This window comes from Ammospiza nelsoni, chromosome 3 (assembly GCF_027579445.1).
Source record: "Ammospiza nelsoni isolate bAmmNel1 chromosome 3, bAmmNel1.pri, whole genome shotgun sequence".
In the NCBI taxonomy this organism is placed as follows: domain Eukaryota; kingdom Metazoa; phylum Chordata; class Aves; order Passeriformes; family Passerellidae; genus Ammospiza; species Ammospiza nelsoni.
In genome coordinates, this window is record NC_080635.1 from 62028914 (window position 1) to 62173092 (window position 144179).

The window sequence follows — 144179 nt, forward strand, 5'->3', positions numbered from 1 at the left end:
TATTTACTTATATTCTATTCCCCTACACAGGCTCCACCAGTCCTTCTGTCCCTGACTCCAGTCACACACAGACAGGCACATGAGATATCCAAACCATTCAGTCTTGTTTTCAGCAGAACTGGGTTAGTTATCCTACATGATACACATCTACAGAACAGAAAGCAGGGGCTGGTGGGTATGTTTTAGAAAGAAGTGGAAAAAATAGAAGCTCCTCACACTCTGTGAATGGTCAAAGTCACTCTTTAATGGAAGTAACGCACTAGGAGAGAGTAATATCTCAGGTATTATTACTGAGCAGAGTGACAGCAGGACATAAACCTCTGACATGGGAGACATTATCACCAAACATGACAGAACTGTGCTCTTCAAACACTGTTCAAAGAATCTCCTAGTTTAAAAACAGGCTGGCACCTCCTTGTTCATTATTTGGTCTCTGGCTTGCAAAACCAGATTTCTTTTTATCAGCTAGTTTAGGAGTAATGGTAGGGGGGCTATGGGGGGCGAAATGGCTGATAAAAGGATGACCGTGAGTTTATTATTTTGGATATTACTTTTCCAGTAACTAGCAGGAATACATAGTTATCCATCAGAGTCTTGTGGACATAGTTTACTCATTTTACTTCCCTCCTGCTGTGTGAAACTGTCAGAGAACAAAATTATTAGAATAGCTATAGGACAAGATTCTGTTGTAATTTACTCACTGGAGGTTTACTTTATGAAGAAAGCAACACTGTGAAAAATAACCTCCTTTACCATTTGAAATTGTGCTTTTGCTCTGAGATGTTTTTCAGTTTCTACCATTGTTCAACTTTGACAGCAGACTAAACCAATACATCATTTCTTATGAAAAAGGAACACAGCCCTAAGCAGATTATACTGATTTCCATAAGAAATATTACCCACATTTTCCTTTCTCATGGCAGCTTCCTTTATGAACTGCTAGATATTTAAACAGTACATGGATGATATAGTAAGGATTGAATCATTTGTAAAACCAGCTATTTGATGCTATAGCCTAAAGTAGGAATGGAACTACCCTCCTGTTTTTCAGTCACAAAAATTACCTCAAAATCACAAAAGCAGTTCCTTAATATTATGTTCTGGGAAAACACAGATTTTTACTAGAGCAAGGTATTAGTTCCTGTACTGCTTCCCCCTGGACAATGTCTGTATGAACATCTGTAGAACTTTAAGAACCTGTTTTGACACAGGAGTACTGGAGTAGACTGTAAATGAGTAGAGATTACATAATGCATAGATTAAATAATAGTGACAATATGTTTTTCAGCTTCCTGCTTATCTGCAGCCGGCCAGCACTCTGTTCCCTTCTCTACATTAATTTGTCGCATATCTGGTTTCCTTCTATATGCACATTGAGAACTAAATTAATTTAATCCCATTGGTTTCATTCTGAGATCATTTATCCTAGTGCTTTATTCCCTTTATACAAGAAAATGTGGTTGCTGTTACTAGATTAATTTTGTTCACATCATCCTTTTAAAGGTGGCAGACCAACTTTTTTCTCTCCTGTCCTTGCTATATGGCCTCATATTTTGGTGGCACCTGCAGGATTTGTTCTGCTTCCACAGTAGTGACTACAGAAGAAGTTGTGCTGCCAATTTTATCCAAGAGAGCCTGCCTACCCTACCCTTCTTTTCCCTGGCTGAGATTCCATGATTACAGGTGAGTCTGCTAGTAAGACTGTTTGGTTTCACTTTACTTTATATGGACACTGTTAGCACTCTGAAACACTGAGTGTTAGTGTCAATATCACTGAAGATATAATATCAACAAGAATTTGCACATGAAAACACAGAAATCTGTGTCAAACCAATCAGTGGGTACTCCTACTTTTTAAATGCAATTAGCATTCCAGATCTGAAAGGGCAGGCCTAACCCACCAGGAGTATCACAGTGAAGTTAGAGGAGAGGAAGATGTAATGGGCAGATGCATTATTAAAATGGTGAACAAACATGCTGACTTCACTTCTCTTTAAATTATGCCAAATTATTGCAAAACACTAGGAAAAATCCAAACCCCTATTAAGAAGAGGCCGCATGAGAAAATTATTTGTGGATGTGTAACAACAGAGTGTGCTTGCTTGTAAGAGTGCAAGGTCTTTAATGAGTAAGTTTTGTACTAAATAACAGCAGTGGAGTAGCAGATCTGAGCCTGCAAATGTGACCAAGCCCTTGCTGATGGACTCAGGAAAGACTCAAGCTGCAGCTGATGCTTGCAGAATGTCACTTTGAAGAGCAGCTCCCATGATCAGCTGTTATGTCATCCTGTGCAGAGGTTTTTGTTTGAATTTGTGCAACTTCATGCGAACCATGTAAACTAAACCCAGTCCTGTCTCTGCAAATAACAATGCATAGCAAGTAAGTACAAGTGTCATGGTAAATTCGTGCTGCATCAGAAAGCTCAGCCTTCAATAAGTTGCAGAGCCTAAAACCACAGAAACAAAAAAATAATTATAGTGACTCATGAGGGCTGTAGAGGAATTCTTCTGAATGAATAACAATATTCATGTGCTGCTTTCCCATCAGCACATCAACCACAAGCACACAGAGGCTGTTAGTAGCGACGCAAGACCTTCATCGTGGGCGATGATGGTGGTGATGATGGTCCCATTCTGCTGATGGGTTCTTCTGCTGCCACTTTGCTACAGGGTACAGCAAAACCTCTCATTTATTTAGTGCATTGGTCAGCCTGACAACTCTGCTGTGGTGGCTCAGAATAAAGCTGCTGGGACAAATGCAGTGAAGGGTTCAGGAGTTCAGCACTTAAACTCTTTAACATTGGATTCCTTTATTTGGATCTTCAGGTGAGAGAACAAGATACAGCTTGGTCAGACAGGTCTGAAGCCTGGGACATAACAGTTGTTTGGTTTTCTGTCTCTTTGTTACTGATGACAATTCTTTGAGCAGCTTAACTGTCAGAAATAGCACTCAATGTGTGTTTATCTACTGGCCTTAACTGATATTTAGTATTTTATTTGAGATATATTCTTTATTAATTAGCACACTATGAATTTGGCTTCTAATTAATGTCCATTCAATTTAGGTTCCATTTTAAGAAAAGCTGTTCATAATTCTCTGGGATTAATTTCAAATCGACTCTGAAGATTTTGAGGTAATTTTTAACTGGAAAGCAATTGTCAGGGAAGAAGTTTTGCACCGATTGAGTCACAGCTACTCCTATAACCTAATCAAATCTTCTCCAGTAAGGTCCTAGGGGTTCTCACTAGCTCTTCCTAGCATGTAAGATCATTGACTCCTGATTTTACACATTTATTACTGGATGGGCAAAAGGTGTTATTGCAATACATTTGGCCTACAAAGATCCATATTCTCCTTCAGTTTCTTGGGAGTCACAATTGAGTAGTTCACCTACCAGCAGGGTGGTCTACATTCTGTGCAAGGGCTTGAGAAAATTTTAGTTGCCCAAGTGACTTGGATATACTTCTTAGTGCTTCACCATGGCTATAGGCAATATTATCAAACATTTTTCTGTGTGGCAGGAAGCAACATGAGAGCAACTTCCTTGTTCATTTCCAGGAAAGAGGTAGCATGTTTTTTCAGGTACTAATGCTATAAATTATTACTGGCAGGTGCCAAATTCTGTTTACATTTTTATTTCTTGCTGAAAGGTAACAGCATTCCAAGTTCTGCTTTTGGTAAAACAGACTTGTCACTGCCTCTTGTGTAAGCAGAGGATTTATAATAAAGGTTTTTGTGACAGTGTATAACAGAGCTCACATTTGTATCCTAAATTACTTTCTTTTCCTTTCTCCCTCTTTCTTTTCCCTCAGTCTGTAATTCTTGAACTACTTGATACTGCTTTTCCAGTCTTCTGTTTATCTTTGCCAGATAAATGGCATTCCTTTGACTCCTCCAAGTGTTGTAGTAGAGAATAACTGAGATCAGGGACATCTAGTTTCTAGTTTTGCTTTTTCCTTTTTTTTCTTAATTGCTCTCTGAACACTCTTGTTCATTTTTATAGATTTTGTTTGTGCTTCTATCAAAAGCAATTCTTCCATACCAAACACCCTTGCCATTTAGCTCCTATATTTAATCAAGGCAGGGAAAAAACAATCCTACTCGTAAGTTTTAAGAGTTGCAGACAAATCTTCCCTGAGTGCAACTATTCATGTGGTCCAGCTGCTGACCTAGTTTGCTGAATCCAAGTAGGGATGCTTCATCTGGCCAAAAACCTGTCTTTGGAGGAAGTAAATTGAACAGTAAATTCTTTCCGAGCAGCTGAATATCCCTGTTTGCCCACCAGCACTGCAGACAGATGAATGACTGCAGCTGTAGGAGAGAGTCTGAAGCACTGGGTTCCCCTTTCTGTTGTGATACCAATACCTCTCAGCCCAGAACTGCTACTTGCACCTCCTCTGGTGCCAGCTTCTGAGTCTGGCAGCATGAGGATTTCTCCTTTCCTCTCTCTCCTTCAGCATCACCCCGAGCCTCAGTGGTGCACACAGGTTCTGCACCTTCCACTACTCTAAAACCAGCTCCTCCTCAGCTGCTGCTGCCAACAAGGTGGGAAGATGTTGGTGGAGGGATTTGACTGCTGCTGCTTAGGTCAGTAGTGGGAGACTGAGACCAGACCACTCTGGAGGAGGATATAAACAAGTTATGCAATGGAGCTGGGAGCTCACAAATAGTCACCCCTGCTCCAGCCTCCCTCTGCTAGGTGCCCCTCACAGGCATTCAGCACACCCTGCTTTGCTCTCTTACCCATTCAGACTCCATTGTGTGTGAGGAGTGTTATATGATACTCTTCTCTGTAATATTCAGCCCTTCAGTCTTCTGAAAGACTGAAAAAATACAATAAATGCATAAAATCAGGGACTAGTTACAGAAAGTTTTAATGAATTTTCATTATTGTAGGAGGCAAACTGTGGAAGCCTTAAACACCATGTGGTTAGACTACTGCATCTACATGTATCGTTAGAGACAAAGCTCTTACAAAGCAAACTGTAGGAGACCATCCCACATTGCTGTCTGGATGATTAGGATATTACTTGGAAAGTCACTGGCACCTGTCACTCAGGTGTCCTCAGCCTGAGAGACAGGCTTCAGTGTTGGACAGAGTATTTTTTAAAGTCAAACTCACTGTGAGAAACAGAAATAGTGAACAGGGAGGGGAACTGACTCCTGCCACCTGTTCTAGTCCACGCTCCACAGTGGGTGGGCTGCTACCCCCGTGACAGCTGTCATTGGGCAAAACATGGCAACAGAACACAAATTGTGAGGTATGTTGATTCCTCAACATGTTTCTGGAAAGGGTAAATCCATTTCTGGGCAGCAATCAGTGTGTAGCATAACCTGTGTTTCACTGATGGGCTGCTCTAGCCTCTAACAAACCTGAATGGTACCACAGGATTTGGTTTGTCCACTGAGCAATGGAGACTTTCACTTCTGCTGTGTCAGAGAGAAGAACTAGAATAGGAATTTAAGTAAAATTGGACAGAAGTTTGTAATTTGTATACGTTGGTAAATTTATTTTCATGGATACTCTTTTGCTAGATGCACAGTGTGGGTGTAAGTTGTGTCCTCTTCAGCCTGTGAAGCTATGAAATTATTCCCTTCCCCAGTAGAAAAAGACACCATCACTGTGAAAAACACATACTTACATGATCTACTTTTCTGGTTTTTATTAACTCAACGTTGTCTCCTACAAATACGATTTGTCATTCACCAGAAGATTTGAAATGTAGACTTAAGTTACACATAGGTATAAAAAGCATAAAACAGCACACGGTACCACTGTTTAGACCAGAAAACATTGTGTTGTCCACAGATAAGAGCGTTATTCGAGCTCAGCTCAGTTTCCTTCTGCCTCAGGGATTCAGTCTTCAAAGCTGCAGATGCTTCTGCTTCTTATCCCTCAGCAGCTGAAGCCCTGCTGGCTTTCTCCTGATGTTTCTCACCCATGTCTGGAGCATGGACCGGGAATACACAGGGCAATCCCATCCTGCTCCACCAGAGGTTGTAAAACCTTGGGCTCCTACTGGCTCTTCAGAAATGTTTTCCTCCTTCTCTTAATTATGTACAATATATGAAGGGATACGATTTTCATCTTTGATTTAGACATATCTCTTGCCTCATACTTAAACAATAACTTGAAAAATATTTTACAAAGAAAAAGAACATTGTTCATCTGAAAGTCATTCATTATTATATTGCTATATTTTATACCCTATTATTATTATATACAAAATTTCTTAATTGCCTTTTACAGATGCATGGAAGCATATAATATAACAGTTTTAAAGGATCCCATCTTTAGATTTTTTTTCCCTTGGCTCATGTCAATCTCTTTAATAAACTATGGTTGCTTGGAGAATATAGGAAGTATTTGGAATGTTGTTTAAAGTTTAATAATAACTGGTAGCATTGTCCATTTGCGGCCTGAATGGTTGGAACACATGTCAGGGCGATCTGGAAGAGATAGCAGCATCATAAGACTTAAACAATCATGGAGGGCCATTATTGTGCAGTGTCAGCTGGTGCCAGGTCCTGTTCTTTGTTTGGGGCTTTCCTTTTCTTCGGCTGCGTTTTGTTGTTGCTTTCCCTCTGTTCTCGGTTTTGTCTTCGGGCTGCTCGCCCTTTGCCTTCCTGTCTTGTCTCCTTACTTTCATCTTTGTTGGATTTTTTCCTTTTTTCTTCCTTATTTTTTTTCCCTGAAAAGAAAATATGGCCCATTAGAAGATTTGCTCAGACTATTGAAATTTCTGAGTCCCTCACTTTGCCATGACCCATGAAACCAGCCCTGGTTTAGCAGCTCCCATTAGGAGCTGGACACTAGTATTTGGAAATGTCTGACCACCACACCCACATCCCAAGGGATTCTTGGTATTGCAACATGAATCCCATTGCAGAGTGTCTGCTCCAGCACAGGTGTGTGATGGTCTTCAGGCTGAAATGTGTCTCAATTCAAACTCTAGACCATTGTCACATAATTAGGTATTCAAATACTTTATTGCTTTAAATCAGGTTGGGATGTTGAGGAATTTGTTGCTGCTACAGACCTCTCCCATAAAGGATCCCGTCCCCTTAGGAACATTAAAACTTTGTATATTGGCTGTGGAGATGATATAATAGAGTACATTTGTGCTTGCACGTGAGGAAGAAATTTTTTATGCTGAGTGTGGTGCAGCACTGGAACAAGGCTGCCCACAGAAGCTGTGGATGCCTCATCACTGGATCTGTTCAAGGTCAGGCTGGATTGGGCTCTGAGCAACCTGATCTAGTGAAAGATGCCAATACCCATGGCAGAGGTGATCTTCAAAGATCCCTTCCAACAAAAACATTTCTGTGATTCTATGATTCTTTACAAACCAGTGCAGGAATCACATTGGCTTGAACTTGTAAGTCCACACGAGCCTAAAGCAGATTAGATTTTTGTCTGTGTGGAACTACTGAGCTATGCAGGTGAAATTCACCTGCAGTTAGATGGATCTCAATGATATCTTCAAAGGCAACTTCTCTGGAGACTTTCCTGATAAAATGTCATGCTGACCCCTATGCCTTCTTACATGGAGAAATTTCTGGACAAGTATTGAAAAACATCTGGCTAAACTCTCATTTATGGTATCTCAATAATGATACTAGTAATCTGGCCTTCTTTGTTACAGAGAGAATATTTTTTGTTTTTAAACTTTAGCAGAGATAATCCAGGCTTTCCTACACCAGTGTGGGGGGAGTTCCACAAACCTGGCAGTAGCTCTTGCTGTTGAGGGTGCTAAATTTTTATCAATTTTGCCCATTCCTGCCTCAAAACCAAAGTCAGCGGTTTTTGATGCCTCACTGAGTTCTGTGGGAGTATGTCACAATAAGGGAGTAGCTGCAGGGGAAGTGGCTTTGTTCTGAGAACAGATAACCATCCAAGGAGGTTCAGGGTGCAGGTCAGATGAAGGAATAGAGATTCAGAGGTGAAGAGAATGCAGAAAGACAGGAGCAAGATCAAGATGTGAAAATATGCTCTTCTTGTTGTGTAGCTCTATGGGAATATTTTACACCTTCTCCATTCTTTACCACCACTGCCTAGGACTGGAGAGCAGGGGAAAGTTTGGATACACACATTAAGTAGTGACCAATATCTGCCTTTATCATTTGTTGTTACTGGAACAGTAAAACTTTAAATGTAAAAGGACACCTTAAACTTCAGGGAACCAGTTACAGATTACCTGAATATACACCCACATACCTGCTGAATCCCTCTCTGAATTTGTAAATGTCCTCTAAGAAGCCCAGAGGTGAGCAGGGGAGACCTGCAGACCTGGTGTGGGAGGCTCAGAAAGAGCTACCACCACTGGGAGAACTGGGAGACTTCCATGCAGAGGTAAGTCTGCATCTTACCCAGCTGTAATGCTGTCTCTTACTAATGGATAAATGACAGTATGGGATTTCATTCCAGTGGTTTGTAAATACTGTTGGCCCAAGATGAAATGTTATTTGAATGGAAACTGTCCAGACATTCAGTGTTTGACATTACTCACTTGGTGATTAGCCAAAATCATTCAGCTGTGACTTCCCAGCCACAGTTCTTTAAGTGTGTTGGAATGACATATAATGGTTTCCCATTCAGTCATGGACCAGGATATATGTATTTACATGTGTGTGGATATACTAAGAATAAGATATCTTTATCTAACTGGAGACTTATCTAGGCACAGTTTTACTGTTTCTGTTTTAATCAAGCTGGTATCTTAACAAATGACAAGGAAAACTGATCTCTGGAAAATACGTAAAACCGAGTCGTAATTCTCCTCTACTCTGAGGATAGCTAGTTTGGAGTCCTCTGTGCAGTTTGTACATGGTTTAATGTTACCACCTCCATTCTGCTGCCATTTGTGAAAAGATCTGCCCTCTAGACCTATACTGTTATGGTAAAGCAATATAGCATAGAAGGGTCATCTTTGCTCGTCCTTTTGCTCCTTTCACTACTATTTTTAAAAATGAAAATTTTTGTGTGACAATGTAATGTTACTCCTAGTCAGTTTGTGTTTCAGTTTAGACCCAAGAGAAGATTCTACCAGCAGTTCTTTGCGAGCATTGGGATATATTTTTGCGTACATCACCCTCCCTGCTCATATCCCTTCTCTCTTCTTCCCAGAGATTTGTTCCTGAATATTTTTTCTTCTTTCTTCTACTTGCTGAAACTCTCTTCATAGCAGCACATTGAACTGGGTACCAGATATCATGAAAATTCATTGAAAATTTGGGCATTTGGCTATCTGTGAAATGAAAAGTGCAAAAATTACATGGGCCATTATGTTTACAAGTTCATCTCTGAATACGAGTTGGCCTTTCAGTACTTAAAGAGAGTGTATAAAAAAAAGATGGAGAATGATTCTTTATATGGACAGATAGTGATAGGACAAGGGGGAGAGGTTTTAAACTAAAAGAGAAGATTTTTAGATTAGATGTTAGGAGAAAATTCTTTATTGTGGGGGTGGTGAAACAAGTTGTCCAGATAAGCTGTGGCTGCCCCATCCCTGGAAGTGTTCGTGGCCAGTTTGGATGGGGCTTGGAGCAAACTGGTCTTGTGGAAGGTGTTCCTGCCCAGGGCAGGGGTGCTGGAACTAATGACGTTTAAGGCCCCTTCCAACCCAAACCATTCTATATTTCCATGACCTACTTCTCCTTTGAAGAAGAAGGCAAGGCCATTATTAAAACTATGTTGGAACTCAGTGAAGAAGTAAACGATGCAACAACACGACCTGGAGGAATAGATTCTCCTGGAATTTCAATTCCATTTACGAAGAATGTTCTTGTTAGAACGTTCTCCCGGGCTGCAGCCTGTAACACTTTACGCACACGAGTTTCCCTCTCTCGCTCTCTCGCTCTCTCTCTCGGTGCGGTCGCTGCCGGTTCCCCGGGCAGTGCTGCAGTGCCCGTGCCGCCCGCGCGGGGGCGCCGCGGCTCCGCGCCAGGCGGGGCGGGGGCGGCTCCCGCAGGTTCCCTTCCCTGTTCCCTCCTTCCCTGTTCCCTCCTTCCCTGTTCCCTCCGGTCGTGTCCCAAAGCTCCCGCCCGTGCCCTTCCTGCCGCTCTACCGCCTGTCTTGGCTTTATCTTGCCTGCGGGTGAACTTTCCCGATGAGTCACGGAATTCATGCTATGATGCACTAACGTTACTAACGTTTATTTCTTCTTATAGATTCAACACAACCCTTCAAAATGAAAAATAAAATAACAAAATAGGCGAAGTATTTTTAGACAGGAGATGAAATATTTTCCAATAGAGTGTTTTGCTTATGAAGAGAATATATATATCAGTGAAGTATTCGTGAGAATCTAATCTCTGATATTATTGCACTATCATATTACGAATGTAATACATTAATAACTATTGTGTTACGAATGTATAATACTTGCAATATATATTACAATATAGTAATTGATTGGTGTTAAAGTAGCTTTTATGTTGGAACTAAAGCTTTGTACAGACAACTGTACTGGAAGAATTGATCTGCAGGCACTGTGAGTTTTCTGGTACACAGGAGATACCTTGCTGCTTCTAATAATAGCAAATTCATATATTGATGAAAATCTAGTGACTTGCTATAATTTTGAGAAGTGCAGTAGTTTAAATTAAATGCAGACATGAAATTAGTTTGGATAACAATATAATTACATGTCTAATCGGATTCAAGGTACTGAGTTCTTGGTAATATATTTTATAGCCTCGGGTCAAAGAAATTCCTAAGTCTGTATTTACGCAATCCATGTCTGAATACATCTATTTAAACAAGCCAGGGTATTTCAGAGAAGCCTGTGCATTATCTCCTCAGATGTAGTATTTCCACTAGATCTGTAGCAGTATTTTATGGATTAGTGGGAGGATGCGTTGGCCCTGACTTGGGAGGCCTTGGTGCTCAAAAGCACAGTATGACAGACAGTTACTTAGAAAACCATGGCTGACAGGGATTAACTACCACAGGTGACAGATTTCTTACATTTTAAGCATTGTTACTTAGTTCCACCGATTATATTCAACTGAAATTATTACAGGGGACTTGGGTGCTGAAATCCCAAACCACCATAGGAAGACACAAAATGTGATTGTGCAAACCGCTTCGCTTTGATGGGGGGGGAGTATTACAGGGTAGGCTTCATGTAAATCCCAGAGGGATGAGAATCTGGCCTCAGATATTTGTGATGATTGTATTTCTTTCATCACTCCCATGAAGACATTTACTATGGGAGAGCAAAAGGAGCAAGAGGGTCATGGCACTGCTCCTGTTGGGATTACAGGCACTGATGTAACAGGCCCCTCTTTGGAAGGGTCCCACTGCTTCTACTGTGACTGTCACCACGGACCACAAATCCTCCCCACTACACTGTAATAAGCTGAAAAGCTGCAATTAAAGACCACAAGCCACTGCTGTAATTTCCCACAGTGTTCTTTCACACCCCTCACAGCCTTGTCTGACCTCTTGGTGCTTCTTGGCTGCTGGAACACTGTCAGCACCGGTGCTGCAGTACCAGTGCCCCAATCCCTCTGTACCCCATGAGGCACAGGGACAGAACCTAAAGGTTAAGTGTCACTACACTGTATTGTTCTCCTTCCTACCTGTCCACACCCTTCTCAGGGGCATTTTTAGTCCTCTTAGACTCAAAGTCTGTCATGCTTTCCTCATCATGTGGCCTGGACAACAACAGCATGACGCAAAGAAACCATGCTGAGCAAAGAAGCCAGGAAGAGAAGCAAGCCCCAGGCTCTGAACTCCCTTACTCTAGCTCTGTCAACAATACAGTCATGCCATATTATGCAAATGAGCACATTATTCTCATTTTCAAGAAAAGTGACACATTTTTTTTCTGGAACATAGCCTGTAGCATGTACTCACACTGCTTGCCAAGACAACATCCCTCCAAACCCCCGGCTGCCCAGTGATGCAATGGACTTTCTCCTTTCATTCCCAAGCCACAAGTGGCTGATTCATCTGGTATGTCTTTTTGAAGTTTAAACAGCATAACTGCATAACTTTTTTCACAGCAGTCTTTTTTTTTCTTTTCTTTTTTTCCTTACCTATTGTGGCCCTATTTTATAATCACTAGATTTCCGAGTAACCAGAGTGTGAGGGTCAACAACTTCAGAACAATCTAGATGCTACATGACTTAGTGCATTGCCTGGCCTGCTTTACTGCTGCAGTTGTTCCAAAATGCTGAAGAGAATATAGGTAAAAAAATTAACAGAGCTAAGGTCTACAAAGACATTCAAGGAGCAAGTAACTTGGCCAAACCTTGGTTCTCCTGCTGTTGAGATGCATGATGGTAGCCTACCTGGTTTCCATACCAGTCTAGATGGATACAGAGCTTAAGGCATGTGTAACATCCATAGTTCTATGTAGTGATCTTTGATAATCCAAGATGCCTGGACAAGCACAAAAGCCCTGGGGAATCTCATGAGGTTTAGCAAGACCAAGTTCAAGGTGCTGCACCTGTGTTGGCACAACTCGCAGTGCCAGTACAAGCTGGGCAGTGAATAGATGGAGAGCAGCCCTGCTGAGAAGGACTTGGGAATGCTGATGGATGAGGCTGGGCATAACCCAGCAATATGCTCCTGCAGCTCAGAAAGCCAATGGTATGCTGGATTCCAAAGCAACGTGGCCAGCAGGGTGAGGGAGGGGATTCTGCCCTTCCTTTCTTGTAAGACCCTGCCTGGAACACTGCATCCAGCCCTGGGGTCCCAGGCACAGGAAGGACACTGACTTTTTAGAGCAAGTCCAGGGGAGGGACACCAGGATGATTAGAGGGATGAAGCCCCTCTCCTATGAGAAAAGACTGAGAAAATTGGGATTCTTCAGCCTGGAAAAGAGATGGCTTTGGTGTGACCTAATTGTGGCCTTCTAGTACCTAAAGGGAGCCTAGAAGAAAAATGGAAAGGGGCTTTTGACAAAGGCAGGTAGTGACAGGAGAAGGAAGAATGTCTTTAAAATTAAAAACAATAGGTTTTCATTAAATCTGAGGAAGATATTCTAGAACTGGGTGCCCAGAGAAGCTGTAGCTGCCCCATTCCTGGAAATGTTCAAGACCAGGTTGGATAGAGATTGGTCTAGTGGAAAATGTCCCTGCCTATGGCAGGGGATTGGAATTAGATTATCTTTAAGGCCCATTCTAGTCCAAACCATCCTGTGATTCTATGATGATGCTATAACTCAAAAGCTATTGATACTTATGGTTGAGCAATTGTATTATGGGACTTGGTGACTAACTTGTTCTTACGTGTCCTATCTCCTCTGAAGAGTGGAAATACTTCTCTAGATGTAGACTTTAGATGTCTTTGTATGAGGATCCTTAAGGTTTGTTTGCCTCTGAAAATAGGATCTGGGCTACTAGATTGCATTCACTTGAAAAATGTTCTTATTTACATTGTGCGTGCTAGCTTGTCCTTGCAAGAGCAGTGCTGAAGGAGGCACATTAGCAGGAATGAGAATGTTGTTTCCAAATACAGAAATAGCTGGGGCCTGCACCACAGCCATTGGCATGAAGCAGGCAGAGAGGAATGGGACGAGACTGACCCAGTTATTTACACCAAGACAGGAGATGTCGGGTTTTTCACTGCTCTATGAGATAAGGAGAAGGTTGTTTCCTGTTAGGTATATGGGAAGTCAGGAGATATAATTTCTTCCGTGGATGGTGAGAAATGACACTTCCACACTCATGAGCTCATAAGCAAGGTTTATGAAAAGTCCCTGGCTTGTGATGACCTCTTGCAATAGAAACTGGTTGGATGTGCCCTTCCAGTACCATAGAAAAGATATTGCCAGTGCCTGAAAATAGAATATCCTCCAGTCAAAGAAGCAGCCAGAGAAGGAGGATTCCTATAATGAGTTCTGTTTGCTGTTTGTGGAGACATTTACTGCCACCTTTTCAAACAAATGCTTGTGGGGATTTATTCCCTTCATGCTTGTCTGTTGGGACTAAGGGAATTTGCTAGCAGCCTTGTTTTAATCGGGATTAACGTGCTAACAACACCAATTTTGTAATTACATTACAGTTTTCATCTTATAAGAACCCACAGCTTATAAAGTCTGAACACACCTTCCAAAGACAGGGAAGTAATGGCAGTTTAGCAGAGCAGAAAATCACTCTCCATTCCTTAGGACAGGAAATTACCTAGACCATGCTGGTATTAAGGAAACTGGCATTTTCTTCTTTTGAGACTTCTAATAGTGACTTCTGAATGGGATTGGGTTTTTACAATTCTCCTAAAAGAGGGGGAAAGGTCCATGAGTGTCCAAATCCACTTGATGGGCCTCTTTGAAGACTTGGAGAATCAGGAACTAGAACAAATATTGGGAATAATAGTGATTAGTAGTAAAAGCCCTTACCCTGTTGTTAGAGCATCAGGATATGAGAAAAATCTCTAATAGCCTGTTTTCCTTTTAGTCACCAATAATCCAAGCCCTCCCATTAGCTTGGATTGAGGTCATAAATATGGTCTTTTTTAGAGACTTATTTCAGCTGGTGCAGTCTTTTGAACAAACCAGAAATAAAAATGTGATGCTGCATTATGTCAGAGTTGCATGTTTAGTCTGCTGCTCTAGAAATAATCAAGAAAAGTTATACATGATAAGAGACAGATGCTAGTGCCTCAGCAGGCATTTAAACTCTTTCTAGTACAATAGCAAAATGGAGAAAACCCCCAAAGAAACTTATTTCTTTACTTCTCAAATTTGTGCTCAGTGTGCTCTGAAGGGAGGGATGAGTGAGAAAAGATGTTTTCCTTGGCTTTACTTAAACTGATTGCCTCAATGGAACCCAATAATTTAGATGATACTTATATGACTCCAATATCTGGGTGCATCCCAATGAATGCCTTTTTCCATTATCAGCCTTGGCTCAGAGTTGGGCTATACTGGTGATTGTGTACAGATCCTGGAGGCATTTCGCAAGTGCTGACTCCAACACTTGAATCAAGCCAGCAGTTCCTGCGCTGGTACTATACACCAGAACCAGGGAGCCTGGGCATCTTCCACCATTTCATTTGCTGTATAGGTGCACCTATACCCTCCTCCTGGAGTCCCCTCCTTACATTTTCTTAAGTTTTCTGATGTGCCAGGAAGGTAAAGGAAGATGAGGAGTCAACAGGATGCCCTCTGGCCTCTCTTGGAATGGTTCACTTGTCCCCTCCACTCTGAGCATTATTTGTTTGCATTTCTACCTGGGGTGACACCTGTGCTGACAGGTAGACAGGAGTCCCTGTGCACTCCAGTCCAGCTGAACAGCTGGATCAGCCTGTCAGCAGCAGGTAACATAACATACAGGGGGACAGCAGCTCCTGATGGATCCTCTCAGCAAATCCATCAGCACAGAAGCAGGCTGTTTTTACCAAAATTCACCAGAGGCCCAATTCTGACCTCTGTGTTGTACTTGCTCAAACACACAGAGGTCACCAAGGTTGGTGTTTGGTGTAACTGAAGGGAGAATTTGTTTTCAAGGATACTTTTCAAGTCAAGGTGTTGAAAATTGACTGTCTCTTTCTGTTTTGTGTCTCCAGTGTGTGTGTACTGTTTCAGCTGGCCAAAGCATTGATCCTCCCCTCTCTAAGTAGTGCCAATATTTCCAAATACATTTTCACATTGATTAAAGTGACAGGTCAGTCACTAAATTTCATGTGGATCTGAGACTCCAAAAGTTCCCTGTCTAAAAGGGTGATATGAGATTTGACTTTGGCCATCTCCATGTGTTTCTGAAGGATTTTTCTTACCTATTGAGAGAACACCTGGCAGTTTACCAGGTGGAGAGAAGCTTATGGAAAAGGACATTGGGATCACCAGGACTCCTGGGCTGCCTCTGAAAAAGGCTCAGGGAATTTATATGCCAGAAAGATTCAGAGTTTAGCCCAATGAAGCCTAGGAATCTTGGACTAAGTTGCCAAAGGGATCTCAGGTTTTCAGGCTGCTGAGCCTTTGTCAGCGTGCCAGGTGGGCTGCCAGAGGCCAACCCAATGGACAAGCTGAAAGGATACTAGGCAGAAACCTAACACAAAGGCAACGTTGTTTCAAAAAACTGCCTACTTTCAACTGGAACTTCATTGAAATCAGCAAGTTTCTGGGAAATGTGATGACTCTGGTAATCTGGTATTTTCCATTTCTTTGGAAAATCAACACCTATAAAGTATTAAAAAAGTATTTCTAAGTGGGGTTTGTGGTGGATATGCACAAAAGAAACTTGAATGCAAATATTTTAACGTTGCTCGTAATTCTTCAATTTAACATGAATCACAGATAGGAGTTGTCCATGTGAATTTTATCCAAGCTGTCTTACCTTCTTTTATTTTTTTTCCTTCCCCAAGGATGTGATAAGTTTATTCTTTTTAAATTCCTCTGAGGATGAACTTTGCATTTAGGGCTTTTTGTAGTAACACAGCTTTGCACACTGAAGTGAGCAGCCAGCTTTATGAGTAGCTGGAAGTGCAATGTGAAGAATGATTTTGCCATGTGACAGTGCATCACTGGAGCCCACTTCACTTAGGATACTTCACAAACTGACTGCCATGCTCTTGAGATCGATGCAGGCAAGTCCCTGTGGCCCAAAGGCTGGAGGAGATGCAGCCTCTCATGACAGAGGACCCCAAGGTGCTAAGGAAGGTCTGGAACCCCTGATCCAGCTCCCCAAGGAGATATGCCCCGTGTCCTGTCTCACACAGATCCTGCCAGCAGTGCACAATGGCCATTCAGCACAACTTGCATGTTTTATTTTTCAGCTTGGCAGGTGCCTTGGGAGTGTTACAGCAGTGCTGGTAAAATGGTAACACCCCTCGGTGTTGCTGTGGTGTGTGTGCAGCCGGTACAGCAGGGCTGGCTACGGGAGCTGAACTGCTGGAATGCAAGAAAGGTTCTAAGGAGCCTGATGCAAAAGTTCAGCAAATGATATTTTCGGTACAACGATGTATTGCACAAAGTCAGGATCCTCTCTAGCCTCTCTGGAGAAAATTGGGACTGTGGGGGTCAGCAGCCTCTCTCTCCAGTGGCTTCCTGCCTCCAGGTGAGGAAGCCCACTGTACAGTAGTCACCAAATATGTTCACGATTCTCTTTCAAACTGAGTAACTAATCATTTTCTTGCCTACTCCAAGAAATTCTGCTTCAGCCAAAAGCAGAAATTGCTCACTATTTCTACAGATTTAAGCACTACCTGCTTTTGTTAGCAACTCATTTGGCACTCTTTTATAAGACCTGAGACCAACCTGCAGCCACCAAACCAAATAATAGTTTGCAAGGGTCTGGAATGGCATACTCAGAAACAGCTTACAGATAGTGTAAAAATCCCAGGATCAAGAAAACAGCAAATATTGGTGCACACATACTGTAGCAAGATACTATAAGGAGCAGGATGCTTTGTCCAAGGGATTCAGAACAAATAGACTCTTACTCCAACCTCAACCAGAAATTTTAAGAAGTTACTTGAAATTGTTGTTTTACTTTTGAAAATGTTACCCAAGATGTCCCTATGTCCAGGAAGTTAATTTATGTGCTGTAAGAGTTTCTTTCAGATCAAAACCAGAGATTCCATCAGCCTTAAGTATTCACAGAGACAAGACTCTTCCATCTCCATGTTACATCTTCCATTGTGTCACATTTAAACTTGAAAGATTTATGCATCATAGCTTTAGTTTAATTTAAGACCACTATGGAAAAAAAAATCCAGCAACAAAAAATATACTGTGTCTGGGAATGCAATCCTTTTTCTCAGTGACAAAGACTTTTTTTTTCTTTATAATACTATATTTAAATTACTTTCTCAGGTTCCACAAGTGTAAAGCAGAGGTAAGAGTTCCTTAATTTTGGTGCTTTAGACTCTATGGATAAAAGCCACTACTGCTGCAAATCAGAGCTGCTAAAGTGCACAGAGAGTTCTCCTTACTGAAGGACCAAATGTCGTACTTCAAATAGAGGGCTCAGGATTCTTTTCTAAAGAATTATTTTTTCCATGCTCATGCTTAAAGGTAGCAAGGGCTGGATCACCCACTGGAATTCCCCACCACCAGCCCACATCCATACAAGAAATAAAGTCAGTTCCTCTGGATTTAAACTAAATACTTCTGGTTTAGCAATGCACGTTTCTGCTTAGGCAATAAACATCTGTCATCTGCCATTCATTAATATTAATTATAAATGGTCACTAGCTCATGGGATCCAAGTCCACCAGCTGAGATTTTTCCAACTCTGACCTTGTGAGGGTTTGTATAAAAAGTGCTCAGAAGGGTTCTTCGATGCTCGAAGCCAGCAAGAAGTGCAATTTGCAGAGTGTAGCATTTAGATTGTGCACTTAGAAAAAGGGCAGTCACAAGGGGTGATGGGGAGTGGGGGAGGGAGGGGAGGAGGGAATACAGAGCCTGAAATGGAGCTACTTTAAATGCTTAAGAGTTTTAGCCCTTTCTGCAGGCTAATGACAGGGAGAGGCATTGTCCATAATGAAACCAGCCCATCCATTAAACATTACTGTAAATGAAAGGTTGCATGAATTAAAGGTTGTTCATCTCATGTTTCAGGAATGTAGCTGTGTTTCATGTCTGAAGCCTGTTTTCCTTTTAAATGGAGTTCTTCACATGACAAATGAGAGAGAAATTCAGAAAGCAAATGGGCAGAAGTAAATACATGCTCAAGAACAAAGCAGAGACATAACTGTAGCTGTAAATCTTTACACTGGGGCTACTGTTTGCTGTAGATATTGGGGAGGATTAGATTAGAATTGAGAAATTTCATTACTGGGTCATTTTGCTTGTAAAACAAAAGAACAATAGAAAATCCCCACAGTTAATTGTCAAATTCTGACCTTAATGTTAGCTGTATATGTTTCTGTCATGGAACACCAGTTAATTTTTTTGCTACCATTTTGAATTTCAAGAAACTAAGAACAGAAGATTTAGAAAATGCTTTTTCTGAATCTTGCACGGCCACCACATTTTTAAATGAAGAATGTTGGTTTTTTTCTTCCAATAATTTGTCACTGCAGAATTGCTTCAACAAAAATTACTGGAAAAGAATTTTTGTTTGCATCTGTCATTTTTTTTCAGGCCTAATCATACAGCAATATGCCCCTCATGGACCATATCTTCATCTGCTCTTAAAAATGACACATTTTCATTGGCAGAGAGTTGCTACCTTATATCTCTCGTAAATTAGCAAGAAAATCCAGCCCTCTACTCTTCCTGTAACAATTATTCTAAGCTGGTGAATGCAAAGAGAAACATGAACAGATATCTCGGCAATGCAAGTGACTAAACTGGACAAAAATGATGAAAAGTTGATTTCAGTTCTTTGATTCAGGCCCAAATAAAAGTCTGAGCTTGGTAAATGACAGCAGGAGGCCTCATACTGATGTCAGTGGACAGGGATACTTGGATTTGTGCTCTGTAAATAGGCAGTGTGCTGTCTTTTTGTGGGAATTTTGCAGAAAGCAACAGGCAAGAAAATTTTGTGGAGATTTTGTCACCATTTTATAAATGCTTATCAAAAAATTATCTAGTCTCTTATAAATCTATTTATCTGAGCTGCTATACTTAGGCTGGCTCTGATGATTATTTGTCTAACCTCCTTAAAAATCTTCCATAGAGATTCCCACAACCTCTCTCCCAATCTTTAGGATCTCTGAGAATAACACTGGCTGTTACCATGTAATTGGGGATGTTCTGAGCTTCCTTGGACCTTTATAACACAAGGTAATGGCAGCAAGTGTTTAACTTCATACCCTTTTCAAAGTTATGAAGGTGAAAGAGAGCTGGGAGGTGGCAGCCTAAGCAGACCAAAGGCTACATCAGGTGCCAGAGCTGGCTGGGAGAGGGAGCTGAGAAGAGACAATGAGGCTGGAGATGCAGAGATCTGGGTGGGGAAAAACAAACAGAGCTGCCTGGGTGGGGAAGAAAAGGCAAATATCCAGAGAGATGAAGAGAAGCAGCGGCCAAAAAAGTGCTCCTTTGTTTTCACTTTGTTACAGAGGAATGCTGAAAATCCCTGCTTTATGGTTAGATCCACAGTACTCTGAAGTCAATGGGATTTCAGTGGGTCTTGGATCAGGCCCTTTAAAATGAGGGCAGCTGTAACACAATAATGAATGAGTGCCATGCTGCCCATGACTGCAGTGTTATAACAGCATTGCTATACATGGAAGTGTTCCATAGCCCAGGATTTAGCTGATTAAACAGTGCTGGATGTGTCACCATTAGACTTGAAACATCCACAGCCTGATTTACTCTGTAGCTCACATATCCCAAATGTTTTGCATTCTTGGACTAAATTTGATAGATGCCCTATCAAACTTCTCTCTTGCATTTGTTCCTCTTTCCAGGACACTCAGGTCAAAACAGTGAAAGGTTTAGGTCTCCAGGCGGTGACAGCCTGCTCCCAGCAGCCACGTCCCTTCACATTTACTTTGTAGCAAGATTGTCCAAAAGTGAGAAAACAGCTTGATGTGGGCTCTGCATCAACAGAAAGAAGTTGTGATGGTGTCCCACTGTGGCACACATCCTAGAAGAGCCTCATTTCCTTTTCCAGCAGTGACAAACGTGTCCCTTCCTCAGAAAGTGCTCCTTGCATCACCAGGAGTTAGGGGAAGGACTTCAGCAGCACTAACTGTGAGCTGTGATAGAAGGCCAGCATGGTATGCGAGGATGCTCTGGCAGAGGAAGGAAGGGATGAGGCGTAGGAGAGAATGGCATGCTGCTCTTTTGCACATTGCCTCTGCCCTGCAGCCCTGCAGAGAGGGGAGAGTGCTCCCAGTTTCCTGTGTGCCTCTCCCTGAAACGATGGGAAGCCACTGAAGGTGAAGGTGCCATGAATAAGTTGTCCCACATTTGCTCCCAGCTGTGCCAGGGAGGAAGATCAGAGACTAGGCAGACTCCTGCCTGTCTGCAAAACATAACTGGGAGTTTGTTTAAGGACTCTGTTTGACCTGCCCTCTTCCCCAGTCATATCTGCTGTGGAGGGAATAGCCCCAGCTGGTCTGGTGGCAAGCCAGAAGGTGGACCTGGACTTTGTGGGCACGGAGCAGACCTCTGCCTTCTTTTCTTTCATGGAATAGACACAGTTGTGGGTTTCCCTTTCTGAAGCTGGAGCTTTCAATCCCAAACATTTTTATTCAAGAGGGAAGAGTTTAGGTAGGTGCTAGAAATTTAGTGCTGAATGAATACCTGATGGATACTTTGCAAAGGAGAGTAGGATGGGTTCTTAAGGGGCTTGTATACTCTTCAGATTTTCCTACAAAGCTCAGGCATCTAAAATATAGTTAGCTAGCCAATTCTGGAGCACAAGGAGGCACCAAAAGGGAAGATTAGAAGAGAAAAAGAGCTGATTTCTATCCCTTATTTGGTTTAGTGATCTGAGGAGGACAGCTCTCACATTGTTCACATTTTAATAAAAGAATGCAATCAACTTTTTTCTGATTCAGTTCCCTTACAAGAACAATTGACCACATAGTTCTGTCTCAGCTTTGACACTATTCCTTTTAATATGAGGTTGATGCTTTTTATCAACAGCATGTCCAGCGCATTTTTTATAGCATGCTGCAGAGGACCTCAGGGCATCTGAGTCACCTCCCCAGTGCTCCCAGGGTCCCCAGGACAGGGAGGAAGCAGAGGGTAGCAAGAGAGGAGCTAGTAGCAGGAAAGAAGAACATCTTCCAAGGAGCACAGAGACAGTGTCAGCCCAGCACCCTGCGGGGCTTAAACTAATTTTGATATCTGAGGGCACAGCCATGTTCACCTGACTGTACATCAGGATGCAAATTATTCAGAGATCACAACCTTGGCATGGTGCACGTGCACAGAGGGTGTGCATTCATGTGTAGTACCATTAATACAGGGGCACACAGCATGGGTGTACTACCTGCTTGTGTGGTTCATGTGTGTCTGTCAGAACTGGGAGGTTTGATGAGAATCTAATGTTCACAGTAGCACAAACAAAATAACTTGTCATGAAATTAAACATTACTACTAATTAGTTCAGATTTCAATGTCTCTGTTTGCAGGTAGTAACTTGGCAAAACTTTCAAAACAGCTTATGATCAAATCTTGAAAATGCTACAGCGTTACAAATAGTTTTTTCCAGCCTTTTCAGCCCTTGATTTCTAGTCAGTATATCCTCTGCTATTCTATTAGCTATTTTGGATTCACAAATCATTTTGACTCATTTTGGCCTTATTTTTGCCTCTGAAGCCTGCTCCCCAGATCTCTTTTCCAGGTTGTGTCCATGTTTTCTGGCCAGTGGCAGTGGCAGCTGGGTGCTGACTGTGCTCTGCCTCACTTGGGGTATCCCCAGGATGCCATTTCCCTTCGTGCTGCAGCTAGTGGATTCCCGGTCTCAGCAGCCCTACTATTGGAGGCTGGAAATGTGTTAAAGTTAAAGAGTCAAAACCCTTGCAAGGAAAGGAAATGAGAAGCCCTCTTGGCAGCAACAAATGGAAAATAAACAACCAAACTCTTCACAAGACAGATTCCTCAATTATAGTAACTCAGGCTCGCAAAGGCCAGAGCTAGGGCCCATTGGCATATGCAGTATGTAAACACAGGGATGCAGTAATTAGCTTCGTGCTCATTTTGAGGTTTCAGAAGTCCTGTGACCTGCCATGGAGTAAGGTCATTAACCATAACCACACTAGTGACCTTCACACAGGACACCCCATCCCTCACAGTTACATGAGTGAACTGTGTACTGTGTACTGGGACGTCTCCCGGGCTCACATGCTCCAGCCGTCTTGTTTTAAATGCCACTGAGCTTTATATGAGTGAGAGGATGTGACTTGTGGAATGGACTGTGATAGGAATATCTTACTTTCCCACATAGCCATGCTTAGGACTTAAATTTGATTAAGTAAAAGTAGTCAATACCAGAAATATTTAAAATTCTAGGGTTTTTTTTTTTTTAATCAGAAAAATATTTGCTTAAAAATAGTACTCTGAGGAATTACTGAAGTGGTGTGTACCTCCATTGCCTTGGGAAGAGAATTTATCTTTGGAGTTTGGAGTGTATAGGGATATCCTATTCATTTGAATAAGTAGATGTACAGCCATTACTACACATTTATCAACACAACAAATTATTAGTAAAATTAGTGTTGAACATGAGTATTTTTGTTTTATTGTGGCTCCCCTGAAATGCACTCATCCTGCTTGGAGTCCCTCCTCACACCACAGCCAATTGAAGGCCTCTTCAGACATTATCTGATTATTGTGTTTGGAAGCATTATGTGGACATATAAGAGGTGGAAGAACTAGTACAAACAACAGAAATGAGCTGAGTCTCAGTTCTTTAGGCTATTTAATGGAACCTGCAGTTTTATACTCACATGCATGTCACACAGTATAGAAGTTATTATTTTATGTACCCAAAACTTATGCACTTCCTCATTAAAATTCCTTAGCAACAAATCTTGTTCCCTTAGTTCCCTTCTGTTCACCAGTCTCTGTCTAGAATTCAGCTCCTTACCTCAAAGGCATTTCTCTCTCTCTTATTTCTGCTGTAAACTTAAAAAGAATCATAGCATAGTGTCTCTATTCTCCTTAGAGCTTAAACCATTAGCTGACAAGCTACCTTACCTCCAGGGGGCTGTAGTCTTTTAAATTTTGACTAAAGTTATCCCTCTTCCTCTCATAACTATATCCTGCTTTCAGACTGTGCAAGGTGACAACTGCTACGTTCCACAGTGAAAAAGAAACATGCTATTCTACATTCACCCTCCCATGTCTTCATGTCTAATGCTTGAAATTTTGCCTGTCAGGAATAGGAACTTTGTTTGGTTTGTATTGGCACAGAATGGGAAACAGTTAAGTTAATACTGCTTCTGTCTTCTGAACATCGAAACACCACCAGCGTGCAAAATTTCAATATAAGAACGAGAAACAATTGAAATGTATTTATTTGCTTACAATAATGCAGCTGTGTAACCAATGTAATCTATCTATTAGCTTGCATAATACCCAGATTTCTAAGGTGTCTTTCTTGTTCATAATTTTGATGAGTTCTTTTATTATCTTCAAACTGATCAAAACATATTCTCTGAAAGTGCTTGAAATTCTCTGATCGATGGGAAAGTTTAGTTGGGACTCAACAGAAAGTCATATGGTGAATATTCTCTTCTTGGCAGAATTAGTCATGAAAACATACAATTCTTTCCCTACAAATACTTTTGTATGCAGAATATAGGAATTTCAGAATATTTGTCTTTCATCCAATAAAGTCAATCTCATTTGCAGACAGTACTCCAGAGGGACTTGTGTTAGGCCAGAGCACATTTATTAAGGCAAAGAAATAATATTGATGGATAATTTGCAGTGTTTGCGGAGCTCTGAAAGCTCTTTTGCTTTTCCAGGACATCTATTTGCCATTAACAGACATGGATACGGGAAACACGTGTCTCAATTTTTATTTGTCAATGGAGGGTAGGAGCCAAGAACATGTTACGTGTGGGATGGTAAAACTTACAGTACACTGCACTGGGTGAACAAAAGAAAAAGTGTGAGGAAAAGAAAGGAAGAAGAAAAAACTGGAACTTAATATTATATAGTCATGCAGACTAAAAAGAACACAACATCATAGGATTAAAAGAGGAGAATGATGAAATAAATTACTGTGAGGTTTGGATGAGATTGAACTATAAAAGGAGCCTGTATGCAAAACAAATGGAAATTACCATGTCAGATCACACTGGGATCAACTATTTTAGTTGTAAAATAAGTTTAAAAATCTTTTAGGTTAATTGAGCTACTTGTATCCTCATTATTCCCATTTGTTTGCATCCATCCTGAAAATATTATCATCTTCTCACAGTAAAACATCATTGCATAGCCAGTGAAGGGGAAGTGAAGGGTTGCAAGACATCTGATCAGCTCCAGTGACACACCAGCAGATGGAAACAAAGAAAAAAAGCTCCCTTTATCTGCTTTATCTCGTTTTGCGTGGTTGTTCCAGAGACGTGTCCTTGCTGCTGTGCGATAGCAGCGCCTTCCCTGAGTAACATCCTGTCGCTGACCTCAACGTCTCCAGCAAAGTCACTGAGGCCTCTGTGACGAGCACACCCCGTCATCATGTGGTCTTTGACCTAAATCCCTCAGCCATAGACATCCATCCAACATGGAAACAGCCAAGAGTGACCGAGCTGACCCTCTCTCCATGGTCATGGAGAAAAGATTAGCAGCACTGCTGGTCACTGCCGGCTCTGCTACGCTTCAAACGCCAATGCCATGGAAGTTCAACTCTGAAGCAATGCCGAGTGGCCACGGGGAGTTGTACAATACAAAACAGCCTTTTCAATATTTCTCAACAGTAAATACAAACTTATTGACTTTCTCTTTCCTTTCAAGTGTTTCTGTTGTCACCTCCTTCTGCACTCACTGACAGGGCACAGCTAGCCTTAAGAACAGAGCCTGGCTTGCTTTCTTGGGCAATTATTCTATTGTTCAAAGGGGAATAGAAATTTCTTTTTGTGTAATAAGGGACAGTAGCAGTAGGGAAGATATGTTGCCTGGAGATTAAGTTGGAAAGCTTTGTTTCCCCATTTCAGCAGGAATAGAAGGACAACTTATAGCTTAATTCTTACCTTCCTGGCCTATCACCATAATTCATCTCTGAATTATGCTCTTTTAACCTAATGTTTCATGTGTGATATTCCTCAGTTTGTTAAGAATTATCTTTCTTAAAAAAAAAGTTGTCTCCCTGAAGCAATGAATGTGAAGGGGAAAGACTTCTGTGAATACTGAGAATGTAAATGTCAGAAAAAAAAAAAAAAAGGGGGGGGGTGGTCTCAGACACAGGCATACAAATCCCAAAGGCAGAGAGAGTGGGAACACAGGTTCCTCATTTGAAGGAATTATCTACTGAGCACAAGACAGGCTAGAATGTAGACTGTGACTTGCTCAAAAGAAGGAAAAAAGCCTACCTTTATGCCTATTGCAGAAGAGAAGGGAAGAAAAAGATTCATGATTGTGAACAAATTCTTGTGGTGCACAGTATTTTTCAAGTATGGTTTGGCTCAAATCCCATAAAATAAGAATGGATAGCAAAATACGTGAATAGTTTCTTCTAAAGTTCTTATTACACAGGAACAGCAGGCATTTCTCAAAGAGAAATGTCTTGTCCAATCTGAAGTGTTTGCCAAATTGCTATAAGCAAACACATAATATCATCGCCTCAAAAAAACCCATTTCATAGTCCAAAATTACAGTTCAGTCCTATATTTTCATCTCTGTCAAGATTAGGCTTTGGTAGGGGAAAAAAAAATGGATTATTTCCCCCGTTACAGTGGGCTAATGAGAGGCTGTTTCAAGTTGTGCCACTGTGTAGAAACAGAACCAAGCATGGACATTTTGAACATAGAAATCCATAGGATTTCTAAAGGGAATCAGTAAATAGATTGTCTTGACTGTGACCTTGACACAGGTACATTTCTCTACCTCTTCAGGACACTGCCTGACCCAAGGAGCAGGAGGTGACATCTATGCCCTATAGATCAGTAGATCTACCCAGTTCTTGAGTGTAGCTATCTGGTCCATAAGATCCTCCCTCTAAACATAGAATCACAGAATCAGAGAATATGCTGAGTTGGAAGGGATCCTCAGGGATCATCAAGTCCAACTCCTGGCCTTGAGCAGGATGCCACAACAGCCACACCATGTGCTTGAGAGCATTGTCCAAATGCTTCTTGAACTCTGTCAGGCTTGGTGCTGTGACCACTTCTCTGGGGAGCCTGTTCCAGTGTCCAGTCACCCTCTGGCTGAAGATTCTTTTCCTGATAGCTGACCTGAACCTCTCCTGACACAACTTCAGGTCATTCCCTTTGGTCCTGTCACTGGTCAGCACAGAGAAGAGATCAGTGTCTGCATCTTCTCTTCCCTTCACAAGGAAGCTGTAGACAGCAAGGGGATCTCCCCTCAATCTCCTCCTCTCCAGGCTGAACAGACCAAGTGACCTCAGCTGCTCCCCATATGGCTTTCCCTCAAGGCCCTTCAACATCTTTGTGGCCCTTATTTGGACTCTCTCTAATAACATTATTGCCCCTCTCATGAGGTGCATCCCATCCCCAAGGAATGAGCTAACCTTCAAAAGGGTTAGAAGATCCAAGCCCCTTGAGCGTTTCCCTAAGTCATCTGCAGCAAGCCTGGCCATCATTGACAGTGGAACAGGGGGTTGTTACTTGGTACCAGCAGCTACTGCTGCCTCACAGATGTTCACATGGAGGGCCAGCTGCTCCACCTCTTCCACTCACCCTCAGAAGGGGTGGGAGGAAAGAGAGAAATAGATGAGATGGGGGAATGGGAGGAATGGAGGAAAGGAAATAGTCTACAGTTCCTCCTGTGTCAACCAGAGTAACTTCACTGAGGACAGATAAGTAACTTCCCCTCTGCAAGAAGGAGAGAATAATCAAACAACAGTATCTACTGAGTGGAATTTATGTAAATTAATATTTCATAAACTTTTTAAGCATCTTCCAGTCTTAACACATGTGATGCCATTCTCTCACTGCCATGCTGGGGAGTAAGTCCCACAAGCCTTGCATGGAGGGACAGTTCTGCTGGCAGCCTTGCTTCTTGGATGAAACCAAGTGGAGTTTCCCTTGTCTGCCATGCAATGCTGTGATCTTTCTCCCATGCTGGGACTCGATGACCCAGATGCAGATGTGAGGGTCAGATTATGTTGTTCAGCCAGAGCTAGTAAAAAGAGATCAGGCTGGGAGAGAGGCCACAGCACTGCATTTACAAGAGTTAAAATCTTGTAGAGAAGCATGAAATAGGAATTGGTTTGGAGGAATCCCTCTGTTGAAGCATGAAACTTGGCTGCCTGATACCCAACAGACAACACCCACCCTGACATGTTTTATGATTGATCTGTTTGTTCTGAGTGCTACAATGCAACTTTTCATCTTGGCAACTCTTTCAGCAGACAGAATTGGGAGACAAAGTGCCTTCCCTTGCGGCCCACCCTGTCCTCTCTAGATCACACAAAGCACATTTTTGGAGCAGTGTTAGGATTTTATTTACTGCAGGCAAAGGCACAATTCTCTCCACCCCAAAAACCACCACATCAACGGCAGCTTTGATAAAGCCTGAAATTGAGGCCTAAGAATTCCGGTGTGAATTATTAAAACAACACAATATCAATCTCATATTATGATGATGATAACTTGGTACCTTTTCCTTCCTTCTGACATCTTTTTCTTTGTACAATACATTTTCTGCTCTCGGCTGTAGCTGGGCAAGGATTTCCCCTTGCTGATGGATGCTGTATGATCTCTTTGACCCTCACTTCATTTCCTCTTTTGAAACCACAAGTTTTTCCTTTCTTCATGCAAGGGCTCCATGGACTCCACTCACTGGTTTCACAGTGCACTGCAATAAACATAAAATAAACTTAGACTGACCAATATGTTTTTGTATACAGAATACATATGGTACATTATTTTCATTCTGCATCAGCCAAAAGGTGGCAAAAACTAATGGAACTAATCAGTTGTGAGTTGCAGCAATGAATTGACAGAAATTGGATTGTTAAGGATATGCAGCACAAAATAATGTGAAATAATTATAACAGTTACTATTTTCTACTCACTGTTTTGTAATTACATTCCTGAAGCATGGCAATAACAGCACTACTGGTCTCAGTGGAATCAATTACTGGGGTTTGTTCTGACTTTTCTTTGGTTTGATGAGGTGTAAACCCTTTTAGCTTTGGTGGAATAAACTTTGGTCATGCCTGTGTGAAAGGTGAGTGAAGCCATTGAGTCAAGCTGCTGCAGCTCGTCTCAAAGGTGGAAATTGGGAAATTGATAGTTATAAAGGACCAAGTGATATCAGAAGATGTTACACTGGAAGTCAAGTGTCTTTGGCCACCTAAAGACCCATCATCTGTAGCATACAGAAGTTAGAAACAGGCAAAGCAGAGGAGAATTTGGGTCAGTGTGAGGCTTCAAGCTTTTCAGAATGGTGCAGATTACCCTTTCTAAACCAGTGATGTGAATGTGCATCCTGTGCTGTTTGGAGGTCAGAAGGTGTGACATTTCACGCTTATCCAAAGAATGTAAACAAAACATGGGAATAAACGTGGAAAGCTAACAATCTAATAGCAATCCTTCTCTTATGCCATCTTGCTGTCTTTCTCTTGAGAAAAGATAGTAAATGTATGTATTTACTTTAAGTCCAACTGCATGCTTAAGATTGTAAGTCACCACTGAAGAAGGAAAGACTTCCTGCTCCTCTATAAAGACAAATTGGTAAGTCAACTTTTTTCCAGATCCAGAATTTACGTCTAAATTTTCTGAAACTAGAAATATAACAGACTTCAGGCAATCTCTGAACCTTCCTCCAGTGGGTTGTCATATGGGTCACTTTTTTCATGTTACACTGGGGCTCTTCTGCTAAAATAATTGGCTTTCACATGCACAAAAAGTTCTGGTTTTATTCCATAGCTTTAAATGGCTTTTCCTCTTTGAGACTGACTCATTGTTAAAGCAGCTGAGTCTACAGCAGTTGGAAACAGCCATCAAGAAACAAAAATGATCCCTTGAATTTCTTTCAAAGATGAAAGTCTTGAAAATAAAACCATAAAAGCCTACACTACCACCTGAACTAATATGTATTTGAGAAGGAAAATGCCAAACTACTGCACATTATTTTTAATCCTGCATTACTTCCCCTCCAAAACACTTGATGCCAGAGAGAGCTATGTGCATGACACTGTGGAGAAGATTTCCATCACGCCCAGACTGTGCCTAAGTGCTCTCTCTCTGATTGCTGGTGGCTGAAGAGGTTACGGTTTGCACTGCAGCTCACAGCCCTCAGCCATCACAATTCACAGCCAATATACTAAAATAAGCTGAGCCCTGCCACAGCTTCAGTGTGCCCATGGTGGGGGATGCTAACTGCAGCTGTTCACAGGCAAATATATCTCTTCTTCTTCTCTCATTTGGAGGGATGGCTGAGGGATGGAGCAGTTAGGTGTGGTGACCTCTGAAATTGCCCTTGTGTGAATAATTGGAGCTTTTGAGTCAGAGGCTCAAGATACAAAAGCAAGTCTCTTCTCCACAGCCAGTGAGTCACAATGACATCAATCTCACTCCTTCAGTGTCAGTGACACCCTATTTGTAATCCTCATTTTCTGAAGTCTGGTGATTATTGAACCATTTTGGAGATTGGAGGTTTTTTGGGGGGATGTTTCCTTAATATATTAGTTTTTAGCCTTCACCTTTGAAAAGGTAAGCTTCAAAATGTTGTTGCATACATGCTTTGAAGGCTCAGGTTGTACAAGGGAGCTAAAGTAAAGCCATTAGTATTTTAATCTTTTTTAAACTACCTGTGGGATCTGACTCAGGGTTTTTGAAACTCTGCTGTTAGTGCTGCTGCATAGCAAAGGAACCAAGCAAGAGATGGATGTCTTGCTACCTCAGGGCAGACCAAACAGGCTGTCCTTCCTCTGGCAGAATTGCCCTTAGTGTCAAGGCTGTTTTTGCAGGACACAACCAGGTTTGTGCCTCTTGTGAAGTGGCAGACTTAGGAAATACCTTGAGTGTTTTGTGCTGGGGAATATATCTTGTTATGAAGAACGTTTTCATTTCCCTGGTGTTGTAACTGATCATGCCTTCCTTAGGTCCCACAGCCCCTCTGAGAAAACAAGGCAGGACATGGGGAGCAGACTCACCGATGCTGGTGCACTCCATCGTGTGGTTGTTGGCTTCCAGCCCATCAGGGCACTTTTCAAGGCACTTTCCACTGTATAAGTAAAACCCACTTTTACACTTTGTGCAGAAGTTTCTGGTGAAGCAGGTATCACAGTCAGCTTTACATTCTGAAATGCAAACAGTAAACAACAGCGTTGTTGCTCTGTGCCCTGAACTGCCATGGGCTCTCTCACATACACCAGAATCACACAATTCTAGCAATGTCAGACAATCCTCAAAGGAAACAAATTATGTTAGGTCTTCTTCCTGGCCAGTACACATGGTGAAGCTAGCCTCAGGTGACCCTGGCATGGGTGAGAACTTAGAAAGGATGGCCTGATGCTGAAGAGCCCCACACTGCTAATCTTCTTGGAGACCTGTGCAAATGGCAGGCAGAGCAGGGCACATGAGAATAGCACTGTGCTGCTTCTGCCCTGCCCTGGCACCACATAGGTACTAATTAACCCCATGGGACACGAGGGCTCGGTCAGCTCCACACTCCTATCTCCTGTCTCCAGGAGATAAAAATATTCATGCAGGAGAAAAAAAATATGCCAGAATTTAGAATCTGCTTAGGAGTGGTTTTGATCAACATATCTTTCTTTTTTTTTAAATAGTTCCCTAAAGTTCAAGCAGATGTTCTGTAGTATTTAATGTATTCTCTATATGACTACCCAAATTGACATTGCTGATACATTTCCCAGTTCTCAGAAATTTTTAAGAGAAATGCATAAAACCTTATGCATGGCATGGCTCATGTTTGATATGCAAGGCCACACACTGCTAAAAAGTGAGCAAATACTTTGCAGTGTCAAGTTACTCTGTAAGAGTTTACTCTGGGGTCCATTCATTAAATAACTTTTATTACCAGGTAAAAACTGGGAGAGTTTCTTGGCCATCACTCTTATGTTTTTATATCACCTGTGGGATTAAAAACAGTGAATTCAACAACAGAAAGAGGAGTGGGGAGGACATTGTGATCCTTTCCAGTTCATTTATGGTTCAAAACTCCATAGTGGGGTCAAAATATTGCCTGAGCAGTAGAGAATAGAGTTGGCTTCTCTGTCCCCCAGCCTGGAAACAACACAAACCAGTAAATTCCCCCAAATCAGGCTGAAACCTGGCCAGCTGAAACCTGGCCAGCTTCTACAGGCATTTAGAGGACTACAGTGAGCTTGAGACAAGCTATAAAGAGACCAGGGCAAACCACATCTCCAAAGCATGCCACCTGCCGCCTTATTTCCTTGCTGCAGGGCTCAGGCGAGTGAGGGCAGTGGGTTAGACAGCTCCAGTACCAAGATTCAGCATTCCACAGTCCCCTCTCTCTCTTCAGAGCTGCTGGCATTCTCTTGCTTCTGGAGGGCACTGGTGCCCACCAGTGCTTCCCCTTCACATGAGGATGTAGAGGAGGAGGAGGAGGAGGCCGTCACCTGGGTTCTAGGCAGGTCATTCATGCAAAGCCAGGATCCCTGAGCTTTAGGCCATTTTTGTGGTCTTTAACTTCTTGCTTGGGTTAATATTTACTGCACTACTACAAAGAACTGAGCAAATAAGGACAGAGCCTGTCCATCCCCTTCTCTGTTGACTTGACTCCTAAGGAGACACAGAATTCAAGAGAGAACAAACAAATCCATGTGCTTCCCCTTTCCCCAGCACTTACTTGCACACTTATTAATGTCGGGATACCGTGTCCCATAGTATCCGCTTGGACACGAGGAAAGACACACTCCGATCTGTTTCATGCCAATCCTCTCCAGCACGAAGAAGAGCCTGGGCTTACATGACAGGCATCCATTGTAGTCAGAGCATGTAGCACACCCTCCTTGGCAACCCTGGCTCACATTAGGATGCACTGAGAAGAAAAGAATTAAAAAAAAAAACAAACTGTGAGAAAACAATACATTAAACAAGACCATGACATAATGGTTCCTCTGCACTTGGAAGGGTGGACCATCCATCTCTCTGACAGCTCTTAAAGATTGCTTCATTTTTTCTTGTGTCTCTTATGACCTGACTTGTCATTTTAGAAATTATTTCATCTACATAAAAATGAGAAGCTCAGCTGACATCTTTGCATCTTGCAGATATAACCAACAGTAAATGATCTTTGAAATAGATGATATGGAACAGCAGCATTCTAGAGAACATTCATTTTTCTCTTCCTTATTTTCAGGGGCTTTTCTGCCTTGTGTGCACTTGGCTCAGCAGATAAATTCATGTTCACTTATTCTTTCTTTTCCTAGTTGCATGATAAAAAATCAATCTAGTGTATAGTTTCCTTTGTTGACTAAATGCCATTTTATTTGAGTTCTGCTGTGCAGGAGTATGCCCTTGTATCTGATGATACTTTGCCTTAAAAAAAAGACACAGGAGAGCCATCCTTCTCACCCTCCTTCTTTCCCTGGAATGTTCTCGCTGGCATGTTTTTAATCTCTAACAATTACAACCTGATGTTTAGACTTAACTGTGGCATTTACCCTGCTACAGTCTCAGCATGTAGCATAGGTAGGATTATATTTGCCTTTCAATTGAATTGTTCTAATTCTTCAGACAAGGAAAGCGAAATTTATTACACACACTGCCTAACTTCTTTAGGGGCTTGGGGATAGCAGGAAAGAGGATGCTGTTGCAGACTATCTTTTCAGTAGCAGACATTAATCTGCTGTGTGATACAATGAAATGTATTACTTCTCAGTGGTAGAGAATAAAGTTTTGCATCCTCCTGTACTTGAGAAGTTTTTACCTTACCTATTTTTAATTCCTTTGTGCTTGCTTTCTTAAATAAACTGAAACTAAAAAAATAATGGAGCATCAACTAATGCCAGACCCTGTGTGCCCTCTTGTTTTGGCCTTGCCTTGCATGAAAAATGGTAATTTTTTAAAGTGCAAGCTTTCATCTCTCAGCCTAACACACCTGGTTATATTTCATATATAGAAAAAATATAGTCCTCATTTACATTTGTAACTAATTTGTATTTCTAAATACTATTGGCTTCCTGTTCTGCCTTCTCCTCAGGCCGGTGGTAATTTTATAAAAGTGCACATGCATGGTGTGACTGCCTATTTTAGTGCTTTGATTTTATTTTGATCTGCAGATACTGCTAACTAGTTTGCACACACAATTAACTTGTTTTTTTCAACTCCTTTCTGTGGAGCCCTTGGAGGCAGAACCAGGACTCCATATGAATCCATGGCTGGGGTGTTGAGAGGCAGCACTGCCTGCTGCTCAGGGCAGGCTTGCCTGGCAGGGAAGTTCAGCAGCACCTCTGTGCTTTGCTCACTTACACTCTCAGCAGAAAAGACATGTCCCATGAATGGGAAAAGCACTTTGCTGGGCTCTGAGGCTTCAATGACAAGTCCTGCGACCTGAAGAACCTCAAAGGGAATTCAAGTTCATTCTTCCTCTTTCATTAATAAAATGAGGAATGAGGGTTATTTCTCTCAGTAGGGCTGGGCACACATGAAATGTACAAACTTTGGCCTTGCTGTGCACAAGAATACAAGAACTCAATTCTCTGTGTATACTGAGACATTAATTTTGTAGCATAACCTAGAGGAAAGTGTGTTTACAATGAGTACATGACACCACTCTGAGAATAAATGACATTCAGCAGCGAGAAGTTGCAACCCCAATTCAGTTATCATACTTGCTTTCACTAGACTCTCAAAATACTGAATACTTAATAAATAGAACACTTTTTTTTTCTGAAAATATTCCAAAGGCACATAGCTTATTGATTTTGAAATTAAGAGCCTGGAAAATTTTTTCTTTCTAAAGTTAAGTAAATGAAAACATCCTTATCTCTCTCTCCTCTGTCTTGTGGCCCTTGTATGAAACAGCTTTAAAAGGCAGACAGAGTAATGTGATCTAAGAAGCTGACATTAAAAACTATCTGTGACTTTCCTTCATTAAGTCTGACAGTTGGATGAAAAAGCAGCTGAAGTACAAAATATTTGTCATCAAAGCTGCTGTATAAAATATGGACGGGAAACATATTATGTGTGAGCACCTATGACACCATTATGAATAGATTCTCTTGACAGAGAAAACATTATGTGCAACTGCTCTGAGGTCAAGATGTGTGTGTGAGCCAAGACAGGCAATCCTTTACTATTGAAATATGATAATTCTCTATAGCTAAGATCCATAACATGGCCAATTTCCATCTCCCCTTTAACTCCAGAAGTACTAAGTATAAAATAAAATGTACTCCTAGCCATTTTCACAATTTTTGCCTCTTCTCCTGGATTCCAGATACATCTCATACAAATAACACAGCAAAAAAGGAAAGCATAGTTCCAAATGGAGAATGTTATTGCTAGTGTTATGGAGCAAGGAATAGGATAAAATATGCAAGTCAAGCCCCACTGATTTCATGTCATGTTATAACTAAATGTATGAAGCACAATAAGTTACAGTTCTTGGAAATTCTTAAAGAAAAATATCACTGAAAATTCAAAATCAACATTTTACATAAAACATGGGTTTTTCCTCTAAAAAACTATTAAAGAGATGCACTTTTTTCATTGCTTCTTACTGCATCTGGCATTTCTTTGAGTCTTGTACCTGTGTGATAAAATAATTTCTCATTTGTCTTGCAATAAGGGTAGAACCTTATTCTGGTCTAGGCAAGAATCAAAACAGGGAGGGACAAGCCACATGCTCCAGAAACTGGCATTCTTTGAAAGCACTGGGCTTTGTCATTGAACCTGGAAGAAAAAAAAATGTGGAGCCAAAATATTTGTGCCTAGAGGATGAGATAACGTGTTTGAAATTGGGCATCTCCAAGCTCCAGATGAAAATCTCACTCTTGTTACCTCTCAGCCTCCTCCCTCTCTGGTTCAGATCCAGATGCTTGCCATATCCATGCAATGTCTGGGCCAGTCCTTCCCCTACTGCAAAAGCGGGGTGGGATTGAGGGGATTCCAGAATCCATTCAATCTTCTGGGTAAAGAGCTGGCCCTTACCCTTCCTCTCTCATTGCAGCAAATTGTTAGTACCTGCCGATCTCAAGTGCTTCACCAGCTCCAACCATAACCCCAAAGAAGCAACCAGTAGTTTTACCTCTTTTTTAACCAGTATCACACAGAGCTCAGAGTTTAAGTGGTGTACCACAGGAAGCTGTAAACATAAACCCCACCTAGTGAAATCCAGTCACAGTACACCAAGTGTAAGCGTTGCTTCAAATTTCTATACTAAGGTAAACAGTAGAAATGGGTAAGTAATGTATATCCACATTGAGAAACACTTTGAAGTGAAAAAGCAGGTGATAAAGCACTAGGAGAGCACAGACCACTCCTGTTAGCCACAAATTATAGATGTGGTAAGAGGAATGAAGAGAGATTCAGTGCCTTGGCAGAGGGTTGGGCACTGTGGCCCCACTGGCTGCAGAACCAGGAGGTATGGAGTTGCATAGCTACTGTCTTGGACAGTAGCAAATATGTTCAAACACACTCTTGATAAGTACACTTTCTTGAAACCACTTGGTCTTTGGTGCAGCCCGCTCCATTACAAAGACAAAAAAAATCAAACGTAAAAAATTCTCACCAACTTTCAGAACTGACTCAATGGGGAAGAAATATTCTATGCATGACCCTGCTAACCATTGAGTGCTCCACCCTTTTGTATCCAAACACTTTTTGAGCACAGTGAAATCATAGACTCTCAGGGATGGAAAATGCAGCATAGCAGTGGGCAAAGCAAATGGTAGGAGCACAGAGACCCACAGACAAATTCTTTCTCAGCTCTTGCACAAACATCAGCCAGAAGTGATACAAACTACTCATTTGCAGACTCATGGCTGGCTATAGGTCCAAAATCTAGATCTATCTCTTTTTTTTTTTTTTTTTTTTTTTCTTTTTTTGTAAAACCTAAATACTGGAGATTAGAGAAGACCCTAAATGGATGTTGAACTATTCCCTTCCCCTGTCTGACTTTAAGCTCTTTTTTTCCCAGAGGCCTCTTTTTCTGCAAGCCATTTGACCAGATATTTGTTAAGTCGCATTAGCAAATGAAATCTCAGAATAGTTTCCAAAGCCCTACTCTGGAAACAATGAGTTATAGTCTCTATTAAAAGTAGAAAGTTAAGGATAAGGAGCTGAGTTTGAATCTGAACTTTTGTGGACAAGAAGCTAGATTTTGACCGAGTGCAGCAAATGAATTCTAAACCTTTGAGATGGTATTTTTCAATCAATTTTACTCCATGTATAGATTAGAATTTAGGGGATCAAAAAAACATGGAAATAAGAAAATGCAGGAGAAATACAGCTGGGCATACCTTCTGACACCTGGGGAAAAGCACGGGGTACTGCCTGTTTACTGCAGCTGAGGTGCACTGTCTCATCACCACTCCAACAACAAGATATCCCTTCAGAGGTTTGCTCTTGAAATGGATGTGCTAGGCAAATGGAATCCATCCCTGCTGCTGCTCCTGGTTTCTCAGGCTTGCGTGTTCTCACAGGAAATATTTTCACAGCAGAGCTGCTCTGGAATTTGGCCTTCCCAGCTGGGCTGCCCCTTGCCAGGAGAGCCAGACCCCACCTCAGCTTTTACCACCACACAGCGCCCACATGGACATGAGCCCTTGTGGCGGTGCGGATTTGGGATGGGAAATCCCATGGGTTCTGGTGTCATTCACTTGCTCTGTGTGCTCACTCACATTCCTTGCTCTTTCCCTTGCCTGGTGAGAAGCAGCTGCCTGTGGTGGTGGCCTGAAAACAATACTTCATGTAAAGCAGAGCTACTCTCAGTCGTGCAAACCGTCCTTTAGGCAAGCGCAAACAGCATTTGGCAGTCAGCTCTTCTAATGAAAAAGTCATTAAGGAATTCAGTTTGCAAACCACAGCGTATTTCCTCAGACTCTTTCTTGGACAGTGTTTCTTTGTGTGGAAAAGCACTAGAGGTGGGACGCACAATGGTGGGGGAAAAAGCTGAACTGTCCTGCAGGCAACAGGATCACTAGGCCTTAAATCACCTGCAGGGAGCAAGGGACTGGATGTGCTGCCATGGGGGAGCAGCTGGGGAAGATAAACCTGTACATGACAATTCCTACGCTGGATTGGTAATAAGTTTTCTGGGATGCAACTGAATTAGTGGTGATAGCTGAGGAATGTGGACTCTCTGTTCAATCTCCTCTGGGTCTGCAGGAATCTGAGGCACCCACAAAAGAGGCAAAGAGGGAAAATCAGTCTAAAAGTCAACTGTTGAAGGCTTAATGTCTTCTGCTTCTCTTTGTGATTTGATCTTCACAAATATTTTAGGATTTTTTTCTGAGGAGGTGGTAACTCCTCTAGAGATTTGTCTGACTTCTATTTTATTTCAGACTATCACTGCCATCTGATATAAAACATGTAGCAAAGAGGATTCTTGAGTATCTTCCTATGTTTTCAAGGTAAAAGATCTTATACAAAACAAAAAAAAATTCCCCAAACATCTGCCTGGCTTGACAATATTTTTCTCTTCAAGAGGCACTTCATGTCTGAGGGAAAAGAAACCAACTTATTTTACTCACCAAATGTCAAGAGTTCTAAAAAGCAACAGAAATGTGAGTACAGGACTGTTCCACAGTCTCAGGGAGTATCCATAACTGTTTTGTAGTGGCGTCTATGAGCAAGGAGGCCCTTGGCCCAAATGGCCAAGACCTCACTGGGGATTGCCTCATCATTATTAAACACATGTCTGGCAGAGTGATCCTGAAAATTAAGTATACTGGCAGCCAGAATGCATATCCCCTGAATTCGGTTAGAAAGAGCATCAACAGGCTGAAAAATCTCACCAGGGGTGCAGAATTTTATGCAGTCTCCTAGCATCTTCAGCACAACAGAAATCAGCCACAACAACCACAAATGGCTCCTTGTCATTCCAGAGAGTTTTGTAAATAAACTGAAAAATTCTTTTCATGGAGAGAGAAGGGAAATTGACTTCTTTTTTTTTCTACATACTATGGAGCACCAACAACGTTCAGGCATCCAGGAAGTTTAACCAGTATAGGAACCAAAGAGGATCACTGAGAAAATTGCCTTAAACAACCTGATAGTGATGGTGAAGGCAATACTTTTCACATCAAGTTCTAAATCCTGTAAGGAACTACAGATATTACTTTTAGAGTTAGCTGTAGTTGCTTCCAAATACCCAGCCTTCAAGACTATTGTCTAGATTTAAAAAAGCTGTTATAGAAGGGTAACTTTGTGATCTATTAAAAGTAGTAACTCAGTAATTGTAGTGACCTAATAATTCTATAACCAGCTGTGTTATGACAGTTGTCAGATTCAGCTACTTGTAAATAAAGCATCTGTGCTCAGATAAAAAAGGAGGTGTGACTTTTGGAAAGAGATTATATTTGATGCACATATAGACAGTATTTTAATAATCTCGTCCTGCAAGTTGCTGTCATGAAGATCCCCAGCTGATTTTATAGGGTTCATGTGGACACAGAGCTCTAAAAACAAAGTTGTCAACATCACTGTGACTCCCTTGATTCTCCAGTCTCTCCCCTACAAGTGATGCATGCTTCTACTGAGTAAAGAAGCAAAAATGTATAGTGTAGAGGCTCATTCTTTGAAATGTGTGGTCTTTCTGTTAGCTGGTAACTTTCCATCTCCCATTTTTGTGTTTCTAACAAAGGTTGTGAATGCTCAGGCTATCCTGGTGGCAGCAGAGCCTGTACCCTCCACACCCCATTTGCTTCTCCTGTTTTGTTCTCTTAACATTCTGGAGACTTTGGTTGTTGCGTATTACGCAGATGCTCGTGTACTTCCAATCTGCATAAGGATCACTCAGCTCATACTGTCAACATTACACAACTACAGTAGCATTTGCAAGTTTCTCATTTCCCGCAGGGTCTTTTGAGACCAGAGTTTTTCTCTCAAAGTTTTGTTTCAGAAACCACAGAAAGAACAGCAGGATGTAACAGATTTTACTTTCCATGCCAGGGACTAGGGAGAAGGGTTTAGACAGCAAAAGCCTGTAATCCCATGTCGAAACTATGATTTTCTACTACCATGTTTACAGCATTAAAAAATTAATAAGCCAGACAGCAAGCAAGCCCGCTGCCTTGGCAGTGCTCAGATGTGCCTTTGGTCAATTACTTAATATCCTCTCGATTTAATATACTTTCCTAAGTGGAACTGATCAAAAGTTTGTACTGAATGAAATTATTTCTTTCTGTGTAATGATTAAATTCATATCATACTGAAGCTAACTGGAAGCTCCAAATGTGTTGCTTGCAGTGGAACTGTTCTGGACTGATGCCTGCAAACATTGAAATGGAACATGTTCTCTTTAAATTCAAGACTCACATCAAGATTTCAAATCATAGTATAGGTATTAAGGAGTATCACAGTGCTAGAAAATCTCTAAAAATTGTGATCTTCAACTTGTAACAAGGAAAAGCTCTGATCTCACATTTTCATGAAGGAAAAAGGCTAGCTTCTCCAGGCTGACTGGACCATCCATCTGCTAGTGACACAAAATACTGTCCAGAATTCCAAGTTGAAATTAATTATTAAAATAGTGCTTGTAGTGACACTCAACAAATGATATTCCAACTGTTTTCACCTTTCCCTCATGCCACTGGGACTCATGCTAGTTTAAAAGAGAAAGAAGTCAAAGGTTTCTGACTGCAAAACATGAACAGTATGATGTGAAATCAGATTAAACTCTGGTGGAAAATAGACAAGAGTCATCATCACCAGTCAGCTTGGACTGATTGACATATGTCCTGGGCCCCTAAAGTCAATGGTAAAACTCCTGTGAAAAAAACGGGGTGAGCATAATTTGTAAATCAGCATTAGCATAGTCCATGGTTTGGAGCGTAGCTATCTGATTTTTAGAGGGCAGTGTGATCGGATGGCCTGTTTAAATTGGGATTAAGTAATAGGATGGGTGAGATTTAAGTAGGCATTCAAATCCTGAGAAACTGACTCAGTTCAACAGCTCTGTGTGCCTGGATTTCCTAGTGAAGTAACTATGAATGGCACGTAGTTAGGGCTTGCTTTATCACCCCTTCTGCGTGCTGCCCTCCCTTTGAAGTCTGAGCCTTTCCCTCCCGAGCAGGCACACACTGACCCACATGAAAGCAAGTCAGCGCTCTCACCGAGCATCGCTCACCTCCCCAAACCGTGATGCATCTGACATCACTGCAGTGACACACAGCAGGCAGGTCACTGTGGAGCTGCAGCTGTGCTACAAAGTGTTTGGGCTGAGTTTTTGGGGTGCTGGCGACGAAATCAAAGCTATGGTCCATTTTGTGCTAGAGCAGAAAAACAGTTCATTTTCTTTGTGGTGGTATGCCACCAATTCTCTGAGGACCTGCACACCAATCAGGTCAGTTGATTGGAAAAAAAAAAAATGAATTAAAATTAATTAAAACTTCTGTTTGGTTTTTGGTTTTGGTGGTTGTTTTTTTTTTAATTGATGTAACATCTGTAATAGCATGTTTGTTATCCCAAATCTAATTAACATTATAACGCCAGCACATCAAACTTTGTCAAAATATTTGACGAAATATTTCTATTTTTGAAGAGTGTCATGTTCTAATGGAATTTTATTCCATTAATAATTGTCTGAGCGGCTTTAATTTAAAATAGCAACAGCAACATTTTAAAGGTGATAAAGAATTATAAGATACAGAATTTCAATTTAAAAGCAAAAAGAAATTCTACAGTAAAAAAAAATAAACTGAGGCCACCTATTGACAATATTAGGTAAAGAAAAACAAAACTTCATAGACCAATAATTATATATAAAATCAAGAATTAAATATCTAGGAAACTTTGGGTTAGTGTTATGAGTCTTATTAAACATTTTATAGTAAGACCTGAAAAGTCAATAGTTTTGAAGCCATTTTAATGTTTCTGTACAATAGCAAAAAATATGAAAAAAGTCTAATTTGTATTTAAAATTTGTCTGTAGCCTAAACAGAAAAAAACCCCTCATATTTGGAAAGATTAATGGGCAAACTATGAACTATAAATTTTAATGATGACTTTTTTATTTGTCTAATATATTGTGTAATATCACTGATGCACATCAAAAGTGACATCTGACATTTTCTATGCACAATTAAAGAAGTGGTCGTAAAAGCATACTTTTGTTGAAGTATTTAATTGGTAACAATGGTAGGACTCACATCATTTAGGCTGGCTCAGGGCAGAATCCTGGGGGAGGCATGTTTAACCTTGCTCTGCACATTCAAGTACAAATTTCTAAGACACATCTTCCTAACCAATCTCCTTACACCAGAAAATGAACCCTTTACTATTTCATGGTCTGCTTTTTCAGGTGCCAGATGCCTTAACCAGCTTATAAAATATCCTTAGTACTTTGCAACATGCTCTGTTGAAGAACACTTTTCTAATAACTCCAGTAATGAGGAAGAAAGGACTGTTCTGTTCCGTTCTGTTCTGTTCTGTCATGCTGTAACTTAATTAAGCTGATGCAGAATGATAGAAATAGAACCCATTATTGCAAATAGAACTGCCTAATATAGGTTACACCAACAATTAATTAGGCTTCAGTGAAAACACAACATCCCCTAGATATTAGAAAAACATGAAATCACAGCAGTTATTTTTAAAGTATCCAACATGATGAATATTTGGCAGCTCAGCTGGTGGCTAGTGGCTTGCCACCACGTTGGGCTGCCATGAGACAGGGCTCGGATGTGAGATGACCGCAACAACACCACTCAAAATGCTGGGCTGCTGCAGAAAAATTGTGCTAAAAAATGTCACAAGCAGATGCTAAAGTGGAATAAGTGAAAGGAAAGACTGAACTGTGCCGTAGAATGAAAATATCCTCCTTAACTGGCTTCTTGACCTCCTGAACTTGCATGAAGAAAGTCAAGCTGTTTGTCTCACAGAGGTAGTAAAACTGCTACCCCAAGTACCCAAAAAGCATATAGCTCCTGGTGACTGCAATCAAAATCATCCATGGAGGGATCCAGGCCTGAGGTAGAATGATGGACCCAGTTATCAGCTTGTAATCAGTACACCACCAGAGCTCCGCATGATGTTTAAAATCAGCAAAAAATATTATGATGGTGTCAGTTCCACATCTCCAAAGCAAAAATATACACAGCCCAGCACACATGAAAAAGACCCCATGTAGGAAAAGGTAAAAGGTACAGGTTAACTTTCAGCATCTAGTTACTTTGTCTTTCACTAACAATACCACTTACGTGCCTTTGAAGAAAGTTAGGGGTTCTTGGGTTTGAAGGTTGATAAAGTTGGCTGGTTAAAGTCCCTTTCTACCATTGTAAAGTACTAGAATCTGTATTTTCAAATCTAGGGCCTCCAGGGAGACAACTAATCTCCTTCTTCATTCCTGTGTATAAACCCTCATTTTCAGAAGATGCAGGTGGTCAGAGGTCTGAAATTAAAGCTATTTATTCAGGAGTCCAATCAAAGAATTGCTATTTCACTTCTAGAGCCAAACTTAAAAATTTTGGCTTTATCATCTTTGGGCTTCAATTTTCTTCATCTGCCAAGGAGAAACGATATTTATCTCTTAGAATTGTGAGGTGTTTAATTCATGGATATTTACAATATGTCCTCAGCTTTGGCTGAAATTTCTGGCTTCTTTGCACAAGAAAGCCTTCATGAGAGAGTCTGTTTCTGGCACCACATTAAACCTTGCTTTGTAGAGGGTTCTCTCATATACATCAGATTCTTATGGGCACTACTATGGAGTCATGGGTGCAAGTGTGGTAACAATTTATTGTAGTTATTCACACAACATTTCCATGCACAGATTTCAAAGCCGGAATGAGACAAGTTGAGAAGCCAGTTCTTTTAACTTTCTGATTTCTGCTCTGTGACTGAAGAGATTAGATTATTGGAAAACATGCTATTAGCACTGGCTTGCAGCCAAAGGGCCTGCTATGGATTCTGCAAGGGGTGCTGTGCTCACTGTAAATTAAGGAAAAGAGCTGGGTAAGTTACTCCAGCGAGGAATGTTCCCTTTGGGAATTGTCCACAGCAAATGAGAGCTGTGGTTGGTGAGCAAAGAGCAACAGGGAGAAGAAAAATAACAAAAAAGGTCATAAATTTCAGGGAAATAAAAGGCTCTTTTTCTCCTCTACACTGAGCACTAAGTTAACAAGCCTTAATGTTTCTTGATCCCTTTTATGCCACTTTCTGCCTACCCAGACCAAACTGGGAAAAAACCCCATTCAATTGCCATGTAAGACCATGATTAAATTCCTCTCCATTCCAAAAAACACATCAGCATATGGTTACCTGCACGCATATGTTACAGACCCCTTGACTTCAATTAGACTTGAATACCTGATTAAAATTAAGGACTCATTCTTGAATGGAAACTCTTGTGCTTTGAGCAGACACTTATCTTCCTGAAGTAGGCAAAAGCCTAACTCCTAACATACTAACTTTGAAAATAACACCTTGAACTTCTCAGTCATTAACTAATTCAAAGTTAAACATTTCTATTTTTTAGTTCCTTACCCAACAGTTTTGGGGAATTTTGTATTGGCAAAAAAAAAATCAAATCTTTTCAACATAATAACCATGTTTTCATGGTGTCTCAGAGAGTAAAACCATTATTCTTTTCTCCTTATTTTTAGAAAATTGGGGAAAAAAATCTCTTCCCTAATACTACAGAGAAAAGCATAGCTGTGTGAATTCAAAAGACTTATGTAAGGCTTCTAGCACTACTTTATTAACTTTTTAAAATTAATGTTCATGCATTTTAAATCCCTGGCATTATACTTGGGAGTAAGATTCCTACAGTGCTTGGAGTCAGCAGCCCTGTTCCTTTGTGTGTCAGCAAGGGACTCAACAAAGATAATAATTTCAGTGCTTTTTTAATATAAAAGTGTTTGACTTTTAGATTATTAAGTAGTTTTATAAGGGACTACTAAGCTATATCCTCACAGGAAAGCAAACAGATTGCTTTGATTTCAGTAAGACTCAAACCAGTGTCCTATAAAAGGAGTGACTCAAAGCCTGTTCATTAATCTCTAAAGTATCTTTTTTCAGCTTAAATCTCCTGTTTGCCTTATAATACTTTCCATACCAACATCATATGTAACACTCCATATGGAAAAAAGCCAGTACCACAAAGGTGTTCTCATAGAAAATTAGAAAGATGTGTTCAAAGGCAAGCTAAATAAAAAGGAGGCCAAATGACCGGGGAAAACATTTACAAAGTTTATCACATACATGGGAAAAAGAGAATAAGTATAATTAATGCAAACTATCTTGATTTCAACCATCCTTAAAACCCCTGAGAAAATTATATAATCACATAGCAACAGCATCAGCAGCATCAGTAACATCCAAATATATGTGCAGTTCTGTAGGACTTTTCACCCTGTGGTTCTCAAAGCACTTTACAGCAATCAAATGAGATGCAGCTCCACGATGTAAGTAAATGCTTTAGGGGCCGTGTCACCTTTACCAACACATTTTTGGAGAAGAATGGGAAATGCAGTGCCTGTCTGTTGGCTGCTATAACCACTCTGAGCTGAGACATTTGGGGAACCCCTCGGGTTGAAGCTGTGACTCTTGCCAGCAAATCCAGATGGGTTGCTATTGGTTTTACTCAGCTTTGTATTGCAAGGAGGAGGCACAGCCCTCCCAAAGCCCGTGCCAAAGCGATAGCTCTGTACCAAGGATTCAGAAGGGACAGTGCATCCCCTCACTGCTACTTTTCCACCTGTGAAGATCTCTAAGCTTTGAAGGGTCTTGTTGATTCATAACCCTTGAGAGCTGCTGGTGGCAGGCAGGGCATGGCAATGAGGGAAATTGTGATGTCCTCATGCCTTCACTTCCATCAGGAACACAGTTTCTTGGTCACAACATAGGGACAGCTCTCTATTAGACCCTGCCTCAATTCTCCCATAACAATTTCGTAAGCAAAGAACAAGTACATGAATATTTATCACCAAAAGGGTTTCACTGGCATAGAACAGGGCTGAGCTCATGCTGAGACCTCAGACAAGCCTGCTCTTAGAGACAAAAAAGCATAGTAAAACCTGCAACTAGCTTAGGAGACAGTTTTCTCAAAAACAAGCCTTGTCAGAGCACACTTCACAACAGCAGTTCTTTGTCTAGGCAGTTAAAAAATAAAGGCAGTCTGTAACAAAGCATTGCCCCTAAAATATCTATGCTATAATGATACTGGAAGTAAGGATATGGTTGGAAATAGGCATCAGTGAGACTGCATTCATTAAGATAAAATTCAGAAAGCCTTGGTAGTAGATAAAATCATTGCAGCAGTCTCAGGGAGGCAGTATAATCACAGTCACAGGTATGTTTCAAATCAGAGGTGACATATCTTTTAAAAAGCATTCTGTAGCTTAGCCATAAATTATTGTGCCTGGGAAAGGAATCGAGTGGATCCAAGAGTTTATGCTGAGCACCTTCTGACATCCCTTGCTGCTGTGCCCCTCTCTAGGGGAATGTGCTGGCAAGATAGCCTTTTTTTAGCATTTTGCATTTTGATGGTATCATCTATGTCACAGTTTTCTTACTCACAGTGGGTTTTGTTATGCTTATCAATCTAATTCTATTTTCTTTTTAAGGAGAATGAATAACAGTAGATAAAATCAAATAAAAGTGCCATATTTCTAATATTTTCTTTGTGATTTGAGCACTAGTTGTTTCACAGGAGATTTCAGAAATTAAATAAACTTCAATTTCATTATAACAAACTTCACATTGTTGCCTTATTACGAAAACTGGAATTTTATGTCTAGTAAGGTTTCTATGTAGCATATCTGCTGAATGAAGCATCAGTGCAAGCAGACAGATGGTAGGAGACTTGTTGGTGTTACCATTATATATTTGTGCAGGATGGAGAATGGGAGAATATCAAGAAAGTATCCTTTTGTTTTCACATATTTTTTTTTGTTGTGTCTTAGCCACTTGTCTAATCCACTAGCTTTCTAATGTTCCTGTTTCTTGAAGAGACCACTACAGCTTTTCTAGAGCATGATTACCTCTTCTGCTTGGCCTTCTGAAACTCCTATAATATGCACACACAGAGGTACAGAAGAAGATAAATTGCCTTACATGCTACCTTCGTCCCTGCTGTGACACAGAAGCCACCAACTCTGTAAGTCACCATGATCAGAGATGGGAGTACCCACCAAGTCAGCCCATTCCTGCTCAGTAGCTCATGCCCAACCCTCCCAGTTGTCCAGGTTGCTTTTATTGATTCCTCCCTAGGAGCTAAAGTCACTTATAGAAAACGTTGACAAATTCTGAAAGGTTGGATATGACTATGAAACTGAGTTGAAAGAATGAGCACAGATTGATGTATAGAATAATCCATCAGCATTTTATTTAAGGTAAGGGGATAAGGAATGGGAAGGAGACTGGTAGCTTCAAAAACTAGACATGATGCTAAGAGGTCTGCCTTGCATGCATTATTTGTGAGTACCAGACATTTCCACCCTGGGAAAGCATCATAAGCAGTCTGGATAAGCTCCAGGCCTTTGTCTTGCAGGACTTAACTAGTTCAAGGTGGACACTGGAGTCAAATTTTGTATCCAATTTTTACCCCTTCTCTATTGGAACTAGCACATTCTACTCAGTGATCACTGAAAATAAATAGAGTAATTAAAATTTTAAAAATCTGTATCACCGATCTGTTACGATAGAAAACTCTGCTATGGTGTGCCCATGTATAGACATATACCTGGTGTTGACTGCGTTCCTAGAGCACCATTTATTTTTCAAGCAAACAAATTGGCTAACATGTAGGTGTGTTTATGCATCTTCATTGATCTCAGTTGGTTGCAAAAGCAACATTTTTTATTCTCAAAATTATGTCCATGGGAAAGAGACTTCTGCTAGAATAATTTCTTAAGTATTTCATAATAAGCTCCAGAACAGTGTTAGTGTTCAGTCCTTCTCTGCCACAAATATCCTACTGCACAAGGAACATCTAAAATACTGTATAAACAGGATAATTTTGGAATACAGTAGGGGTTAAAAAAAAATCCACCACACCAGTGCTTGTCTTTTCCCCTGTAACACATGACAATTCTTGATACACTTTGAGGTGGAAGGGGACTTGGTGGTTTGGGTTTTTTTTAGATTTTGGTTTTGATTTTTTATTTTTGGTGGGGTTTTTTGGGGGGGTGGTTTTTTGTTTCTTTTGGCAGGGCAGGGGCAGGGGGGAGGTTATGTTTTTGGGGCAGACCAAAGAATTGCAAAGATGTCTTAACAGAGACTCTGAGTGCTCTTGTGGCTTTATATGGATCATTTAAAATGCATTGGTCAGGGTAACACACTCTGCCCGTTGCTGTCTGGAAGATTTGCAAGCATGGTACACACTCTACAGAATGCTGTCTCTGTGCTGATATTTGTAATGATAACACACTGACACTCAAATTACACTGTGCTCTGGTTGCTGCCTTCTGTCTTGCCCTTTCTTACAAGCAGCCTAGAGGTAGGACTTTGATATGCATTTGTAAGGAGTCTGTAGCTGCAAACATTAATAAGAGCTATCACTTAGGAGCAGTTACTTACACTTTGTTTAATCTCTAATGGATTCTTCTAAATATTTACAGTAGAACAGTTGTCAGGACCAAATGCTGGACATTACTGGCAAACTCCCAGCAGTCAAAAAGGAAAGAGAAGAGGGAGAGGAGAGGAGAGGAGAGGAGAGGAGAGGAGAGGAGAGGAGGAGAGGAGAGGAGAGGAGAGGAGAGGAGAGGAGAGGAGAGGAGAGGAGAGGAGAGGAGAGGAGAGGAGAGGAGAGGAGAGGAGAGGAGAGGAGAGGAGAGGAGAGGAGAGAGAGGAGAGGAGAGGAGAGGAGAGGAGAGGAGAGGAGAGGAGAGGAGAGGAGAGGAGAGGAGAGGAGAGGAGAGGAGAGGAGAGGAGAGGAGAGGAGAGGAGAGGAGAGGAGAGGAGAGAGAGAGGAGAGGAGAGGAGAGGAGAGGAGAGGAGAGGAGAGGAGAGGAGAGGAGAGGAGAGGAGGGAGGGGAGGGGAGGGGAGGGGGGGAGGGGAGGGGAGGGGGGGGAGGGGAGGGGAGGGAGGGGAGGGGAGGGAGAGGGAGGGGAGGGGAGGGGAGGGGAGGGGAGGGAGGGGAGGGGAGGGGAGGGGAGGGGAGGGGAGGGGAGGGGAGGGGAGGGGAGGGGAGGGGAGGGGAGGGGAGGGGAGGGGAGGGGAGGGGAGGGGAGGGGAGGGAGGGGAGGGGAGGGGAGGGGAGGGGAGGGGAGGGGGGAGGGGAGGGGAGGGGAGGGGAGGGGAGGGGAGGGGAGGGGAGGGGGAGGGGAGGGGAGGAGAGGAGAGAGGAGGAGAGGAGAGGAGAGGAGAGGAGAGGAGAGGAGAGGAGAGGAGAGGAGAGGAGAGGAGAGGAGAGGAGAGGAGAGGAGAGGAGAGGAGAGGAGAGGAGAGGAGAGGAGAGGAGAGAGAGAAGAGAAGAGAGAGAGAAGAGAAGAGAAGAGAAGAGAAGAGAAGAGAGAGAAGAGAAGAGAAGAGAAGAGAAGAGAAGAGAAGAGAAGAGAAGAGAAGAGAAGAGAAGAGAAGAGAAGAGAAGAGAAGAGAAGAGAAGAGAAGAGAAGAGAAGAGAAGAGAAGAGAAGAGAAGAGAGAGAAGAGAAGAGAAGAGAAGAGAAGAGAAGAGAAGAGAAGAGAAGAGAAGAGAAGAGAAGAGAAGAGAAGAGAAGAGAAGAGAAGAGAAGAGAAGAGAGAAGAGAAGAGAAGAGAAGAGAGAAGAGAAGAGAAGAGAAGAGAAGAGAAGAGAAGAGAAGAGAAGAGAAGAGAAGAGAGAAGAGAAGAGATGAGAAGAGAAGAGAAGAGAAGAGAAGAGGAGAGAACCTACTTATTGCATTCTTCTGAGGGGCTTTAGTGAGACAGGTTCTGCATTGAGTAGCTTCGTGGCACTGAGCAAAATGGTCAGAGGATTGTGCAAACCCCAGCATCAAGTTGTGATTCAGTCATGTAAAACTGCCTGTATTCTTGTTTATCTTGGGGAAAATTACTGTTTGACTGTTTGCTTTGCAGACACTGAAGTAAATAAACTGTGTGAAAGGCCAGTGGCTGCTACAAGAGGTGGAGGAGCTCCAAATTGTTTGAGGTTGTCAGCATAGCACCATAGCACCTGCTGTTCTCTTGGACGATCTCTTGGCTGGTAGATCTTGAACCTGCAATATTTCCCTGTTGTTGTGTCTCCCTGACACAGGTTGATATGGACTTTAAAATAAATAAAGTTAATACTCTGAGGCTGAAAGAAAGCCCTTGGTGGGCCTCATCTCCTCAGGCTCTGAAGTTACCTTGGCTCTGGTGAGACCGGGGGTGGGTGGTGTGAAGCAGGTGTGGAGGAGTAACAAGAGGATGGGCAGCAGTAGGAGCCTGTGGCTACTGGGAAGGACCCTCTGTGCCAGCAGATCACTCACCAGGCTGTCCAGCTGTGTCTAACAAGTGGGGTCTTGGGCAGGCAGGAGGAGGGGACGGTGGCTGCATGACTGCTTTACAGCTGGCAGAAGTGCTGGTACATGGGAGGGGGGCCTGAGACACGAGGTACTTGTGTGTCTTGCTCTCCCCCACTGTGACCCAGCAGGTCTGTACTTACACAAAAAGGCATCAAGGATTGTTATCTTTCTTTGGAAAAATTTCCATTGACTTGAAAATGAGAGCCTTGCATGAATAAGAATCTATGGATTTGTCCAGATATATGTTTTATGTAGCATTTGCTATTGTAAAGACCTGTCCTAATTTTGAGATGTGTGTGTGTCTCTGTGTGTGTGTGTGTGTATGAATGCATGTATGAGAGGGAGAGAACTCTCACTGCCTACAACTGTTCTGCCAAGATAAACTTTGGAGCATTTTATAAATTAACTCTGCTCTGTGTGTTTATTTTTCTTTTGGAGATTCTAAAAAGAGACTGTTCAACCCATCTTATTAGGGGCAGCACATTTTTTTAAAGAGAAAAATAAGTTCCGACTCTGCACTGGAAAGTATTTGCTATTTTCAGCAAAAAGTATTCTTTCCTTCTGACCTGGCATATTAGATAAGATTTATATTTCTGACCTGACATTAGGTAGTTAAGATTTATTCTTCTATATTAACTTTACTGAGCTTGCAAGCTATTCATTTACAGCATAGGGAATATATTTATGGCAGAAGCAAAGAAAGTTCACTACAAAGTAGTAAAATATGTTATTAGGAGTGTCCTGTAGACTGATGAAAATTGTGAGTACCCTTGCAGCTGGCTCCCTTCTGACTCTTTTTTCCTTTGTTAGTTCAACTTTAAAACTTGAATTTGAAGTCAGTTTCAATGGCAAATAACTTAAAAGAGTCCAGATGATTCCAATATATCCACATATATGTACATACATTTATGTGTGATTGAGAGGTGTGGGGAAGGGGATAACAAGTGACTTGAATTCTCTCCGCGTTCTGCTGGCAATGACCCAGGCATAAGTAACATTGGACCTCACTCTCCTGCCAATATAAATCAGGAGGAACTCCACTGGGGTATGAAGCTGGTGTGTGAATGAGCGCTGAATCAGACCTGGAGCTTTTCTCTATCCAAAGGTGTGGACCCAGGCAATCTGTTAATGTCCAATTGACTTAAAGAGGGGAACCGCAGACTATGATGGAAACCTGGAAGTACTTCAAGACTCTATAGGCAGGTTGGAAAGGTTGGAAAGTTAGAGGCCTCCTATTGAAATCAATGGCAAAACCTCCCATTAACTTCAATAGGAAAAGAATCAGGCTCTAGAAATGTCTGGAAGCCAGAGAATTGCATGGCTCAAGAAAAAGGTAATAGGAGCTGATGACTTGCACCAATAAATCACCAATGCAAACCTGGCCATGCTTGGTTTAGGCTCAAAATTGCTTTCATCTGATGTTTGTTTGAAACTTGTTCATTGTAAAGCCTTAAAGAAGAACTGGCAGCTGAGAGAGCTGTCTGAGCACGAGGCCGCCGGCTGGACAGGGTGTGGTACCTCCTCTGCCCGGTGTCACCGGGGAGAGCCCATCTTAAAGAGAAGCAAGGAGCACTGGCCTGCCTTTGGAGACAGCAGTGCTCACACTGTCCTCTGAACCAGAGGGTTTCTAATTCAGAAACTTTCAGACTAACTCTGTAAATCCACTTAGACTGAATATTTTGGGGGAGGAGGACTATGGCTCCACAGCAAGCCAAGAGGAGGAGTAGATATTTCCATTTGTGGACTTTAACTCCTGTCACAAGTGAAAACAGAGATATACAGAGCTTTGAGGAATTAAATGTGTTGGAGAAAGGGCTTGGCATAGGGAAAGTTGGGACCATCAGGCGTTACAAGAGCTGGGAATTGCTTACAGAGTGCAGTGAGCAGAGCTGCACATTGCAGTTCAGCTGAGGAACTCTGCTGCCCATCCTGTCTGCATCAATGCAGCTGAGGAGGAGGATTCTACTTCTGAACAAACTCCTATTTGTAAGTTGTACTGAGTCGAGGCCAACTGCGCTGCCACACATCTTGACCATCCCTGACAGAGTGGTGGGGAAAAGCAGGACATTATGGAGGGGGCTTTCCTCCTTCCTCAGTATTTTTGCAAACAAGGCATTTTTTCTGCTGGTCCCTGAAGGGGAGAGCAGTAGAAAAACTGGATGAATAGTTTGTTATCTGTGCTTGGTCAAACAGCCATGGACATGTTTGATGTCAGCTGACACATTCAGAATAGTTCTGAATTTTACAAACTTCACACTTCCTATTCTTGCATTTGATAGACCTCAGGACTAAATTCTCTGTTACTCTATGCAAACCTTCCCATCCTTCCTTATATCTGACACAGGCTCCAAGGATTCACATCTTTCTGTATATGCAGAGATTCATGGCTTGTTTTTACAATCTGTCTCTGTAAATCAAAGTTTTTCACTGCTTCTTGTCTCTTACCAAGAAACCCACTCCTATCATCAAGTCATTACACCACAGCTCAAGGGCATCCTTTCTCTTTCCACCATTACTCCCCAAAACCCTGGTTACAGCAATGCAAGTTTCAATAATTTGTAATTGAAAGGGAAAACTACGTCGAGGAAGAAACTTGCTTGCAGAGACAAACAGGGGGGTGAGGATGAGAGAGCACTAAAAACATGTTTCTTTGGGATGACACTCAGGAAAAATAGAAGTTTCTAAGACCATGAGAAAATAAATATTTTAAAAATTGATTTGACAAAAGACAACATTATTGTACATCCTGTATGTTGTATGTATGATTGCATGTGAATTCTGGTGTCTGTTCTGGTTCAATGCATTCACCTGCTAGTTCTCATTTCCAGCAGGCTTGGGCTGGGTTCATGTGTTGAGTGGATTATGAGAAGGACATGGATCATGCATGTATTAAATCTGGCAGGCTAATGGAGCTGATCTAGACTTATTACTTCCTCTACCACTTGCCACTTCAGAAAATGCAACATTTTGTGTCCATTCCTATGCTCACTTATTTAGCTAGTCTGTTCTGGTGAATGTTCTCATGTTGTGAATTACTTCAGGCACTACTTTGAGAGATAGTGCTCAGGTTCAATATCTGTAGGAACAGAGGGAAGGCAAAGAAGGAAAATACTCAGGAATACACAGTGCTGGACAGGGTGAATGAGTAAACCATGGAGAAAGCCATAAAATATTTCTCCTACACTTTAAAGTGGCAAATTGCATTGGTTCTCTGACAAAAGACAGTGGAATACCCTCATGTTCTGTACCAGCAACTCACAAAGCAAATTACAGACTACATTTCTGCTCCTTTTCTTGGTGATTGGCAACAAAAACCTCCAACTTATCATGTTTTTTTTAGTAGCCTTTATAAACATTTAGGCTGGATTCAGTGCACATGCAAATTTTATACTGGCAGGGCTCTGTGAGATACTTGCTTCCTGACATGAGCTGTAGCTAGAAGCAGAATCAGTCCCTTAACCTCTGTGACATGTTTATTCTGCCTAAACCATCTCCCATTAAAAACAATGCAGAGGCTCTAATTGAAAACCTCGGGTTAGTATGGCATGTGTCTTATGATTGTGACATTTCTGTTTGCTGATAAAAGAGAGGAATATTGTCTTTCCTTGCACGTGCACAGATGCAGTTACAGAAGTGTACCCATACGCATGGCCAACCCCAGGAACATCAGCAGCAGTGCTGCTGCATTATCACAGTGGCAAGGAAAAACACTTCTCACTGGAATCACCAATTTTCCCTGCCCAGAGCATAATCTCTGGAGCATCATCTTCCTTCCAAGTGGTTAAGTAAAATTCCCAGCCTAGTGATACAGGTCATTTGAAAAGCAAGGAAGGTTTCATAACCTAAAAGGGAAGGGTCCATATAACTCTCTAGTACAGTTTTAAACATGACAAGCTAATCAGAAAGAAAAAAGGGTCCCTTACCAAGCTTCCCAGGCAATTTTTTGCTGTTCTTTAATTTATCATTTGGTTTAACCTACATAAAACTAGTAATTTTGTTTTCCATGACCAAACAGATGATAAGAACAGTGGGAGAAGAGATGGAGTTTTCAGACAAACCAAAGGACTTCACGTGGAGTCAAAAACTTCTACCTGAGGTTATCAGCATGAATTTCACCTATATTTTAAGACAATCTTAAAGTGAAAATACTTTAATTCTTGCTTGTGCTGATGTGAATTTTTGTGTGAATGAAAATATACAGATAGATACATATGGGAATGAAAATATACAGATAGATACATAGACATTAATGTGTAGAGGAGAAAGGAGAGATGACAATGCATAAACATAAATTTTTCCAATTCTAGGACAACAGCTGTGGGGTCAGGGGGTTCCAGGAATTACCTATATAAGCCAGAGATGTTTCTGTAGCAATTAAGGAAGATGAGATGGAAGATTCTACTTCTGAATAAACTCTCTTATATGGAGTACTGCAATTTCTGTGACTGATCTCTTTTGAGCGAGATGTGCCCAAGGTCTCTGCATACTTCCAGATGAAAAACACAGGCCCTTTTTCCTGTTCCCAGAATTAACCGCAGCCAGTCATGGAACCAGACTAGAAGGCTCAACCAGCAAGTATCATAGATGAATAACTTACTTCTCATGAAATAATGCAAGGCTTCAAAAAGGATTATGGATTGGCTTTCATAATGCTTGGTGGTCTTTTAGTGGTAGCTATGGTTAGAATCCTCCTCTCTCACTGAAACTGTGGAAATTCAAGAGAAGGCTACTCTTTTGATTAATCTATTTTATCTGGACTCAGGTGTGATTTATCCTGAGGGAGAAATGAACTTCTCTGCTCACTGGGTAGCTGGAAATGATGTGATTTCAGAAAGAGGTGAATAGCAGCCTGTCCTCATCTTGAACTGGTACAGTCCAGAGTTTCCTCTGTGGCCAGCCAGATCCTGGCAGAGTAGTAAGATGCCCCCACTCTGATCACTCCCTACTCAGTGCTTCTAACCTCCATAAAGCTTGGGAAGCCTCGTGTTTGGCAGAGTATCCAGATACAATATGTAGATACCTCATAAATGAAAGTGTGTTTGAAATTTCCTCCATAATTTTTACGTTCATAGAGTGATTGAGACAATACAACCATAATGTATGTCACTGCTTGTTAGATATACCGAACTCAGAGTTAGTAATGTGGCAGCTTACTTGCTCTATGTTTGAAGGAAGCTGGGGCTTTAAAGCAGTATCTTAGTTAATTACTCAGATGAATGAACATGGTACCCCATCATGGAAAAGAATAAGCACTTTCAAATCATATTGATTTTGTAGATTTGTAGCAGAAATAAATTATGCCAGTGGAGATAAAATGCAATATTTTTGTCCACAATCTGTCTAGGGGAACTAATTTTTTATGTTTATCTGTTCCTCAAAATTACTTTCAGAAGTAATTATTTTTCAGAAATAATGTATGACCTAAGCAGCAATGAGGATGCCCTTTTGCTGACATTCACTTGAAGTTGAATCCTACAGACAGATTTTTACACCTCTGAAACTTCTCCTCAACTGGTAGCTTAAAAAGCACATTTAAATATTTTTATTCCTAAAGTTGGGGCCTTGATCTTAAAAATACTTGTCTAGGACATAGCACAAGTTATAAATTCTACACTGTCATACAGAATTCTACTTTCCCTTTTAATACGCCCTCAACTCTGAAACTTGTCAATTGCCCAACTCTTCATAAAACATAAACACAAGAGACAAATGTGTGATTTCATTTTGGACTGCAAAACAGAAACTGTTGTGGGGTTTCTTTTTTTTTCTTTTGCAAAACACAAAATCATGTCATTTATTTGCCTTCCAGGCCTTCAGGATTTTGCTATTAAACATCTGTGGCCAGTATGCCCAGCACAAGAAGTCTCATTTAGCTGATTATTTTTAGTTCTGTGTTATACTAAAACTTCTGGAATCTTCATCCATCCCCATATGTTTGCGAAATACTTGCACTTAACATCTTCTGACTCCCATGTTGAATAAATAGCCTTTGCTCCCACTTTTCTATTTGGGAGGGCTAGCTCTTCTAGGCAGTAACATCAAGTAATATAACACCAGCAACTCATTATTCAGTGGCATAGAAAAAGTGAAATTAATAATGAACATTCTAGGAAAAGGAAACAAGGTTATGAAACACTTGCCGACACTGGTTTGAGTAATCTTCATGAATAAGCAACTCAATAATGCTGGACAAGTGTGTGTGGGAGGCTCATTCTGGAGAAACTGGCTGTTTTCCTCTCTCTGACCAGTTGAGCTGTTATGATAAAAAATGTTGTTGCTAAAGAAACCTGTAATAAATCCTTATGGGAGTATTGCATGTGCTGATAACATACATAAACTTTGTAAACATATTAAAGTGTCGGGTTTTAGTAGCTCTGGTTCGTGTGGATGTTCGTAAAAGTTTTTCAAGGAATGCAATGGAAATCTTGTTCCACCAGCTGGTTGCTCCTATGATTCTGGTTTACATGAGGACCTTGTCTTCCTTCCCCTTGAAACACAAACTCACCCTGTAGGGAAGCTGCATTAAAATATCTAAGCCCTGCCTCTGCTGTGACTTCCCATGAAAACACTATCACCAGTGAAGCTGTGTACCCAGGGAGTTATCTGGGGAGAAGTGGGGTGGATAAGCTGATGCTTGGTAGATTTGTGCCGTTCCAAAAATCCCTGCTTTGTTTCATGATGAACTCCATTGACACCTGCATCAAAGTACAGCTGGGAGCTCTGAGGAAGATGTTTCAGTTGCCTTTTAGTAGGTGAGAAGAGTTGGGTGCCTACAAAAGGGGAAAAATCCAGCACGCTGAACAAAGGAGCCTTAGCCTGGTCTGAAAAGATGAGGTCAGAAACTGTATCAAATCCTGGATGTCCAGGGAATTGAGGTGCCCTGGCACTACTACACTGCACTGCAAACCAGTACATTCTTTAACAAAAGAAAGGAGAATTCAGTCTTTTCTTCTGAAACACACCAAGAAGGGAGCAGCTGGGATGCTGCCCCTTAACGCATCCAAAAGCTTAGCTGCTAAAACATTTGGCCAGGAATGGAAAACCTAAGCTTAATTCTTCCATTTAGCATGAGTCTAGACTATCTGTATTGATATTTTCTAATAAAGTGATGTCTTTCACCTGGATTTGCATGCAATCTCAGGTCGCCGCCCACACCAATTTTAGTTTGCACAGGAAAGACCAGGACTTGAGGGCTGGGTATGGAGCAGGAATGCATGTGGCTTTATTCCAATGTCAGTAAGCAATGATCTGCAATATTGTGTGCTCCATGTGGAGGAACTTGGCATTGATATATTTATTATTTGCTGCTATTTATTCATTGTGTTTTTTTAACGCAGGGTTTCTTTAAGAGAAAATTTCAAAGTCACTGCATGAAAGGATCTGAGCACGGACAGATGTTCAGTGCCAGTAAGATGAAACATCACGTTAGAAATTACAGACCATCTGAGAAATGTCCACGTGTTGAGGGTGAGGTGGAAATGACACATTATTTGAAGGTGAGTGGCTAATATTTAAATCCTGTCCCAGACACACCTTAGGCACCTCATGTCCAGTTCTTGGATATGAGCCCTTCTGTGTTTGCCCTTGCCCTTTACAGGAAGCCACAGGAATCACACATCGTTACTATCCCAACATCTATCAATGACCTCCTGTTTCATTTTACAGTGCCCCAAAATCTTCTTTACCCTGCAGAATATATTAAATGTCTGAAATCCCATCTAGGACCTTGCAATTTTAAACACGAAACCTATCAGGATGTTACACTGACGCACATTAAGAAGCTTGAAAGGATAAAGTTTATAGCAGCACTACGAGAACTTGGTGTAAACCTGTGTTTTGGAGTTTTACTTTTATTTAAAAGTACTACTACAAGCATTCCTTTATGCTCTTCCTTCCTCTTGTTTGGAGCCAAAATATCAGTGCAGGACTGGGGTGCTGCTTCAGGCTGGCAGGAGCTCGGTGGCACTGCCACAGCCAAAGGCTCTCCCAGTTCAGCTCTGACTCCCCATAGGTGAGTTCTTGCCTAGGAGCACTGGAGCAAGATGTGTTTTGTGGCTCCTTTACTTCAGTGGCTGTTATGTTGGTTTACAGGAGTAAGTAACACTAACATTTTAAAATGCAAGGTCGATAGCTCATGATCTGGAAACTGAAACACACAGAAATGTTTATTAGTCAGCTGTCGGACAACCGTAGTACAATCGTTCCTTAAGTAGCATTGCTCATCGCACTGCTCTGTTCTAGCAACAAAAATAAGGTTAAAGTACTCATTAATAAAATCTGTTGGATTTTATTATGACAAAACACCTAACTTTAATGATTCTGCTGTCACCAAAAGCTCAGTTATTCAACTATTTATATAAGAGTTGGAGCTCTCATCTTTTTTTTTTTTTTTTTGAGAGTCATAGCATGTTTTGCATGAATAAATGTTCTCTGAGTACTTTCTTCTGAAGCATTGTTTGTGGTAATAGCAGACAGAGTTTTTTATAAAAACGTACATGGTTTCAGCTGCCTTTTGTCATCTGATAAGATTGCTTTGTTCAGAATTATTTTGGTAAAAAAATTGGCCAAGTGATTTTGAGTTGTTCAGACTCCAAAATTAGAAGTGAGACAAAAATATTTTTTTATTATCTTTTATATCTCCTCCACCAAGCTTTCGCAACTTCTACTTTAATTTCGAGCGAAAGGGACAACTCACTGCGGGGGAAAATTTGTTCTTGAGAACATCCATAGTTTTAATGGAGGAGTGTTCTAGTGGTCACTGTCTATAAATGATTGAGTATGAAATGACAGACAGCTTGCTAATGCTAGCGATAAAGTGCAGTGGTGCAGCCAGCACACTTGCTCTGCAAACCAGAGAGCAAAATGAGCATGCTAAGCAAGAGAAAATTACTAAGTCTGATTTTTGAGTTCTAGCTCAGATTTTATCAGGTGTAACTTCCTTAGTCTCCAGTGAAAAATTTATAGCAAGAAGAAACAGCAGAATGGGGATTGGCAAAGGCTTGGTATGTTAAGAGCAAAGCTCAAAAGAAGAAATTAGTCTCAGTTAACTTGTTTGGCTTCAGTTGGCTCAGTTGGTGGAAGTAGTAAAATAGTGATACTTTTCATATGATTAAGAAAGAGACTGCCTCCCAAGCAACTTAAGAATGATAGTTTTGAAAGGTAAGAGGCATTGTTTTATTCTCTTTAGGGACTTTACATATTGGAATCATGCAATTTTGCAAGTATTTTAGTATGGGATTTCTTCCAAATTCAAAATGTATCCGGAGATCCTGCAGAAAAAAGCTCACTCCAGCTCCAGCACAGTCCATAGGACTTTCTCCACTGAAAGTAAAGGAGGCATGTTCAAACTTTCTTACTAATAATAGCCATATTTTATTCTCTCTGCAGAGAGAAATAGGACTTTTCATGTATTTTCAGGTATACGATCCTACATCAATATCTTTGAGAAGTTGTAGTAACATATATTTAAAGTCTAACATGAATTTTATATAGTATAAGAAATGTCTTCAGCAAGTTATAGAAAAAAAATTAAAATTATCACCCTTTCAGATATCAGGTATGAAATGGGAACTGCTCAGTAAAGTCCTTTAGTCTCTGGGGATAACAACACTTATCGTTCCACATGTGCTGGTATGATCAGGCACAGATTTTACATACATACTGATTTTTATTTTTTTAATAACACAAGCAGTCCATCCTTATCATGCTTCAAAAGCTTTCAGCGATTGGTAGTGATTTTCTGATATTTAATTTTTTAAGATATTTCTACAATGAGATATGTTCACAGTTTACAACAACACGATGGAACAGCTTCTGTTTCCAATGACTGCAACAGGAATTTTAAATGGGCAGATTCTCATCCAAAAAATGAGAAATATTGTTTCATGGCAAAAAAGAAAAGGACGCACTTGTTGCCATCAAACTATTTACCCTCACAGTGCTAATATGAAGAGATTAGAGAAAAAATTATCAGCAGCATACAAACACTTTGAAAGAGAACTAACAGTAATTCAATCCTGCCCAAGGGGTGCTGCTTGATGGCTGCTTGCCTGGATAACTTCTGCTTAAAACTGTTGCACCAAAATACAAAATTATTTCTATTTTTAAAAATTAGTAACAATATTTATATTACATATGAATTCTGTAGTACTGCCATCTGTGACGTGCAAACCCTGAACATACATGTAGATATCTATAATATAGATAGGTGGTGAACTATTAAAAGAATTGTTTCTACAATGAAGTGTTGTTTTAATGAGTAATTTAACTCCTTTTTTCTTGCTGACATTCTACCTCCATGTGAATTACACCCTCCTCAAGAGTATAAAAAGACTGAAGAAATAATTTCACCATTTGGTGTTTTGTCAATATTTTCCTGGTTTGTTTTAATTTATATATCTGTCTATACAAATGGGCTGTTAAACACCTCCCTAATTTTGAGTTTGTAAGTAGCTGTATGCAAACCAAGCCAGAGATGCAGAGTGTTTGCAGACTGGAGCCCTCCACTAGCAATTGTGACCAGAGGCAGATGCTGGAAGACCTGCAGTCCCGCATCAGCAGAGGAATGGACAGAGGAGCAATGGAAGGCAGGCAGGAGGGAAGGCAGGAAGGCAGGAAGGAAGGAGCACTGGGTATCCTGGATGTGCTATTATAGTGAAAGGCAGGAGACAATTTGACGGGCTACCAATAATCACGGGAGCTCTACCTCCATTGCATTTCCATAGAGTCATACATATTATTTTAGCCACAAAAGTAAGAGTGCAGTAGAAATACAGAATTTTCTATCAGTTTACTTATTCTGGATTTCCAAATTTAGTCCGTGGCTCACTTCTAGTCCACAGGGTCATGGCAAATGGTCTGCCGGTCACTCACAGACCCGCAGCAAATAATATTTCATTTCCGTCTACTTGAGGGTCAGTGAGAGATGTACATAACTGTCAGTACTAAGTTTTGGGGGTTGGTAGTAGTCTGCAGAGCCAAAATATTTTGGAGCTATTGATTTGATCATCCTTTTTTTTCTAAGCAAACTGCAATCACTGGCCAATACACAGAAATTCTTATTTATTGGTACACTAGTCTATACTCAGCTGCATATTACTCTGTCTTGTAAGACTCAAACCTGCAACTTTGTTAATCTTGATTGCTCTTATCAGAATAAAACCACAAATTTCTCTGCTAGTGGTATGTTTGCTTTTAACTTTTATTGATTGTGTTCTATGTCTAATTCTGGACCCAATCATGTGTCTGCACTTTGTTGTTGACTTCAGAGGAGTTTTATCTCTCCAGAGCCGACTATATCTTTACTACTGATCATGGGACAGAAATTCAGGACTCCCCAGCTAGAAAATTCAGTAGGAGTTTGGAGAGCAAAAGGATTGCGAACTAGACATTTCTCATAGGAAGGATTACTTTGGCAATAGGTACAAAATAAGTAATGCTTCAGGACCAGATCCTTCTGATGGGATAATTTAACAAATTAACTTCAATTCTTACCAGCTGGGACTCTGGCATGGTGTATTCTGAATTAGCCAGTTCAGATTTTATAATTACTTTAAAATATGTAAGTCTACAATACAATACATGGAGTGGAGGACTCTGATAATAACGAAAACAAAGTAACATGGGCTCACTGACTGCTTGATGGGAACTTATTTGTACTATATTTTAAAATAAGCAGGTTAAAGAGAAATTTTAAAATATTTCCCTAGAAACGTGCTTATTTGTGACTAAAGGAGACTATCTCAGCAAAAGAAAAAGAAATCCAGGGAAAGTCTTCCACACAGTAGATTAATTTGGCAGGTGCCGTCTTTATCTGCACACTGTAATTATAATAAAGTTGCACTATTACTAACAGCAATTCATAGGTTTTTTAAGCCAAAGTGATTAGTGCAAGAGATCATAACCACTTTTATAATCTTTCATAAACACTCAGTCTCTAATTCTTTGCTTCAAGCTAAGTAACCACTATTTTTATACCAAATCGTGTTTTGCAACCAGCTGGATTTGAAGACCTCGGCCAGTGGATGATGGACAGCACATCCAGGTGAGGTGTTCTGAAAGGCTTTTTGCCTTCGCTGCCAAAACAACGAGCCAGATTCCCATTCTGACCCTCTAGCTGTGATTTTCCAGCCACTTGTTCTGCTCTGAATCTATGCTAACTCCTGCACTTCAACCAAAAAACTTTGCCATAAAAACTTTGAGCAAGCGCTCGGTACCTTCCCCACGGTGTACCAACCAGCTCAACATTCGCGGCCAACCCTTCCGCCCTATTTTCCGAAAGCTGCCCCGCTGTGCAGGTTGCCTGAGGACGAGCGAGGTGGGACGGCGCTCTCCGGGAGGAGCGCGGCGCGTCTGCCCCTCCGCTCGGGGCAGGAGGCAGACCTGCCTTCTCCCGCCGAGAGAGCGGGGCAGCTCCGTGCCGAGCCGTGCCGAGCCGTGCCGTGCCGAGCCGTGCCGAGCCGTGCGGGAGCCGAGCACCTGCAGGGCGGGCTGCCCGCCGCGGCACGGGACAGCAGAGGTCGCCGCCGGCCCGGCGCTGGCCCGGCGCGCCGCGCTCCAGGTGCCGCCGGAGCGAGTGCGGGAGGAGGGGGCCCCGCCGTGCTGCCCCCCGAGCCCCGCCGTGCTGCCCCCCGAGCCCCGCCGTGCCCCCAGCCCGGGCCGAGCCTCCGCCGAGCCCGCGGGGTACCCCTCCTTGCCCCCCGCAGCTTGCGGGCCCGCGGTCGCCAGGGGTTAAAGGAGTGGGTGGGAGGTGATGGAGGCTGCGGAGCCCTCCCTTGCCAAGGATAATAAACCGGATGCCCTGACATGTTTTACTTAGCCCTTAGTGCTCCCTCGCTGTGAGGCCGTGGGGATCGGAGGGCTGGAGCCCCGCTCTCTCTCGTCCGCAGCTCCGCTTTAGGGGCACTTTAGGTGAATCAAAACTTGTTTGCAGGAGGCAAACCATACAAAGGAGTCTTTCAAGGGCCAGCCGTGCCAAGCAGGGCAAGGGAGCGAAGGCTGAGCAGGAGAAAATTCAAATAACAGTACCTCCCCTCCCCGAGGAAGTAACTCAGTTACTTCTTGCTGATGAAATGCAGGGGGCTGTGTTTTATGACATTTCCTCGGTGTCTGCAGCTGTCAGGGGGAGCGCACAGGCACGAGCAGCCCCTCAGAAAACGCCTCCTCTCCCGAAGCGGCGGCGGGTCCCATTCAGGCGGGGTGGCGAGGCCGGGTCGGGGGCACGTCCCGCCGGCCTCTGCCGCCGCATCCCGCTCATGCACGGCTCCTTGCGGCAGGGTCACGGCAAGGCTCCGGCCGGCGGCGCTGCCGGAGGTGTCACCGCGGATCCGAGCCCACACCGCACCCCCAGGCCGGAGCCAGAGACCGCCTGAGCGTGGAGAGCCCCGCGACCTGGACAGCGACTTCCCAAGGGGGCGACTCGCTGCTGCCTCCCTGTTCTCTCTGCCCCAATGACGGGGGGCTCTCCTTTCCAACACTCACGGGGGGCAGGCAGCTTCTGCCAGCACCCTGGGCACTGCATCTCGCCCCCCCGGCCCCCGCCTGCCTCTGCCCCGGACCCGGGCCGAGATGGACCGGGGCCGGTTAAATCAGAAGGGATGGACTTCCCTTATCCCATGGGATTAAAATCTAAAAAATTTTAAAAATTTAAAAAAATTCAGGGGCCGCGGTCCCAGGACGGTGACAATGGGTGACTAGTGGCCAGCGGAGGCTGAAAGCCAACGGGCCGGACAGAGCCGGGACACCCCCAGCGCCCCTCAGCATTAGCCTATAGCGATAATCCGTACTGCCCGCTCTTGGGAAGGGGGCTTCCTGACCGGGATGGAGAAGGGCGCTTAGGGCATACCGGCAAAAAGTTACCTGTCGTGTCATCGCCCTTTCCCTTCAGAAAGAGGAAAGACCTAAGAAAGGACGTTCCCTTTCACCAGAAATTAAAATGTAAAGCACCAGACGCAGGTCTTCCCAGAGCCCGCGCTGCTCATCCCGGTGAGGTGAGAAAGAAGAGCAGAGAGAGGTCAAAAATCGCTTTCATCCCTCCCGTTGAATGAAACTGCCTGCAAATCCGCTCGGCCGCGCCGCTGACGCGGGATTTAGTTCCCAGCGCACTCGCCCGGGCACCGGGGGCACGGAACCCCCCGGACAGGTGAACAGCACAAGGAATGGAACCAGAAGTTATCAAAGTATAAATCTCTTCGCACTTACTTCTTCCCTGTCGCCGTACCCTGGAGGCGTGCTGGCTGCCAATGTATTCCATAAAGTTCAAAGTGATAAAAAACCAAGAAATCAGTCGCAATTGCATAGTAACCCTTTGAGAGTTCGACTTCTCCTTTTCGTCCTTTTTTTCTTTCCTTAAAAAAAGAAATAATAAACCGGGGTGGTAGGCGGCAAGGGATGAACACAGCAGCAGAAATACCTGCACTGAGATCCAAAGCTGGGCTTGGCCGGCTTGATGTCTTTTGCCTTTTTTTTTTTTCTCTTTTTTTTTTTTTTTTTTTTCTTCCTTTTTTTTTTTTTTTTTCCTTTCCCTTCCCCTTGGCTTTTCCTATTGCACTTTCCAGCAGTCTGCCCCGCTACCTGCCGCGAACCTCAGAGGGCAGTCAGCAGCGGAGAGGAGCCGAGCAGCCGCCGCCGGGGTCCATGCCGGGCCGGCGGCCGGCAGCATGTTGTGCGGGTGCCGGGGTGCGTGCGGCTGTGCGCGCCCGTGTGTGCGAGGTGCCGACAGGACGGATGGATGGATGGCGGTGGGAGAGGAGTGTGCGAGGGCGGGAGCGGCGGGGGGGCAGAGGGAGGACCCAGCCCCGCCGCCGCCGATCCGGAGCAGCCGCGCTCTGCGCCGCGGGCACCGCCAGCCGCCGGGCGCAGGTGGGCCGGGCCCCCCCGGCTCTCCCGCCCGCCGACCAGGAGCCCCCGGGCTTCATGCGGGAGCTGCTCCTCGGCGGGGCCCCGGGGGAGAGTCCCCGGGGCGGGGCGCGCCGCGCCGGGAGGAGGCGAGCCCAGCGCCCCGGCACGGCGGGAGGAGGCTCCCCTCTCCCGGCAGAGCCCCTCGGGGCAGCGGCGCCCGAGCATCCTCCGGCAGCGGGGCTCTGCAGCCTCGCCGGCGGCCCCCTCCCTGCCGCGGGTCCCGCTCGCCTCCCCTCCGCCGCCGGCCCGGCCGGGGTCACGGCGGAGATGCCGCTGCCCCCCGCGCCCCGGCCCCGCCGTGGGGAGGGGCGCCCCCACTCGCCGGGGGACGGGGCGGGGTGCTCAGCCCTCCCCTGCCGAGGGGCGCACGGCGCGCACCCTCTCGTCCCCGAATTTGCCCCTTACGTCCCGGCTCGCAGCGGAGGTGGGGAGATGGGAGTGGGGCGCTGCGGGGTCTCCTGCCTCTCGGGATTTTTTATCTGCGTTGTGGCCTTTCCCCGCTGGGCAGGGGTGTTCCAGGGTGGCTTCTCCGGTGGGAAGGAGCAGAGCAAACCCGCGTGTCCTGCCGGGGTCGGGGACCGTCCCCACGGCCGGCGGGCGGCAGGCTGCACACGGGGCTGGCCCCGGGCCAGCGGGGTCGAGCGGAGCCCTGAGCCCGGGGTGAGCACAGCAGCCTCTCGGCCCGGGAGCGCCGGCAGCCCCGGCAGAGCGCCGGCAGCCAGGGCGCAGCTCGGCTGCACCTCGGCGGAGCGAGGCGGCCTGTTTGACAGAAGGGTATCGCGTTTCTTTTCTCCCGCAAGGGTTTCCTTTTGGGGTGAAGGGGAAGGCTACAAAGGGGGTGGTGAGGTTGATTCAAGGTAAAACTGGCGACTTCACTGAGCTCTCTCTCGCTTGCCTTCTTATCTAGGGTGCCTATCGCTGGGATGAGAGTGAGCCGTGTAAAGCGGCGCTGATCGCATCAAGAACCTCAATGGTGTGAGGAGCGGCCACTCTTATTTGTAACTGTTTTCCCCGCTCTCTCCCTCCGCTGTCCCTCTCAGAGCTGTTAAATATCGGCACCATAAAATGTGGGGGATTTAAAGGTCTGTGGGAGGCTCCCTTTGAAAAGGACTCTGGGGAAAGTCTTTCTAATCCAGGATACTTGAGCCGGATGGGGTGGGATTGCCAGAGAGGCATAAAATAAAAATCATTCAGCAGACGAAACTAGGGGCTACCCTGCCATGTAGAAAGTGCATTTGTCTCGATGTTTCGTCTCGTTGGAGGTTGAAACTTCTTGTGTGCTAGTGTATACACATAAATAGCTGAGCAAGCCAGGCGAGTGGCACAAATAAACAAGGCAGTGGAGAAAGGATGGGACATGTATGTGAGCCAACCTGCAGCTAGCCAGCCAACTCACTCGAGCAGCATTAGCACCAGTGGGCAGAGAAAGCATGTCAAAAAATAAACGCTCCGCAAGAAACATAAGGAAAACATTAAACAAATGGGGAGTGCAACTCCCTCTCCTTGCTCTGACAAAGCACGACTGAGAAACTCTGCTCACTGTCTCTCCAGCCTCTTCCCTTTGCTGTGTCCTTGCTCCAGCAGAGATGCGTGGGACACATGTGTTGGGAGAGAGCCCCGGGGACTGCTTGGGTCACCCAAGAGCCTCAGCAGAACTGACTTGTGGAGCGTGCACCAAGCCAGGGCCAAGCAGTAGGGCAGGGCATGCATGAGTGACCAGCAGCCGGGGGGGAGAGGTGGTTTATTGGCTGTGGAAGAGGGGCAGAGACATAGACGAGGAAAAAACAAAAGCTGTGCCTTGACTCAAGACAGGATCCAAAAAGTGGCAGGGTGAGAGGACACCAGGAGCTTGGTTGCCTCCACAAACTACCCCCATTAGGGGGGAAGAAAACCACCCAACAACAATAACAAACTGAACCCATAAACAGTTACTGCCATTCTGCGATAAAAGGGGAAGATTTATATTGTTGAAATGTGTGGAAGGAGCTTGTTCCAGAGCAAAACTCTGGCGTGCAATTCTCTGTTTATGTCGCTCATCCCGATGGATGAGATATCAGCGGCAAAGTTCAGGCTGACATCAGCCCTGGGGAGGCAGAGCCAGCGAGCGGGCTGGGCTGCAAGGGCTGCACAGCTGTGCCTGGGCCCGCGCTAGGTGGACCATCAGTTTTGGGGAGATCCAGCTCGCCAGAAGCCTCCCTTCACCAGGCTGGGAGATGTGAGGAGCAGCAGCAGCACACACTGGGAGGGAGCTGGATGCAGTGTCTCCTTGCAAGTGAAACAGATGAATCGGAAACAGTTCCCAGGGTGGTTCAATGCAGCACTGTTTTGGGGTTTATTAAAGAGGGTGGGGAGGGACAGAATGGCTGATGGTCTGTGTGCTGCCGGAAAGTCAAATACATCTGTTTTACTGAGCTGCAATGAAGCCAGCAGCAGGAGTCTGTAAAATCAGCTAGGTATTGTTCTGCTGTGGTTTGGATTTTTTTTTTTTAAGGATTGTATCCTTTCGTCAAAGAGTAATAGTGTGTGGTGTTTTCACTATCGTAATTCCTGCCCATCCCGTGCAAAATCCCATAGCTAGAAAATCTTGATTTCAGTTTTCCAAATAGCTAATGCATTGTATTGGAGAAAAAGGTGGCCTCAGGATCCTCAGATTATATTGCAAATAAAATATTAATATTCAATTAATAGCTGATATTGTGTTTGCTTAAAATGGCACTCTAGTCATAAAAACTAGCCATGTGAACAGGACAGCTGAATGATCACCCTTTGTCATTCTTCTCTAGACTGGAAATAGTTTGTGTAAGTGAACAAAAGAGTCACTAATTTGCCTTTTCAACTTGAGAAACACAGTAAAGGAATAAAGGATTGCTTCTGATATATAACTTGAAAACGAAGCATACTGTGTCTGATACATATTCTTATTTTTCAGGTACTGATCAGGCTGTAGATGGCATAGATCAGACTCCACCACCAAGGAGTCATTCCTGGTAGCAGCTTCCCCACAGATCTGGGTCAGTAATATCTGAGAAGGGAGAAGGATTGGAGGACTGGAGCAGGAGTCCTGAGTAACAGTTGCACAACTCAACGCATCTACTATTTGTTAAACACCCACAATATTCTTGGCACCACACAGGACCCCAAATCATGACAGTCTTTGCTCCAGATTTCTCTTTTCCTGTGCTAACTAAGGGCAAGCACAGTTGGCAAAGCACACAGAAAGACACCAATATATAAGAAATTACCCAGAACCCACACCCACACACACACACAGACACAGACACAGACACATAGATGTAAGTATTTGTGTTTCTGTGTGTGTCTCTTTTCCATATTTCCCAATCTGACAGTTGTTACTTTTCTCTATGTTTCCTAACATAACCCATTTGTTATTTAGTCATGTTCAATTTAGGAGGTTAATCTCCCTTAACATCATGAGTATTCTCAAAAGCTGTTAATATCACAAACAGAAGATTGTACTAAGTATACTGAAAAAGTGAGTGATGAAAAATGCTTTACTCACAAGTTGAACTTAAGTATACTTTTTTAAAAAAAAACTGATTCTGAAAGATCCAGTCCCAATATTCTTAATAATGTCTTTATGTTTCAGATATTTAAAATATCTAATGGCAGAACACTAACATGTGCAGCAGAGAACAATCCTACACTGGCAACAAATAGACTAGATGACCTAATTGATTTTTCCCATCTCCGACTTGTGCAATTCTGTCATTGTAATAAAATCCCAGTGTAATCAAAGTTTACAGGATCAGGTCCTAAATTAGCACGTCGATCTGGACTACCCCTCTGTCTGGGTCAGGTCCAAAGCCTGCTGCTGTCATCTTGACCTTTTATCAGTCTGAGAGAGGTTTGCTCTGGTCTTCGGAATCACACTGGAGGAGGGATGAATTGTTGTTTTATTGTATGCGGGGGAAAAAAAAAGGCGTATTTGTGGGGAAAACACAAACAAATTTTGTAGCACAAACCTTCCAGATGCAGTTCAGTTAAGAAAGCCCAACAGGAAAGCCTCAAAATGAGAAGTTTTTGGCACAGAGGAAGTTTTAGCAGTTAATATGAGGATGATCAAACCGTGCTAAGTCATTGTTTCCCTGTATTCATCTATCAGTTGGTCTTCTCTTGGACTTGCGATCCAATTGTAAAACACTTGGGATGCAGACCAACTTTTTGTTCTGTGTTTGCAGAATCTGTGCCTAGAGCAACTGTGTCTGTAAGAAAAGGTCTCAGCATTACCATGGAAGTATCTGTGTATTTTGGGTGCAAATACTCATTATAGAACAGAAGCAAGAAACATAAATGTTTTTCTAATGTATGTTAAATTGAAAGAAACCCCAAAACTTTTGATGTAGGCTTTAACCACCCAGAAGGCAATACTAGAATAACTGTAGTGGCTTAAATTCATGCATCAGTTTGCCCAAGTCTGCTTGTCCTGTGGTGACAGCCCATAGGGTGGAACTATCACTGGGTAAAGCTGGAGGATGTGAGTAACCGGCAACAAAGGTTCACTGCCGTCTGACACATGCATTTGCCTAGGCATTGATTTCTCTATGATTTCAGTATTTGGGAGGAGCTGTTTTCTCACTTTGGCAGTGTTTCCTGTGAATTTCTTTGGTGTTAATGTCCATCTAAGTAGATTCCACACTTACCCAAGCGACTTGCTCATTCCCACTTCCTGGGCTCTGTTGGTCCAAGGGTTTGGGAAATATCCAGCTGAAAAATGAAACACAAAAAAGGTTTTTTTAGCATATTCGGTTTCCTGGTCTGATCCACCATAAGAAAATGAAAAAACCTGATGTGTAAAACAGTAAGGGCAGGGAGTGTCTCAAATAGGTCAGTGAAGCAATCTCAGTACCTTACGTGAGATTACAGATGTCGGGTTCCTTGGAAAGGCAGGGACAAGGGAACAAGCCCATTTCTCTGTGTGTGTGCTCACTCGGCACACGGCGTGGGTGACGGGCAGGTTGCCTGGTGTTCACTCAGAGGAACAGGTGGGCATGAAGAAGAAGGACGGTGGTGCACAGTGTTGATAGAGCTCGTGTGCTGCAGTTCCAGCTGTCCTCAACAATCCATTGCCAGGATATACTGAAGCAGCTCAGCTGCAGTGGCCTGAAGCCATAAGAGGTGTTACAGGACTGTAGGAGGTGTAGCTGAGGAGCCGAGCAGCCACTGTCCCAACATGAGGAACAGAGCATACAACCATGGCTTACCCTGCCCTGTCCTTCACTAAATATCAGTAAATGTGTCACTGATACTTATTCTGTGGGGGGTTTAATACTAGGCAGATAGTGCTGAGCAGTCTGGAACACTTCTGTACCCAAATGCTCTTGTTGCTTATTTCAAGTGAAATAAGTAAAGTGAAACTCTGGAAAATGGCAAAATGGTAGTCCTGAAGAATATTTTTTCTCTGCTTGACTCTGGTGCACTGGTGACATGGGGCTCTTCAGAAGGACTTTTAAGCTCAAGTTGATATCCATCACTATGTCTGGAGAGTTTGAGGCAATTGAATATGTTGTATCAGTTCATATTTTGCATTCAGTTCATCAGAGCTGAAAAAAGCCCTTGTGCTTCTCTGAAGAGAAGTACAGACGTTCCCTAGTGAGAGCCTTACCCATTTTGTGTACCTTCCAGCATATTTCTGACCGCTGTTCACGAATGGAAAGAATCACATCGTGTTTTACTTCTGAACTTAGTTCCCTTTTTGCATGAGGCTGATGACTGGTCCTTGAATAACAAGGATTTAGTGATGTGGATCTTCTGCTAAGCTAGTATCTACATCTACTACATTGAACAAATTACAAATCAGCCATCAGACAGCCACAACTTGAAAGCTAAGATCTCATGAAATAGGAAAACATTTTCAATTTAGGAGGAGCAAATCCTACCTGGTGAGCATATGACTTTGCAAGTGACATCCGACATTCAGTATTTAGATGACTAAACTCTCCAAATAAGTGGTGGCAATTGGTGTTCCTTCTAACCTGCTACCAGAATCGACATTCATCCTGAATTGAAAGCAAGCAGGAGCTAGCAATAAGGAAACACTCAGACCAGCTAGGATTTTCTGCACAGCTAAATATCCATTTATTCCTGAGTCAGACAGCCTCCTCCATCGGGGGGGGGGAAATTAAGATCCTTTCTTTTTAAAAAAGTCAGTTGTGTCTTATTCTAGAGTTCCCTTTAGCCCAATTGCCATAAAACTTAGCCACTGTGTGGACCCATGCTGCATGAGTACCTTCCATGGGAGTGTGATTCTGAGTGCAATTGCACCCCACACCCTGAGCTCTCAGTTGTGTGATTCTTTGGCTGAGGTTGCTTCGCAGGCTGCTTTACTGCGTCTGTGCCACCATAAACAGTCTTGGTGTCAGATGATAAGAAGGAAATGATTTTAAGGCCCATGAAGGGAAATCTTATTTTCTGTCTCTTTTTTGAAAGTATGCTTGCACATTTCACATTATGTGGAAATTTATTAGCAGAAACTGGTGTCTTCTGGCTGCATATACCCTAACCACTAAGAAAAGTCGCTATTGTTACCATTTGTATTTTTCTGTCCCTGTTTTGTAAACAAGCTTTTACACGCTGCTTGATGGGATGGGCCTGCTTCCACTGGTGGCTGGGTCTAGATCCTCAGTGAATTTAGCTCTGTTTGGCCCACAGTCTGCTCACGCAAGAGTCCTGCCTGTGCTGGCTCTGGGTCTCTGCAGGAGCTGTGCTCCGAGGAGCATTCACCCCAAACAAGGAAGGACATTGTGAATTTAATTAGGTTCTTCCAGCTTCAGCTGCTGCTGAAGATGATTCTTAAATCACAGCTTTCTGCACAGCTATCAAAATCCCTTTTGGAGCAAACCTCTTGTACCAATCTGCCTTAATGTGCCTGCAGAGTTTACATACACTGATAACATTCAGAGCATCACAAGGAAGACTTTCATTGTCCTTACATTATGTTGTCCCACCGACCTTCCATCTAAGAGTGAAATAATATCTCCAACTGCCTAATCTGTTAGTTACTTATCTTTAATAGTTAACTGTTTGAGAGGGTTTTAGTAACCACAGTCTCATGGAAAGGCATCTAGGGTAGCACTTTGCAGCAGGGCATATTAAGGACCTTACTAAGACTTCTTAAAAACATTGTTAAGAAATGGCGTATTCCTGGATAAAATATTTATTTATATCGTGTGGAGTTAAGAAGGGGTTTTATCTGCAGCAGTACCTTCTACAATTGGTACTGGCAGGCCACTTATCGGAAGCCAGGCTGTTTAGCCATGGGGTATGCATTCAAGGAGCACAAGTATATGTTTTTCAGGAACTAGAAAGCTAATTTTGTACCATGGAGTCAAGCAGGGCATATGGTAGATAACAGTCCCCTTTCACATTCTAACACAGGATTGAGATTTCTTAACAAAGGCAATAGAGTTGCAAAACAGCATGACTTTGTTGCAGTTAGTAATTAATGAGGTGCTAAAAGTGCCTAAACAGAGGATCGCAGACAGAGAATGCATGACTCAAGAGGATAAGAAGCCCCCATCATTTCAAACAACAGTGTCATTTAAATAAACAAGCAGCAAGCCGCTGGGTGCATGAGGTGGGAAGGGAGCAGCAGGCAGCAGCAACATGCTCTGTCAGCCAGCAAATTTTGCCTGTGAGAAACCAGTTGGGCTTTTCCAAATGCAACCAGAGTCTTTAGGTGTGAAACATTTGTTTAATCCATTATTGGGGCACGGGGGAATCACACACTCATCGATGCTGCCACTTTTCTGGTGGCATGTTAGTCAATTCCATTTCTAATCAAAGAGCAGTAATTGCCCTGAAGGCTGTTACCAGCGACATACTGTGCTGGATGAAGTCTACCTGGCAGGCTGCTTTTTGGTTTTTTCCCCCTCTACCTGGCAGGCTGCTTTTTGTTTTTTTCCCCCTCACAACAAACATAATTTTCTGTGTTCTCAGATGAGCTATAAACCACTTGGTTTATGCCTTCTTTTTTTATGTGTTCTTCTTTTTTTTAATTTGTATTTTAACAAGCTTGGGAGATTTTGTATCATTCTGCAGAGCACTCCAGGATTATTATTTATTTTAAGCAAAACTAATTCCAGTTCAAGTATTATACGAAAATAGTAAAAGTTTATAAAGTGTTTTTCTTGCACTGTTTACTCTCTTTCCAACCAAACATTTATAAATAGATTGAGAGAAATGTGGCAAAGCACCAAAGTCATCCACTGAGATATTTCATAAGAAACTATAATGTAAAAGTGGAATAAAGGAGCACTTTTGGAAGTGATTGTTAGTGAATTCTTTTTGTGTGGGGGGATATGATGCAATATGTCATGTTGACTCTCTGGAGTCTATGGCATAGTGATCCAAATTTATTCCTGGAGGTACTGCCGTGCAGTACATGTGTTGTAGTCAGACTGAATTTATCTATATATTGATGCAGTAAGAGATAGAAAAATTTGGGTTTGTTCTTTCCTTTCTTTTGTGGCTTTAAAAACCTAGCAACTGAGAATTCATCACATGCTGGAAAGTAATGGGCCTAGTTAGTAAGAAATAGTTTCTCTATTTTCACATCCAGGCGGCTCAGCAAGTTCACACTCTTTTTTTTTTTTTTTTTTTTTTCTTACCCAAGTATTGTATTTTTTCATCTTTCTTTCTGGCAAAGAGAGGAGGAAAATTGTGCCTGTACTGTATTGCCTCTTCATTATTACATATGAAACTTACGGAATGTATTTGATGTTCTGCTTGTTTTTCATTAGAAACATAGACATAAATGCTATGCTCTGTGTCTTGTTTCCACTGGGTTCTTTCTTGAAAATTCAGTTGTTTATTCTGTGCTACCTTTTCTTCTGTCCGATATCTCATTCCCACCTGTAAACAAGCCTGTGCAGCTGCCTGGAGTGGCAGTGGGGGCACTCACAGGTACTGAGAGAGGATCCATTGGTGTCTCCTGTGCTGCACAACAGGACTGAGGGAGCTTCTCCAAAAGGCTTCTAAAGGCCAAAGTGACTCCACCAGCCCTGCTCATTTTGAAATGGGTAACCGATCCTCATTCTAGAAAAAATAAAAAAAAAAGGCATTTGGGACCTTCAGATGTTGCAACACTGTGTTGGGTTTGTTTGAATCCCCGGGGGCCATAGTGAATGAAGGTCCTGTTGTACGAGGTCCCCAGAGATGTGGGTCTACTCTGACTCGGCACTGCAGCCCAAATGAAAGCCCTCTTACTGCATGTGGTTGGTGAAGACAGGAAGGCTTTGGTCTCCTTTTTGGAAAACATAGGCATGCACAATTCCAGCTCAATCGCCTCTTACTGGAAAAGAAGATTTACCTTTGTTTTCTGGTGCCAGAGAGGCACTAAGGTGCTCTGGTCTGAGCGCTGCAGGGGCTTAGCTCCAACTGGAAGAGAACTCTATTGAAGAGAGGCTGCTGGGCACAGAGGGATTCTTGCACTTGGAGAGATCTTCGGTGAGACTACAGGGAATTTCTGCAACAAAAAAGGAATCTCCTGATTCAAGCTTTTCCTTAAATATACTCTAGAGGGAGTCAAATCTAAAAGTTTATTTATCTTTAAAGTATTTCAATTGCCGTTCCTTCTTTTAAAAGGTTCTGTTTGTTTCCTGTTTATTTATTTTAGACTTGTCTATTAATACAGCAATTTTGGTTGAACGTTTGAACTTTTTCAGATCAGGTAGGTGCTAATAGTACTTTAAGAGGCACTATTCAGAGTGATATATCACTGCCATGGCAATAAATAGCCCTTGAAAGCAGCAGTCAGTTTTATCTTTGTAGGAAGCAGGGCCCTCAGAGACAAGAGTAGAAAAGAAAGTGAGAGTTTCATATTCCAAAGAAATTGAGGTATTGCTTGTATCAAAGTCAATTTTCCTACCAGAATTTGTATGACTTCAGTGTCTGTTGACACCAGGTCTATAACATGAGAACTTCATTGTAGAAACATAACTCTGAAACAGATATCCCATCAATTGCACACTAGTGTCTTGGAGGAAGGCCATATTCTATTTAAAAAATAAGCTCACTTTTAACATCAATATGTAGTTTGAATATGCAACTATTCTTAGTTTACAGTGATCACTGGACTGTGTTTTGTGGAATTAAACCTATATCAAAGGGCGAAGGGAGGGAAGACTGTGCCCCTTCAAAAATTATTTTGGGTGACAGCTTCTAGAGGAGGAGATCTACCTCTCTTTAACCTCACTTTGCATACTTATCCACTGTAGCAGCAGACAGGAAATTTTCTGCTTTTGTTTAGCTTCCACTATTACAGCTGCTAAATGTCTCCTGGCTTTCTGACAACAGCAGAAAACAAGCATTTGTCAGAAAACCGTGAGTTCAATTTCTTCCCTTAGAGGAGAGAGCAAGCAATGCTCATGAGGTTGTCCTCTAGAGATTCCTCCACAATCATTGAAGGAATGATGCCCACTGCCTCACAGAGAAGACAATCTGGTATCTGAAAACCCAGAAACTCCACAAATTCCCTGAGATCTAAACACTCAGCAGAGATAATGAGTGGGAGGCTACAGCTAGCAGTTGAATTTCAACCTGGTTTCACTCATCAGTGAGCACAACCCAGTGTAACTCAGCGAGCAGAGCCCTGCTTGTGCTGAGCTCTATGCTGTGAGGGGATCTGTATTTTCTCATGGGGGAAATGAGAAGGATGTGGGGGGTATAGTCATGGAGTTAGAATTGAACTGACCACATATTTACATATGAACTTGTCCTCTTGACTGCTTTTGTAGTCAGTGGAAAGACACAGGTATTTTATAACTGATTTATTTGTCTTGTGATAGATGTCTAAACGAGCTGACCCGAATGGTGTATTAAAATATGTAAATGCCCAAAGTTAGATGAAATAATTTCCCTTCTGCACTATTGTGTATAGACAAAGGAATGCGCAGAGGCAAGGTCAGGAAACTGATAGAATATGAGAAAATAAACCCAAGCTCATTGACATTTCTGATTTCCAAAATCATTCTTGTTAGCTTTTTTTCACCCAGGCTTGAGGCATTTTGCATAAACCCCCGGAAAGCACCACTGCCTCCCTCCCTCCTCTTGTGCCTGTGTCTCCTAGGGTGATGAGAGAACTTGTCTGTCCTGTGGGATATCCATGCTCATGTCCCTCTTTGCCATTACATTTGCTGTGGACTCTGCAGCAAAAAATTGAAAGGCACATCTCACCTAATGGTTTGCATCACATGGGCAGAGGGTTTTCCAGCCCATCATCTGCAGCTTGCTGTTCATGTTCTTCCCAGCTTTCCAGGTCCACGGTAGCACATTGCCCAGGTCACTCCCACTGTCCAGTTCTCTGCTGAGCAGCTGAGAATCCCTGCAGCTGCAGGGTGAAGGATGTCCCTTCCTCTGTGGCAGTCTCCCTGCTGGAAACGTGCAAACTGATGTTGGAAAAAGGAAATAAGTGATCAGAAATGACTGGTAACATTGGGGAGAGCCACCTTGATATCTGTGCTTGGAGAGAGGAGGAACAAGGGTTTGATTTTCAGTTCTCCACATTCTAGAAGGTGCCTTACCCTACCTAACCCAATCCAACCAAATGCCATCCAATGGTTCATGTTTGGCCCTGGCTGGAAATACTTCAAACTTTCCTGATAGCATGAATGAACACAGCACGATTTTCATAAGAAGCTTTAGCTTCAGTGCATCCTCTTTTCCTACAAAGCTGCTACATTGAAAAATTTGGTTAAATTCCTCAGCAATATTTTTCCTTTAGTTCTTTCTAACCACAGCATTGAGCCTCCCTTAGGAACAATGTGGGCCATAGGGCTGGTGGATGAACTCTGGCTGTGTTTTTCAAAGAAATCAGATGTATGAAGAGGAAACCAGGGTTAATATGAAACATTGCCTTACATCTCACATTGGCTCAAAGAACATATTTTTCTTCTGTGTCTTTCTTTCTCTCTCTTCCCTATTTTTTCTTTTCATTATTAAACAAGATGGATCAGTTTTTCCAAAGTTTACAAAGAGGAAGTGCAGATTCTGGTGTCACTGTTTATGTGCAGAGATTGACTGCTGCCCATCAAATTAAAAAAACCAGTGTTACTAGAACATTATAAAAGGATATTTTATTCAAATTAGACGACTGACTGCTGCTTCGGCCTCATCTATGCTTTTATAACTAAGTGAAATATTTCACACTTTTCATCTTCAAAGCCCTTTGTAAGTGTTTACTTGTTAGTCTTCACAGTGACCTCAAGAAATATAATTTTTTAATATTGTCCATAAAGAAAGTGGAGACAGAGAGGACCTGATGAAAATCTCATTTTTCTTATGAGTGGCTTCCCAGCAGAACTTCTGTTGTGATACTGATGATGGGGGATCTGGTGTGGACAAGGCAGCAGCAGCCACCAACATGCAAACATTGCAGTCTGCCCTGGGCGATGGATAGAAGATACATATGGTTGCTGGATTAGTAGGGATCAGTCACAGCAGTATTACAATTATCCCTACCTATTGGTGGAACTGCAGCAGTGGGAATGTTCTCTGGACTAAAATCAGTACAGACACAGCAAAAGAGATTTGCCCACAACCAAGCTTATTAGGTATTGCAACACAATTCTTGTGTAAATACTCCCATTAAGTTCAGCTGGAATGATGAACTCTTAACTCAGGATGCACTGGAAGTCATAGTTAGGTTGTGGAGAGGTGAAAACAATAGTGCCAGTAATTCAGTTTAAATGGCTTTTCCTGGTTGGTTTTTTTTTTTTTTTTTTTTTTTTTTTTTTTTTTTTTTTTTTTTGTTTTCCTCAAAGAAATTGCTGATCTTGAGAGCAGATGCATCCAACCCTGTTCTTCCTGTGGAGGAGTGTGTTGCAAGCACTCTTACATGGCAATGGGGTCTGCTTCCCTCAGGGCCTTGGAGGGCTGACAAGGCAGAGAACATGTGGCAAAAATCAGGGCTGTTGAGCAGTTTTTGAAGGACAGTGAGTAGCATTAGCTCCACAAGATGCTAATTAATGATAGAAATGCAGTGCTGTCATCAGAAACACTGTGGCCCAGATTTGTACTCTCAGGTGATCCAGACTGCAGAGCTGTCTGCCTCGAGAAAAGAATTTCCACATATATAAAACCCTTTAGGGATAGATAATTAACTTAAAATTAATAAGCATTCCTCATCCAGATTAGTTTTGAGTAATCATCAGTTTCCAACATTTTGCCTTCACCCAGTTTAGTTGAAGAGGTAAAGTCAAACCCATCCAAGCCCTATATAAATATTATTTCATTTCTTAATACTAGCTCATTTGAATTAACTTAACAGCTCTTCTTGACAACTAAAAAGGCATTTTAAAAGAGGTGGAACTACCTCACTAGTTGGGATTTATGCCAGCTGTTAAAACCACAGAGAATGCTGTACTGGGGCAGATTACGTTGCATCTGCCCTCCTGGGGATTCTTGTTCCTGCCTCTGCAGTGCCTTTTCCAAATTACTGCCAAAGACAAACACTGCAATATTCACAGATTCAGGGTTGTTATGTCTCTGCTGCACCAAAAGTTCCCTGGTTCAACTAAACCACTTACACACAGAACCTTAAGAAGGTCCTGTCTCCTACCAAGGATTAAAGAGAAAAGTTCTCAGGATTTTTGTCATTGCTTTTCTGGCTCATTACCAAAACCACTGAGGAGCTCTCCTGTCCTTTGCAAAATCTCACATGAGCAATATGTTCCCTGGCAGTCAGTGCCTGTGTGAAAGGGAGTGGCACAAAGACACAGAACTAAACTAAACTCAACTTTCTTCAAGTTGAAGCTGAAGGAATACCCTAAAGAAACAAAAGGGGGAAAAAAGGCTTAAAAGACTGAACTCTTGTAGATGCCATTCTTACTTGTGACTTTAAATTTTAGTGGTGCATTTTGGTAGAACTGGGTCCAGAATGAGTATAAAATGGGTGTCAGACAGGGTTCTGCAATCCCACCCAGTGCTGGTCAGCATTAACTTGTGCACAGTTTAGGTTTGTGGTGTGCAGTTTATGTGGCTGGCAGGGTAGCTGTGCCATGGTTAGAGACACTATGACAAAGGCTTGTCACCCAGGGGTAATCTCATGAGAGTAGGGCTGTACTTCTTCCAGTGGGATCCAGAAGCCAGGGAGCTGCTTTGCTTGAGGATGACCCCTGAGCTGGGAAGCTCTGCTGGACCTGGGTTGGTCCTGCAGGGAGACCACTTGGAGAGCCTTGTGCTGAGCCAAGGCACCACATGATGCAGTGCTTCAGGCACAAGGTCCCATGAAGGCTTAGCTGAGCCTGACCCTGTGCTAAAGCTCTCATCTCTTCCCAGATGCCCAGGTACTTATGGGGTAAGCATGTGCAGAGGTGGCTCTGTTTTGGGATGGCTGGCACATCCTTAGAGAGCCTGAGTTGCCTCTGTGTTCTTCACACTCTCACTCATCTCTGCCTCCCCGTGTTATCTGAGCTTCATTGAGGATCCCTGCCTTTCTCTTCCTCTACTCCAGACAGCACAGGGTTAACCAAATATGTTGGGCTGACTGAACCTAAATCTTAGTTTTCCCTGTAAAAACAGGCTGCAGGAAAGGCTTTGGTAGAGATTGGTCTGGCTATGGAAAGAGGTGTCTATCTGAAGACTAAGAATAAAAGTGCCACCCTAAAATGAAAACCCCAGAAAAGACCAAGAAAACAGGAGAAATCCATCCACTTAATGATGCCCTAGACTGTCTAGGTGGCAGCCTGCTGGGGCAAGCGCCCTCGATTAATGGAGTAACCTCTCACCCCTGGAAACTAGTTTAAATCTTGCCTTAGGGTAATAAAGGGAAATTGCATCTGATGGTGTCAAATTAGTCCCTAGTGGACTTTTCTGCACATCACAAATTCACCACAAATTTCACGTAGTTTGTCATGATTGGCAGAATCTGCTGGGGAGAAGTTTAGAATGAGAATAGCTGGAGTTTTTTAGGCTGGAAGTCGAGTCTTTTTGCAAATGGCTTTAACACTATCAGCCCTTCACTGTCAGAACAAAGCCTCAGATTCACCCCCACTCCTCAAAGCAAGGGAAACAAATAGAGGAACTGCCATCTCATGACAGAATTGAGCCATTATTCTCCCTCTTGACTCTAGAGCCAAGGTGGTTTGTCAGAGACACATCTGGCCTATCCCAGATGGACATCAATGTCTCATTTGTGAAGATATTTGGGGTTTCCATCAGTCTGTAAGAGATAAAAATAATATAATCACATGCTAGGGTTTAAAATAATCAAACCTTCTAAAGAATGGTGGGCTTGGCATAAAAAAACTACATATTCTCTTGAAATGTGACCATTTCACACATCCTGCACTGTGTGAAACGGCAGCTGGGAGACTCCCTAAGTCTGCAGGTGTACATCTGCTTCAGACACAGCCACATCTCTGTGTCTCACACTTGCTCTGTACAAACAGAATTTGAGGATAAACAACTCAAAAAGCATATCTTGTGCATTAGAATTTTGAACAAATTGTCTCTAAAGAAATAAAAAGACCCTTTTTAAAGGCTTCAAAGAAAATTTACGAGGACAGGGGAACAAATAGGAAAAAAAAAAAGAAAGCAGAGCAGCAGCGGGAATATGGTGTCTGGAGTCATTCTCATAGCTAATGGGGTGTCGCATTTCTCTTCTCTTGGTTCTGGTACCTAAAGCAAAACCACCTTTGATGGAGGTGCTGAACAGCAAACTGGAGAATTTAGTGAAAATGAAAATCCCTTCATTCAACAGTAATTTGAGAAAAAAAGACCTTTTTTCAGTCACTGTGAGAAAGAAACAGTGGTCCACATGGTTTTGGAGTAATAACAATACCTACTGAGGCAGTCTGGTGTTACCATACAGTGCTTTGGAAATATCCCAGCCCCTGTTTGTGCTACTGCTGGATGTCCTTGCTGCCACTCGTAGCACTTGTCAAATGGCTGCTTTCCAGATTTATTGGCTTTGCTCGTATCCTGTTGAAAATCCTTAAAAATGGTGTTGAATTGGATATAAACATGTGCTTAATGTCTTTGAACATGAATTTTAAGCACTTTGCAGAGATTAGCTGAAATAAGCTGCAGCAACATGTGAGTTTTCTTTTAAACAACGGGAGGAAACACTACACCTGTTTTTATGAACAGTCTCACTTGACAAATCAGAATTTAGAAACACTGAGCTACCCTGTTGTGTCATTTTGTGAAGACCTCTCAGCACAGTGCCTGTACCTACTACAGGGGGTGGCCACTGAATAATGCAAATGAATAGCATAGTGAAAAACATAAATTAGAACTTTTTTCCAATATATGCATGTGTAATGTCATTTTCTACATAACTAAGAAACATGCAAATAAGATAAACCTTAGAAGTTCTGTCTGAACAAAAGAATTCCAGTGTCCACTCCTACCTGTTCTCACCTTTAGCATCTCCCTTTGAATTATTAATATCACAATTTTGCATAAAGCTTTCCTCTAGCATAGTCTATTGTATTGCAGATCCCCACCTAGCTCTCTAATATGAGCAAGTGCTAACACTTACATCTCCTTTCTGGTGGAAGCAAGTAGCTGGATCAAGCTTTGAATGAAGAGAGCTTTTGTAGCTCTAAAGGCCATCTACAAAGCTGAGTTTAAAAGTGCATTAAGATGAAATACTCAGGCTCAAGTCATAGAATCACAGAATTACAGAATAACTTGGCTTGGAAAGGACCTTTAAAGGTTATCTAGACTAACCCCTCTGCAATTAGCATGGATACCTGCTACTAGATAAGTTTGCTCAGGGTCTCATCCCCATTCCTGGCATTGGAGGTTTCCAGGGATGAGGCATCTACCACCTCTATGAACCACAGAATCATTTAGGTTGGAAAAGATCTCTAGATCATCAAGCCCAGCCTTTGACTGATCACCTACTCATCAGCTAGGCCACAGCACTAAGTGCTATGTCCAGTCATTTCTTGAACAACTCCAGGGATTTTGACTTCACTACCACTTTGGGCAGTAAATTCCAATGTTTAACAACCATTTATAACCATTTCTGTGAAAAAAATTCTTCTTGATATCCAACTGGAACTTCCTCTGGTGACTTCTGAGCAACCTGAACCTCCTCTTCTCTGGGCAACCTGTGCCATTGCTTCACCTCTTTCATCATAGAAAATGTCACCTTTATGTCTTCTCTAAATATACCCATTTTTTTAGTTTAAACCCATTACCTCTTGTCCTGTTGCAACAGGCCCTGCTAAGAAGTTTGTCTCCATCTTTCTTATAAGCTGTTTTCAGATACTGAAAGGCAGGAGTCATATTTTCTCCAGGCTGAATAATCCCAACTCTATCAACCAGTTTTCATAGGAGAGGGGCTCCAGCCCTCTGATCATCTTCATGGCTCTGCTTTGGATCGTTTCCAAGAGGTCCACATATTTCCTGTGCTGAGGGCTCCAAAGCTGGACAAAGTACTCCAGGTGGGGTCTCAGCAGAGCAGAGTAGAGAGGCTGAATCACCTCCCTTGACCTGCTGGGCACACTGCTTCAGACGCAGCCCAGAATAGAGCTGGCTTTTTGTGCTGCAAGCTCTCATTGCCAGGTCACATCCAGTTTTTTATTCATCAGTATTCCCAAGTCTTTCTTAGCAAGGTTGCTCTCAATTCATTCTATGCTCAATCTGGGTTTCTGTTTGGGATTGCTTCAAGCCAGGTGTAGCACCTGGAACTTTGCTTAGTTAAGCCTCAAGGATTTCCCAGGGGCCCACCCCTTGGGCTTGTGCAGGTCCCTCTGGATGGCATCTGTCCTTCGGATATGTCAATCACATCACTCAGCTTGGCGTAGTCTCAAACTTGGTGAGGACGCACTCAATCCCATGGTCTACGCTATTGATGAAGATATTAAACAGTACTGGTCCCAGTATGAGTCCCTGAGGGACACCATCTTCAACTGGACATTGGAGAAAAAAAGTTGGTTTGTACCTCACCTTGAAAATAGTTACCAGTTTGTCAGCCTTGTCCATCTAGGGGGTGTGCTTTCTTTGATCTTCCTTCTCTGGTTAACATATCTGTAGGAGCCCTTGTTATTCCTTGCATCCCTTTCCAAGTTCCACCCTAGTTGCACCTTGGCCTCCCTGACCCCATCTCTGCACAACCAAGCAGCAATCCTCTCTTATCCCAGGGCACCTGCCTCTGCTTCCCCTGCCTGCTCATTTGCTTCTTTCCCTTTATTTTGGCCATCAGGTCTGTACTCAGCCATGCCAGCCCCTTGCCATTCTTGCCCAATTTCTTGTGCATGGGGATTGGGAGCTCTTACACTCTTGCCCTGTAGTAGACAGACATGAGATTTTCTTTGCTGCCTCCATCTCTGTCTCTCACCCATAAACTTTCAGTCTGCTGCTCTTCAGAGGCAGCTCTTCACACTCTATCCATTTCTGCATCTAGAGGACAACCCATTCATCCCTCCTTCCTCTCCTGTCCTTCCCGAACAGCCTGTAGCTATCAAAAGCTGCATTCCAGTCATGGGATTCATCCCACCAAGTTTCAGTTATGGTCATCACTTTCTAGTTGCACTGTGGCTTTCATTTTCTCCTCTCTGTCCTAACTTGGTGCTGGAAAGGTGAGGAAAGAAAAGAGGGGACTAAGAGATGAAATATGTTCAAAGTTTTTAAAAAATAAGCCTCTTTTCTAAAGTACTCTCCCAATTCCTGTTTTTTGTAAAAACTAAAATAATCCCCAGAGTGCTCTGCCTCCTATACCATTTGCCACTTTTTAGGAGTAAAGTTAACCTAGAATTTTACTTCAGCTCAATTTCATCTTCCATATAAGCAAAAGAACGAATGATTTTCAGCACATGCAGAGATGAATAAAGACATGTTCATTCCCTGTCACACATAACCTGGCCCAACCACTTTAAATCATGCTTTCATAAAAAAATACTGGCAGAGGGAAGGGTCACGGGACGTGATGTACAATGGTAGCTGAGGACAACCCGAGATGATGTCATGGGCAAGATCTGACAGCAGAGGAAGGATACAGATCTACATTTTCATTAGTCATGGTTTCTGTACAAATCCGTGCAGAATTTTTGCCTTAAAAAAAATACATCCCTTAACTATTTTAATCTAAACCAGCACTGTTCGCTAGTAAAAACAGTGACGTCTCATCTTTTTGCTGTTTACTCGCTAACAGCTTAAATTAGACTTAGAAAATTCTTTCTTCTATGGATGTCTGGGGCATAAATAACACCATATGTTCAGCAGTGGTTTAAATAAAATATCATTCTTACCTTGACAATGACACTGCAATTTAGGAACCATGGCTGCAATCACAATGCAAACCCTGAAGTATTCTGCCTAATCTTTATAAAATATTGTAATACTTCCTTGATGCCTTTAAACTGCATTATAAATATAGCATTATATTTGTGAGGGGAAAACCCCATGATCTTCTAGCTTTGTGCTGCCGATATACACAAATCAGAAAATTTAAATGTCATGAGGAACAACCCACAGAGTGAAAAACTTGTTCCTAAGAACATATGGACCTCACTGGCCTCAGGAAATATTTGAAGAGTGAACACATATTTCATCAAGATTTTTGAAATCCCAGGGGATGAGAAAGGAATGAAAACATGACAGACTGATTTAAAATGGCAGGTATTGCACTTTTCCTGTTCAATACTGGAAATCAGATACCTGATATTAGCAGAAGTAATTATTTTTATTACTCCTATTAAAGAGACTAACATCTGCCATCTCCCAGATTTCTGAGAGGGGTTGAATTTTTCCCCTCTGCAGAGGTGGTTATATTGCCGTGGCTGAGGGCAAATGCCACTACTTTATAGAGTGATGTCTGTTTTATCTTCCTAGAAGATAAAACCTGGAAGAATCTGTTCTGTGCAGAGGGAGAAACAAACTCTCACTGCTGGACCAGAAGCAAAGGCAGCAGCCTCTGAACCCAGCAGGGGCAGACAGTCCATCGGGGGAGGATGGGAGGCAGCTGCCCTGCTGCTTGTTCATCCCGAGGATGACCCCTGCTGCAGCCCGGCTGCTGGAGGCAGTGGAGGTCAGGATGCTCAGCACTGCACCATGGGGATCTGCTTTCCCTTCAGCTCTTCTGCTACCCCACAGCTTGACTTTGGGAATGTCATTCACCTCCCATGTTTCCCTCTGCCCTCTGTGGGGGTTATTTAGATGGAAGGAGCCATTCAGATTTCTTATTTTCCTGTTCAGGGCTGTACAGTTTTTAAACCCATTTCCATAAATAAAAGTGGACACAACTTAAACTTGATGACAGGCAGTTGAATTCCTCCTTTTCCTAAGTGCCTTTCACTGCCTTCTTCAGCCACTTGCCTGCTCATCGAACCCATTTCACTTCCAAAGTTCTAGAATGACACTTTAAACATTTAATTCCTGCAATTGAAGTGTCATTTTCAACATTAGATATAACCACCTCTCTTTTTCCTCCCCACTCTGGTAAAGCTGAGTTTATATACAGAGATAAGCTTTTTAACTTTCTGACTATTCGCGAAAGTGATTTGGATAGTCTGTCATGAAGTCTGATTCCAGGGAATTTTTGCAATTGTTGCTGTTGTTGTAGTCTCTCAGGGCAGGCAGGTAGGCATACAGGATGGTGATGAGAAATTTTCTACCAACCCTAAACCACAGGATTTTCAAAGACACTGCACATGTTTTTCAGGCTACTGCATGAAGCATTCCTTTGAGACCCCAGAGGGCTTGGATTTACTGCTGCTGGCACAGGGTATGTGTTGCACTCTAACTAGATGAGTTTTGCCTATAAATCACATGCAAGTTACCTACTTTTGCCTTTGCAGCAGAGGAATGGGAAGTCTGTCCCTGGTGATGCATGGTTGATGCTTTCTAGTAGCATGAAGCTGAAATATTGTAAAGTTGGAACATTTTACAGAGATGAGTTTGCTGTGCTGGCATTCAATGCAGCAAAACACTGTCACCACTTCCGAATTTCTCAGAGGTTTTCACAAGGTTGGTTTTTCTCAGGTTCAAGGGCACATGAGTCATGTTACTGTCATCAGGAGAAAGAAAGCTTTGGTGACAGAGTCCTCCTCAAGACTGCTCCTTTGTCTGGGCTTGTTGTGTGGTCGCTGATTTCCCCAGAGGGGCAGTAAACCAGTGAGGCTCTCACACAAGTGATGTTCTAAGTATATTCCTCCAGCTTTGAGGCCTTTTCTGCTGCCAAACCCCACTAAGAGGCGTGCTAAGCGGTATAATGGCACTGAGCATCACTGGGCACAGACACATTTCCAGCGGTTGTGGAGAAATTAATCTACCTTGGTAAGAATGAATGTGTGCTGTGAAAGCCCTGATAAGAAATATGAGATGCTAAGATACACCAGGCTGGCACCAGTTTTCAGTGATCATATTGGTGGCTATGTCTAGAAGCAGATCAAACAGCCAGCCTCCAAACTCCACAAGCAAATGACATTGGTGTCTCTTGCAGGTGACTTTCTGCCTATATGAGATCTGCACATGCTGAAAGAAGAAAGAAGAGGTGAAGGAGAAATATGAGAGAAATTAAGAGACAAGAAACCTCACTGTGTGCACCAAACTCCAGGTTCAGAGACGTGAGCCCAACTTCAGCCCTTCTACCAGCATCTATGGCTCACCCTCCCTGGTTTTCAGCCAATACATAAGTAGTAAAGGGAATTAAAAATATGGGCAGATAATTACCATTCATAAATAGCACAGTTCATACAGATCTGAGCTTCTGCGCCAGATGTCTGGGCTGGCATTGGATGAGGTTCTCCAGGAACAGAAAGAGTGTCACCACATTGGTATGGCACAGGACCCAAGCAAATGAGCCCGGGAGAAGCGGCTCAGTGCAGTGCTGCACTCTGCTGCCTATCCTGTTCCTGGTGCTGTCACCCATGGTGCTGCCCGGTGCCGTGAGGCACTGAGAGTGTGCTCTGAGGGAATGTAAGGACACAAGGTCTGGCTGGATCATAGCTGCCATTTCCAGGGCAAAACTGTAGAGGAAGCAGCCCTCGTTGCTGCCAATGAAAAATCAGTGCAGGATTTGAAACAGTCTTAACTGTGGGATGCAGAGGGATTTGTTTCAACACCCAAATCTTAATAAGTTTTGTCTTTCCTCTCTGTCTTATGGAATGGGGATGCTAGAAGCTTGCAGGCAGCATCTGGCCTGTAGGTTTGATCTCTCCTTCCAGAATAATGTAGACAAATAGAACATGGCACAAACAAAAATAATCCTCTCCGTTTTTTAAAGAAAGACATGTCTGGACAGGAAGCATGGCTGGCTTTTCCCTCTCTTTCTCCATTATGACAAAGACATTTCACCGTGCTCCACAATCCTGCAGTAGAAATGCACGGTACTGGAGAAGGGAGAGGGATTATCAAGAAATTGATTAATAGGAAGGTAGAGATTGCAGATAAATGAAGTGGGTGTCTCTGACCTCACCAGCCTTTATCTGTACATCATTTATCTAGAGTTTCAATTAGCCAGCCAAGGGTTCAGAACTCTCAGAGCAGACCCATGCATCACTACTTTTAATCTAGCAGTATTCATGAAGTCAGGCTTTGTGATGTGTAAGTCACTATGCTGCTTCCAAGACCACTCAGTCACTCTTCAATGTCATCCAGGCTAATAAAACTTGACAAGCTAATTCTGATTCCCTGAAGGGACAAAATGAAAGTCTCTGTTCTGTGCTCCTGACATATTGGGGTCCAGAGGGTTTATTAATGACTTGAACACTCCAGTAATTTGCTTGAGTTTGGCATTCACCAATACATCAACTCCATTTTAGGGCTCTTCCTACAAGATCAAGATGTAGTGGAAAAACATAATGCAAAAGAGTGGGTAACCTTACTAGTGAATAAACTCATTTTGCTAGGATCAATTTGTTGAGATGATTGCGTTGTCTTATCTCCCCATAAATTAGGATCATGTAGTTCTGACATTGTCCTTGTGGTTGCTACCTTGAAAGGATAACATTAACAAACTCCAAATAATGTGTTCATGTGTAGGAAGAAGGGTTGCGCACATTTTATCAAGATAAAATATTCATGTCTAGAGTAATTGGGAGGGCTGAGATCTGGTGTTGTCATTGTGGACCCATAACCAGGCACAGGAGGAGCTTGGAAGGCAGTGGAGGAGCAGGAACTGGCTCCAATTCCAGTCAGACATTGTGGTCTCAGTGCTTCTCACTGTGCTGATCCTCTGCCTCATTTGTCAGGACTTTTACATTTTCTGGGAAAATTCCAGCCTCGCAATCATCCTGTGACACCCCTTGGGAAAAGAAAAATGACACAAAAGCATAATAAAAATAGCTGCTACTGTATTACATGGTAGTTCTCCCACAATTAAAACCCACTACACAGATTTTGGATTCCTCATGGAATAGTAACAGTCCTCAACAGCAGAGAAATAGTTATGTAGGTGGGAAGGAAACTCTAGAGATATAAAGCTATTTATATCAAGGAACACTTCCCCCATGAATGAAAGCTTTTTGCTGCCCCCAAAATCCAGTCCAGAAAACTTCTAAAGCCTTTGATTGTTTTCTCTGCACATTCTTCTGTAGCGTGTTTAAATTCTGCTTTATGATAGCACTGGACAGCAAGCACAGGATTTTATGAGGTGGGTGGCAAGAAGACCCAGTGCAAGATGCACTGTTTCTGTACAGGTGATAGAGTGGGGTGATGACAGCACCAGATTTTATTTCTGCTGGCTTAAAATTTATTTCACATATGTTTTGCTTTCTGCTTTAACCAGATGATGATTTCATTTATTTGATCGCTATCTTATGAGCCCTATAACATCTTATATTATCATGAATCATCTTATATCATCTGCCTGCAATGACACAGCCCTCCCACTGAGAAACAAACAGCCAGGTCAGCCTGGATTCATACTGGTGATAGTGATAGGTGCCTTATTGAAAAGAGCAGAAGAGGATAAAACAGCATGAGCAGAAAGCAAGTTTTAGAGTAAAAAAGTGTATTTCTAAGGGTCAGGAAATCATGTTTCAAAAGTACCAGAGCTCATAGGTAGAATTTAGTGTCATTACTCAAATCCCATTTTTTGTCAAAGTTTCACAGTCACAGATCCATGGTCTATGTCTTGCTTGGAAAAGAGTAAAATCAGCTGAGATTAGAATTTTGTATTATACACATTATTGCAAACTAACGATGTTCTGTGTTTCAGAATTTTGTATTTAATACATTGTGTAGCTTTTGATTCTTCTTCAGATCTTTTTAGTCTCCAAAAAAAAGCAAGCATATGTCTTCAGGCCAAGCCTTTGCAAGACAGAACTCTTGGTCTAGTAAAATACCACTAACAGTGATACCATTACATCCTTTCACCCACAAGGTGAGGTTTGCTTTTATTCTGTACATCTGCAGCAGTGGGTTTGAAGCAGCCCATGGTGGTTTGCTCATCTCACTGTGCTGCATTTCAGAATAGTTACATCTTTCATTTTCATGACCAATTAGTGTTAATGTCTGCAGGAAAGCTTGGATGACTGGAGCCAGCCCCCAGGGCACCATATCCCCACCTCAGCTGGTTGAGGTCGTGCAGTGGACTCTTATTAACCTACTCCTCCTGAAACAAGGGCACACCAGGGAGCAATAACAAGGTGAAAGAGGTTGATATTTTGGCAGGTACTCCTGACCTATTTACTTTGGAACAGCCTTGGAAATAGTACCTGACCAAATTAAGATTGGTAGGAATAAATTCTGTCTTTTATTTAGCACAGGTTGTGTTACTGAAATTGGTGGGAACAATGCACTCCCAGTAATAGGGATTTTTTTTCCTGAAGCCTCATAGTTTCCTTTGTCTGTCCAAAGTGAGCAAAGCTGACATGAATAAGTGGCTTCATGAAAGACAGCTTTTGCTGGAAAACCCCAGTTCACAGCTGTGAAGTATGCAGCTGGCTTTCAGATTGCTCAAGACAGGCCATTGCCAAGGGGTAGGTGTGTGCCATGAGGCAGTGCTACCCTGGTAGAAACTGGGATTCAAGGGTGCTTGAAGTTGTACAGCGCTGTGGAACCACAAATCTAGTCACTGGGAGGGGTGAACAATCAAGATAGCCAGGGCAGGAACATGCTGGCAAGGAGAAATCCTTGTCAGCGCTTGTCCATCAACAAAAGGGCTCTGCCACACCAACCCTTATATCTTGCCTTCTCTTCCTGTGATACACAGGGGAGACCAGAGAGTTTCAGTTCCTTCATCCTCTCACAGGCTGAGATCTCTGATCCACATTTACTCTCTCTCATTGTTGACAGGCAGCAGAGCCTTGTGTTTCTGAAGCTGTAGGAAAGGAGTTGATTCAGCAATAAGCATAGGCTGTGCTGATTTGGCTTTTCCAGTGGCTGTCAGCCATGAGTATTACTCATGCCATACCTCCAGGATCATTTGAATCTGCTAGGAATCCAGTGTGCTGCTGAAAGTGGAGCTCTCAAGCTGTCCTGTGGGCTCAGCCTTTCACTGCCACAGCCCTCCCTAGTGCTGTCCCTAGCACTTGTGTGGGCCTGTGGTGGGCTGGATCAAAGAAGGCACCCCATAGCTAACTAAAGTCCCTCACCCACTCCTTTGCCCCTGGAAAACTCCATACTGATATGAGCAAGTGCTACCTCAGAAGTGCTCAATCTGTCTCTGTGAAGAGTTTGAGAAGATAAATGTCTCAGGAGGAAATTAAAAGGGCAGAAAGGAACTTCTTGATCGCTAGAAGTCGTGGCATTTGTGTTAAGCTTGTTTTCAGATTATCTCCAAATATCAAAAATGGGGTAAGACAGATCCAATTCAAAATACTTGTGGCTTCACAACACCTCTGTGTACAGGCCAGGAAAGTTGCACCTGCTTAGTCCACACTGCATAATGCTGTTTCATGTAGTGTTTCAATGGTTCCTACTATTTGAGAAAACTATACTCAAGTGTCAGGAATCCTGATTGAAAATTAAATGTACAATGAAATTCCCAGGGTAGTCTGTGAAAAAGACAGTGTGGTTGAAGTAACATCACACATTTAAAACTGCAAAAGACAGTTTGAAACCATGTGTTGTGTAATGATCAGGGTGCTAAATCATGTGTCAAAGCTGAGAGATCTAGTTTCTCTGAAAAGTGCTGATATTTTTTGATGCTGAATAGAAGCTGTGTTTAAAGGAAATGATCAGAAAGCAGAAGTCAGTTTATGAGACCATTAGTGCTTCAGATGTGGTTTGTCTACTTAGCAGCAAACCCAGCCTGTAGCAAACATATTTTGGACATAAGAAAGGAATCATCTTATCTGTGCCCAAACCTCACATAACCATTTGCCCTGATAGTAAAAGTAACCAGTGATTAAATTTTTGCAACAGTGAAGTTGGTAAAAAGTGATGTGTCAGAGACCTCACTGTTTAATTGTTGGTGTCCTTCTGTTGGAAATGAAGGCTTACTGTTGCTTCCTGGCCAAATCTGAAATGCATTAGTCATTTCAGTGATTTGAACTTCTTCCAAGACTTCCTCAGAACTGCTCTTAATAATCTGTCTGCACTGTCTTGTTCTTGGAATTGCCTCAGAGTGTCCCTGCAAATCTGTTGCACCTAATATACCTGGTGTCCATAAGCCAAATCAGTATTTTGATCTGGTAGTTCACTAAATAACCTGTATATGCTATGATGATCTGGACCAATTTTCACCATTTCCATAAGAAGAAAGTTCATTTCCCTTCTGAAAAATGGAAGCTACTGAAACTCAGATAGAAACAGAAAGACAAGTAGAGCTGGAATGGCAATTAGCAGCATTGGTACAGAGGGAATTAAGCAGGTTTCAGTCAAGACAACCCCAAAATGGGATTCTTTGACCCCTGTATGGATAAGAAGGAAGACCAGACTGGAGATGCCAATGGAGAAAAGCTAAACACAGCAATCCAGAGACCATTATTAACAGCTCCAGATCTTTCCTAGTACTGACAAATCACTTATTCATGTGTAAGATATTCCCTTAGCTAAACTGAGATTTTCTACATAAAGCTTTAGTTGACTGTAGGACCTCAATTTTCTTTGTTTCACTTTTGATCCCTAGAAAGTGGGACTCAAGGCAGCCTCTAAGTAGAGAAACCACATCATCAGATACATAAAAAAATAGTTTACAGTATCCAATGGTGCACAATGCAGGCATTACTGATAGAAATCCTGCAATTCTTTCAAGTGAAATTGCAGGATGCACTACTATAGGTACATTGATACATATGTTTTTGGGTTTTTTAACATACTTGAGATTTCAGAGGAAATTTGGGTTGAGAGCCCAGTGTATAACTTCAGTCTGCTGGCTGACCCTGATCACTTTAAGCCCCAAGCACTTGCAAAGTGCACAGATCTCACAGCAGCTTGTTATGAGCTGTGTTCCTGCAACCTCACTTAGCATCCTGTTCCTATTAGCCCCAATTTCAATGGCTGCTGGCACACTGGTCCTGGGCAATCTTTTTCATAGCAGAAATTTCAAGGTGCTGTGTTGGAGAATGAACTCCTAGCATTTTTTTGGTAACAGACATATTTCCTCAGTCTTCATTGCACTCTGTCACCAAAGCTTAAAAGAGGCCCACCAACAGGTAGATTGCTCTTATCAAAGGCCTACTCTGAGCTAAGTTCAGCTCTTATTCAGACTCAAAGTATTGCCAGCATTATAGACTAGTAGCGAACAAGCCACATGGAACAAACCACGTGTACCAATATGACAGCAATGTCACTACAGTCCTTTGCAACTGGCATCATTGAACTGTTATAAACCACAGAGCTTTAGCCATCTGAAGGTCAGTTTATAGGGAGATGTTTAAAAACAAGCACCCATTTCTGGCTTGATGCTTTTTTTCTGATTTGTGCTTATCTGGGTTGGAGCATGCCCATCATGCAACTGCTTAAAGCCTACCCCAGAAAGCATGGCAATGCAGTCCTGGCACTCTGCTCCAATACTGACATTCAGCATGAGGAAATGCTGTAGTTATTAAAACCTGCTGTATCCACTTGTAATCTCTATGATCTCCTTAACAAAGCCAAGCTGCCTTCCTCAGATGCCAGTTGCTCTACTGTATACCTCGCATCTCAAAATATGCTCTGAGGCTCAGAAATGAAAGCTGGATTAATGTCAACAGTTAGAACAGGTCTGTAGAGTCTGCGTCTTACCATCTGTTAGGAAAAGAATCCTAGACAGAAATATGGAACATAACAAATAGGAAGGAAATGTTGCTAAGTTGGTGGGCTGAGAGCACTTCAGCATAGGCATCTGGAGAGGAACAGCGTCTTTCCCAGCACATAATGAAAACAATTCAGGGTAGTGCCACTTTATACCACACTGTGAGTCACAGGATATATCCTTCTGAGTCCTAGCACCTCATGTGAGGTGTGCACATCTGGTTGCAGTAATGAGAGGATGGCTTTCTGCAGTAGCTGCTCAAATCCACACTCAGCTAACCCAGATACCAGGGAACACCTGCACTAAGTTCACTAGGGGTGGCCCGTCCTGAGACGCTCTGCGAAGACATGAGGCTCTTAAGATTTACTCTCCACACTTGAAAAGCCCATCACGTGGCCTTTGTTTGAGCAATAGGACACACACAGTCCAAATCAGTGTTTAGTATGAGGATCTGGGTTCAGGGACCAAAACAAAGTCAGTAGCCAGAAATCAAGCTGAAGGTCAGGGGAAGGGCTAGCAACAACAGGCTTCAGTTGTCAGCCAGCCCAGGAGCAACTGCAAGCTCTGGCTGCTCTTTCCAGCCAGCAGACCGGGGTTACTTTAGCATGACCCAAAACGGCTGCTTATTCAGTCATTCCTGCCAGGCCTCACTGGCAGGGAGGTCTGGTCCAAACCTAGGACCCAGAAACATGCTCTCAGTTTTCATTTGAGAAAATAAACAGAGATAGGGTTTCAAACTGTGGGTGTTAAATGCCCATGAAGAACTTGCACGGTACAGGTCATCCTCCCTTCTCGGCTTGAAATATTCCACATGAAAATCTGGCAGACCATATCTAAGCAACAAACACATTTGTCCCACTATGGGATCTATTTTGAGGCAATACTTAACCAAAGGAAGACTCAGCCCGAGGAAAACATTTTTTCCCAATCACTAGTGACTTGCAGAAGCAATTTGCAAACATACCTAATGTTGAGCAAAATCTGCTCTTAAAGTGAATGCCTAAATCCATGGGCATCAATGGAAGCCAATTAAGAGCAAACAGAAAACACATTTGACAGTGTCTCTCACATAATTCCTTGTGTTGAAGCAGCATAGAAAGATTAATATCCAGTAAAGCTAATATGAAGAAGTACAGAAAGCGATCATCCTTTCAGCTTCTTGCATTTTGTAATTCTCTTCTTGCAAACAGTAATCCTGTCAAATGTCATGTCAGTTTTGTAATTTTTTTTTAATGGCAGGATACTTTAACAGTCATTACTAATATCTCTTGGTATGCAAAAAATGACCATGATACAATGCAGGAAAACTTCACAATTCTGAGAGCAAAATGATTACATGCAAACCTCAAAAACCTTTTCCACTTGTGTATAGATTTGTATCAATTAATTTCTTTAAAAGAAGCTTGCAGATTGTGGACAGTATTAATGTGCTCCTCTTGAGTAGAAATTGAGGATATCAATTACATTACATTGCAAATCTTTAGGAAGCTAAACTAATTTGACTGGCTTAAACTGGAATCATTCCAGATTTATTTAAATATATTTGAGAACAGAAATTAATATCTATCTTTCCTTTAATTAGGGAAGTAGCTCAGGAAGTCTCACTGAAGCTGATGAAATACCTATTTGTTGTGTGTAGCACAACTGATTTCTTAGGCTTGCATGAATTAAAGATGCCACTGAGGTTTGTCATGTACTGAACCCCAAGTTTTAGCAAATGTTTCAAAAATTTTTGCACTTCTCACGTGACATTTTGACATGCTGACAGAATAAGCATCATGACATTTTATGAAATTGCAATTTGTAGGAAATTAAAAAATAAATTTGTTGCAGTTTTAAGCTAAATTTAGCAGCATTAATTCTACATTTATTATAAAGGATAAGTAATCTTTTTTTTTTCCTGGCTTTATTCATTAGAGCAAGAATGAACTAATTTAGAATAGGTGGTCCCAAGTTTTAAAGAAGGTTGTGTATTGATTTACTTGTAGCTCTGGAAATGCCCAATAGAATGGAATTGCAAACAACAATACAAAATCCAGCTTTTAAAGAAAATGTGTAGTTAGAATACCATATTTTTCAGGACAATTACATGAGCAAAAATTTTGATGGTAAAGACACATTCTTTGCTTCCTTTCCCTGCAGTCATTGCCTCGCTGCGCCTTGTCATCCTGCTCTGAAGCTCATGACTCTCTCAGGTCAGCCATGAAAATCTGCTTCTGAGTCCATACTATAAATCAAGCTATTCTGATGTTAGCCCAATTAAAAAAAAAAAAAAAAAAAGGTACATAAAATTACTTAACAAGGAAAGAAAATCCCATTTCCACAGGCTTGTGGTTGCTTTCAGAGAATCAGAGAATATTCTGAACTGAAAGGGATCCACAAAGAACATCAATTCTTAAGTGTGGGCATTGAATCCACAAACATTGTCATTATTAGCACCACATTCTAACCAGTTGAGCTAATCTTCTTCCATATATTTCTTTTTAAAGAAGACACTGGGAATTCCAGCTAATGTTCCAATTTACCCTTTCTCTTTAACTTCATTTCAGTTCATGAAATTGTTTCATTTTTAGCTCTTTCCTTTCCTCCTCTTTTTTGCTAGACCAGATCAAGAGGCCCTCATACATATGCTGAGACTGAAACACAATCATGTGATAAGAACATAAGTTTTTATTCATTGAGATCCCTGGTTCCTTTGCTGCAGAATATGACAAATTTGTAGTGAAAAAGGGGATCTCAAGAAAGGGACACTCTCCCAGACAATCTTGATTCCACCACAGCAAACTTTCCTGCAAAGGGATTGGCAAAACTTTTCCACATTATAATTCACTGCAGCAAAGGTGGCACATTAGCATGTAAGATATACATTCTTTGGGGCTTCTCATATGTATGGAGTCCAAACATTAATACATGGAAGAGAGAAATCTAAGCCTTTCATAAATAGCTCTCCATGTTTTGTCTGGGTTTTTTTTGGGAAGTACAGTGAGATTTTTACTTTCTGGAAGCTTTTTTCCAAGTCTATAGTTTGGAAGTATTCAGAAAACCACAGTCTAGCTGACAAATACACTATACATTTCCAATGTATTCTCTGCTGTTTGGCTATTAAACCCACCATAAAAAATGTAATTCTGTTTAGTAGTGTGACTCTAGTTCTCTCCAACAAATATGAGTCCATTCAGCACAGGCAGGGTTCACTGTCTTGTTTCAAAGGTTTTCTAGGCAATTTTCTAAGGTACTGAGTTATTCAGAGCAGTGGGGGAAAAAAAAATTTTACTTTTTCATTTAAGTGTCAGTACTTTTTTCTGCATCCAATTATAAACATGGGATTTATTGATATTTTGTGTTAATGCGATTTAATTTGTTAGCTTCTACTTTCTTGACTTATCTGCATAAACGATAATACTTTAGCTCTTCTTTCATGCTAGAAATCAATTATATGGCAAAAATCTTCCCTGGCAGTTCTGCTTTCTGTTGCTTCCAGACATTATTTTGGTTCTTTTTTGCTGATTTTTCTGGTACAAAATATTTCTTCTGTCACATGCAATTTTACTGTTAGTATCTCAAAAACTCTCTCTCAGGATATTCAGTCTGTAAGCATTTGTGGGGAAGAGCTATTTGCTACCATGAATTTTTGCCTTTCCTCTTTTAAAGACACAAGTAATTTCTTATTCTTAGAATATGGGGAGAATTGATGCCAAGGAATTTCTCCAGAGAAGAGAAGTTATTCTTCTTTGGCCAGACTTGCAGCACACTCAAATTGGTATAAATCCATTGAAGACAATGAATGACTTATTGATAATTTGTGTGGTGATAATCTAATGCATTTTAGTTTAATTGTTTTATAACACAGGGAAGGTTGGTGAGTATGTATCATTTTAATCTGTTCATATATCTCATGTTAAATACTTAGGGAAGAGGGATTCAGGAATAAATTTAGAGGCATCACAACCCCATAGTCATACAGTTGTTTATCTTGGGAAATATAGGTGAAGGCTGGTTACTCTAGAAGATTCTTTTCTGCACAGCACTGTTTTTCTGCCTCAAATTGAAAGATTTATGCTTTGCTTTATGGTTGGTAGAGTCAATCATTGTTTAAAGGTTTTTTAGGAGGCCTCAATGTCTGAAAGAACCCAGACAATAATGATAATTTATAGAAAGTGGAAAACTGAAGGGTAACAACTCCCAGCATTTTGATAGAAAGAATATTAATGACATTCATATAATCTGTTGTTCATATTGCTGTGTGCGTGTTTTTGATCAAATCTAGTTTTTTTTCCCCTCACTATTTCACATATAAGATGATAAAAATGGCACAAAAAATCGATATTTGCAGGACAGAACTAGGATTTTCTGATCTGAAGTTAGCTTTGCTCTTTTCAGATCTTGTTGTCCATTTCTGTCAAAAGAGAAAGAAACCTCAACAGACTTGAACACAACTTTACAATCTGTCTGCTGTGGGCTGTGCCAGCATGCTGACTTTAATGCTTCTCTTAAGGAGCATAGATTCACTAAAAGCAATTATAACCACATGGGAACATTCAAGGCAAGCAAAGCAGGGAATGAATTAAAAATGAAAGAACATGGAAAAGTGTCTTGCACAAAAATCAGTGGCAAAAGCAACTAGTGTTTTGTAGGAATGAAACTGTGCAGATATCAACCACATCAGATAGTGATGAAAGGACAGCAAGTGACATTGCCATATAGATGATGTGCAAAGAAGTCCAGCCAATGATGTTTTCGGGATGAAGCCAGCAGCAAACACAATCATGCTGTGCTGTGTTGTGACAACCTGTCACCCTTGTTGCACATTTATTTTTTGTTCTCTTTAATTGCAGACTAGGATGACTCAGCACACCCAACCTTTTTCATCTGCTTGAGGCATTTGGTACTTCTTGGGATCTGAGTTTGACTATCTGCCCAAGACTACCCAGGTAGCATGGATGAAAGTGGAAACAGATGAGGAAACATGGTGACAAAACATAGGCCTTTCATTCCTTTGGAACCAATGATGGTCCATGCAATATCTGCATCCTTCCAGAAGTGGGCATTTGAACATTCCATCATCAGAGGATGGACTGGAAATATTCCAGTGCCTGCTGCAGGTGTGAAAATGGAAACACTATGAGAAAAGTATGTATCTTAAGTAAGTCAGAAAGTCCAGAAAGCCCAAGTAACTCATGATCTGAGAGATTTTGAGATCCACAGGCTGGACATTGCTTTGCCTTCTTCATCCAAAGGTGAGAAAATGCCTATGTGGACCAGGTCTGTGCAAAGCAGTGTCTTTAGCCATTCCCTCTCACTACGACTTGAAGTGGTACCAATACTCCTCAGCCTCTCCAGAGAACGTATCATATGTGATGGCATTCAAGAAGTGTGAGCATCATTGAATATTCTGCCCCAAGAAGGTTCTCATTCTCCTTTCCATCATCAAAGAAAAAACCCTAAACTGCATAGGAGGAGCACTTATTCCTTCTTATGCTCTTCATGAATATTTAATTACTAGACTGAAAACTTAAACTGTTGCCAGCAAAATGATGCGTTCCATTAGTTCTCCTCAAAAAAAAAACAAAACCCAACCAAACAACAAAAACAACAAAAGAGTTGTAGGAACATAAGAGAAGTCGTGTTATCTTTTATTTTTTTTTTAATTTCAGGTAGAGAAAGATATGAGACCCAGAAGGACACCTGTGCCACAGTGGTGCTGAGAAGGAAGTTTACCATAGAGACGGACCAGTGGAGCCTGGGAGCATACAAGCCAGTGTACAGACCAAAAAGACTTGAAGACCCAGTCTTTGATTTTATGAAGGTTTACTTACCCATCTGTAAGATAATGAGTTTTTATGTCTCAGGTTGATCAGTGGAAATATCTATTGTTAAAGACAATAAGAAGCAGAAGAGAAGACTTACGGAAATACTTATATTTGTACAGATTTCTTTTGAAATGGAAATGTGCTTGTAGTACTAGGAAGACAGCAATAACTTTTATGGCAGCTGGAAATTCCTCAAATAGCACTTAGGAATTTCAAAATTAGTAAAACGTTCTCCTTAGACACTACACATAAAAGCCTAGTTCCTGGAATTCAGTGGGAGTTTCATCATCACTTCTACTGGAGTCGGTATTTCAATGCACAAGTACGAAGTCATAGACACCAGAGATGGAAAAAGCTGCTAAATCTTCCTTCCTTCCTTCCTTCCTTCCTTCCTTCCTTCCTTCCTTCCTTCCTTCCTTCCTTCCTTCCTTCCTTCCTTCCTTCCTTCCTTCCTTCCTTCCTTCCTTCCTTCCGACACTTCCTTCCGACACTTCCTTCCGACACTTCCTTCCGACACTTCCTTCCGACACTTCCTTCCTTCCTTCCGACACTTCCTTCCTTCCTTCCTTCCTTCCTTCCTTCCTTCCTTCCTTCCTTCCTTCCTTCCTTCCTTCCTTCCTTCCTTCCTTCCTTCCTTCCTTCCTTCCTTCCTTCCTTCCTTCCTTCCTTCCGACACTTCCTTCCTTCCGACACTTCCTTCCTTCCGACACTTCCTTCCGACACTTCCTTCCGACACTTCCTTCCTTCCTTCCTTCCTTCCTTCCTTCCTTCCTTCCTTCCTTCCTTCCTTCCTTCCTTCCTTCCTTCCTTCCTTCCTTCCTTCCTTCCTTCCTTCCTTCCTTCCGCCACTTCCTTCCGCCACTTCCTTCCGCCACTTCCTTCCGCCACTTCCTTCCTTCCTTCCTTCCTTCCTTCCTTCCTTCCTTCCTTCCTTCCTTCCTTCCTTCCTTCCTTCCTTCCTTCCTTCCTTCCTTCCGCCACTTCCTTCCGCCACTTCCTTCCGCCACTTCCTTCCGCCACTTCCTTCCGCCACTTCCTTCCTTCCGCCACTTCCTTCCGCCACTTCCTTCCGCCACTTCCTTCCTTCCTTCCGCCACTTCCTTCCTTCCTTCCGCCACTTCCTTCCTTCCTTCCTTCCGCCACTTCCTTCCGCCACTTCCTTCCGCCACTTCCTTCCGCCACTTCCTTCCTTCCTTCCTTCCTTCCTTCCTTCCTTCCTTCCTTCCTTCCTTCCTTCCTTCCTTCCTTCCTTCCTTCCTTCCTTCCGTCCGCCACTTCCTTCCTTCCTTCCTTCCTTCCTTCCTTCCTTCCTTCCTTCCTTCCTTCCTTCCTTCCTTCCTTCCTTCCTTCCTTCCTTCCTTCCTTCCTTCCTTCCTTCCTTCCTTCCTTCCTTCCTTCCTTCCTTCCTTCCGCCACTTCCTTCCTTCCGCCACTTCCTTCCTTCCGCCACTTCCTTCCTTCCTTCCGCCACTTCCTTCCGCCACTTCCTTCCGCCACTTCCTTCCGCCACTTCCTTCCGCCACTTCCTTCCTTCCGCCACTTCCTTCCTTCCTTCCGCCACTTCCTTCCTTCCTTCCGCCACTTCCTTCCGCCACTTCCTTCCTTCCTTCCTTCCTTCCTTCCTTCCTTCCTTCCTTCCTTCCTTCCTTCCTTCCTTCCTTCCTTCCTTCCTTCCTTCCTTCCTTCCTTCCTTCCTTCCTTCCTTCCGCCACTTCCTTCCGCCACTTCCTTCCGCCACTTCCTTCCGCCACTTCCTTCCGCCACTTCCTTCCGCCACTTCCTTCCGCCACTTCCTTCCGCCACTTCCTTCCGCCACTTCCTTCCGCCACTTCCTTCCTTCCGCCACTTCCTTCCTTCCTTCCTTCCTTCCTTCCTTCCTTCCTTCCTTCCGCCACTTCCTTCCGCCACTTCCTTCCGCCACTTCCTTCCGCCACTTCCTTCCGCCACTTCCTTCCTTCCGCCACTTCCTTCCTTCCTTCCTTCCTTCCTTCCTTCCTTCCTTCCTTCCTTCCTTCCTTCCGCCACTTCCTTCCTTCCGCCACTTCCTTCCGCCACTTCCTTCCGCCACTTCCTTCCTTCCGCCACTTCCTTCCGCCACTTCCTTCCTTCCTTCCTTCCGCCACTTCCTTCCTTCCTTCCGCCACTTCCTTCCTTCCGCCACTTCCTTCCGCCACTTCCTTCCTTCCGCCACTTCCTTCCGCCACTTCCTTCCTTCCGCCACTTCCTTCCTTCCTTCCGCCACTTCCTTCCGCCACTTCCTTCCGCCACTTCCTTCCGCCACTTCCTTCCGCCACTTCCTTCCGCCACTTCCTTCCACCACTTCCTTCCTTCCGCCACTTCCTTCCGCCACTTCCTTCCGCCACTTCCTTCCTTCCTTCCGCCACTTCCTTCCTTCCGCCACTTCCTTCCTTCCTTCCGCCACTTCCTTCCTTCCGCCACTTCCTTCCTTCTGCCACTTCTTTCCGCCAAACTCGATGCCTACTAAGAAATCTACATAAACAGATGATATTTTCATTTGGAGGTGATGAAATAAAGTCTTACAAACGTGAAGTGAGCTAAAGGCTAGAAATTTATTTATTTGTTCTAGACATTCAAATGAGAAAATTGCACCTTTCAAGATTGCCATGAAGAAATGCATTAGTCTTTTTACTGTATTTTAGTTTTCCTGAGACAAAGTCCAATAGTTTTATCCCTATAGGGCTACATCTCCTATCTACAGATCAAGACCTAAGGATCTGGTGATCTGGAAATCTGTAAAATCATAGATAAGGTCTAGAAGATGCGAACCATATGTTCGTCTTCCTCATCAAATCCTGGAATTAAACTCATCTGTAAGTCTGTGTTTTATCCACATCCATATGAGAGGGGTATATTGTACAAAATACAGAAGAAAATGCAGGTCTAGGTAGAGATGGAAAGTGCCTGGTAAGAGTACTTTACCTTGGAGAAGGAATGAATTCATTAACATGCCACTTGCTCTCTGTGTGGATAGGTGCATTTTGCATACACTTATCTAAGGGCCTGAACTACAGCCTAGTGTCAGTAATTTCCCAGTTTTTCTCTCTTCTTAGGAACACTTGTGTTCTGTGGAGGTTTATAGTATAATATGTACTTGTTGGAGAGGCAGATCATATTCTCCAAAGCTTCCTGCCTGTGAAAAAATGGCATAGCACTTAATGTAAAATACTACTTGTCAAGAACTGCATAGCAAATCACACATGATCTCTCCCTTTCCCAATTAAAAACCTACCTTTAAGAAATGTGGCAATAAGCAGAGGCACATGGGCTGTTTGGCAGTCTGCCTGAAAATCCTTGCAGCCAATGAATAATGATTACACTACAGGGCATCTGCTATCCAGAAATAGACTGTACCGTCTCCCAAACCTGCTATTGTGCCTTTGGACACAACACGGTGGAGGTGAATGTATTTTTTCTTCTGGTCACAGTGAGGAGCCAGATTTTCATTTAAATTACAGATTAAACAAAGTCAAATAATACATAATGTTAGCAAAATATTAACATATATAAACTATTTTGTTTCAGATTTTTCTAGATGAAGGTAAGTATTTTGCTATAAACTAGAGTAGCTGTAATGGAAAACTATTTTCCATAGGTCTTCTATAAAAAATTCAACATTGATAGAGATTAATGGCTGACATCCCAAACCAAAAGTTTCCAGCGAGTTAATAAACACAGAGAGCTGTTGGGACAGGTCAAGCCATTGCAAGCACTCTTTCTCCACCACAACAGGAAAAGTATTTTAATTTTCATCAGGGACTTACCTGATAAATCAAAAACCAAGCCTTCATTTATTTACAGGCAGAGACATCCAGAGAAAGCGCTGAAGGGTCATGAGGAACAAAAATGCCTCCAGAAGGTTGGGTAGAAAAACCAAGTCATAAAGAGTTGGAACAATTATGAATTTGAGAGAATGAAGAAATTAACTGCTTTCCCGTTTTTTGTTTGTTTGTTTGCGTGTTTTGAAGCCATGGTGCTTGTGACTTGAGTCTCAGCCACAGAGATTTTCTTTGTCTACTGAGCAAGGGAAATAAAAAGGATTTACAATTCTTAGAACTTCAAAAAGAATATGATATTGTCAACTGAACTGAAATTTAGGAATTTTACCTATGGACAGCTAATTCCAATCTTTTGGAATTAGCTGGTTTTGGCAACCAAGTAGAGTCTAAGAAGCAAAAGATTGCACATTAGGAACTTGTCAGTAGGGGAGCAGCATTAATAGAAATGCTGACTCAAGTCTCCCACATACTAAGAGATTCAATTTAAAAACTTGAGGATATAGAATATAAATCTATATATAAGCCTATGTGAACAAAACACATGTAAAAATAAGTTGGCTAAACCTGGAAAAAGTTTCAGAAATTTTGGAGTTGGTGGATTCAGCTTTACTCAGAAATCCTAAAGAGAAAAAATAAATATGCATTGTGAGCAAGGCTTCATTTCTGTTTTCTCCCCAGTGCCTTAGAAAGTGTGTTAATTTTAGTCAGGTTATCACAACTTGAAAAGATATATGAAGGTGAAAAGGATCTCTGTTCTATTGTGATAATGACTAAGATGTGAATCTGCAATCGTTTATGCATTAACTGCATCTTTTTTGCTGACAACACGAAGGTCAGAATACATAAAATTATGCATAGCTGTAGACATTGGCTGGATCAAAGTCACAAAGTAAGTAGACAGGCTTGGAATCGTGGATCCAAACTTCACTAGGATAGTTTATATCATATTAATTTTTAGTGATTTTTATGAACAAAAAAAGTTCACCTGATATTTCAGGGTTGAGCATGTAGCCCTCAAGAAATTTTTGGGGTTTTGTAAGTCAATAAAGAGAGTTATGTATTTCTTCATTTGTAACAAATATTGAAGAAGCTGAAATGATAGTCCTAACTTTAATACATGAAATTAAATTTATCTTCTGGCATACAAGCTAATGCTAAAGTAAAAAAACATGTAAAATGGTAGAACTGTTTATAGCTTTCTGATTCTTTTCCTTATGGGGAAAGCTGCTTCTTGCAATTGTTTTCTCTTAGCATCATTCTCTTATTATATATCAACCTTGGTTCAGGCATTTTGATACTATTGTCCCACATCAAACTAAACATTACTTGGCAACAGGCAAGGACAAACAGATAGGCTTACAATTTGTTTTTATAATTAGCTACTGTGTCAGTGTGAAAGCTAGGATACATGTCCAAGGTATATGATCATGGAGTGCCGTGCAGGGTTACCTGCTGGGCTCATTCTCAGCATTAACCACCATGAACAAATGGGCACACAGCTGTGTGTAATCTTGGCCTCGGCAAGGGCAATTCCAATGATTACAATGTCTCATTGCTGAAGCTGCTTCCAGACATTTAAGGGGAGATGGACCATGGCAGGACCCCAGAGAAAGTCAGAATCATCCCACGTATTTCAGATCATTGGCAATGCTTAAGTTACAGGCAGAGACTTTCTAAATTTCCTTTTCTGTCAGTGGAGATAGAAAAGTTCACTGCCATTGGCAGATGTCTAAAGTTAGGGGGGATGAGTGAAGGCACAACTGTTTTTAGGCATAGGCAAAGTGGTATGTATTGCCTTCACATCTTTCCACATATATTTCCATAGAAGGGTGGCTCACATAAGGTGTAATTGAGCTTGTGTTGCTACAATTTAGCCCTGACCTCCCCCACCCCCCAATGAATAGATGCAAAAAATTCAAAATTTATGGGTTACATGCAGATCATCCCCTTAAAGCACCTCCTTTTGTAGACTGAAAATTATACTCGAGGGGTCTTCATGCATGGTAGAAGGAATTGTCTGGGCAAAGAGGAAACAGGATGGGAGCAATTAAGCTGGTCATTGGTATAGCTGCCACGCTGGGAAACACTGTTGCAGTGTGTTGTAAACTTCCTTCCCCAGGTGTGCCAATACCTCTCTTCCCCGTCCCCCCTCGCCCCCTGCTGGGCTGTCAATCAGGTTTAACATTCCAGCAAGGCGTGGTGTGGTTGGTCAAGTTCAAAGGATGCCCCTCAGGCCCAGGGGTCATTGGCCTGTCTAGGTGTCATCCCCCCCCCCCCCCCACCCCCCCCCCCTCGAGACCCTGTCCCTCTCACCTGGTTGGTGGCTCACCTGTTCCCTCCCCTTCCCCTGTCCCTGAGCTTAAAAAGGTGATCAGGCCATGCGGTCGGTATTCTGTTGGCGCAGTTGCTCACGTTCAGACCTCTGTAACCATGGAATAAACCTCTGGATATAAACCCTCCAGCAGAATCCGTCTCCTTTTCTCTTCACCATCGCCTGAAGCCTTCCTCCTGAGGTAAACGGGGTTCCAACAAGCCTGGACTTGTTCAGTGCCCAGCTGCAACCTCCAGCAAGCCAAAGGTATCTCTGGGGTGATACACCACAGTTGCTGCCTTTGGCCCAGCAGCGAGGGTCAGACTGGCCTAGGCACCATCTAACTGGTAATATTGGAATTCATATTCCAATAAAACACCACTCAGGGTTCTGGTACAAGAGGAACTTCTTAGGTCCCCAACAGCCCACCCAGGCAATTCACCACTAAATAATACATCTGCTTAAGCTGTGTGAAGCTACCCTGCAGTTTTTAAATATGTTTCTGTCTGACAAATGCATTCTGTTTGATAGGGGAATGTGCTGTGGTGGGCTATTTGACTCTGTTGATTTCTAATGCCTTGTAAGAGCTTCGGAAGTAATGAAAACACCTTTAGATGTATATGTATAGATGAGTTTGTACATAGATATTAAGCAAAAACTGTATTCTGGATTTGATAATTTCTGTGAGTGGAATTTCTGTTGTCATCTGACAGAGGTTTTTACTGTATTGAGCTGTGTAATTGATACAACAGGACACATCAGAAAACCAGAACCACGTTGCTCAACTTCACCTCTAGAAAAACTAGAGATTAGTTTTGTATTTTGTATTTTGAATCACTTGTGACTAAGTGGTTATGTAGATGTTTTACTCTGAACACATTCTTCAGAATGTCTAAATATCTTTCTTTGTCAGGGTTTTGTTTGTATTTATGCTTTTGTTCTCTACCATGAATGCATCCGGTCAATATTTTCCTGATGGCAGAACCTCTCTGTGTAATGTGTGCATTTGTTTTCTTGAAAATGCAATGAATTTGAGACATTTTCAGTAAAACAAAGAAGTGTTCTGCAAATTCTCTTAGTTCTTGACAGCTCTGCCCCAAGGACAGGACCACTGGGCTCCCAACCTTGGGCAATTGTTTTTGTCTGAGAACATCAGAAACTCCTGGTACTGCTCAGGAAATGTGTTGATTTCTATTAAAAAGCTGCAGGATAGAGAAAGACATGATTTGGGCTTAAACATTTTTTGGCCCAGTATTGATCACACACTAAAGGCAATCTTGTGCCATTCCCCTCATCTTGTTTTCCTACAAAGCAGTAAAATTCTTTCTTTGTTGACTCCATCCCCAAATATTTTTTTAAAAATTCTAGACTAATATCATTCACTCCTTCATTTTTATTCACAGCATGATGGAGATAAGAGGTAAGGTGTTCAAATACTTCAACAGAAAGCAGAATATTTTCCTGGAGCTTAGAAAAGGACTATACATACTATGATATTGTGTGTCAAACCAGACATGTCTGTGCTGCAAGCTGATCCAGGTTACTCGGCTATTTCTCTAACCAGACCCTTGCAGCTCCCTATCTTTTATTTCTCTGGTCTAAAGCAGCCATAACTTGCAAGCATGGATTTATCACAGAGGTGAGAGGAGACAGTTTTAATTCTCTGGGCCATCAATCTGGGCAATATGTGCCCCTGTATTACGTCAAGCAGCTGTGGCCACACAGTTGTGGGGCCTCTCCATTCAGATCAGAGCTTCAGCTACCTCTGTCTTAAAAGCATTTCCCCTCCAGGACCTCACCCCAGTTGTGGATAAGATTTGAACAATAAAATGAAGACAACTTCCAGGTAGTCTCCACATTCTCTTGTCCCTCCTTGCAGAAGGGATTTGGGCGATTTGGGCAAAAGTGTCATAAAAAAAAGGAATGGTTAACATTTTTCTTTTCTTCCTAAATGGCTGTAAAGGGAAGCAAAAATGGGCAGCTCAGGGATTGATACACACTGTGTCAAATGACTAGAGATTCATGACCTCAAGAAACTTGGAATATTTATGACTGCACCTACAAGCCTAAAAATCAGGGTTACTGTTAGCATGATGTGAATTGGTAGAATTTTCAATATTGAAAATTTGGCCTCAAAAATGGGGGGGGGGCAGTTGCTGTAGAGAAATACACCTCTTCCAAAGCAAGCATTTTCTCTATTCTTACAGTATAGAATCCACAAGCAGGCATCATCTGTCTATGCTTAATGTGTGCTAGAGGGGAAAATGACAAAATTCCTACTTATCACTGAAAAACCCAGGATATGAGCAGAAGTAATTTTATTCAACTATATAGAATATTCATCCATTTGCTGCCCTGTCAATTTGTTAAAACAAGCCCACCATAGCTTATTGCCACATCTCTCACTGGAATGACGTGTATTAAATGGAAATACAGTTCAGAATATATTTTGGAAGCAGACTTTGCAATGCCTGATATAAATTTATCCTCTGGTTTTCTTTTTTACTTCATTAACTTCACCATATTCATGACAAACCGGGTAAGGCAACAGAACAGTGGCAAAATAAACGGGGCCTTTACAAAATAAGATGCTGCCTTGTACATCTATTTGAACAGAACTGGCCCACCATGCCTTGGGTTATTCCAAAATGTCTAGACTTTCTTATTAAAGATATCCCATTTTCTGGCTTTTGCCAAGATTAATAAAAACATCAAAACTTGCGTAAAATGGCAAATGGGTGCAGTAGAGGGAGGAGAAACTAAAAACAAACTCCTTAACCAAACCCCAACAATTTACATCAGTGCTAAGCAAAATAATTGAAATCCTTAATAACAGATGTTACTTCAAATTCACAGGCACAGATCAATGTTTCAAAGAGCAAAGAAGTTTATCATTTAAAGACTGTGTTGGAATTCAGAAGCTGAGCAACTACAAGCAGAAGAGATGCTGTATTAGGATTTGCTGAGGCTATATGCTGGGATTTGTAGATAGCAACTCCTGCGTACCCATTAGATGTCCTTTAAAAAGTTACAGGCTGTATAGGACATTCAGAGACATTTTCTGTTGTCACAGGCAAACAGCACAACTGGTTTGCTGGCATTTCACATTTTCTGCATCTTGTTTTAAATTCTTTAGATTCACTGTTCTATATAAAAATGTGATAGTTTGCATATAGGGAATTGTGGTTTTGTTCAGATCTGTGGTTTTTGCATCCTGGAAGTCTTGTTTTGACACCAAATCTGGTCATTCCAAATTGATTACACAAAAGCTATAGAGTAGGTTATAATTTCCATGGTGTGTGTAATATGTGGTGTAGCTGATTGGGCACTCAGAAGTTGTGGTAGACCCTCCAGCTTGCTAACTTCCTAACTCAGCAGATCACAAGCTTTTATATACGTATATGTCCCGTAACAAGGATGGTGATGTTATTACTGTAGGTCTAATTAGATATCCTTTAATGTTGCTTTCACTCAAAAATCTTGGAGATGAATTTCATCTGGATTTGGTTCTTTTCCAGATTTGTTAAAAAGGAAATAATTATTCCGTATTTCCACCACAATTTAAAAAATAACACTAAATACTTGCAGGACATTGCAGACTGAAGGGAATTAAAATAAAACCTCATCAGGAAAGGAAACTTACACCAAGTTACAAAAAACAAAACCAAAACCCTGCATGAGTAATTGGATCCCAGAATGTAATGAAGTGTTGGCTGAACGTTGTGCTACATACCAAATACTCCCTTTAACAAGATGAAATCTGAAAACAGTGGAAACATAGATCAGAGTTTCAGCTCAGAAATGATAGTATAAGAACAAGGAGCTGGGTTTGAAATGGGATTCCCATTCGTATATATTTTTAAGTTAAACATATTTTTGAAGAGACTTACTTTTTGTGAGCAACTAGAATCCAAATGGAATAAAAGCCTCAAATGAAATCTACAAGGGCTTAAGGGAACTGGCACATCACATTACTAGGACAACATTTTTTTTCCTAAGACAGTATTGGCACTGGGTAGAAATTAAGTGGAGAAAGAGGAGATAGAAAATGTTATTTATACTCTGGTAATAAATTTGAGTTGGACAATTTTTGTTTAAAATATAGTCTCTCACAAAAATAAAATAAAAATTAGATGTGTTTGTTTATAGTCACTGGATCTATTGATAGTAGAGATTCAGTTTGTCATAACTCTGGAAAGAGTCAAAGATGGGATGCTGCATGAATACACTTGAAACAGATTTCCCTCTGCTTTTCCTCTCTCCAGCTCTGGAGTTTCCCATGCTGTGTAGGACAAGGATGGATTAAGCAGAAAGGGAAGCTGGACAAGGTTGCTGCACCCCAGGCCTCCCGAGGTGTCAGAAAGGCCACCAAGAGCTTAACACAGCACAAATGTTACTTGACTAACCCTGACACGAAAGTGGGATGCTGGAAGAAAAGGAAGGTTTTAGGTCTCAGCTCTGTAAGCGAGGAGCAGTTGCAGGAGCGAAGGAGAAGGAGGACTGTCCTGATCATTCTGCTCAGAAATCACTTCCACACCTCTATTCCAGCATACAAAGTAGCATACCACTGCCATGGGACTCCACTGTCCTCTCTGTAAACATGAACTTCAGTATCTTATGTCAGTGTCTGGAGATAGAAACAGACACAAACTTAGGGAGAAATACCTGCTTTAGGTCCAGGTCTACTTTACAAGGACCTAAAATTCCCTGAGCTTTAAAGCTTGAACTGCATTTTTTAAAATAGAGACGAACGCCAAGTCAGAAGAATTTGAGTTTCTCCTCATTGTCTATTCTTGTCACAAGTTGGTGATAGTCCATTCTTTGATTCTGTGTAGTTACAACCATCCCAGGAAGAGGAATTTTGCCATGCCCTTTGCTTAAATGTGGCACATTAAAATCTTCCCACTGAAGTGATTAGATCTCTGAGTTTTACTGCCTGGTTATGTGGCAGCAATGTTTCTTTTCAATTAAGAATAAAAGCAATTGAACTTCTTCCTGCAAACTATGGGCCTTATTTCATTATCAGAAATTGCCCTTGGTTTGATAATTTTGAATTTAAACTTGCTATGACTGGGGGAGGTCAGATGTATAGGCATTGTCAGACACCCAGGGCTCAATTCTCCTAAACATATGGGAGCATCCCTCCCTTTCCCCTGCCTTTATCATAAAGGTATTCATGCTATGGTCCAGAAATGTCTGATTCTCTTGAAGATCCTACAGAAGATCTGCCAGTCCTCTGTAGCAGATATCCTCTCTCATACACCTGGTATGACACTGGTCTCTGGAGTGATACTGAGTATCTGTGTATGAGCAACAGAATCAAACACATTAAGACATTTATCACAGGATTTTCAAAAGTGATTTGTCACTCATCTCCTACTAAAAGGTGCTGGAGATTGATTCAGATCATTATCATCATTAGCAACCTAAATAACTGGTCTTGATGCTCAAACCTGTCACCATACAGCAACTGAATATCTTGCACAATGGCTGGCACACATCCACTAGATAGTTTGCCAGACACCAGAAAAGGTGTAGAAGACTATCTATGGACAGGATAAACCACAGGACCTGGAAATCAGTGCACAGCTGACTACGTTTAGAAGACCGTTTTATTGCCATATAAAAGCATTATAAATATCCATTAGTAATACCAGCCTGTTATCGCAGAAATAAAGAATTATATATATATTTGACTGCATTTCAATTAACAAACTTGAAAGTTTTAAGCATGTTTTTAATATGTTCTCACTGGCTGCCAAGGCTGCACCTCTGTAGAGTTTCTTCCTCACAGTTTCTCACTGATGCAAGTTTCCCTTGTGTAGCATGGGGTGATGCCTAGAAGGTATAGGCATCTTTTGAAGAGGATGAATGAAGAAACTGTGTTCCTGAGTACTGTTCCTGATTTCTGCCACCCTGACCTGCCTGCCTTGGCTCCAAGGATGTCAAAAAATATGGGAGCACGAGCCAGGCTTCAAGCCCTTTAGAAATGTGTAACAGTATTAGAAAGAGGGGAACAAATAATAGTCCACAAAATCACAGTAGAATCCCTTCTCTTTTGTTCTTGCAAGACATTTTTACACTGAAAAAATGGAGCCATTTACACCACAGGAGTAATATAAAGCAAGCAAAGTCTCCCACTTGAACAGATAGATCCTTGCATGAGTGAGAGACATGCTTTGTCTCTTCACCTTGTCCCTTTGACTCAGATTTTACCTCATATTGTGGCTGACCAGTTGTGCAGTGCACTGCAAAGTAAGGACCAGCCTGTGTAGCAATATTTCCTACCATCACTGCTGCTAAATCAGACGAGGATGCCTGGACAGAGGAAGGAAGCTCTGTGAGTTTTGTGTCTGTAATAGGAAGAGCACTTTCCCTCTCCAAAATGAGACCATTTTCCCAGCTGGCATAAAGTCACTGACTTTGCTGGAGCTCACCCAGTGTAACACAGATGAAGAGCTGGGCCAAAATAGAGTCACAAACATCCAGATGAATAAATACTTTAAAATGTTTATACCTAAGGGAGAGAAACTGAGGAGAGAGAGGATTAGCTGTGCTCGAGGCGTTGAATGTGTGGATAAGCGAGAGTCACTATTAGGCATCCATCCATACCTTTCAGGCTGTCAATAGGGTGTCCCTCACCTCTGGGTTTTCTTATCTCTTTTCTCCTCCCCCCACCACAACATGTTTGGCATTTGGAAGGTTTGAAGTAATTTCTTCCTTTGGCCTCACCTGGGATCTTTGCTGTCCCAGAACCTCCTCTTGACCTCAGTGTTGTGTTTTCATTTAAAGTCGGGGATGTCTATAAATGTCAGCAGTACAGGGCAATTAGAACTTTGAAAAGGGCTGTAACATAAACCAGCATTATAGTGAAATGGATACTGCCTTAAGCTGCCTGAAATTCACTTGCTGTTGGAAAAATATCCTGCCATTCTCCCATGGTGGCCTTCAATTGAACACATTTGGCTGAGGGTTGACCCATTATTAGGATAAGTCTCTGCATGGCTTGAAACAATGAAGAAACACAGGGGGAGAGAAGACAGCAAATTGGGCTGGTAGTTAGCCAGCACTAAGCAGAAATGTGACACTGGATTAGGCCTTTATAGCTGTCTGTGGTGCTATCTGTGAAATCCAATGCTCTCCTTGTTTTCCTGCATTGCTGGCAAAAGCATGTGGCTAGATGTTGAACGAAATCCCCCCTTCCTTTTTTTTTTTTTGACTAATAGCCTCTAAAACATACCTTTTGTAGCTCTAAAAATAAATATTCATCGCAATAGTAATTTCACAATTTCGCTCTATAGTACGGTGCCTTTTTCTTATATGTCATTGCACCATGTTAATTTATGATGTTTCTGGGTACCTCTGTCTTTGTCCCTCTAGTGCACATGTGCTTCTTTCCCTAGCTGCTCCAAGTTGCTATATATAAACTCTAATTCTGCCTCAATATCAGCTCCATTAAAGCTGTTTGAACTCCCTCAAAACTCAAGGCACTCTCTCAATGTGAAGGGGAAGGACAAAAATTTTCTGCACAAAATATGTTATGAATTAATCAAAACTATTTTCCTTTCTTTCATGACGCAAACTAATGCAAAAGCAATATGGTAACACTCCCTGTACAACTGAGAGTACGTGTTCAAGTCAAGCAGGATGAAGAGAAAAAGACAAAAGCTCCGAAGAGACCAATTCAATGGATTTCTATGCAAATACCTATATTTCTGCAGAGAGATTTCATGCAAACTGTCTCTCTGCTCCTAAGGCAACATTTCATGTTATTGCACTTTGTTATATACTAAAAGTCTATACAGGCAGAATCTTGCCAATTTTCTGACAGGGAATTTTGAAAAGAGATTTCTCTGAATTATAAATGTTTGGATTCATGCACTGCATTTTTTCCTCCTTAAACCTAGTATGGAAACACGGAGCCATGAAACATGCCTGTGAATATAATCATGCTTTCCTGCAACTTCTTGGAATTCAGTCAGTTCACTGATCCTGCCTACTACCTAATAAATAGGAATGTTCTTTTATGGCATCTTGACTTTTCTCAAAGGTGCACACTGCACGCTCACCTATACACATTTAATCACAATCAGATTGAGGGTTTCTGATGCAAAACCTTGAAGAGATTCCCAGCAGACTTTGGGTCAGGTTTGAAGGTTTTTGAATGGATGCTTTAGCAAAATGGTGGGATTTCCACACCCAACAGGGGCTGTCTGGGGCTGGTTGCTGAGCACTGTGCTGTGCTGTTCCATGAGTGTCCCTGGCCTTATGTTGTGAGGATGTGCACACTGAAAAAAGCAGGTACATAGACAACCTGTAAAGGCTGATTTCAGAGCACATGTCTAAATTTCCCAGTCAGTATGATGCCATTTTAACATCTGTAATAAAACTAGTCCTCTCCATGAGATACACAAACAGGTCACGGCCTGTGAAATTGCCAGAGCTGTCAAGTGGAAACCAAAGTATGAGGTTGATGCTGGAAAGAATGTGTAATTTACTACACAATGGTCAGTACAAGTTCTTTTTCCAAGCAGAGCTAACTCCCTAGAAGCAAATTTTGTGGCTCCATAGGGCATAATATGGTTGTTCCAGCACATTTCTAGTCACCCTGAGATGTTTTGAAAACAGCATGGTGTGCAAGTTTTATCTCTGACCTTAGCAGTCCTAAAGCATGCATGGTCTCAAGTAAATATGTTGCTTACACAGGAAGCATGCCTGCACAGCAAGCAGTATAGTGCTGTGTACCTCATCTCCGCAAGGGTCAAGTCCACCTTTGGGAAACAGGCAGGAATGCAAAAAGACTTTAAACTTGTCTGAAAATCTGTGTTGTCTGCTGAAGAGACAGAGGTATGTGACATCTGGAACAGGAAGAGCTTAAAACAGGGGAATGGATGCCTTTTGTACATATAATATTTTTCCTGATATAAGTAAGCCTTTAGACATTTTTTATGTACTCTTGAAAGTTGTTTAACCTACCCACTCCAATCTCTAGCCTGCACAATACCTGAGTTATATCCCACTATGGAGGACATAACTCCTGTGTTACATCTCCCACTAACGATTTTTAGTGATGAGGGAACACAGGAACCATACTATTACTGACTGCAAACTCTTTCTCAGCTGTTGATGCACAGCTATCCAAAAGTCCAATCTAGGACTCTGTAAAGACACACATCTCCCAAACTATACAGAGATTTATGGTTCACAGGTCTTTGTCAATGCGTTTCAGAGGTTGGACACTGAAAACTGAATGATCCTCATGATGTGAGTCACACTCTGCAGGAAACTTTTGCTGCTCTGTGCAACAAAATAAAAGCATAGAGGAATAACTGTTTTTTTATTTGGGTTCGGGAGAACCTGGTCCCAGCTGTGCATCAAAACATGGGCCCATGGAGCCTGGATGTGTAGTTTAATTAAGTTTTCTATTGCCAATATCGATATTGCCAGTTTCATATTGCCAAATATCCCACGTGTCATAGGGTTTTCCTTACTCTATGGTCAAATACTACATCCCACACAAAACCAGAAGACATTGGTTTCACCACGTTTTTGCACCAAGCACTTTCCCAGGTGCCCAGAAGATGGGATCTTAGAAAGAGACTACAGAGCATATACAGGTTTTCTTAGGGGGGTGGTAATGGCCAGCTGAACATAACATGAACCCAATCACATCACTCCCAGTCCCAAATAGGAAGCAGAACTGGTCCATGCTGCTGCCCTGCCTGCCGTCTCCAGGGTCTTCCTCTGATCCTGCCATGCTTTCAGACCTGGCTGCCTCCCCTCCCACAGGCATGCAGTCCCTTCAACCCTCAGTGCTCAGTGCAGGTTTCTGTTGCTCTGGAGCACAGGTAGAAGCTCCTTAAAAGTCTTCACTATGAGCATTGTAATCTCAGGGGTTGAAAATCAGCTTGAAAATCAGCATGTTTTACCTGCTTTACTGCCTTAGGCCAGTGCAGGATAAGGACAAAAAATATTGCTTAGTATGAAGGACAGTTTTAACCAATAAAAATAAGTGCACCTCTGAGGAATAGTCATTTGCTGCTTTGCTTTGACTATATTTAGTTTCCTCATTGTGACAAAGACATTCAATCACTGGGGTAAATTCTGTACTCAGTTATCACAGTGTAAACCTGATTACCCCTTCAGCAAAAAGCAGTCATTTGAGCCTTTCAAGGGCATCACTGAGAAGAGAATTCGACCACGATTTACAGTATTTCTCACAATACCAGCTGTACATTAGCCACAAAAATATCTCAGAGATGCCCAGATTAGTCTCAGTGGTAAATGAAAACAGGTAATCCCTTCTTTAGAGATGATTGTGTGGGACAGTTTACTCCCCTTCCATGAGAAATCTTCCATAGGGCTCTTTACCAAGTCCTGACTTGAGACTCTAGTTCTAATCCTTCCTACATGACTTCAGACCACAGTGAGTACAAGCCAAGCCCAAATCTGTATATAGCAAGCCACAAGATTGTACAGCAGAACACCACCAGTTTGCAGGCCAAAATGTGGGATACCCATAGACCACCTGATTGCCTTCTGGAGTGCCCAGCATAACAGGCAACAGAAGGGGCTGCAGCTCAAGGAGCTGGGTCAAGGAAGATACTGGGGCTACTTCTGTCTTCTCAGGGGAATATTTACAAGTGCTCCTAAGGAAAAGTGGGCTGGATTTCCTGGGAGATCAGCCTGGAGAGGACAAGGTTCCAGGGAGACTTTATAGCAGCCTGCTTGTTTCAGGGGTGTTGGACTAGATGACCTTTAAAAGCCCTTGCCAACCCAAACTATTCTGTAATTCTGTGATTCTATGACATATCAGCATAAAATGTTAGTCATCGTACCAAAAAATGTATACAGGCCTATTGATATCTTGTGGTTAAAAATCACACAAATAGGGAAAATCACATCCATTTCAGTTATGATCTCATTTCTGTACATGCTGCATGGCCCCTCCCCAAGTACCCTGTTCATAGCAGCTGACGGAATACACATGAAACAAAACAATTGTCACCAAGTTTCCAATCATATTTGCCACACAGATAAATTATTTGGTAGATCCACATCTGTATTACTGAACCAGAGTACAAACACATGGGTCAATCTGTTTGTGGAAAAGCATGCAAACAGTGGCATCAGCCACTGATACTTTTATTTGAAGAAGCTGAAATTTTATATTTGAATATGTTATGCAGAAACCAAGTAAATACTTTAAATACATTCTTCTTGTCTTCTGCATTCTCAATTTGAAGAGTTTACTTTAACCAAATCATATATATTGTCCCTGGTACGCTTTAAAAAGACACATAATGAAGGGAGGTAATATACATACTTTAATCTTGTGTCTTGTAAGTCTGGCTGCTAATGCTCAAGAATGCAAGATAAAATGAATTAAAGCCTACCTTGGGAACCTTGAGTAAATTCCTTGCGCACCACACTGGCACTTTATTGCATAATTAAATTTATTGCAAAGGTACTTAATCTTCATTACACACGACAACTTCACCTTTTCTTGCCTTGCAATCTTGTATTTAAGTCTTTAAATTCAATATTCTTGCTACTCCAGACTTACATGCACATGCAGTTTAACAAATTACAGAAATAATTTATCTGGGAAGAGTCAGGGTATATTTTTTATTTGACACCTCGTTCAGAGTTGTCAGACAGGCACAGTAAATTCAATGTGTAGCAGTCTGGCCCACAACTTACCTGTGTGACTGCTAAACCCACTGTGTGCTGTACTGCTTCCCTCTGTGTGGTTAGGTGACACCACTGACTGCAACACCATGAAACCAAATAGAAGCCAGTTGCAATGTACCAAGTAATCTTCAGCTATCACATACCAAGACTGACAGCACTGAACTGGAGAGCTGAGGAGTGATTTCTCTTTGAAATCATCAGTGTAGTAGTCTAGCACTGTTACATGGCAGGCAAGATTGTGTTTTAGTTGATAAAGTGCAGCAGAAGTCATAGGTCAGCTGCTCTTAGTGAGCAAAGAACTTAAACCAGGACCAGAGGACTATAGGAAATCACAGATGGAAATGGCTCTCTAGAATCCTATTTGTGTCTTTAATAGGATGGCTGGAGAGGATGAAAGAGAACCAGAAGCTGGAAGGTGGGAGATGTGTATATCTGGAAGAAGGGCAGGTGGAAGGAAGCTGTAGAGAAGGAGTAGCCCAAGGCAGTGCTGCTTGGAGGATAAAGCACAGGGGCATATCCCACACAGGAGAGAACAGCCCCCCATGGCTGTCCTGAGGACAGGAGGGGAAAGGGATACAGATGCAGGTATCCAAGGGACATGAAAGGGGGATGCAGGTATCTGAGGGACATAAACAAAGAAGAGAGCAGCATAAAGCAATGCTCATTCTCTGAAATCTTCTTGGAGAGGACCTTGGAATTACAGACATTAGATGAAAGGAGTTCAAATTCAGAGCAGAGCAGAGGAGACAAACTGAAGGGTGGGTGTGAGGGGTGGAAAGAACAGGAAAAAAAAGGAACTGGCATCTCTGTTCGGAGGAGATGAGAAAGGAGCCCATGGAATGAGGTCTGCAATTATGCTGGGGAAAGGGAGGGAGATTTGATGGAGATCAGCCTAGTGGCATCATGGTGATGAGCTGTGGGGAATGGTGATGACAGAAGTGGACAAAAGATTCACAAGTAGTAAATGGGAAGAGTTTATGGTAAAAGCTGAACCCAAAAACTCAATAAGTTTTTTCAGAAAAACCTCATCACATAATGTCACCTTTGAGGAAGGCTGCTTATGTCCAACACAGGAAAAATATGTAAGAACAGTATCTCTCCTCTTTCTGTGGCAGTTGTTCCTTGCTAACCCTCTGAAGTTTTCTCATTTCACTGTTTTTCATCATGTAGGATACATAATATCAGACACTAACTGGACTTTCTCTGACAAGGGTTCCAAATTTGAGCTTCAATAAATAGGCACAGCAGAGCTCACAACCAGTTATTTTTTTCCCATGCTTTTTAACAAGTTTGCCTGGGGTCTTGTAGCCAAATAAAAAGCATGTTCCATGGTCTGGATACCTTATCATCTAGGTGGGATTTGAATGGGAGTTCTGTTTTCAGGACAGTCATTTCTCCAAACCATCACACCACATTTTTCACTGTCCACAGTTCTGGACCAGATTTGAAGTCTGACTCTTAGTGGTGAGTATATCAGTTTGAACCAGACCAGGGACATTTTTGGATCTGCCTGACAGATTGCTCTGTTTCTCTCTTTTGTGAGAAGCAGCAAGTGGACCGCAGGGATCAAGAGTACTGTTTGCACTGAAACATAGCCCTCTGATGGCATAATTCCAGCTTGCTGAAACACAAAAGGCACTTGGAGAGGTCTCAAGGAGAAAGGGACCCCTCAAACCCTTGTGCCCCATTTGCTGACAGTCCTTGTGTTCTGGGGGAGAGATGGGTCATATGCTGTAAAAAAAAAAAAAAAAAAAAAAAAAAGAGTGAAAACCAGTTTCTTCTGCCCCATTTATGTCCCTTTCTGTCATATGGTGTTCACAGGGATCATGGTACCAGCGGGGATTCTGACAGAGAGCAGGATCATTGCATTCCTTCTTCCACTGCCTCTAAAATTTGCTAAAATACATTAATGGTTTGCACCATGGTAAGATTAAAAATCACTGTATATTTATAACTGTTATACCTGAGATGCTAATGGTTTCTATTTCAAAGCACATTAATGTTCCTGGCAGCCTGGACCTTAGTAAGCTCATATTACGTTTATAACTACAGCCTTTCTTTTGTTTCCTTTTTTGTATAGCATATGCATGACATTTTATTTTTATGTTACAGTTCAGGAAGTCTTTTAGCGAAGCCTCATGGCTAATTTTGGAGGACTGAAGACATCCAAACGTTACCCAACCACGCCAGCCACCTGCTACATCTACATGACAGAAGCAGGGAGGTGGTGTTGGCCTGGATTTGATACTTGCCTCTTGTAACCAACATGTGAGAATCTGAAGGAACACCCACACGGCTCATGTGTGCATGACATGTTAGTAGCTTCTCCTGGGCAAAAATGTCAGCTCTGTTTACCACTGTAGGTTCAACTGTTGGTTACAATAGCATGGTTGGTATTCCTACCTCAGAGACGAACTCTGATCAGACCTTTAGTGGTTTCTAGTTGCAGCTGGTTTGTATTTCCCTTCTCTTTCTCAAAGTCTTGGGAGAGGAAGGTGTGAGATTTTCTACAATACTCACCAGTTATAATAATGTGTATGTGAGAGGGGAGACATTTATTAATGTGCTACCACTGCAGCAGCATGTATGTGAGCAGAAACCCCAGCGTGCCAGGAGCTGCATGAGTAGGTGTCTCACAACAGTGCTTGTCCCCAGGGAGCTCTCAGCCCAGCCATGCAAGAAGAAACTGCAGGAGATACCTAGGAAAAGTCCCTGTGTAGGTCACTGGGAGAGACTGGATCTCGGGAAGGCAAATCCGTTTTCTTGGATCTTTAGTCACAGCACAAGCTTACTGTCACTGTTCAAAGCCAACCAGCCCCTCAATATCTCAAAGAGATTATTCTGTGGGAACATGAAAGAACCCCACTCTGCTTTAAGGCAATTAAACTCCTATCTCTTTTAATTAACACTGTAGCTCAACTTCATAATTAAATTGGTATCCTGAAATGACAAATTAAATTAACTTCTTTTACTGCTACTGAAACAAACATTTGGATTTTAGAGACGCCTACATCTTCTCTTCATCTTTTTGAGTGGAGCAAGTCTATCATTTCACAGTTGCATTACGAAGCAGATAAATTTTATATTTGTCAAAAATGCATTCAGTCAGGTCTGCACATGGCCTTTCAGCTTCTGGATTGAAATATATGAAATGAAACATTATGTTTAACTTGTTAAAATATATGGTATAGAAAAAGAATCATAAAATGATAGAATGGTTTGAGTTGGAAGGGACCTTAAAGATCACTTGGTTCCAACACCTCTGTTGTAGGAAAGGACACCTTGCATTAAGACGTGGTTTCTCAGTCTTCAATACAACCAGGCCTTGAACCCTTCTAGGGATGGCCTAACCCTCTTTGGGCAGCCAGTTCCAGTGTCTTTCAGTTAAACTTCTTTCAGTTTAAAGCCGTTCTCCATTGTCCTATCACTGCATGCCCTCCCTCTCCAGCTCTAGTAGGCCCCTAAAGGTACTGGGAGCCTGCTACAAGGCCTGCCTGGAGCCTTTCTCCCCTAGCTGAACAACCCCCTCTCTCTCAGCCATTCTGCATAGGAGAGGGGCTCCAGCCCTCTGATCACCTTTATGGGCCTGCTCTGGATGTGCTCCAACAGGTCCACGATCTTATGTTTGCATCTCCAGAGCTGGATGCAGCACTCCAGGTGGAGCCTCACAAGAGCAGAGTGAGAATAACCTTCCTCAAACTGCTGGTCCTTTGATAACTCCTTTGATTCAGTCCAGGGTAACAACTTTTCAAATGCTGGTATTTTTTCTAGGGGTGAACTAATCCACATCAAGTTACTGGAAATCAGCAACAGTTAGGATATCAAAGACCAGGAGGACAGAAAACTGCCAGGTAAATCCATTTTGTGAGAATTACCTTTAAGTAATTTAACAGTTTTAGGTTATTGGGTAATTTTATTTGTGTAAGAGCAGAACAATGCAATAGGTAACATTTTACTGGTTTGAGAAGATGTAGAAGGCAGATAAACAGCTCCAAACACTTCCAATTGGACATATAGTATCCTGCTGTGTAAATAGGGACCAATTTATTTCAGGTAAAAAGCAAAAGGAGAAGCATATGAAGAATAGATGCTGCCAGATTTTCAGCAAGTCAGGTATTGGCTGGGCTGTCGGCACATCTGTACATGGGTAAGGCAGGGTCTGAAGAGACCCAGGGATTTAGGAAAGGAGAGGCTAGACTGTGGGGTGTGACTGGCTGATGGACAGCTAGAGGGAAACTCTCAAAGGCCGAATGAGACTTTCAGTATGACTATGTTATCCTAAGTCTGCTGGGATTTCTGAATCCTATAGCAAGGGTGAAAAATACCTTGTCACAGGGGTTAAAAGTGACATAGTTTGGATTGGGAGCCAGCTCTCCATCTAGCCAATATAGTGAAGCAATGTTATCTCTTTCTGTGTGCTGTTCATACTGACATATGCTATATCTGTGTGCTGTTCTTCAAGCTTTCCCTTTTTGTGTGTTCCAGAAACAGCTGGTAGCTCTTATATATCTTAGCAAGAGATAGATTTGGGACTGTAAGTGGTAAGGACCAGTTGTAGGCAGTCCCCTTTGCAATGTGCTTTGCGAGGGCAAATGCACGCATGCAGTGCTGCAGCTGTCCCACTCCCGTACCATAGTTAGTGGGGAAAAGTAGGCAATGGCTCCAGGGAAAAGCAGGGATGAGCACCGAAGTGCTGCTCCCAGTGTGTGTCCCTGAGCGGGCTCCTGTGGGCTGTGGTACACAGGGAAGGCTCCACACAGCTGTTGTGGGACCTGGCTGTGCACGGCACTGTGGGTTTGGGTGTGAAGCACAGCATCCGTTTCAAACCCAAGGCTTCTTCACTGAGTATCATCCTTCTTCACATGACACACTCTTGACTGCCAAAAGCAGTCTCAAAAACTGATGCTCACCCTCTCCCCTTGGATAATGTTAATAATCCAGTCAACCTCTCAGAAATGAGTGTATCATCAGCCAGATGAAGCTTTCATGCAGGCTGCCTGGCCAGGCAGCAGCCTGCTCTGGGAGCAGTGGGGCTCCTGCAGTGCATGGGCTCGGGGTTTCACTGGGTGAGCTGTTCATCTGGATCCTGTTCATCTTCCCTTCAAATAAGGGAATCTGAGGAGTTTGTCTCCGATTTCTCCAGTGACACCGAGTTATGTAAACACTCTTGCTGCCGTTAACAGCTCGCCATTTTTGCTGTTTGAAACATAATCAGTTTGTATAACAATATGGACTGATTTGGGTATCCAGTCCAACACGCACTGATTGCCTTCTGTCTAAACATTTTAGTGCTGTAAATTTATGGGGACTCTGCTGGCCTCTCCAAAAGACCTCTCAGAATCACAGCAGTTTATAATGATACCACAATGCAATTCAGCATTTCCAAGAATTACTTTTGTTTTCTTTAGAACAGAAAGGGTTTTTTTTTTTTTTTAAGGGTGGGTTTTTTTTCTGTTTCTGACCAAACAGAAATATTTCTAGCTATTGTATTTTAAAATAAGCATTTTCCTTTTTTATTTTGTTTTGATTTGTTTCCCCTAAGTGTTGGCCTGACCCTCTGATTTCAGCAGGAGCCTGGGAAGGGTGTCTTAGTACCTTACTGAAAAGACTGTAAGCACCCTGCTCAGAGCTACATGAGTGCCCAGCCAGGTCCTGCCACCGTGCCTCAAAACCCAGCCTCAGACGCTGGGGAATGTATGCCTTGGCAAACCTGAGCACAGAGGAAACTATCAAACATTCAGAGCAATTGTTGACAATTTCCAGTCACCACTAATTGCTTGGGGCTTTCTTGGACCCCTGCCACATCTATACCTTTGTGTCCTTAATCACTATGCACCCTTTGGATATTATGTCACACCTGGGACATTGGATAATTTATCACTTGCAGACGGATTAGCATCACAGCTCGCTTAGATAAATTTTACTTTAGCCTCAGTCCCAGAGGCCCTTCTTTTATAGCGCAGTTTTATCCATTAAAATTATGACTTCCAAAATTCTGTTGTATTTTATGGCTTCCATGAGATATTTATGACTGTTACTGTTTAAGTGGACATTTCTAGAGATTTACTGCAGAAATAATTCAGGCAAATAGCTCAGAAGAGGTACTGCCAATAGCTTACAGTTTAGGTTTGGTGTTGTTTAAAGACATGCTGTTTTCAGTGTGCATGCAAGTATGGACCCTTAATGCATAATACTGAAATGCCACTGAATATGTATTCAAAAAGCCCTTTCCATATGGGCTACTTCTAGACAAAATCCAAACACTTAGTTTTAATCTTCCAAACTCCCTCCTTCCCCAAAGCTGCTCATAGTCTTTGCTTTTCTGCAAAGTGTGAGAGATGAAAGCAGAGGCCAATTAAAAAGAACTTGTAGAGTCAGGCACTTCCACTGGCTCTGTGAGGGGGACATATGAGAGGTGTTTCTCTTTTCCTAGTTGCTTGGTTTGGTCCTAATTGTGGTAATGCTATGGGTGGCCAGGGGCCTGAAGGACAGAGCTCAGGTTGCAGTTGGACAGAGCCAGTGAAAGCTTGACTTGCTGCAAGGGGAAAGTTGATCTCTGCCCCTTTGATCCTTTCAGGACTAGAACTGGTCCTCCGTTCTATGCTGTGGAAAGTTTGAGGATTAGGAAAGCAGCCTCCATGGCTCACAGCCCGTCTCTGTGAGAAGCGACTGATGCTGTCAGGCAACTCTGCAATACATTTCCCAGCCTTTTTCTCCCTGAGGTGAGTGTGAAGGCTTTTACAGCACTGCAGCACAGGAGCAGCAAGCATTCTTGTTATCATGCCGGCTTCCACACTTCCAGCATGTTCCTATTTTAAAACTTTCAACATCCTGATGCCCTGATGAAAACGCTCTGTTGGGCAGCTGAGGAACCCCATGGAAGGTCTCCAAGCTCCTCACTGTGAATGACACACCAGGTGACAAAATTGCTGAGCCCAATGGGGCACAGAGCAGCAGGAGATTGTTCACAAAGTGCCTCACTCCTGTAGATTTTAGGTAAAAATAACACTTATCCAACTAGGCTTGCAATGCATACTTAGAATTAGAAATCAGATTCTTAAGACTTCTGAAATTTGACACAAATGACTCTTCAAAGCATGCATTATCAATAATTTCCACTAATTAAGCTAATGTGATTCAAGACAAAGGATCAAATCCCTCACTGCAGCATCGCAATATTACCCCAATGAGTCAACTTGTATGTGTGAAAGGTATGAACATGGCCTTCACAAATGCTTAAAGTAACTGATGCCAAGAGGACTTGTTTGTAGGAGCAAATTCATAAGTGACAGGAGGAAGACAGCCAAGTTTAACTGTCGGTTAAAGGTAGCATGTCTTCATCTGTCTGGAAGAGAGATAAGTGTAGCTCTGGGAAGATATCCTGACTGCACATAGCATCAGCTGCAGCTTACTAATGGCTCACTTTGGTCCTAGCATCCCTGCCTCTGTCAAGGAACTGCAGAGGTTGCTGCAGAAAGAGAAGGGGTTTAAATTAAAATAATGTGATTTAAGACTTGGACTGACCTTTACACATGGCAAATTTCATCCTTTGAGTTTTTTTCCTCCCCTTTCCTCCCCTCTCTGCCCCCAAGTATGCTCTTTTTTCCTTCACTGCTCTCCCCTGCTGAACTCACTCTATAGAATTTTGTAACAGAACTGAAAAAACAAGAAACAGACACACTATTGTATGCTCAAGCCCATGCAGGACTCTAAAACTAATCTTTGTTCTGGCAAATCTCATGCAGCATTGACTGCTCTGCTGGCTACTTCATTCATCATATGGAAAATGCATTTTAGTGACTACCAATTACAAGAGCCAAACAGTGGCTTTGTCAGTACTACATGGTAACCATTACCTTTGTAATTGCATAGTGACTGATGTTCAGTATGATGTAATGACAGGTTAAATAAATGCATACTAATTTGTCCTGCTAAAAGAAAGGAACGCCAGCACATTAACACAATTCCAAGTTATTTCATATGATTATACATGAAGTAAAGGTATGCATTTATCATATAAGTTGTGTGTAGCTGCTATGTTTCAACTTCTAAAAATTCTTTTTCACCTTTAGAATGCTTAGAGATGTATAATCTCTCTTCACCCTTGTTAATAGCTTGCAGAAGAAACATTTCAAAATGTGTGATATATGTTGGTGTTGGAGTTCTTATAAGACCTGAAACAGGTTCCTTCTTTCTTTGGTAAAATGTTATCTTAGAAATTTTTCCTTTATTTATTGAAAAGCCAGTTATTAAATATAGTTTTATAACTAAAAGCAATGCTGGCCTAAATTTCAGATGGTATATGTTGCCATGTACTAAAGGAAAAAAAATATTAGAAAATTATTGTAAGGTCAGTTATTTACAAATATATACCTCATATAGTTGAAGAAAAAGATTTCTGAGAGATAACTTGATGTGAAAAATGTCAGTGAAACATAATTGGGAGGCTGGGAATTATTCTAAGTGAAGTTTCATGGGTAGAGAAATAGAAGTAAAATTAATGGCACAAAACAAAAAAAAATTAATTATGTTGGGAATAAAACTTGGAGTTTTTTAGTTCTCTACAGAGAGCAGTAACTCAGGAAACCAAATGAAGAGCACAGGAGTTACCCTGAGCCAGAAAGGCAGATCCAGAGGAGAAGGAAATTGGGCAATTTGAAAACTTTTGTGCCAGGAAAATCCATGCCTGAAATCTTTTAGATCCTTTCCCCCACACAATTTCTTACCTTTTCCCCACATTTTAAATTCACCTTGCAAATTTTTCTCTTCTCTCTAAAACTGATGTGTCTTTCTTCCTGATCTCCAGATTACAGCTCTCCTAAGTGTTTTAACATTTCATGCTCTTACTATAGGATGTCTTCTCTTTCTTTGATATAGCCTGGTCTTGCTTTGCAATTCACAGACCTTTCAAGCTACCAGCAAGTTCTGGGGCAAGTAATAGTTTCTAGAGGAAAAAAATTACTTTTCACTATGTGAAGAATTTCACAATCATCTAGAATTGTAATTTGGCTTTTAAGTGTTCAGTATGCAAATCTTCTGTGGAAATTTTCTTGCTGGCAAATACAGTGATTTTTGGGACTGTTTCCACTAGTTGTGGTCATAATTCCAATATCAGTTTTCTAATACAGGTGAGGTTTTGACTAGATACAATTCCTACACACACAGACAAAGGATGGCTCAGGCTTTGACAATGGTTGGAAGTCTTTCCTCTCTGGTTGGAAGTCAGCAATATTGCCATTTTGGCAGAAAGAGTGCCCAAACTGAAAAGTTATATTCCTGCTGTAACCTTATCTTCTTATACCTCACAGAGGTAGGCTTTATAATTTCAGGCTGGATATGTAGAAGTGAGGAGACTAAATGTGGTTTTATGCCAAATTAAGGAAAAGAAGTCATAGAAAAAAATGCAAAAGCATTCTGGCTTGTGTTTCTTGTCTGCATGGCAAACACAATGAAGCTAAATTCTCTGGAAAGTGCCAAAATGCTCCTGTTGCACAGAAGGGCTTGTGGTGTGGGGCATCCAAGTACATTTGCAGGACAAGCTGTGTGAAAGCAGCATCCATCAGGCTGGTCTGTGGAGGGGTAGCTCCAGTGGGATCAGCCTTCTGGTACCACCTCTGCTGCTACTGTGATCCAGAAAAACTGGCTTCACACACAGGTGTGAGATGTAGCACTAACTGTGATAGAAATGTAGTGAGGAGGGGTGAGGGAACAGAGCCCAGGAGGCAGAGGACCAAGGAGGAGAAGCTGCTCCTGTAAAGAGGTGGGTACCATGTCATCATCCTGTGGTTTCTATTCCTAATTTCTTAAAATTAGAAAATTACTTTGTCTTGTCATAATGGGTACAGAAATACTCTTTTGAACCTCTTTATGAAGACTCGTGGACTTTGGGAATTTTGTCAATTCATACATTCTCTCAGCTATCTTTGACTAAAACACAAAGGAAGCAGTAAAATGTAATAACAACTGGAGGACATAGCCTTTTTCTGATTCATTATGCACAGCAAGATTATGTTCTTATGCAGAAGGAATCAGTTTCTGATGCATGATGCACAGCAAGATCATGTTCTTATGCAGAAGGAATCAGTTGCTCCTTCTTTCCAAGCACACAATAGATGTTAAAAGCTGTGAGAAACTTAGAGAATCTAGGTTTCAGTTACAGGACAACATTATTATATGAGCAATCTTAAATAGTCTTATCTGCTAAGGTTTCAGAACTGATTGCACAGTACCTTCCATATGTGAATGTAGCAATTATTAAGGAATTGTTACAACATGAATACATGATCAATCTGTCCTCCAAGCTGAGAGTTTAATTTAGTGAAATTTTACTGTTACCAGGGAGGAGCAATCCTGGATTGACACACCATCTTAACAAATTCTACTAGCTCTGTAAGGTTGCATAATTGCAGCCAGTCATTCAGCAATACTTTTTTCTCTAACTTCAGGTTACTGTCATGCAATTACGATATAATTACATGGTTATTTCACCATATAAAAGAAAGTAAACCACAAAGATTCTGAGCTTGCTTCACAGGCCCTGTTTAGCTTTAAGCAGAAGTATAACCTTAGAAAAAGTCACTGTGGCTTTCCTTGGACTTGATGCTAAACAGGGCTGGGGCAAAACAATGTGCAATGTGCCAAATTTCTGAACTGCCTTTGAGTCTAAATACATAAATTCAGACTCATTTTGGAGTTTTAGCTTACTTAAATGCATTGATCTCCATACACAGATGTGAACACAATTTGGTCCACTTCCAATTAGAAAAAACAGGGGGACAAGAGATGAGAAAAAAAACAACAGTAGAAAGTCTATAGTTTTGACTATCCATGTCTATGTCTTCTAAATTTAGCTAGACTTCTATTTAAATTTCTTCATCATTGAAATAAAATGTGTTTAAATTACAGAGGGAAAGCATCCCCAAGCTTGCTACTGGCTCTCTGAGTGTGGCATGTGCCATTTTCCAGAAAGTGCACCATGCCTGAAGATGCTCAGACACCACACATGCTCCTGGTGCTGCAAGGTGCTAGTCTTACTTTGTCTGCAAGGAATTGAACCAAATGGTTTTTGTTATGTTGGGCTGGGATAGGCAGTAGGGTTTGGGGCACTCTCTCTGTCCCTGGAGTAGAGAAGGCACAGGCAGCTGCATGCCAAACTATTTCCCACTGCCTACCAGTGATGGGGGGGCTTTCCATCTGCAGAACTGGGAGATTATTAAGTTAATTAATAAGGTAATTCTACCTCCATGCTAGATCAGGCATGGGCAGCACATTGTATTAAATGAGACTTGCAGTGTTTTTGTTATATAGTACGAACTCGTGTTTGGGGAGACTGTCGTGAGAGAACCTGCAGTCTGGCATATTGGTGTGGGTGGGAGCCAGGGATGGTTTTGGCCAAAAGGGCAGAATGTTATCTCTCAGATCTCACTCCCTCTTACTATCACCCTGTCCATATGCAGCAGTCACAGAAACAGATAACTGGACGCCCATTCTCTCTTCCAATGCAACAAAATCTCAACAGGCAACAATTCCCCTTGTTACATCAATTTCATCCTCTTGTATTGGAAGAGCTACAACTGTGAAAGGTCATTTTTCAAATGCTGAAATGTCCAGAACATATCAAAACATTTTAGATCTGGCACATGGATGCTACAGGACTCCAGACCACCAATTGCTTGTGACCAAAATAAGGATTAATTGGTGAGCAAACAAGTAAACGCTGAATGGGGTACAAGAACACAAAGTTAGCCTGTCCCAGCTGTATGTGTGGGAAAGTAGCTCCAATACTTGAGAAGTCTGAAATAATAATATAAAAGACATTTTTAACATCTATGTGTCAATGAGTGATGAGATTTTGCCTATCTATTAGCTCTTACAGTAGCATTTGGTCTATTTCAAAGAAAGTGCAGCCCTTTATATTTTCATTTAAATCATGTGTGTGCATATTTTCAATTAATACAATTTGTAAAGCACTGAAAGCTTAAATACCTTTATCAAAAAGGCAGCTGAATTTCTCAATTCACTGTTCTGTCATTTAAAAAGTGGTAAACTTACCAGTTGATCCCAATCCTCAGCCCTGCATCTCTTTTTGGCAACATTTGGCAAATAAATAGAAGAGCTCTTATTTTGTCTTCAGGTATGCCTGTCCAACTCCCCTTGATTGCAAAAGCCTTGTGTATGCATGTTGGTGGGTTTTTTCATGTGAATGAAATCTTTTGTATGTCTTCCCAAGACAGATTTCCCTTTTTTGCCTTCAATGTTGCAATTTGCTTTTTACCTTAAAATATGATAATGGTAGAAAGTATAGAAACAGAATGCACAGTCCCATGTCAAAATAGGCCAAACCTGGGAAATGTATAGGTAATGCAACTTTGTTATTTAAAAATACCTGGTTGAACCAAATTCCCACCAGTAAGTTACATATGTGGAAAGTAAAGGTAAGAATTGAGAAGCAGGCAAGGGCCAAGAGTAAGAAGACCAGAGTACAATAGGACACTTGAAGAGCAGGCCACATAAGATATTGTCGTGATGTGAACAGATGAACCTTGTCCTTCCTGCCATTGAAGGAAACAATTCCTTTCTTAGCTGCTTATAGTGTCCTCTAATTTTGCCATTGGGCAGTGACCTTCAAACTTCTTGTCACAGATTCACAGAAATATTAAGGCTGGAAAAGACCTTTGAGTACAAGTTCAGCAGTCAACCTAACACTGCCAGGTGCATCACTAAGCACCACATCTGCATGTCCCTTTCTTTGAGGTGCCAATCAATTGCCTTTGCTTTCTTGGGCAGCAGATAGGTACAGACACTTCCCTTTTGATCCACAAGTATCAGAGCAAGTGGGAATGTCAAGCTGGGTTGAGGGAATTCTGTTCCCTGCCATTTTAATATTTTTTTATCATTATTACCCTGTTTCATTGACATTTGAAATGAGGAGAGAGGTAAAACATGAATCTATTAATGATGCCCAGCAGAACAACACTCAGATTTGAGGCTCTTGTAAAAAGGGGGGATTTACCTTTTGGAGTCACAGGAGACCATTAAAATTCTATTATGAACAAGAAACAAAATACAAGTATTGACATTTGCTTTTATTTTCTGAGCTCTGCAGATTTGGAAATAAAATGTTATTTATGATAAAACATTATTCTCAAGATAATTGTGGTTCACAGGAGGAATTTAAATTTGCAGTCTGTACACTGCTGTCTTGATACAGTCTCTGGAGGCTGAATGTGTGGGCAGATGCGAGTATAGCAAGTGACCTGAGGAAACTGTCTCCCAGCTGCTCTGGAGAAACAACTTCTGACAGGCCAGTAGCAGTCCATGGCATTTTAAGCCATCACAGACTGGGGCTCATGGCTCTTGCTCATGACATTTCTGTGCCAATGGTCCCAGCTGGGAGATGTGAAACAAACAATAAAGGATGCTCCTTCCCAGGACACTGGGGTGAGCTTTCCTTACTACAGGGTATTATGGATGGTAAAGGCTTACCACTCAAGGGACAAAGCTATGGAAGAGAAGTTCCACAATGACTCAGAGTCATGAAAAGCAGGTGGATTATTTCTATATTATCTCAGGAAGTCCCTAAGCCACAAGTTACTGAAAAGCCCTGAGAACACTCCAGGGAAATACTTCTGGAGCCTTGTGTCACTACATTGCACCACCATTCTTGGTGACAGGATGCTGGTTTGGATGAACCTTTGACTCAGTGTGGCCATTATTTGGTTCTTATGTCCTTGCATTTACCATCAGTACTTCCAGAGAGTTCTTGGTGGGGTTTGTTTAAACTATTAACAATTTTGAGAAAAACTGTTAATACTATCCCACCTTGCATTGAGTTGAGACTTGAAAGAACATTCAGGAAAAAGTTCAGAAATACCATTTTGAATGGGAATTGTAAGCAAGATTTCCTGACTCAGTTTTAAAATTGAATGTATGTGCTGTTAAGGTCCCTTAATTTTTTTTTCCACAGATTTCAGTAGATAGGACTATTCAAAAGAGAAAACTGTTGGGAAAGAAAGCACCAAAACAGTCTAGAAAGACCAAAAGTGGCTTGTGGCCTTAATAAGTATAGCCCTTCTCTCCCAAGGGAACATGTCACTCTGGTCTCTCTTGCTTGAGAAAACCTTAAGCAGTATTTTATATGTTAGGGCAGTATTTCAAAGCAACCTCTTTTTTCTCCTGACATTCTGATCTTTAAAATAAATGAGACTTCATGACTATTTTTTTTTCTAGCAACAGCAGCTGATGTGAATAATTTAGGATGGCACTGAAGACTTCCACCAAAATTAGAAAAGGGCAAAGAACATGCAGGGATCAGTAGGATCTCTTGGTTTTTACTGACTAGTTCGAGTTGAATGGGACCATAAAGAAAAGTAATTTTATTAGACGTCATCATTCTGCTGTGATCCTCACTTCAGACTGAAATCGATCTGCACAATCCCAAAATGATGGTGATCACACATTAGTGGCAATAAGAAGCATGAAGTTCTCTGTTATTTCTCCTGTATGTTAGAGAAATTATTCCCCACCTTTTGTGTTTCACAGACACATTTTTTCACTTCTTTTCTCAGATTTTGTACAGTGGTATTGAAGGTGAATGGCTTCTCCACTACCATCAACCCTCTGCTCCTGCCTTCTGCTACATTAAATCAAAGTGCATAAAAGAGTACAGCAATTTTCTCCCAGGTCTGTGATCTTCAGTGTTACCCTGAAGTGGGGAGGAGTGAGGGTGATGGCTGGAAGGAGAAAGCATGAGGTGAGATGAATTTGAATGCTGCACTGGAGCCCAAAAGGAACTGTAAAATTGTGGTCACTTAAAAGTGCAAATCTGGTTTATTTTTCAAGTATTAAAAACAGACATTGTCTTTGGCAGCATTTTGGAGAAATGTGTCTTAGCAAATTTCCTGACTGAACCAAAGAATTATTCAACATTACTTAAAGACTTGAAGTTATGACCTAAATAGTAATTAGCATACTTGTTATTGGCATTGATGCCTTCCTCTGCAGAAAGCGGATGTAACAGTAAATATGAAAGTGATAAAAAATTTTCTCTTTTCAGCAGTCCTGCAAGTCATTTGGGTTGGTTTTTTTTTGGTTTTTTGGTTTTTTTTTTTACCATCATGTCATTCTCTCTTCAGAGTTCTATTAACCTTACTCATCCAAATACAGAAGGACAAAATTAGCCAGAGATGCAGGAGCATTGCTGCACAGTTGGCGTGGCAGAAAGCTATTGAGATCAAACAATGATGATGGTGATCCATAATGATGTTCTGTAATCCCAAGGAGAAATGCATTGGTGGAAGCAATGAACCACATGGATGTTTTTAGTGATGGCAATGGCTGGCAGTCAGAGTATTTAGCATTTGGCAGGGATGAACAGCCAGCCCAGGCAGCAGAGAAATTTGGAACCATCTGAGATCTCTTCAGAGCAAACAATTTACTTCTGTTCCTTCTTTATGAAGTTGACAATCTGGAATCCATGGCTTGCCTGGTGATTAGCTGCCCTAAAGAAGGGAAATGAATCAGCCCCTTTCTATGATGCGGTGTTTTCTTACATTAAATATGGTCTGTCCTGTGGCACTTTGTTTCAGACAGTGCTTTGGCCTAGCATTCATCTTCTCAAATCTATACCATAACTCAGACATATGTCTCAGGAGCCTTACCCTGAAACTCTGGGGGTAAGAAACAAAAAAACCGAAACAAAGAAAGAGGAAAAAAATTATTTATGGAAGGAATCCTCTGAACCTTAGAATTCTCCACTTTAGAAGTCTAAGATCAGAAAATCATATGTTATTCCAATTTAAAGAAATTAAAATCTTAAATATTCTCACAGCAAGAATTTAGCAATTAATGAAATTCATTATGAAATAAACAAAAAGGTCTGAAGCATCAAATAATATTCAGCTTTGTGAGAAGCAATCAACAGAAGGGGTGGCCAGAGTATGCTGACCATTCTTTGCTGACCATTCAAGGTTTTTGAAGATATTTTTCTCTTACATAGAATGAAAACCAAATAATCTGGAAAGTAAGATATATCAAAACAGTAAAAGAAATATTCTGGAAAGTGATCTATAGCAAATGTTTGCTTTCAGGGCAAAAATGTTTATTGATCTAATTGTTTTCATGTGGAAAATAGTCAAGTCTTTCCAATGTCTACTCAATTTAGAGTTGATTTTTCAGGAGGAAGCATTTTAGAACAGGCAGGAAATTATGTCTTCCATCCTGGTACCTAAAACACTGAAAACAAGTAATGAAGGGTGGGAAAGAGAGAGAAAGAGGAATTTACTTAATCTGCTTCAGATGCCTACCGAATAGATGCCTTCATGTGAACTAGTGGCTCCCTTTATAATCAAACCTGGGTGTCTCTTGGGTGCAATTAGCTTGTCATAATTGTGCCTCTGTGTCAGAATACTTGCCTTAGGATCCATGTCCACTCTTCAAAAGTGATGTGGCACTGAGATCCCAGTGTTAATGTTCAAAATGTAGCTACATACCTGAAGTCTGGATTTATTTCAAGTCCTCTATTACCCTAGTTCATGCACAAAAATGTCTGGATTCTGAAATCTTTCTCATTCCCCACCAGAGAGAGAAAAATGAATTTTGCTGTGTCTTCATCAATTAGAGAAAATCCACAAATTATTAATTCACATGGAGGCACCTGCTGAACAAACATATAAACCCAACCAGACATTCAAGGTCTAAAATTACTCCTTCAAACCTCTATAGGAAAAAAAAATTACCTTTCATGAACACTTTACTGATGCCACTATTACTCCAAAAAGGCACTAATGAAAGAGAAGGATTTTGTCAAATCTTCAGCTTTGTGAACATTTTCCAGCTAGATTGCTTTAAAAAGATGTAAGTCTATGAGTTGAAAAGATTCCACTCACAAAATCAGAAGTTGCTGCCCATTTAAATACAGCACAAAGTAGTTTATTCCATCACTGGGGGGAAGTATAACATGTGTAGGCAGAGCTGGGAAGGCAACCATGCTGTTCCCCCTGTGGCATTTTTCCCATCCCCATAGGGACACCTTTAAGAGGGCTGCCTGTCTCCAGTGCTGGGAAAAGACATCATGCCAATGCAAAGACTGTTCAAAATAAATGTACTACACAGTTCTGCAGAAAGTGTCTTCTTTGCTAATGCTTGCCTACTTCTTCAGTCATGAAGAAAATAAGAGATAAAATATATTACAGCCTTTATTTTATTGCCTTTGCAAGTGATATTTTTCTGTTTGGTAAAAATGTGTGTTATTGTTTATTTTTAAATTCCTCTGCCAGGCTGACATCATGCTCTGCACATTATGAGAAAAAAATACTGCAGGGATTTTTCTTTTTTTTTCCTTACTTTCCAGAGAATGTAGTGTTGCAACTACTGGCAAGTTGCATAGACAAACAGTGAACGGATGATACTGCATTTAACTCCTCACTGGACCATTTATCTCCACAAAACAGAATTGTTCTTTTTTCTTAAAAGACACTGTTTTCAAAGGTACCAGGCAGCCAGCAATCTGACCTACACTTGAAATACCAGCTCCTAAAATACCATCTTTTCATGAGTATGCTATCAAGTCCCCATGTTTTTCCAATTCAGCTTCAGAGAATAAATAAAATTTGAAATCTTTAGCTCATAACTAATTCTCCTACTCAACTACTCCCTTCATTTGCTCTGGCCTCTCCCTCTATTCCAGGTACTTTCTCCTGACCCTGGATTCCCACAGTCCTGTCTTGCTATTTCTCTTGCCCGCCAGCATGCCTTTTCAGCTTTTCTCTAATTCCAAAAGTTGACACTAAAATTACTTTGTTGGAGCGTGTTTCCTCATTTTAACATGGATTTGAAAACAAAGTGACTTTGAATCTGAATGGCTTTTGTTCATACCAAAGAATGTGAGGGAACAAGGAATGAAAGACTTATATTCTTTATTCAGTAATCTGTAGTAATGTAGTCTTTGATCACAACAAATCCCTCTTTGGGTTGGTCCTTGTGGCTTACTTAGAAAAGGAAATGTTTTCCACTTCAGATGCTGACATTTGCCTTGGTGGGTTACCTGGGCCAAGCCATAATCTGCTGGGACTATTACAAATATAATGAAGTCCTTAGGAGTTTGTGCTCCACTTCATGAGAGCTCAATTCAAGATGGTTCTTCTGTCATGATGCACCAAAGTGTAAATAGGACACAAATCCCCAAAGCACTTGAAAGGAAAAAGTGGTGGGGACAGGGCCAATAACAAAAACAACATCTCAGACTTGATCTCATCCTACGTTGTTGGGATGTTGTCCTGGTTCTTGCCAGGACAGGATTAACTTCTGTGGTAGCCAGGAGGATTTCATGGCCAGGACCTGGAAGTTATTCTATACCACATCTTGTATTTTTCCAGGAATGGGGGAGTGGGTCCCTTCTGGTGGAGTAACCCTAGTGGGAAGTGAGCAGTCAGGTAGTGCTGCTTCCTTCTGTTACTGATATTGCAGCTGTTATGGTTTGTTTTTCCTGCTCCATTGCAGATTCCAGTAAATTGTTCTTATCTCAGCCTGTGATCTTCACCTTTTCTGCCTCAAATTCTCCTCTCTACCCTGCCACATGGGGAGGCAGCAGTGAGAGAGCAGCACCTGGTTTGGAGTGCTTCAGTGGGAGCACTAAATTGGGGAATACCATTCCTAAACCATGACATATGTTTCCAATGTTGAGAAAACAGGAAGCAAAATACCTGAGGCTTTGATAAAAATTTGATTATACCTCCTCTACCCTGCCCACTCTGACATCAGTTGTCCACTACTGTTTTTCTGTTTTTCTGTCCTCTACTGTTTTTCAGAGAAGTGACTGCAACACCGACCAAGGGAGAGAAGAATTGCTCCTCCTAGTTTCAATGTCTCCATTTATCCCTTTAAGGAAGGCTTTAGAAAGAAACTTACTTGGTTGGAACAAGAAACCACACCTTACAATCAGCTCCACAGTCAGTGAGGCACTGCACAGGCCCAAGAGGCTGGGGAGGGAACTTCTAACGACCTGGCTGCGGACCAAGATCAAAAGACATTTACCTTTTATTTCATGTGACATGAAGCTAATGCAATGTTTTAGAGGTGGTGCTGAACCAAAACATTGTCCCTGAGCCCCATTTAAGAATACAAAGAGTCAGAACCTAAAGTCAGAATTAAGCTCTGAAATTTATGGCCATTTTGTATTGGTGTGCTGGAGTGAACAAAAATCCCAGCTCACTGAGTGTTGGAGGACTGAGTTATCTCCCAGATCAAGACCTTGACTCTGCATCTTGCATGTAGCTTAAAGTCTGCTTGTTCACTTCCGATGACAGTCATCTTGGCTCTGTCTGTATTGGTAAATTAAAGGTGCTTGGAATAGTTCTCTGGCACAGAGCCCAATCCACATGTGAGAGCTCGTGTCCGCTGCTCTCATTAACTGCTCTTGCCCTCCAGAACGGGATGACTGCATCCCAAACTGTCTGTTTGAAATGATCCTTGGCCCGCTGAGGGGGTGTGTGCACAGCCCACCCTTGGAAAAGCGCCTGGATAACCCCACCTGCTAAGATAAGCATGTGGCTGTAAACAGCATGTCTGGATCAAATACACAAAACCACCGCAAAACTCACAGTGTTAAAGAGGTAGATGACCATAAGCCAGAGTAAATAGCAAAGAAGGAATTACATCAACTTTTGAAACAAAAAAGAACATATAAAAGAAGGAGCTCCATTTGTAATGGTGGGAGGAGATTGTGATGTGAAAACAGCGGTAGTCAAAACCTGATGTTCCTCCTGCAGAGACAGCCTGTAGCACCCTGACCTCCGACAGGCACAGCAGAGGCAGCTCTCCATGGAGCAGTCAACACCTGGAGAACAGGCAGGAGGCATGGCAGCCCACCCCAGTGATGAGCCCTGACCTGTGGAGGTATCAGAGGGCTGCAGGGAGCAGCAGGGGTAAGTGGACAGCTGCAGATCCCCCATGACCGAGTGTGTGCGTGAGTTTAAAGTTTCTTGGGATTAGGCCTGTAAGAGTGTGGAGAGGTTTGTAGGTGTTTATTAACATGTTAGAAATGTGATTCATCTGTTATGTTATTGATATTTTTCTCATGAGAGGGCCAGCGGCCTATCTGCAACACATACTTCAGCTGCTCCTTTGGAGGTGTTCTCCCACCAATGCCAGGAAATAAGCAGTGTCTGTAAGAGTAACATAAGAACTGGTACAAATATAAGAAAATCTGGATCCCCCCTTTTTAAGGTGAAATGCAGCAAATGTGGAAAAAAGCACATCATCATCTGGTGAGCAGTTTTAGAGAATTATGTGCAGCAATCCCTTATCTTTGTGACTTCAGATCTTTAATCCTTCTTTATTTATGTATGTAAACATTAAACTTTTGAGTGTGAGCCTTGGTGTGATGGTGGCTAGAATGTCACATCTATATCTCCACAAGATTTTGTAGTCAGTCCCTGCACAATCTGTGCATGGGAATTCAATCTGACAGTGGTGACACACACACAGAGCCCCTGTAATACTGGTAAGAGCAATTTTCATGCAAGCTACTCATGGTGAGCTACTCAGCTCACCATGCTTTGGCACCTAATTCAGTGTTCAGTGAAATGGTGGTACAAAGGAAAACTCTTGACTCTGCTAATGAGGGAGGAGGCAGCAGAAGAAGATGAGGTACCCTGGGTGTTGGGGCAGGCAGGCAGCCTCCTCCCTTAGAGACCCTTGAAAATATTTTCTCTCCACTGGGCGGGCAGTGGTGCTCAATGAACTGCCTGAAACCTCGGCATGAGTTTGTTGCAGGCCAACTGGGTCCCAGCTGGTAAATCCTTTGGGCCTGATCTAACACCTAGTAAAGAAATTGGAAATTATCCCATTTGTTCCACTAAGTTTCACAGGTTTTATATTCATCTGCTTGTCTCCCTTTCTTCTCTCTTGTGATTAATATAGATTGCACAAGAGAAGTAAATATTTAAATACAAACATTCTCACATTAGGACATCTTTTTTTAGTCTATTCTTGGGGATTTTTTTTTAAGCGGGGCAAAGAGAGCAAGGTGCCTTTTCAGACTACTTCACTGTCAATTGTTCACTCTTCACCCCCATCTATGGATACAGAAATCCCCAGACTAGCTCTGAAGGAAATATTTGGTCTAATAAAGGACTAATATTTGTGGCTGCTTTAATTGCATATGATTTAGAGTAACAGTCATAAAGTGTAGAACAACAGTCATAAAGTGTAGCACTATTTTAAATCTGGGTATTCTCAGCAGGGACTCAATGCAGTCTGGGAAAAGCAGGTAGAATAAAAAACATGCCTTGCATCTACTTTATTACTCTTCTATGGCATGTAAGACTTCAGTAAGATTTGTCTATTGTTCAGGAAGCAAAAAAAAATTAGGCTCTCAACATTCTGACATATTAACTAATGTTAAAAATATTAGTGCTGAGGTGAAATCACTCCACATGTTATCAGTGATTTTATTGTTAGGTCTGCCCTGGTCTGTAGCCTGACCTAAATTCTTTCTACTCACTCTGTTTATAAATTTAAGACTAACTCTACAAGGGAATTTAGGCATGATTTCACTGCACCTAATGTGGTCTCTGCATCCAGATCCTTGAAATAGCTACTTGCCTAATGGCCACTGGGGAGAACAGCACCCATTTAAATTAATGAGGGTTCCTAAATAGGTTTCTGAGGCTCACATTTAGGTGCCATAGGTGGACCTGCTGTAGCTTGCAGACAAAGAATGCGAGTCAGACTATATGGCTTGATGGTAAAGTTGCAGCAACTAATTCTTGAAGTGATAGCCTCAAAAAAATAATAGTTAACAAATGTTTTGGACTTTATCTGGAAATTATTTGAACGCTTCCTCACATGGCAAATGCGTCAGCTGGTATTCACGACCAGCACTAACTGAGCAGGGACATGCCTACACCATTCATTTGGGAATGCTGGCATCTCCCTTATTCAGCAGGCTAGACGCTCATCTTTAGTCCGTGTGGGACTGAGTTCAATAACCCAAGTCTTCTCTTTTAAACCAACGTATCAAAATCACCTCATTTAGCAATATGTGGTGGTCTCACTCTTTTTGTTTAAATTACGGCCAGCAGCTGTGGCTCTCAGATTTCATGTTATACATTAGTCTGCACAACAATGCACTCTCTGGACTCTTCTGACCATGTACTGAAAAATGCATCAGAAGTCTGGACCGTAGGGACCATGACTGGCCATAAACACATGATGCAATGGGTGAGCAGCTGGCTCATGGGCTGGGCACAGAGGGTTACAGTGAATGTGGAGACATCAGAATGGCCACTGATCACGCATGGGGTTCCACAGGGCTCTGCCTTGTGCCCTTCAGCATATTCAGAAATTACTTGGAAGCACAACTTGAAGAGATATTAAGCAAGTTTGCAGGTGATACAAAATGGGGAGGAGCTGTCGTCTTCCTGGAGGAGGGGCCCTGTAGAGAGATCTTGATTAGAGAGATGGGAAATCATGAAAGAAATTAAGCTTAACAAGTGCAAGTGATGAATTCTCTATCTGTGTGTATAGACTGTGGAATGAAAGGCTGGAGGGAAATACTGTGGAAAGGGACATGGGGATCCTGGTCAATGGTGAGCTGAACATGATCCAGCAGTGCCCTGGCAGCCAGGAGGGCCAAGCATGTCTTGGGGGGCATCAGGCACAGCATTGCAGCTGGGCAAGGGAGGGGATTGTCCTGCTCTGCTCTGCACTGGGGCAGCCTCACCTTGAGTAGAGTTTTGGGCGCGCAATATGAAAAATATATTGAACTATTAGAGACCATCCAAAGGGGGGACACAAAGATAGTGAAGGATCTGGAGGGGAAGCCATGTAAGGAGCGGCTGAGGTCACTTGGTCTGTTCAGCCTGGAGAAGAGGAGACTGAGTGGATACCTCATTGCAATCTAAAGTTTCTACACAAGAGGAAGTGCAGGGCCAAGTAGGAACTACCAATATTTTCACTTCTGTGACCAGTGACAGGACTCAAGGAAACATCATGAAGCTGAGTTAGGGGAGGATTAGATTAGATGTCAGGAAAAGGCTTTCCACCCAGAGGGTGGTTGAGCACTGGTCCAGGCTCCCCAGGGAAGTGGTCACTGCACCTACCTGTCTGAGTTCAAGAAGCAATTGGACAACTTGCTTCTCTGGACCATGATTCCCGTATTCTTTCTTGTCACAGTGGTTCAGCTGTAGCAATAGGGCAGTACTACCTTAAAAATGGGATATATTCCATGGGCTCAATCTCCGAAAGCACTGGAAAGACTAGAGTCCAGATTTCCCCTTTATGGGTGACTAGTGCAACCAGTAGACTCTTGAGTGAAAGGTTTCTTTGCCCATTTATTTTTGAGAAGAAGATTGGGAAGTGGTGACTTGTTTTCATAAAAAAAAGTCATCTAGCATTGATGTGAACTGCAAGGCTTTGGAGAAGGGTACGTGCCTGGACTTTAGGCAGCACTTAATCTATCTGGATCCTTTTCCTTCCCCTAGATTTTACAACCTTTTATGAATTAGTTTGTAGTCTTGTATGCATAGGCTGGTGTTACTGGGACCCTGTACCCATCTTCAAGTCCTAGTTTGACACTTACATATCTTGCCTTAAATTGCACAAGGAAGGTCTATGTAAGAGCCAGGAGCTGAATATGAACTCTACATGTCCTGAAGTTACCTAAAACTGACCTGTTTTGGCTTCCTCGTCAGCTCAAGAATATTTATTAAAATTTAAAATTCTTTGGCATTGACTTTCCTGGATTTCTTGGTTTGTGGGTTGGATGCACAATAAGCATTTGTGAGCATTCATTCATCCTTTACTTTCAGAAAAATAGCTGACTGTAGGTGCCTGGAAAATTTTATCTGATTTGATTGCAGAGATCTATGTCCTAGATGTTTGGCTTGGCAAAGTTTAGCAAGCACTGTCATCGTCATCTCCAGCTTAGAACCAGAGGTCCCCTCAAGACCTTGGAAAGTTCTATGGTACAATCCCATCAACACAGGACTTTTTTCTCCCGCCTCCCCCACCTCGTGATTCTCCTTCTAGGAGTTCAGCTGCCTGTGATCCTAGGCTTAGTTTTGATACAGCCCAGCTGTGCAACCTTAGCTCAAACTTTTTGGAAAACACTGAGTTATGAGAAAGAGCTGTGAGAAAGTATGTAGACTAGAATCAGCCAAATTATAATGTATAATTGAAGGCAGAGGTAAGATCAGTAGCATGGGTAACAAATTAAAGATTCAAGGCAAAAAGCAAGGACAGGGAAAGTTATAAAGTCTCACTGGAAAAGACAGTGAGCTGGGAGATGGCACCTCAGTGACACCAAGGACTAGCCTGCTCCCAGAAGCAGCACCAAAAGCTGATACTTCTCACCTGATGGATGCTGGCCTGGCAAGCAATGTGTTTATTGGGGATGGGGAGCATGCTGTGCTTAGCCTCACAGCTAATGCTAATGCTTTCCACCTCCCTTCCTAGTTATCTCTTATGTGCTCCATCCAACACAGACTTGTCTTGTGGGGTTTTCTGTTGGTTATACCCTATTTTGGGAGTCTGTCCCTTCCTACATGGTAAAAGTTGCCCGAATAAAGAGAGCTGGGGGACAGAAAAATAACCTGTAAAAACATGGCTCTGTACTGCTGTACCTTAACAAGGAGTAATACAGTATTGTACAGGGTACAGTTTAAATCATTAGAGATATTTTTATATTGCATGTTTCCTTCCCAGGAATTATTACACTTCAGATGTAATAATGTAACCCCCTAGTTTTAGGGGATTAGAAATCTACAGCTGCCTGACTGGAGACACATATCAGTCTAAGCTTGTAATACGAGGAATGGGAAATATCCCAGAGGAATTCAGTGTTTGAAAAGAAAAATACCAAGACCAACACAGCTTTCCCTATGCCAGCTTACCAAAGGAAAGAGATTATTTAGATACATTCTCAATTTACTTTTTATAGCACGAGTAATGGAGAACAGAAGGCTAAGAAACAACACTAGTAGCATAGTGTACGACTGTAGAAACCCACAAAACTGGAAATTAAAATATCTCTTGCCATGTTTAAACATCAAATTTACACTTCCGTGTTTGTTGTGTTATAGAAGACTGATGGTACCTAAAGGCAGCACAAGATGGCTCAGCTCTTCTCAGGTTTGGGCATACAACCTAAGAAGAAAAATTTCTAATATATCAAGAACTGTTGGCAGAAGAACAGCAAAGTTTTCAAATTTAGGGGTGTCTGAAATTAGGAATCAAAGCTTTTTTCGTTATGTGAAATCTTATTTCATTTTGCTGTAGTGGTTAACAAGCAAAACAAGGCAACTTTAGTAGCCTGAATGTTGAAAAAGGCAACTTGTGATTATTGGCATGAATAAAGTTGTCAAAATGTTCCCTCTCTTGATGTAGTGTCAGCAGCATTTGGACCTTTGTTAATATTCTGCCTTTCTCAGCTGTTTATTCCTGTATTTATTCGATAGTACTTCCTTTGAGTGTAACTCTACTTATCTAAAGTAGAAGATGGTGAAGTAGAACACTCTGAAAACTGCATATTAATGTATCATGCCTTTTATTTATAAACTCCAGGCTTCTTCAGATTTTTCTTTTATTCCTGTATAAATGTGAACTTTTCAACTTAGATAGTCTCATAAAGCATTTTTTAAAAAGTACAAAAATTGCCAGTAGAAACATATATCTTAAAGTAATTCATATTTTGGCATGTAAAGTCCTCAGTTATTTTATAATGGTTACTTTATATTGTTCTCTTTATTAGATTTCTTTCTTCTTTTTTTCTGCATTCAACTGATTATGTCCATGGAAACTAGACCTAATTGTAGCTTTACAGGCAGGCTATGTTTTCCATCATTGGCACATACTGATGTAAATCACTGGGGAGTAGCACAGGACAGAGCTGCTGTTTTCTGTTATGCTGCAAATCAGAACAAGATTGGTATTTTTGATTAATCATTTTTGCAAGTGACTGACCAATTCCCTGCCAGATTATCATGTAATAAATAAAAACATCACCAAAGATATTAGGCTCAGCACTGATCAAAAAAAAAGGATGATCTTTCAGGGTAGACATTTCCACTTACTAAAGTGGCCTTCACAACCTAAGTTATTTTACCCATAAAAAGCCTAAGTGTTCTTTCTGTAGGTATGCAGACATACATATCATCCCTTTCTTCACCCCTGATTGCAGCGGGGAGCCTGTGACACCTCTATCCAGGCTGCTGCAGGGATGCACAGACCATACCAGTGGTGCAAGAATGCCTCCAAACATTGCTTTTCTAAATGGCTCTGTGATGGCCATAAGACTTGGGAAAGCTGGGGCGCTGCTAAACAAAGAGGGAGCCTTGGAAAAAGTCTTTTTTGCCATCAAGACACCACTGAGACTTCCAGAGTTGTGAGGGATGCACCAGCAGAAGTTCAGCAGAGGGTCAGCAGCAGCCAAGGGCTGGGGTGCACTTATTTGGCGCTGCTGGGGGAAAGGGCAGGCTGACACTCCTTTGCAATTTAGCTCTATTTTGGCTCTTGCTTGGGCTAATCACTGTCCTTTACTTTAAAGCCAAAGGACCTTGGCAGAAGAGAATATGTGTCTCTTAGGGGCCATCCCTCTCTTTTGGGAATCTGTACCATGAGTATTTCAGATAGCACACTGATGAGTTTGCTCTGCCCTAGCAGATAAGGAGAGCCTTCTGTCAATACCAGTTTTGATCTCTGGCCTTTTCCATCCCACTGTCTTTGGGCACAGGTATTTGGAGGGTTAAACTCAAATTTAAAGCTTCTGTTGTGAAACTCTCCATTGTACTTTTCTGTATGTTCTTCATAATATGAAAAAGAGATATAATTTTAATTATCACTGTTGGGTCTTTTGTGTTAATCCAACACGCACTTGTCTTTGGCTGAAGGTTTTGCTGACTTTACGAAAAACTTGCTTTAAAACACCTGAGAGTTAAAAAAATAATTTTTTTTCACTTTCAGCCTCTGAGATTTTGAGTCTGCTCTACGTATTCTACAAAACCTCATGCATTACAAGTACTGAAACATCCAAAAGTATATTAAAATGTGTTTGCATTTATGAATTTTTTTAATTCCCCAACCTTGGGTGGTGTTAAGCTGACAGGAAAGCTAGAAATACAATGTCACAACAGAAGCACCAAAGTTTAGCTGTTAGAATCTACGAGCTCAGGCACATATGCTCTCCTAACAACACTGCTCATTCAATCACATTCTAGCAGCCTCCCGTCAGGAAGCGCTGATTTGTTTAACTCTATTAAGCTTAGATAAGAAAGGTAAATAATATGTCACCCAATATAAGACAACCACTCCAAAATAAGTTTGACATCGGCCAACAATCACTCTAACATTTTTGTGGCTTTAGCAGCTTTGGAGCTGTTGAATGGCACAATGGGGGAAAGAAAGAGCGCAGGAGAACGAACGCCCGCTTGTTGCTTTAGCCTATTCCAGATGAATTATTGGGAAGGACAGCCAACACTCGGGCTAAACGCTACCAGATGTGGTGCTGA

The 144179-nt window shown here is 42.0% G+C and overlaps 1 protein-coding gene across 2 annotated transcripts; it reads right to left on the reverse strand.

Moving 5' to 3' along the window:
* Positions 1–5651: 5651 nt before the first annotated feature.
* On the reverse strand, positions 5652–64748 carry RSPO3 (R-spondin 3). Of its 2 annotated transcripts, none has more exons than XM_059468498.1 (5): positions 64270–64748; positions 32325–32516; positions 30646–30792; positions 28143–28340; positions 5652–6692 (listed from the first exon to the last, which is right to left on the reverse strand). In XM_059468498.1, the coding sequence occupies exons 1-5, from the start codon at positions 64364–64366 to the stop codon at positions 6499–6501; spliced, it is 828 nt and encodes a 275-aa protein (XP_059324481.1). In that variant the 5' UTR covers positions 64367–64748; the 3' UTR covers positions 5652–6498. The 2 variants fall into 2 exon arrangements, with proteins under 2 accessions (XP_059324481.1, XP_059324482.1); XM_059468499.1 differs by lacking the exon at positions 64270–64748 and adding an exon at positions 62884–63004.
* Positions 64749–144179: the final 79431 nt, after the last annotated feature.

What these genes read in the sequence shown, in the direction of transcription:
- RSPO3 (XM_059468498.1), bottom strand. Translation starts at nt 64,366, where the DNA reads ATGCAATTGCGACTGATTTCTTGGTTTTTTATCACTTTGAACTTTATG. An exon ending in CGACATTAATAAGTGTGCAA is followed by an intron (nt 30,793 to 32,324) that starts GTAAGTGCTGGG and finishes TTTGCATTTCAG; the next exon opens with AATGTAAAGCTGACTGTGAT. An exon ending in GATGGAGTGCACCAGCATCG is followed by an intron (nt 28,341 to 30,645) that starts GTGAGTCTGCTC and finishes TGTTTATTGCAG; the next exon opens with TGCACTGTGAAACCAGTGAG.